At 48.5% G+C, this 144,179-nt stretch overlaps 3 protein-coding genes across 4 annotated transcripts in view; 1 reads left to right on the top strand and 2 right to left on the bottom strand.

Annotated features, from left to right (window-relative positions):
* The first annotated feature begins 44,391 nt into the window (after positions 1-44,391).
* Positions 44,392-92,677, top strand: LOC139276868 (uncharacterized). Its single transcript, XM_070894865.1, has 8 exons — positions 44,392-44,496; positions 52,333-52,371; positions 53,461-53,464; positions 66,967-67,236; positions 73,314-73,494; positions 84,261-84,342; positions 88,132-88,230; positions 92,326-92,677. Exons 1-8 carry the CDS (start codon positions 44,392-44,394, stop codon positions 92,479-92,481), a joined length of 936 nt encoding a protein of 311 aa, XP_070750966.1. The 3' UTR covers positions 92,482-92,677.
* Positions 92,678-115,901: 23,224 nt separating this feature from the next.
* Positions 115,902-126,054, bottom strand: LOC139276867 (ankyrin repeat domain-containing protein 60-like). The gene is made up of 4 exons (XM_070894864.1): positions 125,886-126,054; positions 121,605-121,735; positions 118,015-118,180; positions 115,902-116,608 (listed from the first exon to the last, which is right to left on the bottom strand). Exons 1-4 carry the CDS (start codon positions 126,052-126,054, stop codon positions 115,902-115,904), a joined length of 1,173 nt encoding a protein of 390 aa, XP_070750965.1.
* A 9,174-nt stretch (positions 126,055-135,228) lies between these two features.
* The window catches only part of ppp4r1l (protein phosphatase 4, regulatory subunit 1-like), a 74,596-nt gene continuing 65,645 nt past the window's right edge, over positions 135,229-144,179 (bottom strand). For both annotated transcript variants that reach the window (XM_070895929.1, XM_070895930.1), the window contains 2 exons: positions 142,015-142,156; positions 135,229-137,222 (listed from right to left, as the gene is read on the bottom strand). In XM_070895929.1, coding sequence (XP_070752030.1) covers positions 137,074-137,222; positions 142,015-142,156 — 291 coding nt within the window. In that variant the 3' untranslated portion in view covers positions 135,229-137,073. The remainder of the gene's footprint in view (positions 137,223-142,014; positions 142,157-144,179) is intronic.

The following is a 144,179-nucleotide window of genomic DNA, read 5'->3' as shown; positions in this document are numbered from 1 at the left end:
GTTGATGGTTACACAGTATCGGGGGGTGGGTTTGATGGTTACACAGTATCGGGGGAAGGGGTTGATGGTAACACAGTATTGGGGGAAGGGGTTGATGGTAACACAGTATTGGGGGAAGGGGTTGATGGTAACACGATATCGGGGGGTGGGTTTGATGGTTACACAGTATCGGGGGAAGAGGTTGATGGTAACACAGTATTGGCGGGGAGGGGATTGATGGTAACACAGTATTGGCGGGGAGGGGGTTGATGGTTACACAGTATTGGTGGGGAGGAGGTTGATGGTTACACGGTATTGGGGGGTGGGTTTGATGGTTACACAGTATCGGGGGAAGAGGTTGATGGTAACACAGTATTGGCGGGGAGCGGGTTGATGGTAACACAGTATTGGCGGGGAGGGGGTTGATGGTTACACGGTATTGGGGGGTGGGTTTGATGGTTACGCAGTATCGGGGGAAGAAGTTGATGGTAACACAGTATTGGCGGGGAGGGGGTTGATGGTAACACAGTATTGGCGGGGAGGGGGTTAATGGTTACACGGTATTGGGGGGTGGGTTTGATGGTTACACAGTATCGGGGGAAGAGGTTGATGGTAACACAGTATTGGCGGGGAGGAGGTTGATGGTAACACAGTATTGGCGGGGAGGGGGTTGATGGTTACACGGTATTGGGGGGGACAGGTTTCTGTCATCGGCACTGGTGCTTGTAATTGGTGAAATATCTATCTTTTGAGCTGGCGGGCTGATGGGTTGGGCATTATTTTTGAGCTGAGAAGAGGTAGCAGGTTGTTATGTATGTAAACATTACCAATGTGTAAGACTTGCCACCAGGGGGCGCACGTGTTGGAGACCCAAGGGTCACCTGCACACCCTGGGTAAGCAGGTATAAAAGGCAGACTATCATGCTGCCTCCTCACTCTGGAGTTACATTAAAGAGACCAAGGTCACAACAGTTTGAGCTTACAATATACAGTCTTGTGGAGTTATTCTGAACATAACACAGGCTGTCAATGTTACCTCGGGAAACAGGGCTGGCGAAGAACCAGGGAATAGAACCTTGTTTTACTCACCGACTGTATGGACGTGGTGTGGAGCCTGTGTGATTTATCACAGATTATCCCACAACGATGATGGCACTGAAAGGGTCTCCGCGGAGAGAGATGATTGCATCTCACCTCCTGCCAGAATATGCTTGACGTGCCAAAACACACAATCAAAGCACAGCTTCTCATTGCATCTTCTTAATTGAAGCCTGTCTCAAGCTCGGGGAGGTGTACGTGATCCGGCTGATAAAGGAGGAAGTGTCTCGGGGCTGCTGGCCAACGTTAGCTCCTCCACACGCTCAATCGCACAGCACTTCCTGCTGTGTCCATGGATGGTAATCAGGGGCTCTTCAGGGTCGAAACTACAACTTGCTGCCCCCATTTTTTGGGCGTAAAGCAAACGCAACTAGATCCAGAATCAGGGAGTAACGTCCCCAGGGCAGCGGAAAGACATCGAACATTGGGTCTGCCTGTTTCTCAGGCGCACTTGGCATCCACCCTGAAGCAAGCGTTAGGTCCTCTACATATGTTGATGAAGAGCCTAACGCCTATTTTACGTCCCCTTTCAGGCCCAAGCTATCGTAGGGCAGGGCAGCTGTGAGTCGCATTTGCTTTGGATTCTTCAGCAGCCGTCAGCAAAACATGTTCCCCCCACTCCACGTTATGTCGCTCACCACCCTTTCCGTTGCTGTGCTAACCCCGCCCCCCCCGCTACCCCCGGACCTCCGCTGCCCCCCTCCCCCACTACCCCCACGCTACCCCCGGACCTCCGCTGCCCCCCTCCCCCACTACTCCCACGCTACCCCCGGATCTCCGCTGCCCCCCTCCCCCACTACCCCCACGCTACCCCCGGACCTCCGCTGCCCCCCGCCCCCGTTACCCCCACACTACCCCCGGACCTCCGCTGCCCCCCTCCCCCGTTACCCCCACGCTACCCCCGGACCTCCGCTGCCCCCCTCCCCCACTACTCCCACGCTACCCCCGGACCTCCGCTGCCCCCCTCCCCCGTTACCCCCACACTACCCCCGGACCTCCGCTGCCCCCCCTCCCCCATTACCCCCACACTACCCCGGAACTCCGCTGCCCCCCTCCCCCGTTATCCCCCCGCTACCCCCGGACCTCCGCTGCCCCCCTCCCCCACTACTCCCACGCTGCCCCCCTCCCCCACTACTCCCACACTACCCCCGGACCTCCGCTGCCACCCTCCCCCATTACCCCCACACTACCCCCGGATCTCCGCTGCCCCCCTCCCCCACTACGCCCATGCTACCCCCGGACCTCCGCTGCCCCCCTCCCCCACTACTCCCACACTACCCCCGGACCTCCGCTGCCCCCCTCCCCCACTACTCCCATGCTACCCCCGGACCTCCGCTGCCCCCCTCCCCCGTTACCCCCCCACTACCTCCGGACCTCAGCTGCCCCCCTTCCCCACTACCCCCGGACCTCCGCTGCCCCCCTCCCCCACTACTCCCACGCTACCCCCGGACCTCCGCTGCCCCCCTCCCCCACTACTCCCACACTACCCCCGGACCTCCGCTGCTCCCCTCCCCCACTACGCCCATGCTACCCCCGGACCTCCGCTGCCCCCCTCCCCCGTTACCCCCCCGCTACCTCCGGACCTCCGCTGCCCCCCTCCCCCACTACCCCCGGACCTCCGCTGCCCCCCTCCCCCACTACTCCCACGCTACCCCCGGACCTCCGCTGCCCCCCTCCCCCGTTACCCCCACACTACCCCCGGACCTCCGCTGCCCCCCTCCCCCGTTACCCCCACACTACCCCCGGAACTCCGCTGCCCCCCTTCCCCACTACTCCCACGCTACCTCCGGATCTCCGCTGCCTCCTTTCCTCGCCCCACTCCGTTACCCCCCTCCCCGACCCACCGCCTGAACCATTCCCCCCCGAGACCCAGTCTCCCTCTCTGTCCCCAAATGAGCCTCCATTCCCACCCCGCTCATTCCCCAACCCCCTATTCCCCAGTCTCCCTCAAGCCCCAATCCTCTGATTCCCCCGTCAAGTCACCGACCATCCATTTCCCCCCCCACACCCCAAGCTCCAATCTCTTCTTTATAGAATAGAATCATAGATGTTTACAGCACGGAAGGAAGCCATTCCAGCCCATCGTGTCCGCGCCGGCCGACAAGTGGCTATCCGGCCCATTCCCACTTTCCTGCTCTACGTCCAAACCCTGCAGGTTACGGCACTTCAGGTGTATACCCAAGTACTTCTTAAATGTGGTGATGGTTTCTGCCTCAACCACCCTTTCAGGCAGTGAGTTCCAGACCCCCACAACCCTCTGCATTAATAAATTTCCCCTCAAATCTACCAATTACTTTAAATCTATGCCCCCTGGTTGTTGACCCCTCTGCTAAGAGAAATAGGCCCTTTCTATCCACTATATCTAGGCCCATCATAATTTTATACATATTAATGAGGTTTCCCCTCAGCCTCCTCTGTTCCAAGGAAAACAAATCCAGCTTATCCAATCTGTCCTCATAGCTAAGATTCTCCACTCCCGGCAACATCCTCGGAAATCTTCTCTGTACTCTCTCCAGTGCAATCACGTCCTTCCTGTAATGCAGTGACCGGAACTGCAAGCAGCACTCCAGCTGTGGCCTTACTAGTGTTTTATACAATTCAAGCGTAACCCCCCCCTGCTCTTATATTCTATGCCATGGCTAATAAAAGCAAGCATTCCGTATGCCTTCTTAACCACCTTATATACCTGGCCTGCTACCTTCAGAGATGCACTCCCAGGTCCCTTTGTTCCTCTACACTTCTCAGTGTCCTACCATTTAATTCCCTTTTCTTGTTAGACCTCCCCAAATGCATTACCTCACACTTCTCCGGATTAAATTCCATTTGCCACTGTTCTGCTCACCTGACCAGTTCATTGATATCTAGTACTGAGCCCTGCGGAACCCCACTGGAAACATCCCTTCAGTCACAAAAACACCAATCAGCCATTACCGCTTGCTTCCTGCCTCTGAGACAATTTTGGATCCAACTTGTCACTTTGCCCTGTATAACATGAGCTTTTACCTTCATGACCAGTCTGCCATGTGGAACCTTATCAAAAGCTTTGCTAAAATCCATATACACTACATCATACACACTGCCCTCAGCAACCCTCCTGGTTACCTCCTTGAAAAAGTCAATCAAGTTAGTCAGACACGACCTTCTCTTAACAAATCCACACTGACTGTCTCTAATTAATCCGTGTCTTTCTAAATATAGATTTATCCTGTCCTTCAGGATTTTATTCCAATAATTTTCCCACTACTGAGGTTAGGCCGACTGACCTGTAATTAGTCAGCCTATCCCTTTCTCCCTTCTTAAACAAAGATACCACATTAGCAGTCCTCCAGTCCTCTGGCACCACACCAGAAGCCAGAGAAGATTGGAAAATGATAGTCAAAGCCTCTGCTATTTCCTCTTTTGCATCATTTAACATCCTGGGATACATTTCATCTGGGCCTGGGGACTTATCCACTTTCAAAACTGCTAAACCACTTCATACTTCCTCTCTCACTACGTTTATCGTCTAATATTTCAACACTCCTCCTCCTCGATAGCAGTATCTGTATCGCCCCTCTCTTTTATGAAAACAGATGCAAAGTATTCATCTTCTGCCTCCACACAAAGATTACCCTCAAGGTCTCTAATAGGCCCTACTCTTTCTTTAGTTATCCACTTGCTCTTAACATATTTATAAAACATCTTTGGGTTTTTCCTTGATTTTACTTGCCAAGAATTTTTCATGCTCCCTCTTTGCTTTCCTAATATTCCTTCTGATCTCACCCCTGGACTTTCTATACTCCGAGAGACTCTGCAGTATTTAGCCCTCGGTATCTGTCATAAGTTTCCCTTTTTTTCTTTATCCTCCCCTGTATGTCCCTAGACATCCTGAGGGCTCTAGATTTGTTAGTCTCACCCTTTTTCTTTAAGGCCACATATTTGGCCAGAACCCTGCGGATCTTCTGTTTGAATGCCTCCCACTGTGCTGACACTTATTTACCATCAAGTAGCTGTTTCCAGACCACTATGGCTAAATCATCTCTCAGCTTAGCAAAGTTGGCTTTTCCCCAATTTAGATCTTTTATTCCTGGTCTATCCTTGTCCTTTTCTGTAACTACCCTAAATCTTACTGAATTATGATCACTAGCACCAAAATACTCTCCCACTGATACCCCTTCCACCTGCCCAGCTTCCTTCCCGAAAACTAAATCCAGAACTGCCCCCTCCCGTGCTGCGCTTGCTACATACCGGCCAAAAAGTTCTTTTGAATGCATTTTAAGAAATCCACACCCTCTAAACCCTTCACACTAATTTTGTCCCAGTTAGTATTAGGGTAGTTGAAATCCCCTATTATTACTGCCCGATAGTTTTTGCACTTCTCAGAAATTTGCCTACATATTTGCTCTTCTATCGCCCTCTCACTGTTTGAGGGTACACACCCAGCAGTGTGATCACCCCTTTTTTATTTTTTATTTGACCCATATGGCCTCGTTTGATGATCCCTCTAACATATCATCCCTCCTTACAGCTGTAATAGTTTCTTTAATCAATATCGTGACCCACCCCCCTTCCCTTTTTACCCCCTCTCTATCCCATCTGAAAATTCTGTAACCAGGAATGTTGAGCTGCCATACCTGCCCCTCTTTTAGCCATGTCTCTGTAATCACTATAATGTCATACTCCAAGTGTCTACCTGTGCTCTCAGCTCACCTGCCTTATTCGCTGTACTCCTTGCATTGTACCATTTAGTACAGCCTGACCGCCTTGTTGACTACTTTCTAGCCCTTGTCCTTCAACTTCACTTTCTACATTCTTGCTTCCCAATTCCAGCTTTACTCCCCTCCCTATTGAATCTACTCTCAGGTTCCCTTCACCCTGCCAAGCGAGTTTAAACCCTCCCAACAGTATTAGCAAACCACTCTGTCTCTCTCCCGCTCACTCTTGGCCTTTGTTGCAACGAGATGGAGTATAAAAGCAGGGAAGTCTTGCTACAGCTATAAAAGGTATTGGTGAGGCCACACCTGGAATACTGCGTGCAGTTTTGGTTTCCATATTTACGAAAGGATATACTTGCTGTGGAGACAGTTCAGAGAAGGTTCACGAGGTTGATTCCGGAGATGAGGGGGTTGACTTATGAGGAAAGGTTGAGTAGGTTGGGCCTCTATTCATTGGAATTCAGAAGAATGAGAGGTGAATCTTATTGAATATGATTATGAGGGGGCTTGACAAGGTGGATGTAGAGAGGATGTTTCCACTGATGGGGGAGACTAGAACTAGGGTGTATAATCTTAGAATAAGGGGCCGCCCATTGAAAACTGGGATGAGGAGGAATTTCTTCTCTCAGAGGGTTGTAAATCTGTGGAATTCGCTGCATCAGAAAGCTGTGGATGCTGGGACATTGAATAAATTTAAGACAGAGATAGACAGATTCTTAACCGATAAGGGGATAAGAAGTTACGGGGAGCGGGCGGGGAAGTGGAGCTGAGTCCATGATCAGATCAGCCATGATCGTATTAAATGGCGGAGCAGGCTCGAGGGACCGTATGGCCTACTCCTGTTCCTATTTCTTATGTTCTTATGTTCTCACCTCTTCCACTCCTGTGTGCTCCATATCCCAGGGGTGCCCACCAGTTTCCCAGCAGTTACAGTTGGAAACTAGTAGGACGCATCCTCCCCCACCCCCCCACCACACACACAGAATTTCAGCCCCTGCCCTCTCTCTCTTTCACTCTCTCTCTTCTACACATATATATCACTGTGGAGGTTGCAACATTACATTTCTAATCTCAGTGACGATTCCTATGTCTAACTCTGTCTGTGGGAGAACCCATTATAAATGTATCACAGATTAACAGCAGTATCAGTTGGCGCTGTGAATGGGTTCTTCAATGTTAAATATCACGTCACGTTACGTAAGAAAGAAAGAAAGACTTGCATTTCTATATCGCCTTTCACAGCCACCGGACATTTCAAGGCGATTTACAGTCAATGAAGTACTTTTGGAGTGCAGTCACTGTGTAATTGGGAAACGCGGCAGGCAATTTGCACACAGCAAGCTCCCACAAACAGCAATGTGATATTGACCAGATAATCTGTTTTTGTGATGTTGATTGAGGGATAAATATTGGCCAAGACACCGGGGATAACTCCCCTGCTCTTCTCCGAAATAGTGCCATGGGATCTTTTACATCCACCTAGAGAGGGCAGACGGGGCCTCGGTTTAACGTCTCCTCCGAAAGACAGCACCTTCGACTAAAATAATAGCTATCAGAATGAATGTTGAAAATAACTCAAAAACTGTGACTCCTCCCATCCTCTCCCCTTCCCCGACCCCCTATTCCCCACCTCTTTCCTTTCCTCCCCACACTCCCCAGCTCAGCCTGGACCAGGCCAACCCCCTTCCCCCTCTCAGGTGGGTCTAGGCTGGCAACTGGGCACTTTCCCTGAAGGCTCTCAGAATCTTGGCAGTACAGCCTCTCACCCCCCACACACACCCCACGCCCCCACCAACCCCCCCTCCCTGCCCCCCACCCTCCGCTCCCCCCCACCACACACCCCCCGCGCCCCCACCAATCCCCCCCCCACCACCCGCCCCGACCCCCCCCACACACCCCCACCACACACCCCCCACGCCCCCACCAACCCCCCCTCCCTGCCCCCCACCCTCCGCTCCCCCCCACACACCCCCACCACACACCCCCCGCGCCCCCACCAATCCCCCCCCCACCACCCGCCCCGACCCCCCCCACACACCCCCACCACACACCCCCCGCGCCCCCACCAACCCCCCCTCCCTGCCCCCCGCCCCCCCCCCACACCCCGCCACCGTCCCCACCCTACTCCACATGTGCAGGAAGCTGCTGGGATTGAAACCAAACGAATTTCAGGGCCACAAGCCCCATGATTATGATGAGAGCAAACATTGTACCATGCCTGCCTGAGGTGTTTAAAATGGTAAAGGAATTGCTAGGGTAGTTGGAGAGAACCTCCTTCCTCACGTTGGGGTATTCCAGAACAAGGGGGCATAACCGTAAAATTAGAGCTGGTCCATTCAGGGGTGAAGTCGGGAAACAATTTCTCACACAAGGGGTGGTGGGAATCTGGAACCCTCTCCCTCAAAAGGCTGTAGATGCTGGGGATGGGCGGTCAATTGAAATGTTCAAGACTCAGATCGGTAGATTTTTTTAGGAAGGGTATCAAAGGATATGGAGCAAAAGCAGGTAAATGGAGCTGAGGTGCAGATCAGCCATGATCTCATTGAATGGCAGAGCAGGTTCGAGGGGCTGAATGGCCTCCTCCTGCTCCTATGTTTCTAATCTGTCTGAATGGAAGAAGCAGGGGGCGAATGAAGTTTTCCAGCCCGTGTTTGTAAGATAGAGCTCCCCCTAGTGGACTACTGCTCCACCTAGTGGACTACTGTAGTAATGCAACTACTGATGTAAATACAATAAAAGGGCCATGTGACCAGGTCACATGACAAGTTCCTGTCGAGCCATCTTGTACGTGTGTGCTTGTGATATCGTAAAGAAGTGTTGACCCTTGGTGGGACTACATAAGGCCTTAAAATATTGGTGGTGTACGTACTCTCACTAGAATTTCTGGAAACTTGTAAAGGTGAACAGTATTATAAGCTGGGGGCAGCAATACTGGCTGCTTGTATCCAGCCGCGAAACCTTGTTTCACTGGGTGCTGCAAAGGGTTAAAGTGTCTTCACAAATGTTTGCGCTAGGCAACTAATATGTATCTTTTGAAATTGCTTCTTCCTCTGCCCTGTCGATCACCCCATCTGCGAGCAGGATTTTGTTTTAAGTGGGGTTAATGCACACAGACTGTGCTCCAGCCAAAGGTTGCAAAATTGCACCATGCTCCGTGACACTAATGCAAAACCCTTCAGACTGAAAAAATCAGACACAAGCACTTTCAGGTTGAGGGGACGCTGCAACCATCTGGTAAATCATTCGATCTGAAACATTGCGAACTCCTGCTGTGATGAGCTGTTATCACGAAGTGGGTGGTCAGAACAATTAGCAAATCATCAGGTGTGAGGAGCTGTTGGTTCACCAACCCTTCACCCTCTGACCCTTCACCCTCTGACCCTTCACCACCCAATCCTTCACCCCGATCCTTTAACTCCTGACCTTTCACCTCCCCGATCCTTCACCCTCTAACCCTTCACCCTCTGACCCTTCAACCCCCCGATCCTTCACCTCCCCGATCCTTCACCCTCTGACCCTTCACCCTCTGACCCTTCACCCTCCGACCCTTCACCTTGCCGACCCTTCACACCAACCCTTCACCCCCAATCCTTCACCTCCCCGACCACCCTCCGACCCTTCACCCTCCCAAACCTTCACCCCTGACCCTTCACCACCCGATCCTTCACCTCCCCGACCTTTCACCCTCCGACTCTTCACCCTCCGACCCTTCACCTCCCCGACCCTTCACCCAAAGACCCTTCACCATCTGACCCTTCACCCCCTAACCCTTCACCCTCCTACCTTTCACCTCTCCGACCCTTCACCCTCCGACCCTTCACCCTCAGATCCTTCACCCTCAGATCCTTCACCCTCCAACCCTTCACCTGCCGACCCTTTTGAGGTTGTAACTCTTAGAATAGATAAGGGCGAACCAGTGGATGTGGTGTATTTGGATTTTCAGAAAGCATTCGATAAGTTACCACACCAGAGGTTATTGAATAAAGTTAGGGCTCATGAGATTGGGGGTAATATATTAGCATGGATTGAGGATTGGTTAACGGACAGAAAACAGAGTAGGAATAAATGGGTCATTTTCAGGTTGGCAGGCTGTAACTAGTGGGGTACCGCAAGGATCGGTGCTAGGGCCTCAGCTATTTACAATCTATATCAATAATTTGGATGAGAAGATCAAAGATAATATATCGAAGTTTGCTGATGATACAAACTGGGTGGGAATATAAGTTGTGAGGAGGATGCAGAGAGGCTTCAAGGGGATATAGACAGACTAAGTGAGTGGGCAAGAACATGGCAAATAGAACATAATATAGAGAAATGTGAAGTTATCCATATTGGTAGGAAAAATAGAAAAGCAGAGTATTTTTTAAATGGTTAGAGATTGGGAAGTGTTGGTGTTCAGAGGGACCTGGGTGTCCTTGTACACAAATCACTGAAAGTTAACATGCGGGTACAGCAAGCAATTAAGAAAACAAATGGTATGAGGATTTGAGTATAAGAGTAAAGACGTCTTACTGCAATTATATAGGCCCTGGTGAGACCACACCTGGAGTATTGTGTACAGTGTTGGTCTCCTTATCTAAGGAAGGATATACTTGCCATAGAGGGAGTGCAACAAAGGTTCACCAGACTCATTCCTGGGATGGGGGGATTGACCTATGAGGAGGGATTGTGTAGACTAGGCCGATATTCTCTAGAGTTTAGAAGAATGAGAAGTGATCTCATTGAAACATACAACATTCCTACATGGCTTGACAGGGTTGATGCAGGGAGGATGTTTCCCCCGGGCTGGGGAGTCTAGAACCAGGGGTTCACAGTCTCAGGATAAGGGGTCGTCCATTTAGGACTGAGATGAGGAGAAATTTCTTCACTCACAGGGTAGTGAATCTTTGGAATTCTCTACCCCGAGGGCTGTGGAGGCTCAGTCTTTTAGTATGTTCAAGAGATAGATCAATAGATTTTTGGAAATTAAGGGAAACAAGGGATATGGGGATAATGCAGGAAAGTGGAGTTGAGGTAGAAGATCAGCCATGATCTCATTAAATAGCGGAGCAAGCTCGAGAGGCCGAATGGCCTACTCCTGCTCTTATTTCTTATGCTCTTCTCCGACCCTTCCGACCCTTCACGCCACTAGCCTTCACCCTCTGACCCTTCACCCTCCGACTCTTCACCCGCCGCCCTTTTACCTCCCTGATCCTTCACCATCCGACCCTTCACCCTCCGACCCTTCGTCTCCCCGACCCTTCACCGTCCAACCCTTCACCCTCAGACAGACCCTTCACCTCCCCAACCCTTCACCCTCCGACCCTTCACCCTATGACCCTTCACCTTCCAACCCATCACCTCCCCATCCCTTCATCCTCCGACCCTTCACCCTCCGACCCATCACCTCCCTGACCCTTCACCCTCCGGCCCTTCACCCTCCGACCCATCACCTCCCTGACCCTTCACCCTCCGGCCCTTCACCCTCCGACCCATCACCTCCCTGACCCTTCACCCTCCGACCCATCACCTCCCTGACCCTTCACCCTCCGGCCCTTCACCCTCCGACCCATCACCTCCCTGACCCTTCACCCTCCATGACCAATTTCCTGATCCCAGCAAGCAGCAGGAATGGTGGCATATACTGGCTCAGCAGCTGCCACCCCGTTAATGGCTCTGTTGGGAGAAGCGGGCCCAACATTGGGAACCTCCCTTTCTCTTCTGCTCCCTCACTTGTTCGTCAGGAGCCTAACAGAGTGCCGTGAAAAATTTAACAACTTCACTTGGATAGTCAGGGTGGGTACATGCATCAACAGGTCCTACATACCAGCATTTGGACCTCAGTCTGTGCATACTGCACAAACCATCATACCCCCACCACTCATCTACCATTCACCCACCTACTAAAACTCACATCCACATCTCATACCTTGCCTGAGATAGTGCAGTCTACAGCCGGGCCTTCCAGGCCCAGAGCTGGTCGAGGGCGTCCTGCAGGCCTTCTGTAGTCTCTGGCCCTGACACAGAGCAGCCTCCCACCAGCCCTGCTGCAGCCACAGGGGAGACACTCCTTAACAGCATCATCATCATCATCATCATGGCAGTCCCTCAAAATCGAAGAAGAATTGCTTCCACTCTAAAAGTGAGTTCTCAGTGGCTGTACAGTCCAATACGGGAATTACAGTCTCTGTCACAGGTGGTTGAAGGAAAGGGTGGATGGGGAGTCTGGTTTGCCGCACACTCCTTCCGCTGTGTTGTGCATGCAATAACTGTTAGACTGAGTACTGTTTAACTCCAAGAGGTATGACCTTGGCTCTGCTTTATTAAGGTCCAAAGTGACTAATATACAAAATGGCTGGCCTTTTATACTTGGGCTGCACACACGTGCATGCAGCCCAATGGCCTCCAACAGTGACGCCATCTAGTGGCTAGAGATACCAAATGTACATACATGACACGCTGCCTGCGCTTGATTTCTGCATGCTCTTGGCGATTAAACTCAAGGTGCTCAGCGCCCTCCTGGATGCTCTTCCTCCATTTTGGGTGATCTTTGGCCAGGGATTCCCAGGTGTCGGTGGGGATGTTGCACTTTATCAAGGAGGCTTTGAGGGTGCCTTGAAACGTTTCCTCTGCCCACCCAGGATTCGCTTGCCGTGTAGGAGTTCCGAATAGAGCGCTTGCTTTGGGAGTCTCATCAGGCATGTGAACAATGTAGCCCTCCCAACGGAGCTGGTCGAGTGTGGTCAGTGCTTCGATGCTGAGGATGTTGGCCTGAGAGAGAACACTGACGTTGGTGCATCTATCCTCCCAGTGGATTTGCAGGATCGTGCAGAGGCAGCATTGGTGGTACTTCTCCAGCACTTTGAGATGTCTGCTGCTTATAGTCCACATCTCTGAGCCATATAGGAGGGTGGTTATCACTACTGCCCTATAGACCATAGGCTTGATGCCAGATTTGTGGTCCTGGTCTTCAAAGGCTCTCGTCCTCAGGCGACCGAAGGCTGCGCTGGCACACTGGAGGCGGTGTTGGACTTTGTCAGCAATGTCTGCCCTTGCTGATAGTAGGCTCCCGAGGTATGGAATGTGGTCCACGCTGTCCATGGATTTTGATGACCGGGGGGCAGTGCTGTATGGTGGGGTCAGGTTGGTGGAGGACCTTTGTCTTACGGATATTTAGTTTTAAGGCCCATGTTTTCATACGCCTCTGTGAAGGTGTTGACGATGGCTTGGAGTTCGGCCTCTGAATGTAAAGACGCAAGCGTCGTCCGCGTACTGTACTCAATGACAGAGGATGGGACGACCTTGGATTTAGCCTGGAGGCGACGAAGGTTGAACGGGTTCCCATTGGTTCTATAGTTTAGTTCCACTCCAGCAGGGAGCTTGTTGAGTGTGAGATGGAGCATTGCAGCGAGGAAGATTGAGAAGAGCATTGGTGTGATGACGCAGCCCTGCTTGACCCTGGTCCAGACGTGGATTGGGTCGGTGGTGGATCCGTTGGTCAGGATCAAGGCTTGCATGTCATCGTGGAGCGGGCTGAGAATGGTGACAAACTTTTGGGGGCAGCCGAAACGGAGGAGGATGCTCCATAGTCCCTCATGGTTAACAGTGTCAAAGGCCTTTGTGAGGTCAAAGAAGGCCATGTACAAGGAAGGGTTGGTGCTGTTCTCTTGTAGTTGTCACGCAGTAGATTAGGAAAAGACACTGTAAAGAGGGGAAGTAAGAGTTTGCACAAGGGTGATTTGTCAATATTGTTGTATATATGTGATTACTGCAATTTGGATACATTTATTAATGGAATGTTGCAGATTTGGTGGTGTGTCTTGTTTCAGCTTTGCGCTGTGATGTGGAATGAGAAATTGGTGGAATGATGGGGCGTGCTGAGCAACCGGGATGTGGTGTCGAATGAGAGTGTGATGACGCGGTCATGGACCGATTGAGTGGCTGCCTCCTCCTGTTGCTGCTCCTGTTCCTCCTCGTCCTCCTCGTCTCCCTCCTCCCGAGTGGTTAAGGTAGCGGAACCGTTGCCTGAGCACTCCGATAGTCTGCTCAATGATGTTCCTAGTATCATTATATGAGTGTTGGACAGGAGTGTTGGGGTTGCGGAGGGGAGTCATGAGCCGGGTGGAGAGCGAATATCCATTGCCTCCGTGGGGCCAGCTGAGAGCTTGATGTGGTGGCTGGAAGAGAGCTGGCACACCGGTTTGACGCAAGATGAAGGCATTGTGGCTGCTGCCAGGATAGCGGGCATTGACGGTGAGGATTCGGTCTGTGGTCGCACACCAGCTGCACAGTGAGTGGTAGCCTTTGCGGTTATGGAATACCTCAGGATTGTGATGCTGTGCCCACAAAGCAACGTGGGTGCAGTCAATGGCGCCCTGCACCATGGAGAAGCCGCTATCCTGGCAAAGCCACATGCTGCTCGTCTGGCTGGGGGGAAGGAGATGTAGTCCCTCCTCCTTCTGTGCAGAGCAACTGTGACCTCACGGATGGAGCAATGTGCGACGAATTGCGATATGTTCGATATGTCTCCTGTTGCAGACTGGAAGGATCTGCTGGCGTAGAAATTGAGGGCGATGGTGACCTTGGCTGCCACTGGGAGAGCTGTGGTCACCCTGATCTGAGGCTCGAGGGCTGGGTGCAGGAGGTGGCCACGTCCTTGCTGAAGCGCAGCCTTCGAACACACTGTTCCTCAGTGACATTGATGTAGGGAGAACTGCTCCCCGAATACCCTGGGAGGGTAAGGCCTCATATTGTGAGCTCTGTTGGCCCTCCTCCCTTTGACCACGTTTTGCAATCTTTCCTCTCTGCCTCCGTTGCCTCCAACGTTGATGCTGGAGGGCAAGGTCCCGTGTCTGCACAGCCTCCATTAACGTATGGAAATGTAGTACTTTTAAATCTCACCTGAATGATACTGAATCATGCTTATGAGGCCGAAGACTCCTGAAACTGAAAAAGGCTGTTTGCTTTTCTCATCCTGACAAGGTGACATTCTTTGCCGACTACAAATAAATCGAATGTTGACGCCTTTAAATACGGCTCCTCCAGCGGCCATCCGACTGCACACCGCCTTCCCTTCCTGCCGTTGTTGAGGGCAGGCGCTGTGGCAGGGGGCGAGACGGAATTTCTGATCCGGGGCGCTGCGCACTTGATGACGTCACGATCAATGGAGCGCTAGGGATCGAGGCGGTAAGTGTTAGCGCCAGTGCAAAACCCTCAGTGAGGTTCGCGGGTGTTGCTGAATTCGCCGAACCACTCGGTAACCCCTCTGCGGCTCGTTATCGCCCCCGCAGGCGATAACGGGAGGCGCAAATCAACCAAATTTCTCCCCTCATAATATTTTACAATGAAGGTATTTCCCCTGGCAGCTTCCCTTCCCCTATAATGAGCTGGGTGAAATCTGCGGTTTGTGCAGCGAGGTAATAAGCAGAATATTACACTCATGGACCAATCGCAAATGACAGCAATCTGGTCATGTTGAGGGAGCACGATTACTGCTGATTCTCTCACGGGATCTCATTCACATCTATAATAAAACAGGCAGGCGATCACAGACAAATAGTTCCTTGACCCTGGAGCTCAAAGCAGAGCTGTCAACATTGAGGACATTTTAAGTATGAGATTTAGGATCAGTAAGGGACCAGTTTGCAAATCTATTTCACCACATGAGCTTGCAAATTACAGTTGGCATTGAGCCCAAAACCTGCAGTAATTGCCTTTCACAAAACAAGCCCTCCATGTGGGTCGTCCCTCACACAATGCCTGTTTGGCAAATGCCACAAACCATGTGTCCTGTCCAAACTGTCCCCCACCCCCGCCCCACACTCAATCCTCTGGTATCTAGTGTCAACTGTGGCTCAGTGGGTAGCACTCTCGCCTCTGAGTCAGAAGGTTGTAGGTTCAAGTCCCACTCCAGGGACGTGAACACATAAATCTTGGCTGACACTCCCATGCCAACCACCCTCACCAACATCTGTTCTCCTCAACTTAGCCCCTCGTTCAAGGAGGTCCCTTGAACGAGGATGACTTGCTTCCACATGAGTTCACAGATGTTTCAATGAACGTCCTGATGTTCCAGTCCTGAACTCCAGTTGAGGGGGTGGAAGATGCCTGTGTGTGGATTTTTTTAACGTGTGGTGACCATTGCACATCAGCCACTACACGAGCTTGGCAGAGCTAGGCCTTTATCCAGTGGCAAGGGTTAACCAGGACAACTGGAGACCTGCTCTGCTGCACAGACCTAGTGCGCACATATCGCAGTGTGGGCTGGCCTGTGCTGCACCTACAACTAAACTCATCTAGCCCCTTCTCTCCTGACTTCAACTGCTCTAATCCCCCTCCCCGCATCCTCACTCAGTCTCACATAAACCCCCAAACCCACAGTGACCCTCTCAATCTCTCCACCCCTCATGGTCTTTCTGCCCTCAAGGTCCTCCTCCTCATCATCATGATCATAGGCACTCCCTCGAAATCAAGAAAGATTTGCTTCCACTCTAAAAGTGAGTTCTTAGGTGACTACACAGTCCAATACGGAAATTACAGTCTCTGTCACAGGTGGGACAGACAGTGGTTGAAGGAAAGGGTGGGTGGGACTGGTTTACCGCACGCTCCTTCCGCTGCCTGCGCTTGCTTTCTGCACGCTCTCGGCGACGAGACTTGAGGTGCTTAGCGCCAACAAATCTATCTCTGATCACTTGTTTGTTCCCCCAACCCATCTTTCCTTACCATCTGGCCATTGAACAAACATCCTTCACTAATGCTATCTCAGGCTCCCAACTCCCTTTCCTCTGGTCCCTACCCCACCACATCCATTGCGACACCTCTGCCACAGTGGTCCTTATTCCCACTAAATCCCTCACCATCTCCCACCCCTGCCATTCCCTCTCATTAATCCTCCTCCTACTATTCAGGGAAGATAGAGACAACCCATAACCACTTTTACTCACGACTGACCACCCCTTCAAAGACATATCCCCACCCTAGGCCAGATGCCCCCCAAATCCTGCCCCCCTCCCCCTCCCCTCCCCTCCGCTGTGGGCTATTCACCCATTTTATATTTGCCCCAGGATTTTTAAAGTTTATAACTGAAGCCTGGGAACGCGCAACATGAAATCGGGCCTTGAAACCGAATAATGGGATGAAAGCCCTTCCGATTTATCAGGACAGGAACAATTAACTATCTGGCCGCATCAATCAGAAAAGATGCAGTGAAGTATATCACAGCTTGTGGGTCATGTATATCCACAAGAAACTATGGACTGGAATCCTGAACTGGGAAAGAAAAGAGAAACGACTTGAATTTATGTAGCATTATCAGATTTCTCAGAAACATCCCAAACTACTTCGCAAACAGTGGATTACTCTGAAGTGCAGACTCTGTTGTTATGTAGGTGAATGCAGTCACCACTCTGTGCACAGCAAGTTCCCACAGGCAACAATGGAATCCACGACCAGTTAGCCTGTTTCCAGGGCTGTCGGTTGAGGGAGGAACGTTGGCTGAGACACAGGAAGAATTCGCTGGTGCTTGAATGAGCACCACGTGGTCTTTAGTGCTCAGCTGAACCACCAGAACAGGCAGAACATAAGAACATAAGAAATAGGAGCAGGAGTAGGCCATACGGCCCCTCGAGCCTGCTCTGCCATTTAATACGATCATGGCTGATCCGATCATGGACTCAACTTCACGTCCCTGCCCGCTCCCCATAACTCCTTATTCTCTTATCGGTTAAGAAACTGTCTATTTCTGTCTTAAATTTATTCAATGCAGGTGGAATCTCGCTTTATCATCCCATCCAATTGGCAGCACCTCTGACAGTGCAGCAGTCCCTCAGTGCTGCACTGAAGTGTCTAGTTATGTGCCCAAGTAGCCCCTTCTGTGGAGCAGCCTCCATTTCCTCTCCAAAGTCCTTTAACGGGTTGTCGCCTCCCAAATCCGTGGCCGTCTTTCCTGTAACTCCATATTTGAACTGTTTAAATCAGATTTCCGCCCCCGTCACAGCATTAAACGGCTCTTATCAAAGTCACAAACTACATCGTCTGTAAGTGTGACCATGATAATCTATCCCTCCTCACCCTTCTCGACTGGCCTGCAGCCTTTGACACAGTTGACCCCACCATCAGCAGCAGAGCAGGTCTCCAGTTGTCCTGGCTAACCCTTGCCACCGGATAAAGGCCGAGCTCTGTCAAGCCCGTGTGGTGGCTGATGTGCAACGGTCACCACACATTAAAAAAATCTACGCACAGGCATCTTCCACCCCCTCAATTGAAGTTCAGGACTGGAACATCGGGTCCTTCATTGAAACATCTGTGAACTCACGTGGAAGCAAGTCATCCTCGTTCGAGGGACCGCCTATGATGGTGATGACCCCACCATCCTCCTCCAACACCTCTCCTCTTGTCCAGGTGAGTGGGACTGGCCCCGCCTGGTTCCATTCTAACCTACGTCCTGAAACGTTAACTCTGTTTCTCTTTCCACAGAGAGCTGCCTGACCTGCTGAGTATTTCCAGCATTTTCTGTTTATATTTCAGATTTCCAACATCTGCAGTATTCTGCTTTAGTAGCAGGTTTAAAGAGAGGGAGGTGGAAAAATGGACGGGAGTGAAATAGAGCTCCCCCGCCCCCTAGTGGACTACTGTGGTACTGCGACTACTGATGTAAATATAATAAAGGTCATGTGACAAAGTCCCTGATGACAGTTTCTGTATTGGAGCCACCTTGCAGAGTGTGTTTCTTAGTGATGCCGTAACGAGATACCACTGGGTGATGGACGGGTTTAGGGAGGGCATTCTAGAGTGTGTGGTTTAGATGCCTGAAGTTTTCATCATCATTGATGACCCTGAGCTGACCTTCCGACCCCATATCTTCTTCATCACTGAGACCACCTATTTCCATCTTTGTATGTCCACTAATCTCCTCCCCTTCCTTAGCTTATCTACTGCTGAAACCTTCATCTAGGCCTTTGCCACCTCTAGTATTGACTATTCCAATTCCCGCTTGGCCTCTGACCTTACACCCTCCGCAAACTTCACCTCATCCAAAACTCTGCTTACGGCATCGGTCAGCCCTGTGCTCGCTGATCCACATTGGCACCAGGTCCGGCAACACCGCAACCTATTTTTAAATCCCTCCATGGCCTCGCCCCTCTCTATCTCTGTAATCTCCTCCAGTCCCACAACCCTCCGAGATATCTGCGTTCCTCCAATTCTAGCCTCTTGTGCATCCCCGATTTACTTCTCCCTATCATTATTCCTTCAATTGGCCAGGCCCTGAACTCTAGAATTCCTTCCTGTAATGTATTTGCTTCATGGCTTCTTCGCTTAAGAATTTCATAGCAACACATTGTTATTAAGAACTAGTTGGTTTATTAGCAAAAGGTTTAACAATCACACTACATATTACAACAATCCCAGCATTGAAGCACTGACCACACTTGATCAGCTCCGCTGGGCAGGCCACACTGTCCGCATGTCAGACACGAGGATCCCAAAGCAAGCACTCCACTCAGATCTCCTTCATGGCAAACAAGCCAAAGATGGGCAGAGGAAACGTTACAAGGAGACCCTCAAAGCCTCCCTGATAAAGTGCAACATCCCCACTGAGACCTGGGAGTCCCTGGCCAAAGACTGCCCTAAGTGGAGGAAGTGCATCCGGGAGGGCACTGAGCACCTCGAGTCTCATCGCCGAGAGCATGCAGAAGCCTGCGGCAAACTTGTCCCACCCACACTTTCCCTCAACCACTGTCTGTCCCACCTGTGACAGGGACTGTGGTTCTCGTATTGAACTGTTCAGTCACCTAAGGACTCACTTTTAGAATGGAAGCAATTCTTCCTCGATTCCGAGGGACTGCCTATGATGATGATGATATTACCAGTTCATCCACCAGGCTCACAACCGCCTGCCTCATCGTGGATTCCCCCGAACCCAACTGGCTGGAGTCTTGTGAACATCACGTGACTGGCCAAGCCACTCCCAACTCAACAAATGTTAGCGCGAAGATGAACACTCTTAACACTGACCACAGCTCCGTCCCAGTTGGCAGGACCCTGCGGCTTCAGGCCGAGGTCTGTCCCTGACCGCTGGCCCGTGGTGTCCCGCAGAGACGGTCAGTCACACCGGCAACGAGATCCTCGCTCAACTTCTCCATCACCTTCCTCACCAGATGAACTTGCATTCACCCTGATTCTTATCTTGGTGGATGAGCAGGTTGCCAGTCAGGGAGAAAACAAAGCTGAGCTGTTCAGCCGAAGAGCACCCCCTGCTGACTGCTGACCTCAGTCTGATTGCGTGTAACTTCTTTCAGCCTGTTTACAAGCTACTCACTCGTCACATCAAAACCTCCCCATCCGCTGCAGCATTGTGAACTTTCCCACAGAACAATCCAGAGTGGGAGACTTGGCACAGACATCCTCTCACACTGCACACGGTGACTGAAACAGGCAGTAGGAGCAATGGACACACTGCGCTCATACCTGACATCCGACAACTCCCGGGAAGGATTAGCCACAGGGAAGATGGGCCTACAGCCCCATGCCCGCCAACAGCACAGGCCCACCACATATGTGGAGGAAAAGAATATAAGGCCTCCCAAATAGGCTGAATAGAATAGACAATAAGAGAGGAAAAACACTAATGTACCTATATACAAAACAGAATATGTACTAACCTGTTTTATTTCACGTTATTGAGAGAAATTTGCATATATATATAGGAATCTAGGGCTAGAACTTTTTTTGTATGCTTGACGCCCATTTAATGCCCATTTTTCCACTGAAATGACGTATAACACCCATATATCGCCCATTTTGGCACAAAATGGAAACTGACGGTCATTTTTAGGAAACTTATCGGCAAGCGTTATTTTTCCAATGTGCTTAACGCCGGGAAAAAATATTACTGCCTGCCCACTTTTTTGGGGCAGAATCAGCAGAATGTGCGAAATCAACGCCCATAATATCGCCCAGCGTTACTTTCCGCTCGGAATTAACGCCGAGATTCAATTTTAATGCCAGCCCACTGTTTTTTGTCGGAAAGAGCATCTTTACCCAAACTAGCGACCATGAGATCGTCCATCGTCAATTTCACCACCTCGCACACATATCGTCCACAATATCGCTCACCCTAAAAACACCCCAAAAAGTGGTGTGGCTGGCATTTGTTAAATACCACTCTTACATGAGGGGCTGATATCTGAAAGATTTGCCTGAAAGAGAGCTGATGTGAGTGACAATGCTGACACACTGCTGTGTGTGTGCAGCTCAGACACCAATGAAGCCCATCACCTTGGTGCCAGTTAAAGTTTACGTTGATTGATGTTAAGTTCCTTTCATGGTAAGGAATCACCAGTGTATAATGGTCCAGCTATCTGAGACAATGCACAACAAGGTTATGTTCAATAACAAAAATGTAATACCAACATTGGTCTGAAATCATAAGTATCACAGCCAATAACACCCAACCACCGTCCATGCCCCACTTTTCCCACCATTGACATAAATTACATGTTCAACATGTCCAGCAACACAGAATACAAAGGCAAAGCAGGAGCGTGGTCCCCAGCCCCCATACATTGCAACAAATTGCATACACCCAGATAGAGGTATAACACAACCATCACCTGCGGACATATACCTCACTTTCCTTCCCCCCTCCCCTTCTTCTCCCCACCTCTACCCCTTCCCCTACTCGCTCCACGGCGCCTGGCCAAGGAGCTCCTCAGGTGGTGCCTCATTGGGGGGATGAAGGCAGAGGCGGTGGTTGCACTGGTACGGGAGCGGGGGGTACCGAGGGGGCAACATTCTCTGATGCAGAAGCAGGATCTTGGTCCTTGCTCTCATCTGTCGTTCGCAGTGGTGGTGCGGAAACTGGGGTGGAGTGCCGCACTCGGGGACCACTGGGAGCAAGTGTTCCTGGCTATCGCATCCAGGGTATCCGCCATGCGCGGAATGTACTCGGTCATGGTGGCCAGCTGTCAGGATATGCCTTCCAATGCTTCGATGCCCTGGTCACCAATGCCTCCTGGACAACTGTACCATCTCTCCACTCTCATGTCGTGCTCGTGGAACAGACCTGCCACGTCCACGAGGCCTCCGCGCCGTTCTGGGGACAAATGGGGTGCTCTGTGGCGAGGTGCTTGGGGCCGGTACCTCCAGAGTGGAGGCGGGAATGACTGGAGGACCACCAAATGGCCTTGGGGAGGAATGGCTTCCAGAGCATGGCGACGCAGGTTCCTCGAAGTCCGCGCTCTCATCCGTGGAGAACAGACCCAGCAGACGGGCGAGAATCGGAGCTCCTCAGCACCAGATGTAGGATTGTCTGCCGACTCCTGCTCCGTGCTCCCACCTTCTGGCCTCGTGGTCTTGCCTGGGGCCGTGCTCCTAGCTGAGCTGCAAAACACAAATGAGGTTATTAGAAGAGAAGGGGATGCTAGGGTCACAAGGTTAGTCCAGTGCTACGCACAGCATATGCACGACAAAACCACCACCGCTCTCAAAATCATCGCAGACATCACATTTCATGACCATCAACACATTGTGCATTGCAATGATTTTCATTAGGCCAGCATTATTTTTAGGACAATTTTAGAAATCATCTATCATATATGATTGTTTGGATATGAGTGGGTGTGGCATCTATAGACTTTACATGATGCAATGGTGTAAGCTTTACTCACGTGGCATCACTTTAGAGTCTGCAGATGCGTCCATGGCTGTCCGGGGCTGCTTCCCCATAAGTGCGAGCACACACTCCTCCATCTCAGTGATGTCGCTGGGGACTGGTGCCCCCCCACCCTTTCGCTTCTGCACGGACCTCATCGTCGATAGGTGACAGGACGACATGGCATGAGATCATTGTGTGATATCATTACTAGGTACTGTCACAGAGACTGATACAACACATAACCAACAGATGTAATCATGATTATGATGATAATTATCATTCTTTACCTAAAGACGTACACCGTGACTGCAGGCTTTGAGTAAAACATTCCCGGAAAAAGTGAAAGACCTCACATCTGATGATAGTCACTCATGACTGTTACAAATCAAATTATATAAATGTTTAAGTACATGTAAATCAATGTAATACTTACTCTTGCGGATCCCACAAGGTCATTCCATCATTTGCGGCATTGATTGCTCTCACGCACCTCGTTGGTCGCAGATGAGACCACCTCTGATAGCTCGGTCCATATCTTCTGGTCGGCCTTTGGGGTGGGCTTCCCATGCCCTCCCTGTGTCAAATCACCCCAGTGTGACTCGACCTCCTGCAGGAGGGAGGCATTTGCCTCATCCGAGAACCTCCTGGCTCTTTTGCGCCCTCCAATGTGCTCCTCTCCCAGCTCACTGCTCTCGCCAGCATCAGTCTCCACAGAGTGCTGTGACGACTCCTCCTGTCTCTCCATTATAGGCCAAATTCGGTCAAATATGTGGCTGGTAACACCTACTCTTTGTTTCCCTACTTGCTGTGAATCTCTAAAGTCTCCCTCTTTCCTCCCAAAGCAGCCACACCTCACCCAGACACGCCCTCAGTCCCCCTGAGCTCCCTCTCTCTCTCTGTCTCCTCTTCTGCGCCTGTCATAGTGACCCTTGATCTCCAGAATCACGGGAATCGAATGTTGCCATGCCGTTGCCTAGGACGACCAAACTTTACGGCAGAAGGTCAGAAAAATTTAACGCTCCCGTCCATTTTATATCGCTCGCGGTAACGGCCATTTTCAAAAGTGGAGACTAGGTGGTTTGAGAATGGGCGAGAAGCCGGCGATCTGAAAACCCTTTTTTACTGCCCACGCCGGAAATTTGGGCGATAACCACAAAAATGGAGGTTCTAGCCCTCAGTATGCAATGTTACCAGAACCAGAATATATACCTACTTGATACAGAATATATGCTTCCATTGTTGAATATACTGGCCTATGTTTTCATACTCAGAATCAGAATCATATACAGAATGTAATGAACATGAACAAACAGAACTATCGGCCCATTGGGATCAGTTTGCCCCAGGCCCATCAGGCCCTTAGTCTGGCCCTGACAGCTCCGTATGTACTGGTGGTCCTCCTGTGGCAACAACGACTTGTATTTATATAGCACCTTTAATATATTGAAATGTTCCAAGGCGCTTCACAGGAGACAAAAGGAAATTGACACCGAACTACAAAAGGAGACATTAAGACAAGTGACCAAAAGCTTGGACAAAGAGCTAGGTTTTAAGGAGCAGAGAGGTAGAGAGGCAGAGAGGTTTAGGGAGGGAGTTCTAGAGCTTTGGGCCCAGGCAACAGAAGGCACGGCCACCAATGGTTGATCGATTATAATCAGGGATGCTCAAGAGGGCAGAATTAGAGGATTGCAGATATCTTGGGGGGTTGAGGGGCTGGAGGAGATTACAGAGATAGGGAGGGGCGAGGGCCATGGAGGGATTTGAAAACAAGGATGAGAATTTTGAAATCGAGGCATTGCTTAACTGGGAGCCAATGTAGGTCAGCGAGCACAAGGCTGATGGGTGAGCGGGACATGGTGCGAGTTAGGACATGGGCTACCGAGTTTTGGATCACCTCCAGTTTACGTAGGGTAGAATGTAGCAGGTGAGCCAGGAGTGCATTGGAATAGTTAAGTTTAGATGAGGGTTTCAGCAACAAATGAGCTGAGGCAGGGGCAGAGACGGGCGATGTTATGGAGGTGGAAATAGGCAGTCTCAGTTATGCTGCAGATACATGGTTGAAAGCTCATTTCAGGGTGAAATATGACACCAAGGTCGCGAACAGTCTGGTTCAGCCTCAGACAAATGTTGGGGAGAGGGATGGAGTCAGTGTCTAGGGAACGGAGTTTGTGGCAGGGACCGAAAACAATGGCTTCGGTCTTCCCAATATTTAATTGGAGAAAATTTCTGTTCATCTAGTACAATGTTGGACAAGCAGTCTGTCAATGTAGAGACTGTGGAGAGGTCGAGAGAGGAGGTGGTGAGGTAGAGCTCGGTGTCGTCAGTGTACATGTGGAAACTGAGGCTGTGTTTTCGGATGATATCACCAAGGGGCAGCATATAGATGAGAAATAGGAGGGGGCCAAGGATAGATCCTTGGGGGGCATCAGAGGTAACGATGCCGGAGTGGGAAGAGCTGCCGTTGCAGGTGATTCTCTGGCAACGATTAGATAGACAAGAATGGAACCAGGCGCGTGCAGTCCCACCCAGCTGGATGACAGTGGAGAGGCATTGGAGGAGGATAGAGTGGTCAACCGTGTCAAAGGCTGCACACAAGTCAAGAAGGATGAGGAGGGATAGTTTGCCTTTGGCACTGTGGTGTCCTTACACACTACTACAAATTCACACAAGGCATATTCCGCAGGCAAGGCCACTCTGTGACCTGAATCTTTATTCACAGGACCAAGAAGTGATGACCCTGCATGGGACCTCCCTTTATATACCTGGATGACCAGATGAGTAGTGTCTCCCACAAGTTCACCCGCTGTGGTCAGGGTGTGCATTTCTTAGGTGTATACAGTATGCAGTGTTGTTATGAAGGTTACAGTTACATGAAGGTTACATACGTGACATCACCTCCCCCCCAATGTCTTATAGGGTCAAAGATTAAGTCTTTCAGGCGGTCGACGCTCTCTCGATGAGCGCCGCAGTTGGGGCTCTAGTTGTTGAACCTTGGCATGCGTCTCTGTCACCTGTGGTAATTCCGGCTTGTCCGGGCTGGCCGCAGGGACTGTGCATGCTGCTTAATGTTCTTGTTGCTTGTTCACTGGCGGTGGTGCGGGCAGCATCTCATGATCTTCTTCAGGTTCCTCAGTGTCCATGCTGAACCTTTTTTTTACTTGGTCCAGATGCTTGCGGCATATCTGTCCATTGTTAAGTCTGACCACTATGACCCTATTCTCCTCTTTGCCAATTACAGTACCCTCAAGCCACTTGGGCCCCAAAGCGTCATTAAGAACAAATACAGGGTCATCGATTTCTATACATCTCCCCTTTGAGTTACGGTCATGGTACTCATTTTGGGACTGGCGCTTGCCCTCAACAATGTTTGACAGGACAGGATGAATGAGGGACAGCGGAGTTTTAAGTATACGTTTCATGAGTAGTTCCGCGGGCGGGACTCCCATGAGCGAATGCGGTCGGGACCTGTAGGCCAGCAGGAGGCGCAATAGGCGGCATTGAAGGGAGGGTCCTTGAATCCGCAGCATGCCTTGTTTTATGATTTGGACCGCAAGTTCCGTCTGGACATTGAAAGCCGGTTTGAACGGTGCCGTCCTGACATGTTTAATGCCATTACCCGACATGAACTCCCGGAATTATGGGGTACTGAAGTTGAATGTTCAGCCATGAACTCATTGAATGGCGGTGCAGGCTAGAAGGGCCGAATGGCCTACTCCTGCACCTATTTTCTATGTTTCTATGTTTCTATAGCCAGTGAAACACGGGCCGTTGTCGCTAACCAGGATGTCCGGCAAGCCGTGGGTCGCAAAGACCGCACGCAGACTCTCCACAGTGGTGGATGTCGTGCACGAATTCAATATGATGCACTCGATCCATTTCAAGTGCGCATCAACATGAGGAACATTTTTCCCATCAACGGGCCTGCGTAGTCTACGTGAATGCGTGACCATGGCCTAGTGGGCCAGGGCCACGGGCTGAGTGGGGCCTCCCTGGGGCAATGCCCAGCTGGGCACACATCGTGCACCTGCGAACACAGTGTTCTAGGTCTGAGTTAATTCCCGGCCACCATACATGTGACCGGGCAATGGCCTTCATTAGCACGATGCCTGGGTGCTCGCTGTGGAGTTCCCTGATGAATGCTTCCCTTCCCTTCTGGGGCATGATTACCCGGCTGCCCCATAGTAGGCAGTCGGCTTGGATGGAGAGCTCATCCATCCGTCTGTGAAACGGTCTGACCTCCTCGGGGCATGCACCGTGTGCGGGCGCCCAATCCCCAGTCAGGACACATTTCTTAATCAAGGATAGGAGGGGATCTCTGTTGGTCCAGATTTTGATCTGGCGGGCTGTGATGGGGGAGCCTGCACTGTCAAAGGCTTCAACAGCCATGACCATCTCAGCGCTTTGCTCCACTGCACCCTCAGTGGTGGCCAGTGGAAGCCTGCTGAGCGCGTCAGCGCAATTTTCGGTGCCTGGCCGGTGCCGTATGGTGTAGTCATACGCAGCCAGCGTGAGAGCCCATCACTGTATGCGAGCTGACGCATTGGCAATGACAGCTTTGCTGTCTGACAACAGGGATGTTAGCGGCTTGTGGTCCGTTTCTAACTCGAACCTTCTGCCAAAAAGGTAGGTGCATCTTTTTCACCCCGTAGGCACATGTGAGTGCTTCCTTTTCAACCATCCCATATTCCCGTTCTGCTTGGGAGAGCGACCTGGAGGCATAAGCCACAGGTTGGAGTTGGCCCTCATCATTACTCTGCTGCAACACGCACCCAACCCCATAGGATGATGCATCACATTTCAAAACCAATTTCTTACAGGGGTTGTACAGAGTCAACAGCTTATTAGAACAAAGCAGGTTCCGCGCCCGATTGAAAGCCCGTTCCTGACAGTCCCCCCAAAACCAATCGCAAACCTTATGCAGGAACACGTGTAGCAGCTCCAACAATGTGTTTAAGTTCGGCAGAAAGTTCCCGAAATAGTTCAAGAGTCCCAGAAATGAACGCAACTCCGACGTGTTGCCAGGCCTGGGTGCACAACAAATCACCTCCGTTTTGGATTCGATGGGCCGGATCCCATCTGCGGCAACCCTCCTGCCCAAAAACTCGCCCTCTGGCCAAAAACACACACTTGGACTTCTTTAGTCGCAGGCCTACCCGGTCCAGTCGGCATAGCACCTCCTCCAGGTTGTTGAGGTGTTCCTCAGTGTCTCGACCCGTAATAAGGATGTCGTCCTGAAATACGATTGTTCCAGGGATGGATTTCAGCAGGCTTTCCATTTCTTTTGAAAGATAGTGGCCGCTGATCGAATGCTAAACGGACACCTGCTGTAGACAAACAGCCCCTTGTGCGTGGTGATGGTGGTCAGTAGCTTGGATTCTTCGGCCAGTTCCTGGGTCATGTAGGCTGAAGTGAGGTCCAACTTGGTGAACAGCTTGCCGCCTGCCAGTGTGGCAAAAAGATCCTCCGCTCTCGGAAGCGGGTATTGGTCTTGTAGTGACACTCGGTTGATAGTTGCCTTGTAGTCATCACAGATCCTGACCGAGCCATCCGTTTTTAGAACAGGGACAATGGGGCTTGCCCAGTCGCTGAATTCAACGGGCGAAATTATGCCCTCTCTTAGCAACCTATCCAACTCACTCTCAATTTTCCCCCGCATCACTTACAGCACAGCTCTGGCTTTGTGGTGCACTGGTCTGGCGTCCGGGGTGATGCGTGTCACTGCTTTGGTACTTTTGAAAGTCCCAACACCAGGTTGAAATAGTGACTCAAATTTCTGTAGGACCTGTGAGCATGAACTTCACTCCACAGTTGAAATGGCGTGTGCATCCCCCCATTTCCAGTTCATCTCGGCTAGCCAGCTCCTCCTCAAAAGCGCAGGACCATTTCCCGGGACAATCCAGAGTGGCAGCCGGTTCTCTGATCCATTATGTGTGACCACCAACATTGCACTGCCTAGCACTGGCATGATCTCTTTGGTGTACGTCCGTAAGTGCGTCTCAATTCGTTCTAGTTTGGGTCTGCTAGCTCTGAGTGGCCATAGTTTCTCAAATTGTTGGACACTCATAAGTGACTGGCTGGCCCCTGTGTCCAGCTCCATGTGTAGTGGGATGCCGTTTAATAGGACTTTCATCATCATAGGTGGCATTTTGGTATATGAGCTATGGATGTTTGCCATATGAACCCGCTGAACTTCAGCATCCATTGCTTTGTCCCAAGCATAACCCTGCCTTGCAGACCCCTCTTCTGGTTCATCTGCCTCATAAATTAGCCTCGCTGTGGGCTTCCTGCACATTCTGGCTAAATGTCCACTGAAGGTACAATTTCTACAGATAAATTGTTGAAACCTGCAGGTTTTTGCAGCATGTCTGCCCCCGCACCTCCAGCATGAGCTGAGATCATTGTGAACAAAAGGGCTGTTACCAGGAATTCCTCTCTGATTGTCTCTTTGATTACTCTTGAGCACTCTGTTAATGGGTGTCAATGGCTCCATCCCGGGACATATTGTCCCTTGTGATGGCATAAATGTCAACCTGCCATTGTCTCTGTTGAGGACCCACTCTAGAGTCTGTTGCTGCCTGGTTGATGTCGAATTGCCCTTGCCTGCCTGCGGGGTTCTGAGTCGCATTTACAATGTTAATTCCCTGCTCCATCGCCACGTTGGAAGCAGAGTTGCGTGCGTATATTATCTTGGTTTCCTCCTCCCCGCCATGAAGATCTGAGCCATCAACGCTGCTGCTTCCAAGGTCAAGTCCTTGGTCTCAATTAGCTTTCTGAAAATCCTGGCATGACCAATGCCCGCAATAAAGAAATCCCTTAACATCTCCCCCCTGCAGGCGTCTGTGAACTTACAGAGGCTGGCCAAACGCAGAAGGTCCGCAACGAAGTCCGGTATGCTCTGTCCTTCCCGAATTCGGTGCGTATAGATTCGGTGTCGGGCCATGTGTATACTGCTCGCCGGTTTGAGGTGCTCACCGATCAGTTTGCTGAGCTCTTCAAAGGTTTTGTCCGCCGGCTTCTTGGGTGCGAGCAGGTCTTTCATCAGCGCGTACGTCTTAGGTCCACAGCTGGTCAGTAGATGCGCCCTTCGCTTGTCAGCCGCTGCGTCTCCCAGCCAGGCCTTCGCAACAAAGCTCTGCTGGAGCCTCTCAACGAAATCATCCCAGTCCTCACCAACACAGTACCATTCCTCTGTGCTACTGGTGGCCATTCTCGTGAGTCGTTGATTCCCGTTTCTCATCGCTAAATGTAGTTTCCTTACACACTACTATAAATTCACATGAGGCACATTCTGCAGACAAGGTCACTATGTGACCTGAACTTTTATTCACAGGACCAAGAAGTGATGACCCTGCGTGGGACCTCCCTTTATATACCTGGATGACCAGGTGAGGAGTGTCTCCCACAAGTTCACCCCCTGTGGTCAAAGGTGTGTATTTCTTAGGTGTATACAGTGTACAGTGTTGTTATGAAGGTTAAAGTTACATGAAGGTTACATACATGACAGGCACAGTCACAAAGGATGTCATTTGTGACTTTGATGAGAGCCGCTACTGTGGCAGGTGCGATTGGAGGAGCTCACGGTGCGTTAGAGGATAGGCTAGGTTTGTGAGAGATGGGGTTGAGAGGCAGTGGAGTAAGTGGGTAGTGGCTGCTCTGATTAGCTCCAATACTGCTAGCTGATCCTCTTTGGCACTGCTCACAGTGAGCCGGTGGAAGTGTTGCCTCATATAATGAAGTAAGCATTGCAGCAGGGTGGTTTTCTTGTGTGTGGAGATTCAGAAGGGAGCTGTTGTTGTTTCGCACAGAGACTGTGCTGACAGGGGGTGCTCCACACTGTGGATTGTCTTCAATGCTTGCCTGGCACTTGACCCTTGGAGAAGCATGCAGAGGGACAGCGAAGGGTTGCCATGTTGTCAGACTTCACCGCTATCTCTGACCCATCACAGCTCCAGGCCCGGGCACAATGACCTGGCAATGCCTGAGGAGCCCTCGATTCTGGACTCGGAGCAGGGACACTCTCACAGAGCAGTGCCATCTGTTGCACACAATCCCACACAGAGGGGCAGCACTGCAAGTGGCTCCATTTGTGTGCCGCCAGCTCCTTCCAGGCTATTGCGGAATTGGACCTGAGGGTGGATTCAGTCTGGAGCATCCACGATGCTGAGAATGACGTGAGTAGCACATGTAGCGAGTTGGTCTTACCGCAGGTGAAGGGTCCACAGCGAGTTAGGGAATGGAAGACCAGCAGGAAGAGCAGTGCAAGGAAGGTAGTGCAGGGGTCCCCTGCGGTCATCCCCCTGCAAAACAGATACACCGTTTTGAGTACTGTTGAGGGGGATGACTCATCAGGGGAGGGCAGCAGCAGCCAAGTTTATGGCAACGTGGCTGGCTCTGCTGCACAGGAGGGCAGGAAAAAGAGTGGGAGAGCGATAGTGAGAGGGGATTCGATTGTAAGGGGAATAGATAAGCATTTCTGCGGCCGCAACCGAGACTCCAGGATGGTATGTTGCCTCCCTGGTGCAAGGGTCAAGGATGTCTCGGAGCGGGTGCAGGACATTCTGAAAAGGGAGGGTGAACAGCCAGTTGTCGTGGTGCACATTGGTACCAACGATATAGGTAAAAAAAGGGATGAGGTCCTACGAGACGAATTTAAGGAGCTAGGAGCTAAATTAAAACGTAGGACCTCAAAAGTAGTAATCTCGGGATTGCTATCAGTGCCACGTGCTAGTCAGAGTAGGAATCGCAGGATAGCTCAGATGAATACGAGGCTTGAGCAGTGGTGCAGTAGGGAGGGATTCAAATTCCTGGGGCATTGAAACCGGTTCTGGGGGAGGTGGGACCAGTACAAACCGGGCGGTCTGCACCTGGGCAGGACCGGAACCAATATCCTAGGGGGAGTGTTTGCTAGTGCTGTTGGGGAGGAGTTAAACTAATATGGCAGGGGGATGGGAATCAATGCAGGGAGACAGAGGGAAACAAAAAGGAGACAAAAGCAAAAGACAGAAAGGAGATGAGTAAAAGTGGAGGGCAAAGAAACCCAAGGCAAAAAACAAAAAGGGCCACTGAATATAAAGGGGCTGCAGGAGGGGTCAAAAATAAAAATCATGGTTTAAAAACTAGGATTAAAACACTCTACCTGAACACATGCAGCATTCAAAATAAAGTAAATGAGTTGACGGCACAAATCATTACAAATGGGTATGATTTGGTGGCCATTACAGAAACATGGTTGCAGGGTGGCCAAGACTGGGAATTAAACATACAGGGGTATCTGACGATTCGGAAAGATAGACAAGAAGGGAAAGGATGTGGGGTAGCTCTGTTAATAAAGGATAATATCAGGGCAGTTGTGAGAGACGATATTGGCTCTAATGAACAAAATGTTGAATCATTGTGGGTGGAGGTTAGAGATAGTAAGGGGAAAAAGTCACTGGCGGGCGTAGTTTATAGGCCCCCAAATAATAACTTCACGGTGGGGCGGGCAATAATCAAGAGAATAATGGAGGCATGTGAAAAAGGAACGGCAGCAGTCATGGGGGATGTTAACCTACATATCGATTGGTCAAATCAAATCGCACGGGGTAGCCTGGAGGAGGAATTCATAGAATGCATACGGGATTGTTTCTTAGAACAGTATGTTACAGAACCTACAAGGGAGCAAGCTATCTTAGATCTGGTCCTGTGTAATGAGACAGGAAAAATAAATGATCTCCTAGTAAAAGATCCTCTCGGAATGAGTGATCACAGTATGGTTTAATTTGTAATAAAGATTGAGGGTGAGGAAGTTGAGTCAGAAACGAGTGTACTATGCTTAAACAAAGGGGACTACAGTGGGATGAGGGCAGAGTTGGCTAAAGTAGATTGGAAATACAGACTAAACAGTGGCACAATTGAGGAACACTGCAGGACTTTTAAGGAGCTCTTTCATAGTGTGCAACAAAAATATATTCCAGTGAAAAAGAAGGGTGGTAAGAGAAGGGATAACCAGCCGTGGATAACCAAGGAAATAAAGGAGCGTATCAAATTAAAGACCAATGCGTATAAGGTGGCCAAGGTTAGTGGGAAACTAGAAGATTGGGAAAATTTTAAACAACAGCAAAGAATGACTAAGAAATCAATAAGGAAAGGAAAGATAGATTACGAAGGTAAACTTGTGCAAAACATAAAAACAGAAAGTAAAAGCTTTTACAGATATATAAAATGGAAAAGAGTGATTAAAGTAAATGTTGGTCCCTTAGAAGATGAGAAGGGGGATTTAATAATGGGAAATGTGGAAATGGCTGAGACTTTAAACAATTATTTTGCTTCGGTCTTCACAGTGGAAGACACAAAAACCATGCCAAAAATTGCTGGTCACAGGAATGTGGGAAGGGAGGACCTTGAGACAATCACTATCACTAAGCAGGTAGTGCTGGACAGGCTAATGGGACTCAAGGTAGACAAGTCCCCTGGTCCTGATGAAATGCATCCCAGGGTATTAAAAGAGATGGCGGAAGTTATAGCAGATGCATTCGTTATAATCTACCAAAATTCTCTGGACTCTGGGGAGGTACCAGCGGATTGGAAAGCAGCTAATGTAACGCCTCTGTTTAAAAAAGGGGACAGACAAAGGCAGGTAACTATAGGCCGGTTAGTTTAACATCTGTAGTGGGGAAAATGCTTGAAGCTATCATTAAGGAAGAAATAGCGGGACACCTAGATAGGAATAGTGCAATCAAGCAGACGCAGCATGGATTCATGAAGGGGAAATCATGTTTAACTAATTTACTGGAATTCTTTGAGGATATAACGAGCATGGTGGATAGAGGTGTACCGATGGATGTGGTGTATTTAGATTTCCAAAAGGCATTCGATAAGGGTGCCACACAAAAGGTTACTGTAGAAGATAGAGGTACGCGGAGTCAGAGGAAATGTATTAGCATGGATCGAGAATTGGCTGGCGAACAGAAAGCATGGAGTTGGGATAAATGGGTCCTTTTTGGGTTGGAAATCGGTGGTTAGTGGTGTGCCACAGGGATCGGTGCTGGGACCACAACTGTTTACAATATACATAGATGACCTGGAAGAGGGGACAGAGTGTAGTGTAACAAAATTTGCAGATGACACAAAGATTAGTGGGAAAGCGGGTTGTGTAGAGGACACAGAGAGCCTGCAAAGAGATTTGGATAGGTTAAGCGAATGGGCTAAGGTTTGGCAGATGGAATACAATGTCAGAAAGTGTGAGGTCATCCACCTTGGGAAAAAAACACAGTAAAAGGGAATATTATTTGAATGGGGAGAAATTACAACATGCTGAGGTGCAGGGGGACCTGGGGGTCCTTGTGCATGAATCCCAAAAAGTTAGTTTGCAGGTGCAGCAGGTAATCAGGAAGGCGAATGGAATGTTGGCCTTCATTGCGAGAGGGATGGAGTACAAAAGCAGGGAGGTCCTGCTGCAACTGTACAGGGTATTGGTGAGGCCGCACCTGGAGTACTGCGTGCAGTTTTGGTCACCTTACTTAAGGAAGGATATACTAGCTTTGGAGGGGGTACAGAGACGATTCACTTGGCTGATTCCGGAGATGAGGGGGTTACCTTATGATGATAGATTGAGTAGACTGGGTCTTTACTCGTTGGAGTTCAGAAGGATGAGGGGTGATCTTATAGAAACATTTAAAATAATGAAAGGGATAGACAAGATAGAGGCAGAGAGGTTGTTTCCACTGGTAGGGGAGACTAGAACTAGGGGGCACAGCCTCAAAATACGGGGGAGCCAATTTAAAACTGAGTTGAGAAGGAATTTCTTCTCCCAGAGGGTTGTGAATCTATGGAATTCTCTGCCCAAGGAAGCAGTTGAGGCTAGCTCATTGAATGTATTCAAGTCACAGATAGATAGATTTTTAACCAATAAGGGAATTAAGGGTTACGGGGAGCGGGCGGGTAAGTGGAGCTGAGTCCATGGCCAGATCAGCCATGATCTTGTTGAGTGGCGGAGCAGGCTCGAGGGGCTAGATGGCCTACTCCTGTTCGTAATTCTTATGTTCTTATGTTCTTATATTGGCAGAATCAGTCAGTTTGCTGTCCGTAGATGTATGCAGCAGGAAACTGATGGTTTGTTCAAGAGGACCTACTACCTTCTTCTCCTTTACCACTAACCAACGTCACAGTGCTGCCTAATTCCACCAGGTTTCTGGCTTTGATTGAGGTGGTCATCTGGTCTATTATGCATAAGGAGCTCTATATTATCAATATACACCATCAATATACACCTTAATATACACCATCAATATACACCATCAATATACACCTCAAGATACACAATCAATATACACCATCAAAATAAACCATCAATATACGACTTCAATATACACCATCAATATATACTTCAATATACACCATCAATATACACTTCAATATACACCTCAATATACACCATCAATATACACCATCAATGTATACCATCAATGTACACCATCAATATACACCATCAATATAAACCATCAATATACCCATCAATATACACCAGCGATGAAAACAGGCTCGTGCCCCATTAGCACCCCCCAGAGGCGCTAGCGGGAGGTGCAGAACAGGGCAATTTCGCCCCCTATATGCTGGATCAAAATTTTGGCACTCTCTCCCTATCAGCACCTTCACCACACGGACTGCAGCGGTTCAAGAAGGCGGCTCACCACCACCTTCTCAAGGGCAACGGGGGATGGGCAATAAATGCTGGCCTTGCTGGCGATGCCCACATCCCAGGAACTAATAAGTAAAATCGTAGACCTGAAAATTTAACCCTAGCCTTCCTCACTCCACCGAGCCTGTCCGTGCTGCTTTCAAATGAAAATTATTTTTTTTAAATGAATATTTATTCCTTTTGTTTTATTTTCAATGTGGTAAATGAAAATTGTTAGTAATAAGTTGCATTTCCTAACTGACGTCCAAGGACATGACTCTGAGGGAAATAACGCTCCAAGTGCTTGCGCTGAGCCATGTGCTTTCTGAGATTGGGAACAAGCTGACGACATTCCATGTTATACGTTAGGCTGCAGCGTTCGAGAGATGCACATTCCCGGAGGTGATCACCCGATCTATCGTGCAGCATTGTGTGCCAATCATTCTGTGCCAGGCTTGTTGGCACAGTTGCTGGAAGGATGGCTTCATCGGAGACCAAAGCTGCACTGAGCTAATGAGACCCTTGCACCAATCACTGACAGAAGCAGCATTTAGACAATATGAGGCCACACAACCACCGAGATCATTACTCCCAAAGCAAGCGCTCTACTCGGAACTCCTTCACAGCAAACGAGCCAAAGGTGGGCAGCGGAAATGTTACAAGGACACCCTCAAAGCCTCCCTGATAAAATGCAAGATCCCCACTGACTCCTGGGAGTCCCTGGCCACAGACCGCCCTAAGTGGAGGAAGTGCATCTGGGAGGGCGCTGAGCACCTCGAGTCTCGGCGCCGAGAGCATGCAGAAATCAAGCGCAGGCAGCGGAAAGAGCATGCAGCAAACCAGTCCCACCCACCCTTTCCCTCAACGACTATCTGTCTCACCTGTGACAGAGGCTGTAATTCTCGTATTGGACTGTTCAGCCACCTGAGAACTCACTTTAGTGGAAGCAAGTCTTCCTCGATTCCGAGTGACTGCCTATGATGATGATGATATTGAGGATACCATTGGCAGTCTGAAGCTGCCCTTCGGGGCTGAGCTTTTCCACTTCTGCGCTCGCAAGGCCACGATTTGCTGCCCATTCAAGTGGGCTTCTGGTCTCCAGTGAGGCAGTAAATCCCAGGCCAGACATCTGGACAGATGCTCTCACGGTATCCAAGATTTTCATTGTCAGCTGCATCGCCATAAGTGCTTTACAAAGAGGCCTAAACTGGCGGAGCAGGAGGATACAGATGCTGACCATGAGATGATGCTCCTAAAAAGACCAGGAGACCGGTGTACCTAGTATTAACCCAGAGCACCTTTGGTAACTGAGCCTCCCGAGGGAATGGTTTAGTCCAAATGCACATTATAAACAACTTTGGGAATGCCGAACCTGCCTATCCTGGCCCCTTATTCTGCACAATTTCAGGACAATGTGCAACCAATTCATTACCTACCCTGTGCCATGTTTGAGTGGCATGACTATCCTTCACCCCGCTGATTCCTCTTCATGCTGGTGAATTGCGAGCTCCTTCTAGCTCCCAACCATGAGACTTTTCTCAGTCACAGTCCTGCGGAAGGAGTAAGTGTGTTGGCTGACAGACAGCTGGGATCCAGGTGACCCTACACCTCCTCAGGCTGATCCATGAGATTGCACCGTCGCTATACCTTTCCCGGTAAATCAACTGCCACATGGATTCTGTATGGACCCGAAGTGTTGTCTCCCTGGAGACAGCTGTACCTATTCCAGCCATGCCACTGCTACTGGGACCTCCCGCCACATGTCTCCAGATCTTGAGTCTCTTTGCCGGGAGTACGCGGAAGCCAAGTACAAACAACGTAAGGAGCATACGACAAATCAAGCACCCCACCCACCAGTCCCTCCAACCACCCTCTGCCCCACCTGTGACAGAGACTGTAGGTCCCGCATTGGTCTCATCAGTCACCTGAGAACTCATGTTAGTGTGGAAGCAAGTCATCCTCGATTCCGGGGGACTGCCTAAGAAGAAAGAGGAAAAGAAGAAGAGGAGCCAAGGCCTCTTTGGCATTCATTAGAGATGTTCCCACTGTGTTCGGAACCTGTGCCATTAAGGGCTCGACTGCAGGGGCCTCTGGGAATGCCATATGCTTCATGGTATCCTACAATGCGCACCACTGTTTATCCACAACTAGACACATCAATACTCCTCACCAAACCTTGGGCAGACCCTAATGACACTGCAATCTGCTTCTACCATCTGGCCTGTGAGATCAGCACCCTTGGCATTATAGGAGAAGGATAAGAACATAAGAAATAGGAGCAGGAGTCGGCCATTGGGCCCCTCGAGTCTGCTCCACCATTAAATAAGATCATGGCTGATCTGATCTTGGCCTCAACTCTACTTCCTTGCGCGTCCCCATAACCCTTGACTCCCTTATCGTTCAAAATTCTGTCTATCTCCACCATAAATATATTCAATGACCCAGCCTGCACAGCTCTCTGGGGCAGAGAATTCCAAAGATTCACGGCCTTCTAAGAGAAGAAATTCCTCCTCATTTCCGTTTTAAATGGGCGGTCCCTTATTCTGAAACTATGCCCCCTAGTTCTAGATTCCCCCATGAGTTGAAACATTTTCTCTGCATCTACCCTGTCCAGCCCCCTCAGACTCTTATACCTTTCAATAAGATCACCTCTCAGTCTTCTAAACGAGGTGACCGGCGTAACCATTTAATATTTCCGCTCCTCATTAATCTGCATTATCATCATCATAGGCGGTCCCTCGAATGAAGATGACTTGCTTCCACATGAGTTCACAGATATTTCAATGAAGGACCCGACGTTCCAGTCCTAAACTCCAATTGAGGGGGTGGAAGATGCCTGTGCGTGGATTTTTTTAACGTGTAGTGACCGTTGCACATCAGCCACAACACGGGCTTGACAGAGCTAGGCCTTTATCCAGTGGCAAGGGTTAAACAGGACAACTGGAGACCTCCTCGGCTGCACAGACCTAGTGCGCACACATATCGCAGTGTGGGCTGGCCAGTGCTGCCCCTGGGCCCTCGGCTCTTCTCATTTGTCGTACTTTTGCCCACGATGTTCCAGGGCCCGATGCTCCAGCTCTATTTATAGCCCCGATCTGCGGTGGTTTTCTCACTGCATACAGGGGTTGTTCCGCTGTTTAGCATGCATGTAGTCTTGTGTTGCTGCTTCCCCGAGTTGGTACCTCATTTTTAGGTACACCTGGTGCTGCTCCTGGCATGTTCTTCTACACGCCCCAATGAACCAGGGTTGATCCCCGGGCTTGATGGTAATGGTAGAGTGAGGGATATGCCGGGCCATGAGATTACAGATTATGGTGGAATAGAATTCTGCTGCTGCTGATGGCCCACAGCACCTCTGCGTCATGCACCCATGTCCCGTGACTCACCAGTTGCCAACTCCCCAAGCTCACTATCTCTGGGTTGGTGGAACTGTGCTGACAGATTTGCTGAGTGTTGCGCCCGGCGTTATGAGATTCTGGCTTCGCTCGAGGCCACTGGCTGTGATGCCAATCTGTTCTTTCAGGCCAATAAAAAAAGACTCGCAATATATGTCAGAATAAAACCTTCCACTGAGGAACCTTCAAACAGTTCTCACAGATACTCTCTGTTGGATTTGAAGCTGAGCATGCATCTGTGAATCAGTGACTCAGTGGGAGTGCAAGACATAACAAAACCGGGATGGGATCTGCCTTGAACTTGGCAAAGGCCTCCTGCTCACCCTCTGTTACATCGTTACTGCTGTCACACTCAATAAAATCCAGGGCGGCCTCTTAAAGTGGAGTCAAGGGCTTGTAATGCCCCATCCAGTTCTGCTCCAATGAAATTATTTCTTAACTACGAACCATCTTCCACTCCTCTGCCATAATTCACAACTTAGCTATTAAGGGAACAAAGGACTTTGTGAACCGAACAGATACTCAGTATGTAGTGTAGGTTTGATATTTTGCTGTACAGGTTGAAACTCCCTTATCCAGAACTCCCTTATCCAGAACCACCCCTCGTCCTAAACCATTCCCGACCACCGGGTGGCGCATGCGCAGAACTCCGACATGAACAAATTGAAATCTTTTCTCGCTGCCGACTACCACAATCGTTGGCCTTGCCCTGTGATCCACACCCCTTCCCCCTCCCCATGATCTCTCTGTCGCACTCCCAGCTCCAAGCCAGCCAGCCCTGATATCCCCTTGCTCAATACCTGTACCACCCCTCGGCCAGAAAAATCCCTTATCCAGAACAGGCCAGGTCCTGAGGTTCCGGATAAGGGAGGTTCAACCTGTATAATGTATTCTCTGTTATTTTGCTTCTGTATATCATTTTATTTGTAAATAAACCCAGACTGGCATTTTAGCCTGGATCTAGTAGGTCAAGCTGTGCAATATTTTCTGCAATTTAAAGTGATAAGATGCGTATTAGATATCCTTCCTATTCTCCATTAATCAATTTAGAAATTTGCTAGAGACGAGCTTCAATAGGGTGGCAGCAGGTATGAAGAAGATTAGTTAGGTGGAGAGACTGGAGAAGCTGGGCTTGTTCTCCTTAGATCAGAGAAGGTTAAAGGGAGATTTATTCGAGGCATTCAAAATAATGAAGACGTTTGATAGAATAAATAGTGGTAGGAGGATCAGTAATTAGAGGACAGAGATCTAAAAGAATTGGGAAAAATGCTGGGGTGGGGCGGGAGATTAGATTTTTTTACGCATCTGGAATGCACTGCCTGAAATAGTGGTGGAAGCAAATTCAATAATGACTTTCAAAAGGAAACTGGATATATACTGGACATTGTAAAATGTATAGGGCTATGGGGAAAAAGCAGGGGAGTGGGACTAATTGGAACGCTCTTTCAAAGAGCCGGCACAGGCTCGATGGGCCGAACGGCCTCCTCTTGTACTGTATCATTCTGTGATAAAAGCTCAAAACAGTAGAGTACAAACAAAGGACTGAACCTACAGACGAACATACACAAATAAAGGGCAGGCTACAACCCTCCAAGATATTTGTGCTCTTCCAATGCTGGCCTCTTACACATCCCTAATTTTAATCACTCCACCATTGGGGACCATGCCTTCAGCTGCCTGGGCCCGAAGCTTTGGAATTCCCTTCCTAAACCTCTCCGCCTCTCCACCACTCTCTCCTCCATTAAGACGCTCCTTAAAACCTTTGACCAAGCTTCTGGTTATCTATCCTGTGGCTTGGCCTCAAATTGTGTTTGATAACACTCCTGTGAAGCACCTTGGGATGTTTTACTATGTAAAAGGCGCTATATAAATGCAAGTTGGTATTGAAGTTGTTGAAGTGCTCTACTTCGGAGCTCCTTCATGGCAAACGAGCCAAAGGTGGGCAGTGGAAACACTACAAAGACACCCTCAAAGCCTCCCTGATAAAGTGCAACACCCCCACTGACACCTGGGAGTCCCTGGCCAAAGATCACCCTAAGTGAAGGAAGCGCATCTGGGAGGGCGCTGAGCACCTTGAGTCTCGTCACCGAGAGCATGCGGAAATCAAGCACAGGCAGCGGAAGGAGCGTGTGGCAAACCTGTCCCACCCACCCTTACCCTCAACGACTGTATGTCCCACCTGTGACAGACACTGTAATTCCCGTATTGGACTGTTCAGTCACCTAAGGACTCAATTTTAGAGTGGAAGCAAGTCTTCCTCGATTCTGAGGGACTGCCTATGATGATGATGATAAGGCAAAAGCAAAATACTGTGGATGCTGGAATCTGTAGTAAAAACAGAAAATGCTGGAAAACTCAGCGGGTCAGGTAGCATCTGTGGAGAGAGAAACAGTTAACGTTTCGGGTCGATGACCCTTCATCAATTCTGTTGGCGCGCCCGAATTTTTACCCCATTGTCTTCCTATACTGCTTTAGGATTTTAGCTTGCACGTCTATCCAACCACTTCACTTTGAGGGATTCTGATCCAGGTCTGGCTTTCGTTACCCCGAATGGATGCCTTCATCGTTTTGTAGTTGATTTCCGTTAACGTGATAATGGACCAGGAACCTGCCAGGTCTGTCTCTCGGTACCCAACGGGTCAACACAGTTACCAACTGAGACACTGAGTATGTTGAGGAATTTACTTTTGAGGTCCCACTGTACTGCAGCACTTTGCAATTTTTCTCCATTTAAATTATAATTTGCTTTTGCCAAAGTGGATAACTTCCCATTTTCCCATATTATACTCCATCTGCCAAATTTTTGCCCACTCACTTAGCCTGTCTATATCCCTTTGCAGATTTTTTGTGTCCTCCTCACAATTTGCTTTCCCACCCATCTTTGTATCATCAGCAAACTTGGCTACATTACACTCGGTCCCTTCATCCAAGTCATTAATATAGATTGTAAATAGTTGAGGCCCCAGCACCGATCCTTGCGGCACCCCACTAGTGACTGTTTGCCAACCGGAAAGTGACCCATTTATCCCGACTCTCTGTTTTCTGTTGGTTAGCAAATCCTCTATCCATGCTAATATATTGCCCCCAACCCCGTGAACTTTTATCTTGTGCAGTAACCTTTTATGTGGCACCTTATCGAATGTCTTCTTGAAATCCAAATACACCACACCCACAGAGCGCAAAGGGATCCCTCCATTAAGCGAAGGGGAGGGGTGTTGAAGCACGTCAGTGCTACGCGGCGCATTCACGAGGCACTGAACAACTCGCCCTGTTAGCGCGGCTGGACCCCCCCCCCCCCACTAATGGAAGTGGAGTGCACGAGATTGCACTCCACCTCCTTTGAGGGGTGGTAAGCCCAATTTGGCTGGGGGAGAGGGGAGATGGAGTTCTGCGCCGAGTGCAGGAACTCCCGGCCCCAGCAGGTTATCGCCCCCAATCGGGGCACAGCACAATCTCGACCCGGTGCATTTTTTACTTTTCTTTGATCATTTTTGTGTCACCATCATCATCACAGGCAGTCCCTTGGGATCGAGGAAGACTTGCTTCCACTCTAAAAGTGAGTTCTGAGGTGACTGTACAGTCCAATATGGGAATTACAGTCTGTATCACTGGTAGGACAGACAGTGGTTGAGGTGGGACTGGTTTGCCACACACTCTTTCCGCTGCATGAGCTTGATTTCTGCCTGCTCTTGGTGATGAGAATCGAGGCGCTCAGCGCCCTCCCGGATGCACTTCCTCCACTTAGGGCGGTCTTGGGTCAGGGACTCCAAGCTATCGGTGGCGATGTTGCACTTTATCAGGGAGGCTTTGAGGGTGTCCTTATGACGTTTTCTCTGCCCATCTTGGGCTCGTTTGCCGTGAAGGGTCAAACAGGGCTGTGTCATCGTGCCATCCCTCTTCTCAATCTTCCTCGCTGCCATGCTCCACCTCACACTCAACAAGCTCCCTACTGGAGTGGATTTTTGTGTACCAGTTAGAGAAAAATCAAACATGATGGACAAGTCAAGAATCATCCAATTGGATAATGAAGAATCTGTTCGCTTTCCAATTGGCCATGCCCATGGCCAATTGGAAAGCGATGTGTCATGAGGATGGACATCTCGGCCGACCAATGGCGGGTGTGCTGGCGGTCGAGGGGGAGTTGGAGGCAGGAGGTCATGTGATGAAGCTGCCAGGAATACATCCAACCAGACCCAATGTGCACCAACAGCTGGCGACATCATTTCCTGTCTGACCACAGTGCATGTGAGCCCCACCATTGGCTCACTACAAAGGCTGATTCTGAAGCGGTCCCAACACAGAGCTTTTGCTTTCTGTTCCTGGACAGTTCTGTGGCAAACCCAAGAGAAAAATCACTGGGCATTAACAATAGTGGAGTGTTTGGTTTTCATTTTCTTTAAACACTTTTGTTTATTCATCCTAATTTTTGCGTTTTTTGTTTTCCAACATTCATTTTGTGAGGCGAGAGGTTCCAGTATGGAGCCTTCCTGACTAGGATTGCAGATCGGGGGAAGGGGGGGTGGGGTTCAGCACCTTCCAATTCACCGTGCTCCCTGTTTTCCAGCCATGAGAGTAAATGACCACCTCTACTTCACAAATCACACCCTCAGGTGCCTTTCGTTCACTGGAGGACAGATCGGTTCCTGACAACGAGCATCCACAGGACACCGCTCGTCCCCACAGATCCACCATCAGACTCGTGCAGAGAGGTCAGACTAGGTCAAACACATCACATTACAACCCGTGTAAGTGATACGAATGTTGACCTCAAAAGCACAGAAGGTGTCACCCGTGCCTCACTTCTGAGACACGCGGTTGTGGGTTCAAGTCCCGCTCCAAAGACTTGAGCACATAATTTGGCTGACACTTCAGTGCAATACCGAGGGAGCGCTGCACTGTTGGAGGTGCTGCCTTTTGGGTGCGATGTTAAACCGAGGCCCCTTCTTTCCTCTCAGATGGACAAAAGATCTCTTGGCACTATTTCGAAGACGATCAAGGGGCGCTCTCCCTGTGATCTGGCCAATAATATCCCTCACTCAACATCATTAAAATGTGCTTTGGAACATCCTGACGTTGTGTACTGTGCTATATAAGTTCACTTAGGAAAGCAAACACAAGTTGGGCTCAATCCATTTCTAAAGAAGGTCTCCTTCGGGTCAGTGTTAACGAGCTATAAGTGTGTGAGCCAATCATTGACTAAGACACAGTGCTCAATTGCCCCCTAATTCTCTGCAAATGTATCTAACACACTCAGATTTCTTAATGTCTTGTGGAAGAAAGTCTTGCAGCCGAACAATATTCCCTCAAAAAGGCATGTATGATTGCTTGGGGTTACTAGCCACCAGGTGGCGCCACTGTCGGAGGTGATCGGGCTGTGCGCACGTGTGTGCGGCCCAGGTATAAAAGGCAAGCCATGATGTAATGTGATCACTTTGGGCCCTAATAAAACAGAGCCAGGTTCATACCTGTGTTAGTTTGCAGTATTCAGTCTATCGAGTTGTTACATACACAACATTTGGTGACGAGGTAACTTAAGAACCTTCGCGTGTAAAAATGAGCACAATTGGAATTCTGTAGAGATTCATAGAGGGAGAGGACTGGGCAGATTTTGTAGCTCGCCTGGACCAGTACTTCGCAGCCAACAAAATGGAGGAACCCACTGACGCAGTTAGGCGCAGGGCGGTCTTCCTCACGGTTTGCGGTCCAAAAATCTATGGAATCATAAAGAATCTTCTGTCCCCTGCAAGACAAATGAACAAGGACTATGAGGAATTGTGTGCTCTCGTATGTGACCATCTCAAACCAGAAGCAGGCATCATCATCTCACGATATTGATTCTACAAGCACGTTCGTTCTGAGGGCCAGGATGTGTTGGAATTCATTGCCGACCTAAGACGTCTAGCTGGACCATGTAAGTTCGAAAACACATTGGAAGACATGCTGCGGGACTTCTTTGTAATCGGCATCAACCACGAGGTGATCCTGCGTAAGCTACTGACTGCGGAGACGCTCGATTTGAGCAAGGCCATCACAATTGCCCAGGTATGCATGTCGACGGACAAAAACTTAAAGCAGATATCATCAAAAAATCGGAACTCGGCAAGTACTGTAAACAAGATTGTATCGTCATTTGGCAGAGCTGCAGATGGCAGGGCCTACTCAACTGCATATGCAAAACCTGTGGCTGCCCAAAGTCTGCCAATGGGAATGAATCTGATTTCACCGTGTTGGCATTGTGGGGGCAATCATCGGCCTCATCAGTGTCGGTTTAAATAGTACATTTGTAAAGGCTGTTCGAGCGCATGTCCAGCACATGTGACCGCAACTGAGCAAACGTGCTGCGACACACCATGTGGAGGATGATAACCAGTCTAGCACGGATCCGGATATGCAATCTGTGATACCAGAGGAGGAAGTGTATGGACTGTATTCGTTCCTAACAAAGAGCCACCGATAATGATTAATGTGAAACTTAATGGTGTGTCGGTACTGATGGAATTGGACATGGGTTCGAGTCAATCAATAATGAGCCAGAGGACATTCGACAAGCTGTGGGATACTAAGACTGTGAGGCCTAAGCTGAGTCCAGTCAATGCCAAGTTGCGTACATATACTAAAGAACTCATACCGGTGATTGGCAGTGCAGTAGTCAAGGTGTTATATGATGGTGCGGTCCGTGATTTACCGTTATGGATTGTTCCAGGCAATGGTCCAACGTTGTTCGGCAAGAATTGGCAAGAAAAATTCAAATGGAATTGGAACGATATCAAAGCGTTGTCGTCAGAGGATGATACTCCATGTGCTCAAGTGCTGAGCAAGTTTCCCTCGCTGTTTGAACCAGGCATCGGCAATTTCACGGGAGCCAAGGTGCAGATCCACATGGACTCGGATGCAAGACCCCTCCATCATAAAGCTCAGGCGGTTCTGTACACAATGAGGGAGAAGGTCGAAATCAATTTGGACAGACTTCAGCGTGAAGGGGTCATATCACTGGTCGAATTTAACGAATGGGCCAGCTCAATTATTCCTGTGTTGAAGAGTGATGCTACTGTCAGGATTTGTGGAGACTAGAAGGTTACGATCAACCGAGTTTCAAAACAGGATCAATACCCGTTACCAAAGGCTGATGACCTGTTTGAAACTCTAGCCAGGGGGAAGTCGTTCACTAAACTGGACCAACATGACACAGGAGCTGGTCGAGACATCGAAGAAACTTTTGTGCATCAACACTCATAAAGGACTGTTTATCTACAACAGGTGTCCTTTCGGAATTTGCTCGGCTGCAGCCATATTTCAGAGGAACATGGAGAGTCTACTGAAGTCTGTCCCTCGAACCATCGTGTTCCAAGATGACATCCTGGTCACAGGTCGTGGCACCGCCGAACATCTGAACAACCTGGAAGAGGTTCTACATTGTCTGGACAAAGTGGGGCTGAAATGTTCGAAGTGCGTCTTCATGGCACCGGAAGTTGAATTCCTGGGGAGGAAAAGTGCTGCTAACGTCATCAGGCCTACGGACTTGAAAACCAAGGCCATCAAAAATGCACACAAGCCTCAGAATGTGACGGAGCTGCGTTCGTTCCTTGGTCTACTCAACTACTTCGGTAATTTCTTACCTAGGTTGAGCACCTTATTAGAGCCACTGCACATGCTGCTAAGAAAAGGCGACAACTGGATTTGGGGTGCATCCCAAGATAGAGCTTTTGAGAAAGCTGCTGGTACATTATGATCCGTGTGAGCGTCTAGTATTGGCCTGTGATGCTTCGTCATATGGAGTTGGTTGCGTGCTCCAACAAGGTAATGAGTCGGGTAAACGACAACCTATTGCGTCTACTTCTAAAAGTTTGTCAAAGGTGGAAAGAGCCTACAGCATGGCAGAAGAAGAAGCATTAACCTACATGTATGGGGTTAAAAAGGTGCATCAGTACCTGTTTGGTCTTCGGTTTGAACTGGAAACAGATCACAAGCCACTCATTTCATTGTTTTCGGAAAACAAAGGTGTAAATACCAATGCATCGTCCCACATCCAGAGGTGGGCACTGACATTATCTGCCTATGATTATGTCATTCACCATAGACCTGGCACTGAGAATTGTGCCGATGCATTGAGCCGTCTGCCGTTGCCCACACCGGAAGTGGAGATGCTACAACTATCCATTCAGTCAGATTGTTTACTGTGGGGTAATCGCGTTGTTATGCCTAAGAAAGGCAGAGAGAAATTTGTAGATGATCTACATAGCACTCATCCCAGTATTGTCATGATGAAAGCCATTGCCAGGTCTCATGTATGGTCTGGAATTGACTCTGATCTGGAATCATGTGTGCATCAGTGCAACACTTGCATGCAGCTAATTAATGCACCAGCGGAATCGTCGCTGAGTCTGTGGTCGTGGCCATCTAAACCATGGTCCAGGATCCACATCGACTTTGCAGGTCCCTTCCTGGGAAGGATGTTTTTAGTTGTGGTGGATGCATATTCCAAGTGGATAGAGTGTATAATCATGTAATTCAGTACATTCACAGCTACCATTGAGAGACTTCGTGTCATGTTTGCCAGTCATGGTCTACCCGACATCATTGTAAGTGACAACGGACCTTGCTTCACTAGTCTGGAGTTTCAAGAGTTCATGAAACTCAATGGTATCAAACATGTGAGGTCAAACCCGCATCTAATGGTCAAGCAGAGCGTGCTGTCCAAACCATCAAGCAGAATATGAAACGTGTAACTCAAGGTTCACTGCAGACTCGCTTGTCATGCATATTGCTTAGTTACAGAACAAGACCCCACACACTTACCAGGGTCCCCCCTGCTGAACTATTGATGAAGAGAGGTCTCAAGACTAAGCTCTCTCTTGTCCATCCTAACTTGAACAATCATGTTGAATACAGACGTCAAAGTCAGCAGTGGTATCATGATCGCACTGCTGTGTCACGCGACATTTCTGAAAACGATTCTGTGTATGTACTAAATTATGGTCAAGGTCCCAAGGCCAAAGAGGGTAACAGAGTGTTTATCGTCAATCTCAAGAATGGGAAGACATGCAGGAAACCTGTTGATCAGATAAAGCTGCGGCACACGGATAAACCGGAGCAGTCTGAGGAAGACACAATCAGTGGCCAACCAATCTACCCTCAGTCATCAGAGGACTCCACTGTCATCAATGAATCTGGACTTTCAATCCCTGACGTGGTCATTGTCACTCCCATCAGATCGGCTACCCAGCCCCCAGTCATAACAGACTCAGAACGTTCACCCAAGGCTGGAGTTGAACTGAGACGATCAACTCGGGAGCGGAAAACCCCGGACCATCTCAATTTGTAAAAAGACCGTTACTAATATCTTAAAGGGGGATATTGTCATGTATGTATGCTTGGGGTTACTAGCCACCAGATGGCACCACTGTCAGAGGTCATTGGGCTGTACGCACATGTGTGCGGCCCAGGTATAAAAGACAAGCCATGATGTAATGTAATCACTTTGGGCCCTAATAAAGCAGAGCCAGGTTTGTACCTGTGTTAGTTTACAGTATTCAGTCTATCGAGTTATTACAGACACAACAGCCCCGAGCCTGACAAAAATGACTGTGCGTTCAGCTTGACAGCTGTCTGGCACAAATGGCTTAAAATATTGAACATTACATATTCAAACTCACGTTGCTGGTGAATAATTTACAAAAGCACAAATAATTGATGGGTTGTGATCGAAGGGGAGTATTTCACCTGTGTCGGTGTCGATCAGTGTGAACTCACTTTGTTAATGTAATGCGCCTTTGAATATTCACCAAGGGCATGACTTTATTGCATAGCTTCCTTAACATTCAACGCTGTCATCTGTGCCTGAGTTCATACTGTCGCAAACTTCAGCAAAACTTGTCGTTATACAAAGTAGGATGGGGAAGGGCAGGTTGATAATGCAGACATCACATGCTTTTCCTCACTTCCCTTGTTTTCCAAAGGCAAGTAGGCCCTAAGCCTTGTGCATTGCACTGGCACTGTTGTACCTGCTCATTTGCAACCAGCAGCCCTGCGGGTACTAGGTACATAGGAACATCATCATCATCATAGGCAGTCCCTCGAAATGAGGATGACTTGCTTCCACGCCACAGGTGTTTCAATGAAGGACCTAATAATCCGGATCCCGAACTAAATCTTGAAGGATGGAAGATGCCTGTGTGTGGATTCTTTTAACGTTGCACACCAGCCACCACACGGGCTTGACAGAGTTAGATCTTGGTCCAGTGGCAAGGATTAACCAAGATGCCTGAAGACCTGCTCTGCTGCACGGACCTAGTGCGCACACATATAGCAGTGTGGGCTGGCCCGTGCTGCCCCTGGGCCCACGCCTCTTCTGGCCCTGAACTCACGCCTCTCCTGGGCCCCGATCACGTCCTTCTACAATCTCTCGACGCACCTTTGCCCCAACCTCGCCGCTCCTGCTCACGCTCCAATCACCGATCTGGAACTTGATGACGTCACTATTCGCTGCCGTCGCCCTCCTGCACCAGCTTGTGCTCATTCAATCCCTCAAGCATGTTCCGCCATTCATGACTGATCTGTACCTCAACTCCATTTACCCACCTTAACTCCATAGCCCTTGATATCCTTGCCCAACAAAAATCTACTTGAATACATGATCTCGGCTGACGCTTCCAGTGCAGTGCTGAGAGAGTGCTGCACTGTCTGAGGTGCCGTCTTTCGGATGAGACGTTAAACCGAGGCCCTGTCTGCTCTCTCAGGTGGACGTAAAAGATCCCATGGCACTATTTCGAAGAAGAGCAGGAGAGTTATCCCCGGTGTTCTGGCCAATATTTATCCCTCAATCAACAAAACAAAAAACGATTATCTGGTCATTATCACATTGTCTGTGGGAGCTTGCTGTGCGCCAATTAGCTGCTGCAATTCCCACATTACAACAGTGACTACACTCCAAAAGTACTTCATTCTCTGTAAAGCACTTTGAGACATCAGGTAGTCCTGAAAGGTGCTATATAAATGCAAGTCTTTCTTTCTTTCCCTCCCTCCCTCCATCCATAATGTTGGTAGTATACGACACAGCAGTCAGTAGTGAATGTACAGCAATACTACCCCAACAAGGAGAATTGGAGGGCCAAGCTCTTACATAAAGGCAAGTAATATTCATTAGCCTCCCCCTTTATAGACTGACAGCTATTTTCTACAATATGACTCATATCTTGAGCCTTGACTAACCGGCGGAGGGATAATTCATTGCGAATGTAAGTGCCATACACCCTGCCAGGTATCCTGACAGCCCAAAAAAGGATTAGTGGACTTTCGTACTGTGGAGGCCTCTTTTAAAGAACTTTACAAATACAGACACACCTCTCATACAAATCTGAAGAAGTTGTAGCAACACATTATTCTCGGTGTCTATTCTACGTGTTGTGAGGTATTTTCAACACTTTCCCCAGCCCATCTGACCATGCTTCTACCCTGTCACAGTGCCTCTCTCCATTTAATTTGCTCCTCTGGATTCAAGTATTTACTTATCTTTGCATCAGTTTTGATTGACTTTACTTCCCCTTTGTCATACTCACAGTTAGGGATCAGCCGTGACTCAGTGGTAGCAATCTCATCTCTGAATCAGAAGGTTCTGGGTTCAAGTCCCATGCCAGAGACTTGAGCACAAAATCCAGGCTGACACTCCAGTGCAGTACTGAGGGAGTGCTGCACTGTCGGAGGTGCCGTCTTTAGAATGAGACGTTAAACCGAGGCTCCGTCTGCTCTTACAGGTAAAAGACTCGACGGCACTAGTTGAAGAGAGCACGAGAGTTCTCCCCGGTGTTCTGGCTAATATTTATCCCTCAACCAACATCACCAAAACATTTTCACATTGCTGTTTGTGGGAGCTTGCTGTGCACAGATTGGCTGCTGCGATTCCTACTTTACAGTAGTGACGACACTTCAAAAGTATTTCATTGGCTGTAAAGCAGTTTGGTCTTTCCTGATGTCATGAAAGATGCTGGAGAAGTTTTACAAGGTTAATACCAGAACTGTTCTGAATCTATCCCATCTAGCTTGGTGGTAGTGCCACACATCACGATGGGGGGTGTCCTCAGTGTGAAGACGGGACTTCATCTCCACAAGGACTGTGCGGTGGTCACTGCTACCAATACTATCATGGATATATGTGTCTGCGACAGGTAGATTGGTGAAGACGAGGTTAAGTAGGTTTTTCCCTCATGTTGGTTCTCTCACCACCTGCTGCAGGTCCAGTCTGGCAGCTATGTCCTTCAGGACTTGGCCAGCTCGGTCAGTAGTGGTGCTACCGAGACACTCTTGGTGATAGACATTGAAGTCCCCCATCGAGAGTACATTCTGTGCCCTTACTACCTTCAGTGCTTCTTCCAAGTGGAGTTCAATATGGAGGAGTACTGATTCATCAGCTGAGGGAGGACGCTAGGTAGTAATCAGCAGGACGTTTCCTTGCCCATGATTGACCTGATGCCAAGAGACTTCATGGGGTCTAGAATCAATGTTGAGGACTCCCAGGGCCACTCCCTCCCAACTGTATACCACTGAGCCACCACCTCTAGTGGGTCTGTCTTGTCGGTGGGACAGGACATACCCAGGGATGGTGATGGAGGAGTCTGGGACATTGGCTGAAAGATATGATTCTGTGAGTATGACTGTATCAGGCTGTTGCTCTCCCAATTTTGGCACAACTCCCCAGATATTAGTGAGAGAGATCTTTAATATTATGAAAGGGTTTTGTAGGGTTGCCGTAGAGAAGATGTTTCCACTGCTGACCGAGCTGGTCAAGTCCTGAAGGAGATAGCTCCCAGATTGAACTTGTGGCAGGTGATGAGAGAACCAACAAGAGGGGAAAACCAATCTACCTGTTGCAGATGCATCTGTCCATGAAGGCATTGGTAGGAATGACCACCACATTAGGGGCCATAAATATAAGATAATCACTGATGAATCCAATAGGGGATTCAGGAGGCATTCTTCACCCAGAAAGTGGGGAGAATGTGGAACATTCTACCACAAGGAATAGTTGAGGTGAATAGCATAGATGCATTTAAGGGGAAGCTAGATAAACACATGAGGGGGAAAGGAATAGAAAGATATATTGATAGGGTGAGATAAAGAGGAGTGGGAGGAGGCTCGTGTGGAGCATAAACACCGGCACGGACCGGTCGGGCCGAATGGCCAGTTCCTGTGCAGTAAATTCTATGGGGGGAAATTGCGATCGGAGGCTTCCTTCGTACGAACGCTTCTGACCCCAAAAAACTACCAGACTACCTGTTGGTCCCAGAGAAACATTGCTCTCGAACTTCTTAGGCAGTCCCCCGGAGTCGAGGATGACTTGCTTCCACACTACAATGAGTTCCCAGGTGACTGATGAGACCAATGCAGGATCCACAGTCTATGTCACAGGTGGGGCAGACGGTGGTTGGAGGGACGGATGGGTGGGGTGCTTGATTTGTCGTACGCTCCTTCTGTTGTTTGCGTTTGGCTTCCGTGTGCTCCCGGTGAAGAGACTCGAGGTGTTCGGCGCCTTCACGGATGCTTCTCCCCCACTTTGAGTGGTCTTGGGCCAGGGATTCCCAAGAGTCAGTGGGGATGTTAAACATTTTCAAGGAGGCCTTGTGGGTGTCCTTGAAGTGTTTTCTCTTCCCTCCTGGGCAGATGCAGTATAAAACTCCCTTAACATTGCCTCAGCCCCAGCCTCAGAAGTGTGCCCCCTACTGTACTAGTCTGGCATTTCTATCATTTATTTGAGTGGTGTTGCCAGTTAATACTGCACCATGTGTCCCCATCCACTGCAGATGCCCAAGCCAGGCCCATTACAAAATGTTATACTGCATAAACACTCAAATTGGTGGGTTATTAACCGTCTGCCTTTATTTCCAGACCATGGAGAATATCACGTCAAAGAATAACAAAAACAAGGTAAGAGGAAACCATGGGGTACAATTGCTGCAACGTGCTTACTCCCAGCAGAGGTCCATCTAGTGTTTAGTTAACACTATGCAAGTACCATTCCGACCACAAAAGATCAGTCCAGCCAGCCGACAGAGGAGGCTTTCATCTCAGAGGTCTGGGCTGCATTCATAGAATCATGGAGTCGCACAGCTCAGAAGGAGGCCATTCAGCCCATCGTGCCTATGCTGGCTCTTTGAAAGAGCTATTCAGTTAGTCCCACGCCCCTGCTCTTTGCTTATAGCCATGCAAATTTTTCCTTTTCAAGTTTATATTCAATTTCCTTTTGAAAGTTACTATTGAATCTGCTTCCACCTCCCTTTCAGGCGGTGAGTTCCAGATCATGGCAACTCGCTGCGTTAAAAATAAATGTTTTTTCCTCATCGGCACTCTCCCGGGGCAGGAGCTGGAGGCTCAGTGTGTCCAAAGCTGTTCACATTGTTGGCATGCAGTATTGGCTGTAGGTGGTGGCAGGGTGATCAGATAGGTTATGGCAAGGAGTAAGAAGATTTTGTTTTAATACAGAACATAGACAGAGCACAATATGGCACAAAACCAGCAGTCAGCAATGCAACAGGAACTGTGACAGATTCAGTTGAATATAGAATTACACAGAATGTACAGCACAGAAGCAGGCCATTCGGCCCAATGGGTCGATGCCAGTGTTTGTGCTCCACACCAGCCTCCTCCCACCTTCTCACCCGATCGACATATTATCAGCAAAAGCTGGATTTGTTTCTGGCTGCGGCGGAGATCACCTCTTACAGGTCTTGGCCGAGTTTTTATCTGGTTTCTGCCTCTCCCAGCAGATCACATGGCTCTGGTTGGGGTGGAATGTAGAATGTTTCCTTATAAGGGGTGTCACAGTTGTGTGAGGCGGACTGGTTGGGCTGGGTGCTCTTTGCCGTTCCGTCCATTGTTCATTGTTCATAGGTTTATATGTAACCTTCAGGGCTGCTGACCGAGAGCCGTGTGGCTCCTTGTCGGCCGGCGCGGACACAATGGGCCGAAATGACCTCCTTCAGTGCTGTAATTTTCTATGTTTCTATGTTTCGACAGAAGGGTAAGTATTGCAGGAGGTTTAATTGCAGAGTGACCTCCTGGATTAGTTTCGATCGCCAAGATAGGTTGGAAAGGAATTTCCCAAAGTTTTTTTTCCCAAATTGGCCTGGGTTTTTTTGTCCTCTCCCAAGAGAGCACATGGTTTTGGGTAGGGGTGGAGTGTATATAGAAACATAGAAACATAGAAAATAGGTGCAGGAGTAGGCCATTCGGCCCTTCGAATCTGCACCACCATTCAATAAGATCATGGCTGATCATTCACCTCCGTACCCCTTTCCTGCTTTCTCTCCATATCCCTTGATCCCTTTAGCCATAAGGGCCATATCTAACTCCCTCTTCAATATATCCAATGAACTGGCTTCAACAACTCTCTGCGATAGGGAATTCCACAGGTTAACAACTCTCTGAGTGAAGAAGTTTCTCCTCATCTCAGTCCTAAATGGCTTACCCCTTATCCTTAGATTATGTCCCCTGGTTCTGGACTTCCCCAACATCGGGAACATTCTTCCTGCATCTAACCTGTCCAGTCCGGTCAGAATTTTACATGTTTCTATGAGATCCCCTCTCATCCTTCTGAACTCCAGTGAATACAGGCCTAGTCAATCCAGTCTCTCCTCATATGTCAGTCCTGCCATCCCGGAATCAGTCTGGTGAACCTTCGCTGCACTCCCTCAATAGCAAGAATATCCTTCCTCAGATTAGGAGACCAAAACTGAACACAATATTCCAGGTGAGGCCTCACTAAGGCCCTGTGCAACTGCAGTAAGACCTCCCTGCTCCTATACTCAATCCGCTATTATGAAGGCCAACATACCATTTGCCTTCTTCACTGCCTGCTGTACCTGCATGCCAAATTTCAATGACTGATGTACCATGACATCCAGGTCTTGTTGCACCTCCCCTTTTCCTAATCTGTCATCATTCAGATAATATTCTGCCTTCGTGTTTTTGCCACCAAGGTGGATAACCTAACATTTATCCACATTATACTGCATCTGCCACATGTTTACCCACTCACCTAACCTGTCCAAGCCACCAAAGTGAATAACCTCACATTTATCCACATTATACTGTATCTGCCATACTTTTACCCACTCACCTAACCTGTCCAAGTCATCCTGCAGCCTTTTAGCATCCTCCTAACAGGTCACACTGCCACCCAGCTTAGTGTCATCTGCAAACTTGGAGATATTACACTCAATTCCCTCAACCAAATCATTAATGTATTTTGTAAATAGCTGGGGTCCCAGCATTGAGCCCTGCAGCACCCCACTAGTCACTGCCTGCCATTCTGAAAAGGACCCGTTTATCCCGACTCTCTACTTCCTGTCTGCCAACCAATTCTCTATCCACGTTGTAATGTCTGTAAGCTTGTAATGTTTGTAGCTCCACACTGTGGATGTGGACGTATTGTGTACTGCAACTGCAGAGTTAATATACAGAACCAGGCTGTTCCGGAGGCTTCCGATAGAGCTGCCTGCCATGTTAGGAGCTGTGTGTGCTGTGTTCTGTGAATATATCACATTTGGCGATGAGATGGGATTCTTCGGATGATTTAATACTTAAATGTTGATGGTGAAGGATTCAGCCAGCCGACAGAGAGACTTTGGAAGTTTCTGTCTTTGGAAAAAGCTACAAAAATCCAAGGTAAAATACAGCACACGGTGTGAACAGCTAGAGATTAAAATGGCAGCACCCGCAGGTGTAATGGGACATGTGGGTGAATATAGACACGACCGGGAACATTTTAAAGTGTATGTGGATCGGCTAGAAATGTATTTCACTACAAATAACATAATCGAAGTTCCAAACAATGCACTCCAGAACCGGGCTGTGTTGGAACATAAGAGAGCGGTCTTCTTATCGGAAGCAGGTCTGATATTGTATGAAACGCTGGTAAATCTGCTTGTGCCTGACGAGCCAAAGGACACAACACTTAAAGAGATTTTAACGAAGCTGGAGCAGCACTATAACCCCAAACCGTTAGAAATTGCTGAAAGCTATCGTTTCAGGATTCGGAATCAAAAGGCTGATGAAAGTATCGGTGATTACATCATAGCATTAAAAAAGCTATCGATGCACTGTAATTTTGGAAACTTTCAAAACCGAGCATTAAGGGATCGTTTTGTTTGTGGGGTGAAAAATGATGCGATCAGAAGGAAGTTATTGATGACGGATGAATTGACTTTTGAGATTGCTTGTCAGACAGCGAGGTCGATGGGCATGGCCGAACAATATTCCCGAGAATTAAATAATAATTACGGTCATCAGTCAACCGAAGTAAATTACCTGCAAGTTCAAAGTAAAAGACGGTGGGGACCCAAAGTCTCAGAAACTGGAAATTCGAACAGAGCTATAGGTGCCTGGGACAACACATTGCTCAAAGTTGTCCATACATGAAGGCAGGGTGTTTCTTCTGCAGAAAGACTGGGCATCTTGCGAAGGCATGCCGATTGAAGGGCAAACCAATTTTTAAAGCTATGAGTCCAGGTTTCAAAGCTATGAGTAGAAATCCCAAGAGACTACATAGCATGGAAGAACAACAACAGGACAAGGAGATGTTAGAGTTACACGTCATCAGGAGCACGAGGTTAATGGACAGCGATTTGGAAAGTATCAAAATCCAAATAGCTGTTGCGGGATTCAGGATACCAATGGAAATCGACATGGGTGCATCCGTGAGTGTAGTACCGGAGTCACTATATCGCGACAAATTGCGTGATTTTCAACTGGAGAAATCCAAGATAGAGCTGCGAGGCTACTCGGGAGAGAAAATTTCTGTAAAAGGTCATATCACCATACCGGTGAAATATAAAGATCAATTTCAGAACTTGCCTCTAATAGTAGTGAAAGGAGACAAGCCTGCCTTACTAGGAAGAAATTGGTTGAGCTCACTAAAGCAGGATTGGAGTGAGATTTTCTGTGTGGAAGCGAGATTTTCATCAACGGATGAGGTTATCAAGAAGTATCCGAAGGTGTTCTGTGAAACGGGCAGTCCAGTCCAAGGCTTCAAGGCGAGTGTCAGGGTACAGAAATATGCTAGATCAGTTTACTACAAGCCACGTTCCATACCATATGCACTCAAGGAGAAAGTTGAGCAAGAACTTAAAAGACTAGAGACTGAGAACATTATTTGTAAGATTGATCGATGTAATTGATGTTGTACCTAAGTCCGATGGTAAGGTAAGATTGTGTGGTGATTATAAAGTAACCATAAACCAGGTTCTAGAGGGTAATGTCCCAAATACATTGCCGAATACAGAAGATTTGTTCACATCACTGACAGGTAGTCAGATCTTCTCAAAACTAGATCTTACGAATGCCTGCTTACTGCTTGAACTAGATGAGGAGTCCAAGTCATGTTTGACTATAAATACTCATCTAGGCCTATATCAATTTAATAGGCTACCGTTTGGAGTGTCTTCGCCTCTGCTATATTCCAAGAGGCGATGAACCAGATTTTGCAAGGTATTGAAGGGATAGTATGTTATTTGGATGACATACTAATTTCAGCACCAAATAGGCAAATTCATAATAAGATATTGAATTAAGTCCTCAAACGGCTAGAGAAGCACAGAGTACGAGTGTCTGCTCGTAAGTGTGAGTTATTTAAAAACTCAGTGGAGTACTTAGGGCACAGAGTAGACAAAGATGGTTTACATCCGACCAAGGAAAAACTGGATGCAATCAGAAATGCACCCACTCCCAAGAATGTCACTGAACTTCGTTCATTCTTGGTTCTTTTGAACTATTATGGAAAGTGTTGTGTATCTGTAAAGCATGCACTCCCATGTTCCGCCATCAGGGAGCTCATCCCCTGAAGTCCCAAGGGATCCCAGCATCCCTTGGGAGCACTGTATATAAGCCGGCCCCAAAGGCCTGTTCCTCACACTGGAGTGTCTTATTAAAGACTGAGGTCACTGTTACTTTAACCTCCCTGTGTGCAGCCTCATCTGTGTTAGGAACACAATAACTGGTGACGAGAATACGAATCCAACGCAAAGATGCAGCAAACTGTGAGCATCCTGGAGAAGTTCTCAGAGGGTGAGGACTGCGAAGCCGATGTCGAACGGCTAGACCAGTACTTTGTAGCCAACGAGCTGGACGGAGAAGGAAGCGCTGCAAAAAGGAGAGCGGTTCTCCTCACGGTCTGCGGGGCACTGACCTACAGCCTCATGAAGAATCTTCTGGCTCCGGTGAAACCCACAGATAAGTCGTATGAGGAGCTGTGTACACTGGTTCTGGAGCATCTTAACCCGAGGGAGAGTGTGCTGATGGCGAGGTATCGGTTCTACATGTACCAGCGATATGAAGGTCAGGAAGTGGCGAGCCATGTCGCTGAGCTAAGGCGACTTGCAGGACAATGTAAGTTTGATGGCTACCTGGAGCAAATGCTCAGAGACTTTTTTGTACTGGGCATTGGCCACGAGGCCATCCTATGAAAACTTTTCACTGTAGAGACACCGACCCTCAGTAAGGCCATTGCGATAGCACAGGCGTTTATGTCCACCAGTGATAACACCAAACAAATCTCTCAGCACACAAGTTAAATTAACTGGAACTGTGTTTGCGAGCAGAAATGTACAGGGCAGAACCCACGAGTCTGCAACTGCCATCAGGCCTCAGGTGACCCAGATGACACAAAGTTCCCAACAAAGAATGAATGCAAGGCAATTCACACCTTGTTGGCGTTGTGGAGGCTTCCATTCAGCCTATTCATGCCGCTTCAAAGGGTATGTTTGCAAGAGCTGTGGAACAATGGGGCACCTCCAACGAGCTTGTAAACGAGCTGCAAACTCTGCAAAACCTGCTAACCACCATGTGACAGGGGAAGATCGGTCCATGGTAGATCCAAGCAATTTCGAGCCTCAGAGAGAGGAGGCAGATGCTGAAGTGCACGGGGTGCACACATTCTCGATGAAATGTCCACCTATAATGCGAAACGTAAAATTGAAAGGCTTAACCGTAGCCATGGAACTGGACACTGGCGCTAGCCAATCCATCATGAGTAAAAAGATCTTTGAGAGACTGTGGTGCAACAAGGCATTCAGACCAGCCCTGAGCCCCATCCACACGAAACTGAGAACGTACACCAAAGAGCTTATCACTGTCCTGGGCAGCGCCATGGTCAAGGTCACCTAAGAGGGCACGGTCTATGAACTGCCACTCTGGATTGTCCCAGGCGATGGCCCCACACTGCTTGGAAGGAGCTGGCTGGGCAAAATCCGCTGGAACTGGGATGATATCCGAGCGCTATCACATGTCGATGAGGCCTCATGTACGCAGGTTGTTAACAAATTTCCTTCCCTTTTTGAGCCAGGCATTGGAAACTTTTCCGGGGTGAAGGTGCGGATCCACTTGGTCCCAGAGGCACGACCCATTCACCACAAGGCGCGAGCGGTACCTCACATGATGAGGGAGAGAGTGGAAATCGAGCTGGACAGGCTGCAACGCGAGGGCATCACTCCCCCCCAACTATTTTGGTAACTTCCTACCGGGGTTAAGCACCCTTTTAGAGCCCTTACATGTGTTATTGCGTAAAGGTGAGAACTGGGTATGGGGAAAAAAAACAAGTAATTGCTTTTGAGAAAGCCAGAAACATTTTATGCTCCAACAAGCTGCTTGTATTGTATAACACGTGTAAAAGACTTGTGCTAGCATGTGATGCGTCGTCGTATTATAACAAGCTAACGTTCGGGAAAGTTGAAACCTATCGCCTATGCTTCCAGGAGCTTGTCTAAGGCCGAGAGGGCCTACAGCATGATTGAGAAAGAGGCATTAGCGTGTGTGTTCGGGGTAAAGAAAATGCATCAGTACCTGTTTGGCCTCAACTTTGAGCTGGAAACCGATCACAAGCCCCTCACATCCCTGTTCGCTGAAAACAAGGGGATAAATACTAATGCCTCAGCCCGCATACAAAGGTGGGCACTCGCACTATCAGCATATTAACTATACCATCCGCCACAAGCCAGGCACCGAGAACTGTGCAGATGCTCTCAGTCGGCTACCATTGCCCACCACGGGGATGGAAATGGTGCAGCCCGCAAACTTGTTGATGATGGCGCAGCCCGCAGACTTGTTGATGGTCATGGAAGCGTTTGAAAATTATAAATCACCTGTCGCGGCCCGCTAGATTAGGACTTGGACCAGCGAAGATCCTCTGCTGTCCCTAGTAAAAAAAACTCTGTACTGCATGGGAGCTGAGCTAGCAAGAGCCAAACAAGCCATTCCAGCAGCGAAAGGATGAGCTGTCCATTCAGGCAGACTGCCTGTTGTGGGGTAACCGCATAGTGCTACCAAAAAAGGGCAGGGAGACGTTCATCTCGGATCTCCACAGCACACACCCGGGTATAGTAATGATGAAAGCGAAAGCCAAATCCCACGTGTGGTGGCCTGGTATCGACTCTGACTTGGAGTCCTGTGTACGACAATGCAGCGTATGTGCTCAGTTGAGCAACGCGCCCAGAAAGGCACCACTAAGTTTGTGGTCCTGGCCCTCCAGACCATGGTCGAGGATCCATGTCGACTATGCGGGCCCATTTCTCGACAAAATGTTCCTGGTGGTGGTGGATGCTTTTTCAAAATGATTGAACGTGAAATAATGTCGGGAAGCACCGCCACCACCACCATTGAAAGCCTGAGGGCCATGTTTGCCACCCACGGCCTGCGTGACATACTGGTCAGTGACAACGGGCCATGTTTCACCAGTGCCGAATTTAAAGAATTGATGATCCGCAATGGGATCAAACATGTCGCCTCGGCCCCGTTTAAACCAGCCTCAAATGGGCAGGTAGAGCGGGCAGTACAAACCATCAAACAGAGCCTTAAATGAGTCACAGAAGGCTCACTCCAAACCCGCCTGTCCCGAGTACTGCTCAGCTACCGCACGAGACCCCACTCGCTCACAGGAGTGCCCCGGGCTGAGCTGCTCATGAAAAGGACACTTAAAACCAGACTCTCTCTGGTTGTCCCCAACCTGCATGATCAGGTAGAGAGCAGGCGGCAGCAACAAAATATAAACGATAGTCGTGCCACTGTGTCACGGGAAATTGATCTGAATGACCCTGTGTATGTGCTAAACATAGTCTCAAGTGGATCGCGGGCACGGTGATAGCTAAAGAAGGGAATAGGGTGTTTGTAGTCAAATTAGACAATGGACAAATTTGCAGAAAGCACCTGGACCAAACGAGGCTGCGGTTCACAGACTGCCCTGAACAACCCACAGCAGACACTACCTTTTTCGACCCCACAACACACACCCAAAGGATCAATGACACCACCCCGGACCAGGAAATCAAACCCATCACGCCCAACAGCCCAGCAGGCCAGGCTCACCTTGCAGCGCTGCAGGGCCAACAACACGCCAGCCCAGCGAGGGCACAGCCAACACACCAGAACAGACATTTGTACCGAGGCGGTCCACCAGGGAAAGAAAGGCTCCCGACTGCCTCACCTTGTAAATAGTTTTCATTTTGACTTTGCGGGGGGAGTGATGTTGTGTATCTGTAAAGCATGCACTTCCATGTTCCGCCACCAGGAGCACTGTATATAAGCCGGCCCCTAAGGCCTGTTCCTCACTCTGGAGTGTCTTATTAAAGACTGAGGTCACTGTTACTTTAACCTCCCTGTGTGCAGCCTCATATGTGTTAGGAACATATGAGAAAGTTCCTACCAAATTTGGCTACAGTATTACATCCACTGAATGAACTTTTGAAAAAACAGGTCCATTGGAAGTGGTCAAAAGAATGTGATACAGCATTCAAGGAGTGTAAAAGAAAATTGGTAGAGAGCACCATGTTAGTTCACTATGACGTATCTAAGGAGATTAAGTTAGCATGTGATGCCTCTCCGTATGGAGTTGGGACAGTAATCTCTCATGTATCACGTAGTGGGGAGGAGAGACCAATTGCTTTTGCTTCACGCACTCTCAGTGCCAATGAGAGTAATTATGCGCAAATTGAAAGGGAAGCTTTGGCATTAATTTTGGGGTCAAGAAGCTTCACAAATGGTTGTATGGTCATAAGTTTACCATCGTTATGGACTATAAGCCCCTAACAACAATCCTCCATCCAAAGTCCCCAGTTCCAACATTAGCTGCAGCCCGAATGCAGAGATGGGCTTTGATTTTGTCAGCATATACATGATATTGAATACAGATGATCAGCTGATCACAGTAATGCTGATACAATGTCTAGATTGTCTTCCCCATCACAAGTTACACCCGATAGGGAAGAAGTGTTTTATTTTTCATACATTGATGAACTGCCAGACTCAGCTGAAGAGATTGGTAGAGCAACCAAACATGATCCAGTGATGACAAAGGTTTATGATTATATTGCAAATGGATGGCCGAACCAGGAAACAAACAAAGATACACATCCATTCTTCATTCGTAGGAATGAATTATCAGTCGATAAAGATTGTATCATGTGGGGTGCAAGAGTGGTTATACCAAATAAATTCAGGTCCAAATTATTAGATGACCTCCATGACCAGCACCTGGGAATGTGCTTGACCAAGAGTTTTGCACGCAGTTATTTATGGTGGCCAGGTCTTGATAAAGATATAGAGTACATCGTGAGTCAGTGTACGACATGTCAATCGGTAAGCATGCAACCACCACCAGTACCATTACAGCCATGGAAATGGCCTCCCAGGGTGTGGCAAAGGCTACATATTGATTTTGCTGAGTTAGAAAGACAACAATTGTTCATTGTGATTGATAGCCATTCGAAGTGGGTTGAGGCGTTTCCAATGTGGAAAATAACAACAAGTAAAACATTGGACATTTTACGAAAATTATTTTCTTCATTTGGGCTCCCTGAATAAATTGTTTTGGATAATGGACCACAATTTCATTCAGAAGAATTTGCACAATTCACGAGCAAAAATGGTGTGAAACATATCAAGGTTCCACCATACCATCCTGCTTCGAATGGTGCAGCAGAGTGCACTGTACAAATTGTAAAACGTGCCCTCATAAAACAAATGTTAGATCCAAATCCAAGGAAACGACAGTTGTCATTGGATCGCAAATTGGCTAATTTTTTGATTACATATCGAAATATTCCTCATACAACTACTGGTAGAACACCAGCAGAGTTGTTTCTCAAACGACAGCCACGAACCAGATTCTTGTTGTTAAAACCAAATTTGGCACAGTCCGTAGAAGAGCCACAATTAAGACAGAAAGAGAATCATGATAGAGGTAGAGTAAAAGAGAGAAGTGTGAAATTAAACCAGAAGGTGAGAGTGAAGAACCATCACCATAAATGGTTAAAGTGGTTACTAGGAAGAGTGGTGAAGATATGTGGTCCTCGCACATATTTGGTAAAGATATTTGATAATGGACAGGTTAGGTTTGTTCATATTGATCATATTTTACCTACAGACATGGAAGGAGTTGAAGGTGGGAATGATTCAATTATTTCTGACTCATCAGATAGTTTTGATACACCACTAGCGAATCCTAACTCCAATGTACTGGAAACAAATCCAGGAGATAATCAGAATGAAAGTCTGAGTCTGAGTCAGGAAAACAAAGAGCCTGAAGTTAGAGTGAGTTCAAATGAAAATCAAGGCAATTCCGTAGAGGAAAACGTTCCTCAGGATGAGCCTTGAATGTGTGTGAAATCGACACCATGTTTGGAAGGTTCTGTTCGAGAGTGAAGGTATCCTCTTCGAAACAGAAAACAAGTGGTAAAGTTAAATTTGTAAATATGGTAAAAAAATAAGTCTATATCCTGTGTTATGTATAAAAATGAAAGTTATGTATGATATTTCTTATAATAACTTCTTCATTAAGGAGGGAGAAGTGTAATGTCTGTAAGCTTGTAATGTTTGTAGCTCCACACTGTGGATGTGGACGTATTGTGTACTACAACTGCGGAGTTAATAATAAACAGAACCAGGCTGTTCCGGAGGCTTCCGACAGAGCTGTATGCCATGTTAGGAGCTGTGTGCGCTGAGCTCTGTGAATATATCACACATGTCAGTACATTACCCCCAATACCATGTGCTTTGATTTTGCTCACCAATCTCTTGTGTGGGACCTTGTCAAAAGCCTTTTGAAAGTCCAAATATACCACATCCACTGGTTCTCCCTTGTCGATTCTACTAGTTACATCCTCAAAAAATTCTAGAAGATTTGTCAAGCAGGATTTTCCTTTTATAAATCCATGTTGACTTGGACTGATCCTGTCACTGCTTTCCAAATGTGCTGCTATTTCATCTTTAATAATTGATTCCAACATTTTCCCCACTACTGATGTCAGACTAACCGATCTATAATCACCTGTTTTCTCTCTCCCTTCTTTCTTAAAAAGTGGTGTTACATTAGCTACTCTCCAGTCCATAGGAACCGATCGACTGTTGTAAAATGATCACCAATGCATCCACTATTTCTAGGGCTACTTCCTTAAGTACTCTGGAATGCAGACTATCAGGCCCCTGGGATTTATCGGCCTTTAATCCCATCAATTTCCCTAACACAATTTTCCACCTAATAAGGAATTTCTTCAGTTCCTCCTTCTCACTAGACCCTTGGTCCCCTAGTATTTCCGGAAGGTTATTTGTATCTTCCTTCGTGAAGACAGAACCAAAGTATTTGTTTAACTGGCCCGCCATTTCTTTGTTCCCAATTATAAATTCACCTGAATCTGAGTGCAAGGGACCTACATTTATTTTCACTAATCTTTTTCTCTTCACATATCTATAGAAGCTTTTTCAGTCAGTTTTTATGTTCCCAGCAAGCTTCCTCTCATACTCTATTTTCCCCCTCCTAATTAAATCCTTTGTCCTCCTCTGCTGTATTACAAAATTCTCCCAGTCCTCCGGTTTGCTGCTTTTTCTGGCTAATTTATATGCTTCTTCCTTGGATTTAACACTATCCTTAATTTCCCTTGTTAGCCATGGTTGAGCCATCTTCCCCGTTTTATTTTTACTCCAGACAGGGATGTACAATTGATGAAGTTCATCCATGCGATCTTTAAATGTTTGCCATTGCCTATCCACCATCAACACTTTAAGTATCACTCGCCAGTCTATTCTAGCCAATTCACGTCTCATACCATCGAAGTTACCTTTCCTTAAGTTCGGGACCCTAGTCTCTGAATTAACTGTGTCACTCTCCATCTTAATAAAGAATTCTACCATATTATGATCACTCTTCCTAGCACAACAAGATTGTTAATTAGTCCTTTCTCATTACACATCACCCAGTCTAGGATGGCCAGCCATCTAGTTGGTTCCTCGACATATTGGTCTGGAAAACCATCCCTAATACACTCCAGGAAATCTTCCTCCAGCGCATTGCTACCAGGTTAGTTAGCCCAATCAATATGTAGATTAAAGTCGCCCATGATAACTGCTGTACCTTTATTGCACGCATCCCTAATTTCTTGTTTGATGTTGTCCCCAACCTCACGAGTACTGTTTGGTGGTCTGTACACAACTCCCACCAGCGTTTTCTGCCCTTTGGTATTCCGTAGCTCCACCCATATGGATTCCACATCATCAAAGCTAATGTCCTTCCTTACTATTGCATTAATTTCCTCTTTAACCAGCAATGCCACCCCACCTCCTTTTCCTTTCTGTCTATCCTTCCTAAATGTTGAATACCCCTGGATGTTGAGCTGCTAGCCTTGGTCACCCTGGAGTCATGTTTCCGTGATGCCAATTACATCAAATCCGTTAACTGCTATCTGCACAGTTAATCGTCCACTTTATTCCGAATACTCCTCGCACTGAGGCACAGGCTTGTCTTTTTAACATCCGTTGACCCTTTAGAATGTTGCTGTAATGTGGTCCTTTTTGCCTTGGGTTTCTCTGCCCTCCACTTTTACTTTTCTTCTTTCTATCTTTTGCTTCTGCCCCCACTCTACTTCCCTCTGTCTCCCTGCATAGGTTCCATCCCCCTGCCATATTAGTTTAACCCTTCCCCAACAGCACTAGCAAACACTCCCCCTAGGACATTGGTTCCGGTCCTGCCCAGGTGCAGACTGTCCAGTTTGTACTGGTCCCACCTTCCCCAGACCTGGTTCCAATGTCCTAGGAATTTGAATCCCTCCTTTCTGCACCACTCCTCAAGCCACGTATTCATCTGAGCTATCCTGCGATTCCTACTCTGATTAGCACGTGGCACTGATAGCAATCCTGAGATTACTAGTTTTGAGGTCCTACTTTTAAAATTTAGCTCCTAGCTTCCTAAATTCGTCTTGTAGGACCTCATCCTGTTTTTTACCTATATCGTTGGTACCTATATGCACTACGACAACTGGCTGTTCACCCTCCCTCTTCAAAATGTCCTGCACCCGCTTCGAGACAACCTTGACCCTTGCACCAGGGAGGCAACATACTATCCTGGAGTCTCGGTTGTGGCCGCAGAAACATCTATCTATTCCCCTTACAATAGAATCCCCTACCACTATAGCTCTCCCACTCTTTTTCCTGCCCTCCTTCGCAGAGAGCCACCCACGGTGCTATGGACTTGGCTGCTGCTGCCCTCCCCTGATGGAGTCATCCCCCTCAACAGTACCCAAAGCAGTGTATCTGTTTTGCAGGGGGATGACCGTAGGGGATCCCTGCACTACCTTCCTTACCTTCCTTCCACTGCTCTTTCTATTGGTCACCCATTTACTATCTGGCTGTGTAACCTTTACCTGCGGTGTGACCAACTCACTAAACGTGCTATTCATGACATCCTCAGCATCGTGGATGCTCCAGAGTAAATCCACCCGCAGCTCCAGTGCTGCAATGAGGTCTGTCAGGTGCTGCAGGTGGATGCACTTCCCGCAAATGTAGTCGTCAGGGACACTGGAAGCGTCGCTGACTTCCCACATAGCACAGGAGGAGCATAACACGTGTCCGAGCTCTCCTGCCATGACTTGACCCCTAGATTAACTTAATTTTGCAACAACAATGCTAAAAGGTTACTTACTGATAAAGAAAAGAAAAATAAAAACTACTCACCAATCACCAGCCAATCCCTTACCCCTTGGCTGTGACATCACCCTTCGATTTCTTTCTACTTCTTTTTTGCTTTCTCTCCCTGCTGCAGCTGCACCCGCTGGTTTCCCGACTCGACACTCCTGCTGGGCCTTTTGTAGGCCTCACGAACTGCTGCTCCGCCTCCCGACTTGTGTATGTTGTGATACACAAGGTATGGCAGTGGTGTGGGGCAGACTCGATGGACCAGATGATCTTAACCTATCCCTCATTGTTCGTATGTTCGTATATCAACATATTTATTTCCAGTGACAGAAGAGGTTCCTTTATTTACTTCCAAAATCGGAAGCGGCTTCCTCTCATCATCTTTTCACCAATGTTACTTGATATTTAACATATCGACACTCCTTGCAGACTGAGGCTTGCACCAATAACCTTGCTTTGTCTTACGCCCATTTAAAATGAATGCGGAGCGATAGCCAGGTAGCTCTGAGGTAAGAGGAGCTGCTACTCGACCCCATGGTGTCAACCTGCCTGAGCTTCTCGACTCTGCAACAGAAAAGGGGCTGAACGATGAAGAGGTCTCACGCACCAGAGCAAGGGGCGGCTATGGGGACCTCCTCAAACACATTCACTTCCCGCTGACTGAAGAGCTCGCACAGCAATTTCCATTACTTCATCTCACGCTTGGGAGAAATTCAGTCCACATGACAGCACAATTCATCTTCTACGTGAACCTCTTCGGAAAAATAATAATTGAATTCCGGGCGGATTTGAAAATTCTCAAACCTTCTCCGCCTCTCTTCACCGCCCGATCTTTGTCACATTGTGAGTCTGTAAAGAAAATTCTCCACTGCCCAGGATTCACAGTCCACCAGTCCTCATTCTGCATTAGGGCGTTTGGGTTGCTGGAACACTCAATCCAGTTAAACACACACTCAGTCCTGTTATACACACTCAGTCCTGTTATACACACACTCAATCCAGTTACACACACACACACACATAGCCTGTTATACACATACACAGTCCTGTTATACACACATACACAGTCCTGTTATACACACACACACACAGTCCTGTTATACACACTCAGTCCTGTTATACACACACTCAATCCAGTTATACACACACACACACACACACACACATAGCCTGTTATACACATACACAGTCCTGTTATACACACATACACAGTCCTGTTATACACACACACACAGTCCTGTTATACACACATACACAGTCCTGTTATACACACACACACAGTCCTGTTATACACACATACACAGTCCTGTTATACACACACACACAGTCCTGTTATACATACACACACACAGTCCTGTTATACACACAAAGAGCAACCCAACTCGAGAGCAGCAAAGCAGCATTACAGACGGCTAAAGGCTAAGGGCCAACAAAAAACCCGGGACCTAAAGAGCAGGTGGTGGATAGAGAAAGCACAGGAGATACAGCAGCTGGCCGTGATGTGCGAGGATTTTTCACCGCAGTCAAGGCCACATACGGACCAAACTCCCAGGGCCCCACCCTGCTGCTGGCCAAGAACAGGAAAACACTCATCAAGAACACCGAGGCAGTCAGGGCCCGCTGGAAGGAACACTTTGAAGATCTCCTCAATCGAGACTCTGCCTTTGACTCGAGTGTTCTCGACTCCATTCTGCAGCATGTGACCCGCCACCACCTCAGTGAGAACCCAACACTGCATGAGGTAGAAAAGACCATAAGACAGCTAAAAAACAACAAGGCTACGGGTGCGGATGGAATCCCTGCTGAGGCACTGAACTATGGAGCGAATACATGATCTCATCTCTCTCATCTGGAGGGAGGAGAGCATGCCGGGAGATCTTAGAGATGCAGTGATCATGACCATCTTTAAAAAAGGGGACAAATCCGACTGCGGCAACTACAGAGGAATCTTCCTGCTATCAATCACTGGGAAAGTCGTCGCTAGAGTCCTCCTCAATCGTCTTCTCCCCGTGGCCGAGGAGCTCCTCCCGGAGTCGCAGTGCGGATTTCATCCTCTCCGGGGCACAACGGACATGATTTTTGCAGCGCAACAGCTGCAGGAAAATGCAGGGAACAGCACCAGCTGGCCTTCTTCAACGTTACAAAGGCCTTTGACACTGTCAACCGCGAAGGTCTATGGATGCCCCCAAAAGTACGTCACCATCCTCCGCCTCCTCCACGACGACATGCAGGCCGTGATCCTTACCAACGGATCCATCACAGACCCAATTCATGTCCGGACCGGGGTCAAGCAGGGCTGCGTCATCACCCCAACCCTCTTCTCAATCTTCCTCACTGCCATGCTCCACCTCACAGTTGATAAGCTCCCCGCTGGAGTGGAGCTAAACTACAGTAGCAGTGGGAAGCTGTTCAACCTTCGCCGTCTCCAGGCCAGGTCCAAGACCACTCCAACCTCTGTCATCAAGCTACAGTACGCGGACGACGCCTGCATCTGCGCACACACACAGAGGCTAAACTCCAGGACATAGTCGACGTATTTACCGAGGCGTATGAAAGCATGGGCCTTACGCTAAACATTAGTAAGACAAAGGTCCTACACCAGCCTGTCCTCGCCGCACAGCACTGACCCCCAAACATCAAGATCCACGGGGTGGCCCTGGACAACGTGGACCACTTCCCCTGTCTCAGGAGCCTCCTATCAACAAGAGCAGGCATTGACGACGAGATCCCAACAACGCCTCCAGTGCGCCAGTGCATCCTTCAGCCGCCTGAGGAAAAGAGTGTTTGAAGATCAGTCCCTCAAAACTGTCACCAAGCTCATGGTCTACAGGGCCGTAGTAATACCCGCCTTCCTGTATGGCTCAGAGACATGTACCATGTACAGTAGACACCTCAAGTCGCTGGAGAAATACCACCAACGATGTCACCGCAAGATCCTGCAAATCCCCTGGGAGGACAGATGCACAAACATTAGCGTCCTCGTCCAGGCCAACATTGAAGCACTGACCACACTTGATCAGCTCTGCAGGGCAGGCCACATAGTTCGCATGCCAGACACAAGACTTCCAAAGCAAGCGCTCTACTTGGAACTCGTCCATGGCAAACGAGCCAAAGGTGGGTAGAGGAAACGTTACAAGGACACCCTCAAAGCCTCCCTGCTAAAGTGCGACACCCTCACTGACACCTGGGAGTACTTGGCCATAGACCACCCTAAGTGGAGGAAGTGCATTCGGGAGGGCGCTGAGCTCCTCGTGTATCGCTGCCGAGAGCATGCTGAAATCAAGCACAGGCAGCGGAAGGAGCGTGCGGCAAACTAGGCTCCCTGCCCACCCTTTCCCTCAACGATTATCTGTCCCACCTGTGACAGAAAATGTGGTTCTCGTATTGGACTGTACAGCTACCTAAGAACTCATGCTAAGAGTGGAAGCAAGTCTTCCTCGATCCCGAGGGATTGCCTATAATGACACAGAAACACAGTGCTGTTATACACACACTCAGTCCTGTTAGACACACACTCAGTCCTGTTATACACACACAATCCTGTTATACACACACTCAGTCCTATTATACACACTCAGTTCTGTTATACACACTCAGTCCTGTTATACACACACTTAGTCCTGTTATACACACACTTAGTCCTGTTATACACACTCAGTCCTGTTATACACACACACAGTCCAGTTATACACACACACAGTCCTGTTATACACACTCAGTCCTGTTATACACACTCAGTCCTGTTATACACACACACAGTCCTGTTATACACACTCAGTCCTGTTATACACACACACAGTCCTGTTATATACACTCAGTCCTGTTATACACACTCAGTCCTGTTATACACACTCAGTCCTGTTATACACACACACAGTCCTGTTATACACACTCAGTCCTGTTATACACACACACAGTCCTGTTATACACACAGAGTCCTGTTATACACACTCAGTCCTGTTATACACACACAATCCTGTTATTCACACACACAGTCCTGTTATATACACTCAGTCCTGTTATACACACTCAGTCCTGTTATACACACTCAGTCCTGTTATACACACACACAGTCCTGTTATACACACTCAGTCCTGTTATACACACTCAGTCCTGTTATACACACACAATCCTGTTATACACACACTTAGTCCTGTTATACACACTCAGTCCTGTTATACACACTCAGTCCTGTTATACACACACACAGTCCTGTTATACACACTCAGTCCTGTTATACACACTCAGTCCTGTTATACACACACACAGTCCTGTTATACACACTCAGTCCTGTTATACACACTCAGTCCTGTTATACACACACAATCCTGTTATACACACACTTAGTCCTGTTATACACACTCAGTCCTGTTATACACACTCAGTCCTGTTATACACACACACAGTCCTGTTATACACACTCAGTCCTGTTATACACACTCAGTCCTGTTATACACACTCAGTCCTGTTATACACACACTCAGTCCTGTTATACACACACAATCCTGTTATACACACACTTAGTCCTGTTATACACACTCAGTCCTGTTATACACACTCAGTCCTGTTATACACACACACAGTCCTGTTATACACACTCAGTCCTGTTATACACACTCAGTCCTGTTATACACACACACAGTCCTGTTATACACACTCAGTCCTGTTATACACACTCAGTCCTGTTATACACACAGAGTATTGTTATACACACTCAGTCCTGTTATACACACACAATCCTCTTATACACACACTTAGTCCTGTTATACACACTCAGTCCTGTTATACACACACAATCCTCTTATACACACACTCAGTCCTGTTATACACACTCAGTCCTGTTATACACACACACACACACACAATCCTGTTATACACACTCAGTCCTGTTATACACACACAATCCTCTTATACACACACTTAGTCCTGTTATACACACTCAATCCTGTTATACACACTCAGTCATGTTATACACACACACAGACCTGTTATGTACACTCAGTCCTGTTATACACACACAATCCTGTTATAGAAACATAGAAACATAAAAACTAGGTGCAGGAGCAGGCCATTCAGCCCTTCTAGCCTGCACCGCCATTCAATGAGTTCATGGCTGATCATGAAACTTCAGTACCCCTTTCTGCTTTCTCGCCATACCCCTTGATCCCCCGAGTAGTAAGGACTTCATCTAACTCCCTTTTGAATATATTTAGTGAATTGGCCTCAACTACTTTCTGTGGTAGAGAATTCCACAGGTTCACCACTCTCTGGGTGAAGAAGTTTCTCCTCATCTCGGTCCTAAATGGCTTAGCCCCTATCCTTAGACTGTGACCCCTGGTTCTGGACTTCCCCAACATTGGGAACATTCTTCCTGCATCTAACCTGTCTAAACCCGTCAGAATTTTAAACGTTTCTATGAGGTCCCCTCTCATTCTTCTGAACTCCAGTGAATACAAGCCCAGTTGATTCAGTCTTTCTTGATAGGTCATCCCGGGAATCAGTCTGGTGAATCTTCGCTGCACTCCCTCAACAGCAAGAATGTCCTTCCTCAGATTAGGAGACAAAAACTGTACACAGTACTCCAGGTGTGGCCTCACCAAGGCCCTGTACAACTGTAGCAACACCTCCCTGCCCCTGTACTCAAATCCCCTCGCTATGAAGACCAACATGCCATTTGCTTTCTTAACCGCCTGCTGTACCTGCATGCCAACCTTCAATGACTGATGTACCATGACACCCAGGTCTTGTTGCACCTTCCCTTTTCCTAATTTGTCACCATTCAGATAATAGTCTGTCTCTCTGTTTTTACCACCAAAGTGGATAACCTCACATTTATCCACATTATACTTCATCTGCCATGCATTTGCCCACTCACCTAACCTATCCAAGTCACTCTGCAGCCTCATAGCATCCTCCTCGCAGCTCACACTGCCACCCAACTTAGTGTCATCCGCAAATTTGGAGATACTACATTTAATCCCCTCGTCTAAATCATTAATGTACAATGTAAACAGCTGGGGCCCCAGCACAGAACCTTGCGGTACCTCACTAGTCACTGCCCGCCATTCTGAAAAGTACCCACTTACTCCTACTCTTTGCTTCCTGTCTGACAACCAGTTCTCAATCCACGTCAGCACACTACCCCCAATCCCATGTGCTTTAACTTTGCACATTCATCTCTTGTGGGGACCTTGTCGAAAGCCTTCTGAAAGTCCAAATATATCACATCATCTGGTTCTCCTTTGTCCACTTTACTGGAACCATCCTCAAAAAATTCCAGAAGATTTGTCAAGCATGATTTCCCTTTCACAAATCCATGCTGACTTGGACCTATCATGTCACCATTTTCCAAATGCGCTGCTATGACATCTTTAATAATTGATTCCATCATTTTACCCACTACTGAGGTCAGGCTGAACGGTCTATAATTCCCTGTTTTCTCTCTCCCTCCTTTTTTAAAAAGTGGGGTTACATTGGCTACCCTCCACTCGATAGGAACTGATCCAGAGTCAATGGAATGTTGGAAAATGACTGTCAATGCATCCGCTATTTCCAAGGCCACCTCCTTAAGTACTCTGGGATGCAGTCCATCAGGCCCTGGGGATTTATCGGCCTTCAATCGCATCAATTTCCCCAACACAATTTCTCGACTAATAAAGATTTCCCTCAGTTCCTCCTCCTTACTAGACCCTTTGACCCCTTTTATATCCGGATGGTTGTTTGTGTCCTCCTTAGTGAATACTTAGTTATACACACACTTAGTCCTGTTATACACACACACAATCCTGTTATGTCTGAGAAGAGGATTTCCCTGAACCCTCCCCCTCCCCCAGTGAGGGGCTGTGTGTGTGTAGGGGGGCTGTGTGTGTGGTGGAGGGGAAGTGAGTATGTGTGTAAGGGGGGTATTGCCCCTCCCCCAGCGGAGTTAGGCGGCGTGCGGTTGCCATGGTGCCAGACCGGGTCACGTGCTGCGGACAATGGGCCGTTTGTTGCGCGGGCGCGCGGGGCGGCGCGGGAGCGAGCAACGAGCCGGCACGCAGGAGGCAGGATGAGCGGCACCAACCCCAAAACACACAACATGGTGGCGGCCGACCGGCAATGGTAACCGGGGCAGTACGCGTGTCACTGGGATAGTATGGGGGTCACTGGGACAGTGTGGGGCTGGGCAGTGCGGGGGGGGGGTCACTGGGGCAATGTGGGGCCGGTCACTAGGGCAGTGCGGGGGTCACTGGGACAGTGCGGGGCCGGTCACTGGGGCAGTGCGGTCATTGGGACACTGCGGGGCGGGTCACTGGGACAGTGCGGGACCGGCCACTGACAATGCTGTCATTGGGGCCATGCAGGGGGTCCCTGGGGCAGTGTGGCACTGGACATAGCGGGGCCGGTCACTGGGGCAGTGCGGAGATGATCACTGGGGCAGTGCGGGGCCGGTCACTGGGGCAGTGCGGCGCTGGACATTGGTCACTGGGGCAGTGCAGGGGGTCACTGGGTCAGTGCGCGGCTGGATGCTGGGGTAGTGCAGGGCCGGACATTGGGGGCTGGACATTGATGCAGTGCAGTCACTGGGGCAGTGTGGGGCCGGGTCACTGGGGCAGTGCGGGGCCGGACCGTGCAAGGCCGGTCACTGGGGCAGTGCGGGGCCGGGTCACTGGGGCAGTGCAGGGGGTCACTGGGTCAGTGCGCGGCTGGACGTTGGGGTAGTGCAGGGCCGGACAGTGCGGGACCGGTCACTGACAGTGCTGTCATTGGGGCAGTGCGGGGCCGCTCCCTGGGACAATGCGGGGCCGCTCCCTGAGGCAGTGCGGGGCCGGTCACTGGGGCAGTGCAGGGCGGGTCACTGGGGCAGTGCGGGGCCGGTCAGTGCAGTCGCTGGGGCAGTGCGAGGTCGGTCAGTGGGATAGTGCGGGGCCGGTCACTAGGGCAGTGCGGGGGTCACTGGGACAATGCGGGGACGGGCCATGCGGGGGGGGGTCACTGGGGCAGTGCGGGGCCGGACTGTGTGGGGGGGGTCACTGGGGACAGTGCGTGGCCAGTCACTGGGGCAGTGCGGTCATTGGGACACTGTGGGGCGGGTCACTGGGACAGCGTGGGACTGGCCACTGACAGTGCTGTCATTGGGGCCGTGCAGGGGGTCCCTGGGGCAGTGCGGGGCCGGACTGTGTGGGGGGGGTCACTGGGGACAGTGCGTGGCCAGTCACTGGGGCAGTGCGGTCATTGGGACACTGTGGGGCGGGTCACTGGGACAGCGTGGGACTGGCCACTGACAGTGCTGTCATTGGGGCCGTGCAGGGGGTCCCTGGGGCAGTGCGGTCCGTGGGGCAGTGCGGCGCCGGACATAGCGGGGCCGGTCACTGGGGTATTGCGGTCACTGGGGCAGTGCAGGGGGTCACTGGGTCAGTGCGCGGCTGGACACTGGGGCAGCGCGGGGCCGGACATTGATGCAGTGCAGTCACTTGGGGAGTGCAGGGGGGTCACTGGGGCAGTGCGCGGCTGGACACTGGTGCAGCGCGGGGCTGGACATTGATGCAGTGCAGTCACTGGGGGAATGCAGGGAGGGTCACTGGGGCAGTGCGAGGCCGGTCAGTGCGGGGCCGATCACTGGGGCAATGTGGGGCCGGTCACTAGTGCAATGCGGGGGTCACTGGGACAGTGCGGAGACGGGCCATGCGGGGGGGGTCACTTGGGCAGTGCGGGGCCGATCACTGAGACACTGTGGGGCGGGTCACTGGGGCAGTGCGGTTTGGTCACTGGAGCAGTGCGGGGTGGGGTCACTGGGGCAGTGCGGTCACTGGTGCAGTGCGGGGCCGGGTCACTGGGGCAGTGTGGTCACTGGGACAGTGCGGGACCGGTCACTGATAGTGCTATCATTGGGGCCGTGCAGGGGGTCACTGGGGCAGTGCGGTCACTGGGGTGGTGCGGGGCCGGTCACTCGGGCAGTGCGGTCACTGGGGCGGTGCGGGGCTGGTCACAGACAGTGCAGAGCGGGTCACTGGGACAGTGTGGGGCTGGGTCACTGGGACAGTGCGGTGCTGTGTTGTCACTGCTGCTGGCTCTGCCCATGTACCTGCACCGTGCACATTGGGCACCCCGCTCACTGCAATGGGTCTCATCCCAGCACTGCCCCTGGCATTGCCCCCAATGTTTACTCATGGTGACTGGGAGAATTGTGAGTGTGTGTGTGCTGCCTCCCCTCAGTGCAGAAAAGGACTGGATATTAAGACAGAAGGCAACTGTAATACTCCTGTCACTGGATTAGCCCACTATCACAGTGCTGTCATTGGGACATGAAAGGGAAATCACGTTTCCAAAATTTTCTGGAATTTTTTGAGGACGTAACGAGCAGGGTGGATAAAGGGGGATCCAGTGGATGTAATGTAGTTGGTTATTCAGAAGGCATTCGATAAGGTGCCACATAAAAGGTTACTGCTCAAGATAAGAGCTCATGGGATTGGGGGTAATATATTAGCGTGGATAGAGGATTGGCTAACTAACAGAAAACAGAGTCGGGATAAATGGATCATTTTCCGGTTGTCAAACTGTAACTAGTGGGGTGCCGCAGGGATTGGTGTTGGGGCCTCAACTATTTACAATCTATATTAATGACTTGGATGAAGGAACCGAGTGTAATGTAGCCAAGTTTGCTGATGATACAAAGATGGGTGGGAAAGCAAGTTGTGAGGGGAACACAAAGAATCTGCAAATGGATATAGACAGTCTAAGTGAGTGGGCAAACATTTGTCAGATGGAATATAATGTGGGAAAGTGTGAGGTTATCCACTTTGGCAGGAAAAATAAAAAAGCAAATTACTATTAAATGGGGAGAGATTACAAAATGCTGCATTACAGAGGGAACTGGGGATCCTTGTGCATGAAATACAAATAGTTAGTATGTACGTACAAGTAATCAGGAAGGCAAATAGAATGTTGGCCTTTATTGCAAGGGGGATAGAGTTTAAAAACAGAGAAGTTCTGCTACAACTGTACGGGTATTGGTGAGGCCACACCCCGTACAGTTTTGGTCTTCGTATTTAAGGAAGGATATACTTGCATTGGAGGCTGTTCAGAGAAGGTTCACGAGGTTGATTCCTGAGATGAAATGGGTTGACTTATGAAAAAAGGTTGAGCAGGTTGGGCCTGTACTCATTGGAGTTTAGAAGAATGAGAGGTGATCTTATTGAAATGTGTAAGATACTGAGGGGGGTTGACAAGGTGGATGCAGAGAGGATGTTTCCCCTCGTGGGGGAATCTAGAACTAGGAGGTATAGTTTCAGAATAAGGGGCTGGCCATTTAGAACTGAGATGAGGAGGAATTTTTTCTCTGAGGGTTGGAAATCTATGGAATCCTTTGTCCCAGAGAGCTGTGGAGGCTGGGTTTTTGAATATATTTAAGGTGGAGATAGACAGATTTCTGAACGATAAGGGAATAAAGGGTTATGGGGAGCGGGCAGAGAAGTGGAGATGAGCCCAGGATCAGATCAGCCGTGATCTTATTGACTGGTGGAGCAAGCTCGAGGGGTTAATGGCCGACTCCTGCTCCTATTTCTTATGTTCTTATCTAATGCTGTCACTATCACAGTGCAGTCACTGGGACAGTCCATTATCACAGTGCGGTCACTGGGACAGTCCATTATCACAGTGCGCTCACTGGGACAGTCCATTATCACAGTGCTGTGTCTGGGACAGTCCATTATCTCAGTATGTCACTGGGACAGTCCATTATCACAGTGCACTCACTGGGACAATCCATTATCACAGTGCGCTCACTGGGACAATCCATTATCACAGTGCGCTCACTGGGACAGTCCATTATCACAGTGTGTCACTGGGACAGTCCATTATCACAGTGCTGTGTCTGGGACAGTCCATTATCACAGTATGTCACTGCGACAGTCCATTATCACAGTGCTGTGTCTGGGACAGTCCATTATCTCAGTGTGTCACTGGGACAGTCCATTATCTCAGTATGTCACTGGGACAGTCCATTATCACAGTGCGCTCACTGGGACAGTCCATTATCACAGTGCGCTCACTGGGACAGTCCATTATCACAGTGCTGTGTCTGGGACAGTCCATTATCACAGTGTCACTGGGACAGCCCATTAGCTCAGTGCGCTCACTGGGACAGTCCATTATCACAGTGTGTCACTGGGACAGTCCATTATCACAGTGCGCTCACTGGGACAGTCCATTATCACAGTGCTGTGTCTGGGACAGTCCATTATCACAGTGTGTCACTGGGACCGTCCATTATCTCAGTATGTCACTGGGACAGTCCATTATCACAGTGCTGTGTCTGGGACAGTCCCATTATCACAGTGCTTCACTGGGACAGTCCATTATCACAGTGCACTCACTGGGACAGTCCATTATCACAGTGCTGTGTCTGGGACAGTCCATTATCACAGTGCACTCACTGGGACAGTCCATTATCACAGTGCTGTGTCTGGGACCGTCCATTATCACAGTGCTGCCACTTGTGTGGTGCACTATGACGGTGTAGAACGGTATTGACAGTATTGAATTGGAGTGGCAGTGCATTGAGAGTGAACATGTAGAGTGGGAAATTATAAAGCAAGGTTGCAGTGACACTGTAGAGTGGGAGTGACAGGGTCCGGTGGGAATTGCAATGCACAGTGGGAGTGACAGTGCAGTAAGTGCGACCTTGCAGTGTGGGAATATACAGAGCAGGATGGGAATTAAAGTTTAGATTTGGAGTGAAAATTAAAATATGAACGACGTCACAAACATACAGACTTTAAGATGGCTGTTAACGCTAGGAACTTGTCAGGTGACCTGACTTCTTTATTATATATAGCATTAGTTGCATTACCACAGTAGTCCACTAGGTAGAACTATATTACACTTCTCCCTCCGTAATGAAGAAGTAATTATAACAAACAATTATCATACATAACTTGCATGGTTATACATAACAAAATATATAGGGCTAGATTTTCCAATTTTTTTGCATGCTTAACGCCCACTTACCATCCATTTTACCGCTGTACCTATAACGCCCATATATCACCCATTTAGCCACAAAATGGAAACTGACGGGCATTTTTTGGAAATGTATCGCCGAGCGTTACTTTCTGCATGTCCGTAATGCCAGGAAAAATAATACCGCCTGCCCACTTTTTTTGGGTGGAATCATCAGAATGGGCGAAATCAACGCCCATGATATCGCCTAGCGTTACTTTCCGCACCGAATTAATGCCAAGATTCAATAATACCGCCCGCCCATTTTTTTTTGTCGAAAACTAACGCTCAGGGGATCGCCCACCATCACTTTCACCACCTCGCACACATATCGCCCACAATATTGCTGCCCAGAGAAAGTGGAACTGTTCTGAACTAAAGCCAGCGGTGTGGCTGCCATTTTTAAAATCGCAGGTCGCTTCATTTAAAAGGCTGCTTCAACTTCGGGGGAGTTTGCATTGACTCTGGAGTTTTTCTCAAGGTGGTGATCAATTAAATATGTGAGCTCATCAGGCCATATATGCAGCCTGCCATCAGGACATAAGTGTCAGTCAAGGTCAAGGTCACCGTGGCACAGTCTTTCTATGCATCCAGTTCCTTTTGGGCCTCCACGGTCGAGATTTGCCCTCTCACCATGCAACTCATCGCTGCATTAGTCAGGTCACGGACAGCCCTCTACGCGAGAAGGATGAACTTTATCAGCTTCCCCATGACCATGTAGGCTCAGACTGACAGGGCTGGAGCATTCTACTGCATTGCTAAGTTCCCTAGGGTGCAGGGAGCTATACAGTGCACTCACATCGTCATGTGGCCACCTTCTCAGGATCGGGAGCGTTTTCGTAACAGAAAATGATTTCACTCCCGGAAGGTCCAATTAGTTGTTGACCACAATCAGATCATCATGGCAGTGAATGCCAAATGTCTGGGCACCTTCAATGAGGCTCACATCCTGCATGAGAGCGCTGTCTCTGACATCTTTAAGAGTCAGCCACGAGGATAATGCTGGATGCTTGGTGATAACCGATATGGCCTAGCCACCTGGCTGATGACCCCTCTGCGTGACACCCACACCGAGGCCGAGAAGCAATACAACCAGAGCCACAGAGACACATGCAATGTTGTCCAGAAAACAATAACTGCTTAAGCAGCGCTTCAGATGTCTGGACCACTCGGGAGGGGAGCTACAATACAACCCTGCTCCATGCTGCATAATCTGGCTATCGAGGGGCCAAGAATTGCCAGAAGGGACTGATGCTCCACCTCAGGAGAGAGAGGAAGAGGAGGATGAGCGCCTGGATGTTGACCTCGGGCCACACAATCAGGCTAGCTATGCAACCATGTCCACCACCCCCTTCAGACTGCAGGAAAGGGTCTGTGGTGGCTACATAGCTGCAAGACTCTTGCGAGAGGAGCTGATACCTGAACGATTTGCCTGAAAGAACGTTGCTGTGAGTGACAACACTGACACATTGCTGTGTGTGTGCAGTTCAGACATCAATGGTGGTCATTACCTTGGTGCCAGTTAAAGTTTACGTTGATTGAAGTTAAGTTTTATTTAACCCTTTCATGGTAAGGAATCACCTGTGTGTAACGGTCCAGCTATCTAAGACAATTAGCAACAAGGGTTATGTTCAATAAAAAAATGTTATACCAACAGTGGTCTGAAATCATAAGTATCACAGGCAAAAACACCCCACTACCACCCACACCCCATTTTTTCCATCATTGACATCAATCAAATGTCCAGCAACACAGAATACAAAGGCAAAGAAGGAGCATGGTCCCCAGCCCCTGCATACACCCAGATGGAGATATAACACAACCATCACCTGCGGACATGCAGCTCACTTTCCTTCCCCCCCCCCCCCACCTCCTTCTTCCCACCTCTATCCCTTCCCCTCCTCGCTCCATGGCGCCTGGCCGAGGAGCTCCTCAGGTGGTGCCTCATTGGGGGGGGTTGAAGGCAGAGGCGGTGGTTGCATGGGAACGGCGGGGGAGAGGAGGTTGCCGAGTGGACAACATTCTCTGATGCAGAAGCAGGATCTTGGTTCTTTGCTCTCATCTATCGTTCACAGTGATGGTGCAGAACCTAGGGGTGGAGTGCCGCGCTCGGGGACCACTGGGAGGCCTGTGCCAGCAGTATTCCTGGCGTTCGCATCCAGGGCCTCCACCATCTGCGGAATGTACTCGGTCATATGCCCTCCAATACTTTGATGAGCTGGTCACCAATGTCTACAGTCCTCCTGGACAACTGTACCATCTCTCTGCTCTCATGTGGCGCTCGTGGACCAGACCTGCTGCATCCACGAGGTCTCTGCAGGGTCGGCGCCGTCCTGAGGACGTGGGGTGCCCTGAGGCGAGGTGCTTTGGGCCGGTACCTCCAGAGTGGAGGCGGGAATGACCGGAGGACTACGAGATGGCCTTGGGGTAGAATGGCTTCTGAAGCATAGCGATGCAGGTTCTTCAACGTCTGCGCTCTCATTCGTGGAGAACAGACCCAGCAGATTGACAGATGTAGTAGGATCATCCGCCGACTTCCCCATGCCCCCACCTTCTGGCCTCTGTGGCCTTGCCTGGGGCCACACTGTTGGCTGAGCTGCAAAACACAAATTAGGTTATTAGAGGAGAAGGGGGTGCTAGGGTCACAAGGTGAGTCCAGCGCTACACACAGCATATGCACGACAAAAGCACCACCGCTCTCAAAATCATCACAGACATCACATTTCATGACCATCAACACATTTGCATTGCAATGATTTTCATTAGGCCTGCATTATTTCTAGGACAATTTTAGAAATCATCTATCATATATGATTATTTGAATATGAGTAGGTGTGGCATCTATTGACTTTACATCACGCAATGGTGTAAGCTTTACTCGTGTGGCATCACTTCAGGGTCTGCAGATGCGTCCGTGGCTGTCCGGGTGTGCTTCCCCACGAGTGCGAGCACCCGCTCCTCCATCTCAGTGATGTCGCTGGGGACTGGTGGCCCCCCCCCCAACCATTCGCCTCTGCACAGACCTCATCATCGATAGCTTCTTATGTAAAAGGTGACCGGACGACATGGCATGAGATCATTGCGTAATAGCACTGCCAGGTACTGTCACAGAGACTGATACAACACATAACTGACAGATGTAAGCATGATTATTATGATAATTATAATTTTTTACCTAAAGATGTGCAGCGTGACCGCAGGCTTTGAGTAAAACATTCCCGGTAAAAGTGAAAGACCTCACATCTGCTGATAGTCACTCATGACTGATATAAATCAAATTATATAATACATAAATGCATGTAAATAATGTAATACTTACTCTTGCAAATCCCACAAGGTCGTTCCATCGTTTGCGGCATTGCTTGCCCTCATGCACCTCCTTGGTCGCTATCACAGTCCATATCTTCTGGTAGGCCTTTGGGGTGGGCTTCCCACACCCTCTCTGTGTCAAATCACCCCAGCGTAACTCGACCTCCTGCAGAGGGAGGCATTTGCCTCACCCGAGAACCTCCTGGCTCTTATGCGCTCTCCAATGTGCTCCTCGCCCACCTCTCTCCAGCGTCAGTCTCCACAGTGTGCTGTGATGCCTCCTCCTCTCCCTCCATTATAGGCCAAATTCGAGCAAATATGTGGCTGGTAACAGCTACTTTTTGTTTCCCTATTTGCTATAAAGCTCTAAAATCTCCCTCCTTCCTCCCAAAGCAGCCACACCACACCCACACACGCCTTCAGTTCCTCTCAGCTCCCTCTCTGTCTCCTCTTCTGCACATGCCATGATGACCCTTGACCTCCTGAATCGCGGGAATCGAGCGTTGCCATGCCGTTGCTAAGGACGGTGACACTTTACGGCAGAAGGTCTGTGCGATTTAACGCTACCGCCCATTTCATATCGCTCGCAGTAATGCCCAATTTCAAAAATGAAGACTAGGGGCTTTGACTATGGGCGAGAAGCCGGCGATCTGAAAACCCATTTTCCGTCCACGCCGGAAGTATCGCCCATTTTTGGGCGATCTGCACAAACGTGTAAAATGTAGCCCATAGACTTATTTTGCCATATTTACAAATCAAACTTAACCACTAGTTTTCTGTCTCGAACAAAACCTTCCAAACATGGTGTCGAACATTCGAGGCTGATCCTGAGGAAAGTTTTCCTGCAAAGGATGCCCTTGATTTACATTTTAACTCTCTACAACTTCAGACTGTCTGTTTGCCTGACTCGGACTCAGACTTAAAGTCTGACTTTCTCTTGGACTTTGTTTCTAGTGCATTTGATATAGGATTATGCGACTGGTACTCTACTTGTAATAAGACTATCTGATGAGTCAGCAATAATTGAATCATTCCAACTTTCAACTCCTTCCACATCTGTAGGTAAACTAAATTACAGAAAGTGTAGTGTGTGAGTGACTATGCAAGGTTGGAATATACAGAACAGCTAGAAATTATAGTAAAGATTTGGAGTAAATGAACATGGTGGTAGAGGGTGTGACTGTAGAGTGGGAGTGACTGCATATGTTTTTAATGTATTCATTCATGGATGTGGGCTTGTTGCTTACCCCAGATTGCCCTTGAGAAGGTGGTGGTGAACTATGATACATAAGTCAGGATGGTGTATGACTTGGAGGGGAATTTGCAGGTGATGGTGTTCCCATGCGTCTGCTGCCCTTGTCCTTCCAGTGGTTGAGGTCATGGGTTTGGGAGGTGCTGCCGAAGAAGCCTTGGCGAGTTGCTGCAGTGCATCTGTCGATGGTACACACTGCAGCCACGGTGCGCCGGTGGAGGGAGTGAATGTTGAAGGTGGTACATGGGGTGCCAATCAAGCGGCTGCTTTGTCCTGGATGGTGTCGAGCTTCTTGAGTGTTGTTGGAGCTGCACTCATCCAAGCAAGTGGAGAGTATTCCATCACACTCCTGACTTGTGGCTTGTAGATGATGGAACAGCTTTGGGAGTCAGGAGGTGAGCCACTTGCCACAGAATACTCAGCCTCTGACCCGCTCTTGTTGCCACAGTATTTATGTGGCTGATCCAGTTAAGTTTCTGGTCAATGGTGACCTCCAGGATGTTGATAGTGAGGGATTCGGCGATGGTAATGCTGTTGAATGTTAAGGGGAGGTGGTTAGACTCTCCCTTGTTGGAGTTGGTCATTATCTGGTACTTGTATGGCATGAATGTTACTTGCCACTTATCAGCCAAAGCCTGAATGTCATCCAGGTCTTGCTGCATGCGGGCATGGACTGCTCTATTATCTGAGGAGTTGAGAATGGCACTGAACACTGTGCAGTCATCAGCGAACATCCCCTCTTCTGACCTTCTGATGGAGGGAAGATCATTGATGAAGCAGCTGAAGGTGGTTGGGCCTAGGACACTGCCCTGAGGAACTTCTGCAGCGATGTCCTGGGGCTGAGATTGACCTCCAAACACCACAGCCATCTTCCTTTGTGCTAGGTATGACTCCAGCCAGTGGAGATTTTCCCCCCTGATTCCCATTGACTTCAGTTTTACTAGGGCTCCTTGATGCCACACTCGGTCAAATGCTGCCTTGATGTCAAGAGCAGTCACGCTCACCTCAGGAATTAAGCTCTTTTGTCCATATTTGGAACAAGGTTGTCATGAGGTCTGGAACCGAGAGGTCGTGGCGGAACCCAAATTGACCCGAATGGGAGTGACTGTGGGGGTTGGGTGGGGCGGGCTGGAGGGAGTGACTGCTTACATTGGGAGTGACCGTGCAGAGTGACAGTGTAAAGCGGGGCAGAGTGAGAATATACAGTACAGATTTGGAGTGACTGTGCAGAATGGGTGTTACATGGGAAAGTTTAAAAACAGTGATAGTTGCATGTTCTACATATTTTACAATGAATTGATTGAAAATCTCACCCATTTTCTTTCAGGATCAAAGAAGTCATATTGGAGGCAGATGCAGCAAAGAAATGGGCAAACAGATGGGGATTTCTGGTAACTCAGCGCGATGAGGTAAATCCACTCCTCATCTCCAGAATCCGAGATGAGCGGGACTCGAAGGGGATTCAGAGAAGGGGAGGAAGGAGGGGAGAATAGAGTCATGCCGCAGGGCTCTGCTTCACTTCCCACAACATGTAAATGGCGTGCTGTTTAGAACATTCGATAGAGCCGGGCGCTGCCCAGCTGTCGCGGGCCCACCTCGCCATTTCTACTTGACCGTGCCCTGCACACGCTCAGTGTGAGGCCATTTGCCACCCACACTGGTGTAGTGTTTAATTGCTTAGCAGCTGTTTGCTGCTTTTCTAATTATAGCAATTCAACTATTCTCAGGGTTTATATTTAATTCAAACTATGAGACTCTCGTTCAGATTATAACAAATGCTTTTAATACAGGTATATTGAGTAAAAACAACAGATTTATTAAGTAAATTACGTTCTGTTACAAAAAGTAATACTTAACAAATGATAGTCACAGCCTATTCCCGATAGAGCCCGCTCGAGAGACCGTGGTGCTGACCTCTTATCTCATGTTGTCTTGATTCGCACTGCCTTCCTGGTAGAAGAGCTGTTACTTTATACCCTTTTCTTCCCATTCAAAATGAAAATCTGCAGCTTCACTGTTTTCTGAATTGTCCAAATATTATACCTCAATGTTTTCTAACAAAAATACCTGATCTCGGAGAGCTGTATTGCCTGTTGATCAATATTTATTAATTGTTAAATGTATATTTTTTGGACCTTGATATCTATAAATCTTGTCAAAGCAGCCTCACAATAGATCATATCTACTGTTTTTGACCTTCTATGTTATCTCTATCTTTCCTCCCTCTCTGTGGCAAGAATCACTTCTCTGAGAACAATTATACAAACCATGACACACAGAATTATACTGAGCTTGGCATTACAAAATTATGATAAGAAATGGTACATGCTGCATACCTTTATCTTACTGATTAATAATTTTGGCCGTGATCACTTTGGCTCTAAATGAAGCTGTATCAGCAGTTAGAAAAATGGTTAACATAATAATGGTTCAGTTTACCATGATGCTTTGCTTCTCAGCCTTTGGCCATTTTAAAACCCATTTTATGTTATTCAGCCATTTTCTTTCATTTATAAGTGAGTTTTACATACAATCAATGCATATAAAGGAAGTTACAAACATACAGGTTATTTATTAATTAAAGACGTTTAAAATAAGCTTCTTAATTCTAACTTCTAACACCTGTCAATGGGCGATATATTACACTGAGGTGGAGATTGGCACCGCCGCTTGGCTGGGGCTTCAGAAAGCTCAAAGTTTGGTTCTTGGGGAAAGCTGGCAGGCACGAGGCCCAGCAAGGGCTTGGCTGCTCTCTGATCTTACCCAGTACGACCCACAGGTCTGAGGAAGGAGCAGTACCAAGAACAAGCGATGTGCCTGTCATAGTGGATCCATCAGCCACATCTTCTCCCCAGTGGAAAAATCCAAGGAATTGGATAACCATTTGTTGGCTGCAATTGGAGCCCTGCTACTTCCCCTTCCCCATTCCAACCTTGCTTGGACCCAATCTTCACATTCAGCCTTTGCTCGATAAATGGAATTGTTCTACCTCCATTTGTTTTGTATTCAGCCACAAGGAAGGATAATCTATGTTAGATTAGCTTTCTGTAGTTGTTGCCTGGGTCTATTGTGCATGAGAATATGGTTTAATAATAGAATGTAGGAGACTTGCCAAAGCGACTGACTGATTTGGCAGCTAAGCCATACAAAGCTTCCCCTCCAAGTCACACACCTTCCCATATCGGCCGTTTCTTCATCGTCGCTGGGATCAAAATCCTGGAACTCCCTTCCTAACAGCACTGTGGGAGTACTTTCACCGCACGGACCTTAGCAGTTCAAGGCGGCGGCTCACCACCACCTTCTCGAGGGCAATTAGGAATGGGCAATAAATGCTGGTCTTGCCAGCGACACCCACAGCCCTAGAATGAATTTATAAAAACCATTTTAACTTACTACCTAGACTCACACTTGAAGGATGGAGCTGTACCCCAGCGAGAGTCAGCGTCATTAAGAGAGGAGGGAAGCAAACTGGGGGGAGGGTGTGGAGGGGAAAGGTGATTGAAGTGTCTTAGAATGATACTGTGGGGTAATTTTCTGGCTATACACTGGCAGGGGATGGGGAATCCTTGCCCACCATCAGTGTCCTCACGATTTCCCCGTGCAGGCTGCTGGTGGGCAAGATATCCTGCTTGCCAGGAAGTACTCGCATGACATTACCTCTGCAGAATTGTTTGTTAGACTTTCTTTAAGGGAGAATGCCCTATAAATAGCAGGAGGCCTCTTGAGTGAGGAAGCATTCGCTTTAAAGCCAGTTTCCAAGGGTGCGGGTCAAGGTCGAACTAGACATTGAAGGAGTTCTGTGTTTATTAAAAACTAATAGCTCATGGCATGAATCCTAATGTATGTTAAGTGCAGAGAAGAATCAGGTCCCCAGTGTCCAGACTCTTGCGTCTGGACTGGAGATGTCACAGAGCTGATGTAAGAGGAGATACACAAGAATTTTAAGAATATAAAATAAATTAACTCAGAATATTACTTTAAATTAAAGTGCAGGAGTGGAACAAGGTTCAAACTAGCGAGGGGCCATTTTAGGATCGATTTGAGGAAATTCTTCGACACCCAGTTCTGATCTGGACACATGTCAAGTTCTGGTTGATTGTTTCTGCTGCCGAATGGAGCAATGTAGGCTAAAACCCTGGCATCATTTAAAAAACAATTGGATGGTCCAATCGGGGTGTCTGGGCAGGGGAGTTAGAATGGGCCATTAACATGCGATCTTGTGAAATCACTACATAAAGTGATGTCGCAATGACTTCGTCACACAAAGGGCCATGGGGCCATGGAGATCTTCATCTCTCCACTTCATCAAGCTGTTGAGGTCGGGGGTCAAATGAAAATTTCACAACTGAAATGGATATATTTTTGCTCGGCGAGGTGTTAAGAGTAATGGCACTAAGATGGGTAGATGGAGTTAAGATACAAATCAGTCTAATTATATGGCGGAACTGATTTGAAGGGCTGAATGGCCTCCTCCTGTTCCTAACACTTGCTTGTACCTGCACGTGGTTACCTACCATAGACCCCAGCTCTGATTGGTCCGTGCTGAGATTCCGGCTCCGATTGGTCCGTGCTGAGATCCCGGCTCTGATTGGTCCGTGCTGAGATCCCGGCTCTGATTGGTCCGTGCTGAGATCCCGGCTCTGATTGGTCTGTGCTGAGATCCCAGCTCTGATTGGTCCATGCTGAGATCCCGGCTCTGATTGGTCCATGCTGAGATCCCGGCTCTGACTGGTCCGTGCTGAGGTCCCGACTCCGATTGCTCTGTGCTGAGATCCCGGCTCCGATTGGTCCGTGCTGAGATCCCGGCTCTGGCAGCAGCTCGGATGCGATACTTGGTTTCAGCTCCCGCTGCACTCGGGACAGGAAACTCAGCCGGGTTTCTCCGCTTTCACTGTGCGTCCATTAACGCCCTGCTGGAAAGGGCGCGTGTGTGTGCGCGGACACTAGGATTGGACTGTTTGGTGATGGCCTCCAACTGTACAGTCTGCCAACATGCTCTCCAGGCTCAGACATGAAGAAAGGCCCACTTAAGTGAGGGTGGCCATGGAACTGAACCCCAACAAAGAGCAAGAGGGGAGGGCTGAAAACTGGTGTAACTAGCCTTGTGCGTCTGACTTAGCCCTGAGGGCACTAATGGTGTCACTGGTTAAATCCAGCAAGTCTCTAGTTGCAATGGACGCTATTTATTTTCCTTTCAGATTGAGGCTGAGCAGAAGAAATTGAGAGACAAATGCAGGCTGCTTACTCCTGATCACCTGAAGGTGCGGCCAGCCTCTCCTATCAGCAAGTACATCCAGGTTTGACTGCCTTTCATTCTCTCAATGAGTTCTGGTTATGGTAGATCCTAAATCAGGTGGAATGGCCTATGCTTCTGCGCAGTGTCTCCTTATGTCCCTCGGATTATGACTTCCTCGTCCGCACCTCCTGCAAGAGGCTGTTCCTCCAGGGTCGCTGGGTCAAAATCCTGGCACTCCCATGAAACACCTTCACCACACGGACTACTGCGGGTCAAGGTGGCGGCTCACCACCTTCTCCGGGGCAACCAGGGATGGGCAATGCCCACATCCCATGAAGGATTTTTATTTTTGGAAGGTTCTGATTTGGAACCCCTTTGATTCTTCCTGCTGTAAAACTGTTCCAGACCATTCTACCGTGGTATGACGCCAGGGCCCAGAACGCAGCCCACCCACGCAGTGCCACCTGTGCCCAAATGAGCCGATCTCACCAGATAATATGCGGCCGTCTCCTTTGCATCATTTTGCGGCGCCCTGGTTATGACACAGCGAGTATGACACTGCCAGGTGCCAGCAGCCAGTAAAGGGCTGCTGACTACCATTGTGCCCTGGGCAGTTTTCCAGAGTGGGAAGCACCAGGGGCATCAGGGCGGGGGGGGTGGTGAAAGAGGCACGGGGGATCAGGCCTGGGGTTATGGGTGCTAGCAGGCCAGTGGCGGCACTGGACAGTGAGGGGCAGCTTTTAACAAAATCAATATCACAATGAGAGGTGATCTATTGAAAGATAAGATTCTGAGGGGGGTTGACAGGGTCGATGCAGAGAGGCTATTTCCCCTCGTGGGGGAATCCAGAACTAGTGGGCATAGATTCAGAATAAGGGATCGCCCATTTAAAACAGAAATGAGGAGGAATTTCTTCTCTGAGGGTTGTAAATCTTTGGAATTCTCTGCCCCAGAGAGCTGTGGAGGCTGGGTCATTGAATATATTTAAGATCGAGATAGACAGACTTTTGAGCGATAAGGGAGCCAAGGGTTATGGGGAGCGGGCAGGGAAGTGGAGCTGAGCACATGATCAGATCAGACATGATCTCTTTGAATGGTAGAGCAGGCTCGAGGGGCTAAATGGCCTACTCCTGTTCCTATTGCTTATGTTCTTATGTTGTAGGCCTCAGGTGTCCATGCCCAATTCTACCGGGAAGAGGGTGCCTGATGCTGGCAGCACCTCAGGCATTGATTGCCAAATTCAGCTGACTGATGAGGTGAAAATCTTTGCCTAGTGCCCCTAGTGGGCCCACAGTGCCAAACTCTCCCTAATTCAGCAGCAATTGCCACAAAATTAAGGGGGCGAATTTAATGGTTACGCCATTCTCCCCCGCCCAGTGTTTCCTCGGCTCTTCTACTGAAGTTATGGAGGACGGACAGAGCATCCTCCTACCCTCCCCACTCCACCCTGCCGAACGTCAACCCCCATGATGGCTCATTCAGAAAGCTGACGGGGCAGCTGGTGTGGGAAACAGGAAAATGTCACACTCGGGGCAATAGGTGGCACCCTTCGGAGGCTGGGATTGGGCCTGGAGTGGCAGCAGCGCATCCTTCGCCCACTACGTGGTCGCAAGATCACATGGCCAGCTTTGTCTGGGCACAGACCAAATACAGTGAACACCCAAAGATCCCTCACCCGTCAGCCCACAAGGAGAAACAGCATCTTCCTCTCACTAGAAACAAAGAATGGCTGGTCACAAGGCACCAGGAAACCATGGGGGGGAGCGCAGAGGGCCAAAAATGACTGCACATTTGTATCAATGGTGTGTGGTTACCTTTTGAAGAATTTGAATTTGGCATTCCCCTCCCACACTTTCCCCAATGACACGGAACCCATCCAAATCTCTACCACCTGCACCTATCTTGTACTGAACACCAAGTACTCAGCATGTCTCCCCTTACCAACTGGCACTGCCTTCGTATTCCCCCAGTGTGACAAATGCAAACTCCTTCTCATCATCATTCCTACATGGCCTCGTACCTGTAATACCTCTTCTAGAAACATAGAAACATAGAAAATAGGTGCAGGAGTAGGCCATTCGGCACTTCTAACCTGCACCGCCATTCAATGAGTTCATGGCTGAACATGCAACTTCAGTACCCCATTCCTGCTTTCTCGCCATACCCCTTGAACCCCCTAGTAATAAGGACTTCATCTAACTCCTTTTTGAATATATTTAGTGAATTGGCCTCAACAACGTTCTGTGGTAGAGAATTCCACAGGTTTACCACTCTCTGGGTGAAGAAGTTCCTCCTCATCTCGGTCCTAAATGGCTTACCCCTTATCCTTAGACTGTGTCCCCTGGTTCTGGACTTCCCCAACATTGGGAACATTCTTCCTGCATCTAACCTGTCTAAACCCCGTCAGAATTTTAAACGTTTCTATGAGGTCCCCTCTCATTCTTCTGAACTCCAGTGAATACAAGCCCAGTTGATCCAATCTTTCTTGATAGGTCAGTCCCGCCATCCCGGGAATCAGTCTGGTGAACCTTCGCTGCACTCCCTCAATAGCAAGAATGTCCTTCCTCAGGTTAGGAGACCAAAACTGTACACAATACTCCAGGTGTGGCCTCACCAAGGCCCTGGACAACTGTAGCAACACCTCGCTGCCCCTGTACTCAAATCCCCTTGCTATGAAGGCCAACATGCCATTTGCTTTCTTAACCGCCTGCTGCACCTGCATGCCAACCTTCAATGACTGATGTACCATGTCACCCAGGTCTCTTTGCACCTCCCCTTTTCCTAATCTGTCACCATTCAGATAATAGTCTGTCTCTCTGTTTTTACCACCAAAGTGGATAACCTCACATTTATCCACGTTATACTTCATCTGCCATGCCTTTGCCCACTCACCTAGCCTATCCAAGTCGCTCTGCAGCCTCATAGCATCCTCCTCGCAGCTCACACTGCCACCCAACTTAGTGTCATCCGCAAATTTGGAGATACTACATTTAATCCCCTCGTGTAAATCATTAATGTACAGTGTAAACAGCTGGGACCCCAGCACAGAACCTTGCGGTACTCCACTAGTCACTGCCTGCCATTCTGAAAAGTCCCCATTTACTCCTACTGTTTCTACTGTATGTATGTATCATTTATCTATCTATCTCTATTCATCTATTTCTACCTGTCTATGACTATATTTACTTGTCTGTTGTTATCTCTATTTATTTATCTCTCCATTTACCTATCTGTCTATCTCTATCTATCTACCGATCCATCTCTCTATCTCTCAAGGTATCTATGTATCTCTATATCTCTACCTATCTCTCATCATAGAAATATAGAAACATAGATAATAGGTGCAGGAATAGGCCATACGGCCCTTCGAGCCTGCACCACCATTCAATAAGATCATGACTGATCATTCACCTCAGTGCCACTCTTCTGCTTTCTCTCCGTACCCCTTGATCCCTTTAGCCATAGGGCCATATCTAACTCCCTTTTGAATATATCGAATGAACTGGCATCAGCAACTCTCTGCAGTAGGGAATTCCACAGGTTAACAACTCTGAGTGAAAAAGTTTCTCCTCATCTCGGTCCTAAATGGCTTACCCCTTATCCTGAGACTGTGACCCCTGGTTCTGGACTTTCCCCAATTTATCCATCCTTCATCATAGGCAGTCCCTCGGAATCGAGGAAGACTTACTTCCACTCTAACAGTGAGTCCTTAGGTGGCTGAACAGTCCAATATGAGAAGCACAGTCCCTGTTACAGGTGGGACAGAGAGTCTTTGAGGGAAAGGGTGGGTGGGACTGGTTTGCCGCACGCTCCTTCCGCTGCCTGCGCTTGGTTTCTGAATGCTCTCGGCGATGAGACTCTTATCTGTAAATGCATCTCTTGATCGCCTAATACAACTGCAAAATACTGGGGGGGGGGGGAAAACACACAAAATGCTGAAAATACTCAGTCGGTCAGACAGCAATTGCGGAGGGAAAGGTCTTGAAAGGTCATCGACCCGAAACATCAACTCTGTTTCTCTCTCCACAGATGCTGCCTGACCCGCTGAATAATTCCAGCATTTTCTGTTTCTATCTCTTGATTTCTATTTATCCATCCGTCAATTTTTGTCACATGGCACCAGACTTATTTCGGGTTTCTCGGTGTCATTCTCCAGGTGGGCCCATCTCCTGCCATCCCGCAGACCACCCAAGGGTTAATTGGCTGGAGAGCCGCAGTGCCGGAATTGAAACTGGAGCGATATGGCGGACCCAAACGAGGGAAATGGAGCTTTATCAGGCAGATGAAATGGCCAGAAGATTGTGTTGACTAACTTTTGCCATCAGTGCAATGATGCTCGGGCTGGTGGCTTGAGCAGCATCTCAGTGACCACTCCAATAGATCTCTTGGTTGTCTTTAAGCTTTTAAGAAGGTTATCATGACGGAACTACATTCCTTTCCACAAGACTTAACAGGCATTTGGAAATGCATAATAGAAAAGCATTTGTGCATTAAATATTATTTCTTGATCTTTTTTGCTCCTTCCTTAATTACACCTCTATTCCAGACACTCGCCTCTTTCAGCCATCTCAATGTGGCCTAAACTAAGGAAATGACTTTCAGTTCCAAGTTAAAACTTTTGATAAGGTCCCACATGGTAGACTGGTCATGAAGGTTAAAGCCCATGGGATCCAGGGCAAAGTGGCAAGTTGGATCCAAAATTGGCTCGGAGGTAGGAAGCAAAGGGTAATATTAGGTTGATGGATGTTTTTGTGACTGGAAGGTTGTTTCCAGTGGGGTTCCGCAGGGTTCAGTGCTGGGTCCCTTGCTTTTTGTGGTATACATCAATGATCTAGATTTGAATACAAGGAGTATGATTAATAAGTTTGCAGATGACACAAAAATGGCTGTGTGGTTGATAATGAAGAGAAAAGTCATGGACTGCAGGAGGTTATCAATCTACTGGTCAGGTGGGTGGAATAGTGGCAAATGGAATTTAATTCAGAGAAGTGTGAGGTATTGCATTTGGGGAGGGCTAATAAGGAAAGGGTTTACACTTTAAGCGGTAGGCCACTTAAAAGTGTAGATGAACAAAGGAACCTTGGAGTGCTTGTCCACAGATCACTAAAAGTAGCAGGCCAGATGGTTATAAGAACATAAGAAATAGGAGCAGGAGTCGGCCATTTGGTCCCTCAAGCCTGCTCCGCCATTCAATAAGATCATGGCTGATCTGATCATCGACTCGGCTCCACTTCCCTTCCCATAACCCTTTACTCACTTATCACTAAAAAATCTGTCTATCTCCACCTTAAACATATTCAATGACCCAGCCTCCACAGCTCTCTGGGACAGATAAATCCATAGATTTACAACCCGCTGGGAGAAGAAATTTCTCATCTCAGTTTTAAATGGACGGACCCTTATTCCAAGACTACGTCCCCTATAATTTCCCTTATGAGTAGAAATATCCTCTCTGCATCCACCTTGTCGAGCCCCCTCATTATCTTGTAAGTTTCAATAAGATCACCTCTCATTCTTATAGAAACTAGGTGCAGGAGTAGGCCATTCGGCCCTTCGAGCCTGCATTACCATTCAATGAGTTCATGGCTGAACATGCAACTTCAGTACCCCATTCCTGCTTTCTCACCATACCCCTTGATCCCCCTAGTAGTAAGAACTACATCTAACTCCTTTTTGAATATATTTAGTGAATTGGCCTCAACAACTTGCTGTGGTAGAGAATTCCACAGGTTCACCACTCTCTGGGTGAAGAAGTTTCTCCTCATCTAGGTCCTAAATGGCTTACCCCTTATCCTTAGACTGTGACCTCTGGTTCTGGACTTCCCCAACATTGGGAACATTCTTCCTGCATCTAACCTGTCTAAACCCGTCAGAATTTTATGTTTCTATGAGATCCCCTCTCATTCTTCTGAACTCCAGTGAATACAAGCCCAGTTGATCCAGTCTTTCTTAATATGTCAGTCCCGCCATCCTGGGAATCAGTCTGGTGAACCTTCGCTGAACTCCCTCAACAGCAGGAATATCCTTCCTCAAGTTAGGAGACCAAAACTGTACACAATTCTCCAGGTGAGGCCTCACCAAGGCCCTGTACAACTGTAGTAACACCTCCCTGCCCCTGTACTCAAATCCCCTCCCTATGAAGGCCAACATGCCATTTGCTTTCTTAACCGCCTGCTGTACCTGTATGCCAACCTTCAATGACTGATGTACCATGACACCCAGGTCTCGTTGCACCTCCCCTTTTCCTAATCTGTCACCATTCAGATAATAGTCTGTGTCTCTGTTTTTACCACTAAAGTGGACAACCTCACATTTATCCACATTATACTTCATCTGCCATGTATTTGCCCACTCACCTAACCTATCCAAGTCACTCTGCAGCCTCATAGCATCCTCCTCGCATCTCACACTGCCACCCAACTTAGTGTCATCCGCAAATTTGGAGATACTACATTTAATCCCCTCGTCTAAATCATTAATGTACAATGTAAACAGCTGGGGCCCCAGCACAGAACCTTGCGGTACCCCACTAGTCACTGCCTGCCATTCTGAAAAGTACCCATTTACTCCTACTCTTTGCTTCCTGTCTGTCAACCAGTTCTCAATCCACGTCAGCACACTACCCCCAATCCCATGTGCTTTAACTTTGCACATTAATCTCTTGTGTAGAATCTTGTCGAAAGCCTTCTGAAAGTGCAAATACACTACATCAACTGGTTCTCCCTTGTCCATTCTACTGGAAACATCCTCAAAAAATTCCAGAAGATTTGTCAAGCATGATTTCCCTTTCACAAATCCATGGTGACTTGGACCTATCATGTCACCTCTTACCAAATGTGCTGCTATGACATCCTTAATAATTGATTCCATCATTTTACCCACTACCGATGTCAGGCTGACTGGTCTATAATTTCCTGTTTTCACTCTTCCTTTTTTAAAAAGTGGGGTTACATTGGCTACCCTCCACTCCATAGGAACTGATCCAGAGTCTATGGAATGTTGGAAAATGACTGTCAATGCATCCGCTATTTCCAAGGCCACCTCCTTAAGTACTCTGGGATGCAGTCCATCATGCCCTGGGGATTTATCGGCCTTCAATCCCATCAATTTCCCCAACACAATTTCCCGACTAATAAGGATTTCCCTCAGTTCCTCCTCCTTACTAGACCCTCTGACCCTTTTTATATCCGGAAGGTTGTTTGTGTCCTCCTTAGTGAATACCGAACCAAAGTACTTGTTCAATTGGTCTGCCATTTCTTTGTTCCCCGTTATGACTTCCCCTGATTCTGACTGCAGGGGACCTACGTTTGTCTTTACTAATCTTTTTCTCTTTACATATCTATAGAAACTTTTGCAGTCCGTCTTAATGTTCCCTGCAAGCTTCCTCTCGTACTCTATTTTCCCTGCCCTAATTAAACCCTTTGTCCTCCTCTGCTGAGCTCTAAATTTCTCCCAGTTCAGATTCGCTGCTATTTCTGACCAATTTGTATGCCACTTCCTTGGCTTTAATACTATCCCTGATTCCCCTTGATAGCCACGGTTGAGCCACCTTCCCTTTTTTATTTTTATGCCAGACAGGGATGTACAATTGTTGTAGTTCATCCATGCGGTCTCTAAATGTCTGCCATTGCCCATCCACTGTCAACCCCTTAAGTATCATTCGCCAATCTATCCTAGCCAATTCACGCCTCATACCTTCAAAGTTACCCTTCTTTAAGTTCTGGACCATGGTCTCTGTTTCATTCTCCATCCTAATGTAGAATTCCACCATATTATGGTCACTCTTCCTCAATGGGCCTCGCACAACGAGATTGCTAATTAATCCTCTCTCATTACACAACACCCAGTCTAAGATGGCCTCCCCCCTAGTTGATTCTCGAAAACCATCCCTTATGCACTCCAGGAAATCCTCCTCCACCGTATTGCTTCCAGTTTGGTTCGCCCAATCCAAATGCATATTACAGTCACCCATGATAACTGCTGCACCTTTATTGCATGCACCCCTAATTTCCTGTTTGATGCCCTCCCCAACATCACTACTACTGTTTGGAGGTCTGTACACAACTCCCACTAACGTTTTTTGCCCTTTGGAGTTCTGCAGCTCTACCCATATAGATTCCACATCTAAACTCCAAAGTGTAGAGGCCCAACCTGCTCAACCTATCTTCATAAGTCAACCCCTTCATCTCTGGAATTAACCTAATAAACCTTCTCTGAACTGCCTCCAATGCAAGTATATCCTTCCTTAAATACGAAGACCTAAACTGTATGCAGTACTCCAGGTGTGGCCTCACCAATACCAGTACAGTTGTAGCAGGACTTCTCTGCTTTTATAAGAAGGCATACAGAATGCTTGCCTTTATTGGCCGAGGCATAGAATACAAGAGCAGGGAGATTATGCTTAAATTGTTTAATACTCTGGTTAGGCCACAGCTGGAGTACTGTGCGCAGTTCTGGTCGCCGTATTATAGGAAGGACGTGATTGTACTAGCGAGGGTGCAGAGGAGGTTTACTAGGATGCTGCCTGGAATGGAGAATCTTAGCTATGAGGAAAGATTGGATAGGCTGGGTTTGTTTTCATTGGAACAGAGGAGGCTGAGAGGAGACCTCATTGAGGTGTATAACATTTTGAGGGGCCTGGATATAATGGATAGTAAGGGCCTATTTCCCTTGGTGGAGGGTTCTTTTACGAGGGACCATAGTTTTAAGGTGGTTGGTGGAAGGTTTAGAGGGGATTTGAGGGGAAGCTTCTTTACGCAGAGGGTTGTGGGGGGGTCTGGAACTCACTGCCTGGAAGGGTGGTGGATGCAGAAATCCTCACCACATTTAAAAGGTGCTTAGATGGGCACTTGAAATGCCGTAACCTATAGGGCTACAGACCAAGAGCTGGTAAGTGTGGTTAGACTGGATAAACTCTTGTTGGCTGGCGCAGATATAGTGGTAAGTACTGCAGGGAATAGAACACAGCCAGGATAATGTCCTGGACTAGATTTGATAGCCTGGATGGGTCGGAGAGGAATTTTCCCAGATTGTTTTCCCCAATTGGCCTGGGTTTTTATCTTTTTTTGCCTCTCCCAGGAGATCGCATGGCTCCAGTTGGAGTGGAGTATAGAATATTTTCGTGTAAGGGGTGTCACAGTTGTGTGGGGCAGACTGGTTGGGCCAGATACTCTTTACGTTTCCGCCATTGTTCATTGTTCATAGGTTTATATGTAACCTTCAGGGCTGCTAACCGAGGGCCGTGTGGCTCTTTGTCGGCCGGTGTGGACATGATGGGCCGAAATGGCCTCCTTCTGCGCTGTAAATTTCTATGTTTCTATGTTAGTGACACTCCTGAATACAGTTGTAATGTATTTGCTTCATGGGTTCTTTGTTTAAGAATTCAAAGCAACACATTGCTATAAAGAACTAGTTGGTTTATTAACAAAGGTTTAACAATCACACTACACGTTACCAGTTCATCCACTAGGCTCACAACTGCACACCTCATCACGGATGACCTAGACCCAATTGGGGTTTTATTGAGTCTTGTGAACATCACGTGACTGGCTAAGCCACTCACAATGCAACAGCTCTACAACTATTTTTGTTGCATCTGTAAAACAAATGTAAATCAAATGCCCCCTTATTAAAGGGGCACTAAAACCGACAATTTAAACAAATTAAACTTTAAACGGTCAAATTAAAATTTGGTTGCCGGGGGTGATGATGCACTCCAGTCCCTCCGGCGCCCACCTCTCGCGGAAGGCTGCGAATGTACCAGTGAAGCAACAGCTCTACAACTATTTTGTACAAACCTGTGAGCATATTCACAGGTGCATACATTGCTATAGTAATCTTCATTTGAGGGCGTTTATTCCACCAACATGAATGAATGGAAGGCTGACAAGGGTTCCTGAAGAGACTTTGAGCTGTAATTAAATTATGCAGATTTTATTTTTAACACACCTTTTTAGACTGCAAAGAAAGGTAAGTGAAAGATTCTTTAACTTTAAAATTTTTTTTACCACGGCGATTAGGGTTAAGACTGTCGGGAATGCTTTGTATGTGTTTTTTTAATAATTTTTTCTTTTAAGTTTTCCCCCATCCGTAGGACAAACTGCAGCCTCGGCCTAAATTTTTGTACTTACCGTCCATTCCGGTAACGACTGCCCATTTGGCTAACTTTGCATTTACCTGTCGAGAACAAGTGTGCAATGCTGACTTTTCTCGCCGCTCGATCAGTTTTACTTACCTTACCCTCAAAATGGAAATTCTCGCCTGCTTTTTTCGCCGAGCGTTAGCGATCCTTCTCAGCGGGCAATCGGGCATTGAGGGCCTTTATGGAAAGTCTGGCCCAAAGTCTTGCCATAAAATACAGATACAGCTCCGTGACCAATACCCAGCGGAGTGGCTGTGATATCTGGCTGAAAGCATTATAAGCGGCAGATTAAAAGCAGTCAGTGGCTTTTTGGAATCTGCTCCCCCACAAAGAGTTTCACTGGCTGTCTCTGCTGACTTTGTTTCACCACCTGCTCACCGATTCCCAGAGGTCTGTCCCCACCCATTCTTTGTTCAGCTGTATCTACAAACCTGGACAAAGCTACACTGATAGGTGGGTGTCCCGAGGGGATTTCTTTCCTATCTGCAGTAGCAACATGTTGTGTCCTTACACACTACAGCAAATCAACATGAGGCACATACTGGAGTGAAGGTCACTCTGTGACCTGAACCTTTATTCACAGGACCAAGAAGTGATGACCCTGCGTGGGACCTCCCTTTATATATCTGGATGACCAGGTGAGGGTGTCTCCCACAAGTTCACCCCCTGTGGTCAAGGTGTGCATTTCTCAGGCGTATACAGTGTACAGTGTTGTTACATAAAGGTTACAGTTATGTGAGGTTACAAACATGACATCACCTCCCCCCCAACGTCTTTGGGTCAAAGATGAATCTTTCAGGCGGTCAACGCTCTCGTGGAGCGCCGCAATTGGGGCTCTGGTTGTTGAACCTTGGCATGCGTCTGTCAGCTGTGGTGATTCCGGCTCGTCCGGGCTGACCGCAGGAACTGTGCATGCTCATGACGGTTCTTGTTGCTCGTTCACTGGCAGTGGTGTGGGCAGCATCTCATGATTTTCCTCAGTGTCCATGCTGAACCTTTTTTTTTTAACTTGGTCCAGATGCTTGTGGTATATCTGCCCATTGTTGAGTCTGACCACTGTGACCCTATTCCCCTCTTTACCAATTACAGTACCCTTGAGCCACTTGGGCCCCACAGCGTGATTAAGAACAAATACAGGGTCATCGATTTCTATCCATCTCCCCTTTGAGTTACGGTCATGGCACTCATTTTGGGACTGGCGCTTGCCCTCAACAATGTCTGACAAGACTGGATGAATGAGGGACAGCGAGTTTTAAGTGTACGTTTTATGAGTAGTTACGCTGGCGGAACTCCCGTGAGCGAGTGCAGTCGGGACCTGTAGGCCAGCAGGAGGCGTGATAGTCGGTATTGAAGGGAGGGTCCTTGAATCCGGAGCATGCCTTGCCTTATGATTTGGACCGCACGTTCCGCCTGGCCATTGGAAGTCGGCTTGAACGGCGCTGTCCTGACATGTTTGATGCCATTATCCAACATGAACTCCCGGAATTCATAGCTAATTAAACACGGGCCGTTGTCGCTAACTAGGATGTTTGGCAAGCCGTGGGTCGCAAAGACCGCACGCAGACTCTCCACTGTGGTGGATGTCGTGCACTAATTCAATATGATGCACTCGATCCATTTCGAGTACGTATCAACAACAATGAGGAACATTTTTCCCATGAACGGGCCCGCGTAGTCTACGTGAATACGTGACCATTGCTTGGTGGGCCAGGGCCACGTGCTGAGTGGGGCCTCCCTGGGGGCAATTCCCAGCTGGGCACACGTCGTGCACTTGCGAACACAGTGTTCCAGGTCTTATGCAAGAGCACGTATAGCAGCTCCAGCAATGTACTTAAGTTCGGTAGAAAGTTTCCGAAATAGTTCAGTAGTCCCAGAAATTAACGCAACTCTGATGTGTTGCCGGGCCTGGGCGCGCGACGGATTGCCTCAGTTTTGGATTCGGTGGGCCGGATCCCATCTGCGGCAACCCTCCTGTCCAAAAACTTGATGTCTGGGGCCAAAAACGCACACTTGGACTTCTTTAGTCGCAGGCCTACCCGGTCCAGTCGGCGTAGCACCTCCTCCAGGTTATGGAGGTGTTCCTCGGTGTCTCGACCCAGTGTCTCGTCCCGGGAAAATGCTTGAAGCTATCATTAAGGAAGAAATAGCGGGACATCTAAATAGGAATAGTGCAATCAAGCAGACGCAACATGGATTCATGAAGGGGAAATCATGTTTAACTAATTTACTGGAATTCTTTGAGGATATAACGAGCATGGTGGATAGAGGTGTACCGATGGATGTGGTGTATTTAGATTTCCAAAAGGCATTCGATAAGGTGCCACACAAAAGGTACGCGGAGTCAGAGGAAATGTATTAGCATGGATAGAGAATTTGCTAACTTAACAGAAAGCAGAGAGTCGGGATAAATGGGTCCTTTTCAGGTTGGAAATCGGTGGTTTGTAGTGTGCCACAGGGATCGGTGCTGGGACCACAACTGTTTACAATATACATAGATGACCTGGAAGAGGGGACAGAGTGTAGTGCAACAAAATTTGCAGATGACACAAAGATTAGTGGGAAAGCAGGTTGTGTAGAGGACAGAGAGAGGCTGCAAAGAGATTTAGATCGGTTAAGCGAATGGGCTAAGGTTTGGCAGATGGAATACTCAATGTCGGAAAATATGAGGTCATCCACCTTGGGAAAAAAAACCAGTAAAAGGGAATATTATTTGAATGGGGAGAAATTACAATATGCTGCAGTGCAGAGGGATCTGGGGGTCCTTGTGCATGAATCCCAAAAAGTTAATTTGCAGGTGCAGCAGGTAATCAGGAAGGCGAATGGAATGTTGGCCTTCATTGCGAGAGGGATGGAGTACAAAAGCAGGGAGGTCCTGCTGCAAATGTGCAGGGTATTGGTGAGGTTGCAACTGGAGTACTGCGTGCAGTTTTGGTCACCTTACTTAAGGAAGGATATACTAGCTTTGGAGGGGGTACAGAGACGATTCATGAGGCTGATTCTGGAGATGAGGGGGTTACTTTATGATAGATTGAGTAGACTGGGTCTTTACTCGTTGGAGTTCAGAAGGATAAGGGGTGATCTTATAGAAACATTTAAAATAATGAAAGGAATAGACAAGATAGAGGCAGAGAGGTTGTTTCCACTGGTCGGGGAGACTAGAACTAGGGGGCACAGCCTCAAAATACGGGGGAGCCAATTTAAAACCGAGTTGAGAAGGAATTTCTTCTCCCAGAGGGTTGTGAATCTGGAATTCTCTGCCCAAGGAAGCAGTTGAGGCTAGCTCATTGAATGTATTCAAATCACAGATAGATAGATTTTTAACCAATAAGGGAATTAAGGGTTACGGGGAGCGGGCGGGTAAGTGGAGCTGAGTCCACGGCCAGATCAGCCATGAACTTGTTGAATGGCAGAGCAGGCTCGAGGGGCTAGATAGCCTACTCCTGTTCCTAATTCTTATGTTCTTATGTAGGTCTGCATCAATTCCCGGCCACCATACATGTGACTGAGCAATGGCCTTCATTAGTACGATACCTGGATGCTCGCTGTGGAGTTCCCTGATGAATGCTTCCCTACCCCTCTAGGCTGCCCCATAGTAGGCAGTCGGCTTGGATGGAGAGTTCATCCATCCATCTGTGAAACGGTCTGACTTCTTCAGGGCATGCTCCGTGTGCGGACACCCAATCCCCAGTCAGGACACATTTCTTAATCTGAGATAGGAGGGGATCTCTGTCCAGGTTTTGATCTGGTGGGCTGTGATGGGGGAGCCTACGCTGTCAAAGGCATCGACAGCCATGACCATCGCCACGCTTTGCTCCGCTGTCCCCTCAGTGGTGGCCAGTGGAAGCCTGCTGTGCGCGTCAGCGCAATTTCCGGTGCCTGGCCGGTGCGGTATGGTGTAGTCATATGCAGCCAGCATGAGAGCCCATCGCTGTATGTGAGCTGACGCATTGGCATTGACAGCTTTGCTGTCGGACAACAGGGATGTTAACGGCTTGTGGTCCATTTCTAACTCGAACCTTCTGCCAAAAAGGTACTGGTGCATTTTTTTCACCCCGTAGATACATGCGAGTGCTTCCTTTTCAACCGTCCCATACCCCCTTTCTGCTTTGGAGAGCGAGCTGGAGGCATAAGCCACAGGTTGGAGTTGGCCCTCATCATTACTCTGCTGCAACATGCACCCAACCCCATAGGATGATGCATCGCATGTCAAAACCAATTTCTTCCAGGGTTCGTACAGGGTCAATAACTTATTAGAACAAAGCAGGTTCCGCGCCCGATTGAAAGCCCGCTCCCGACAGTCCCCACAAAACCAATCGCAACCCTTACGCAGGAGCACGTGTAGCAGCTCCAGCAATGTACTTAAGTTCTGTAGAAAGTTCCCGAAATAGTTCAATAGTCCCAGAAATGAACGCAACTCTGATGTGTTGCCGGGCCTGGGTGCGCGACAGATCGCCTCAGTTTTGGATTCGGTGGGCTGGATCCCGTCTGTGGCCCAAAAACTCGACCCCTGGGGCCAAAAACACACACTTGGACTTCTTGAGTCGCAGGCCTATCCGGTCCAGTCGGCGTAGCACCTCCACCAGGTTATGGAGGTGTTCCTCGGTGTCTCGACCCGTGATAAGGATGTCGTCCTGAAATACGATTGTTCCGGGGCTGGATTTGAGCAGGCTTTCCATGTTCCTCTGAAAGATAGTGGCTGCTGAACGAATGCCAAACCGACACCTGTTATAGACAGCCCCTTGTGCGTGGTGATGGTGGTCAATAGCTTGGATTCTTCGGCCAGTTCCTGGGTCATGTAGGCCGAAGTGAGGTCCAACTTGGTGAACAGCTTGCCGCCTGCCAGCGTGGCAAAAAGATCCTCTGCTCTCGGAAGCAGGTATTGGTCCTGAAGGGTTGATGGTGGCCTTGTAGTCGCCACAGATCCTGACCGAGCCATCCGTTTTTAGAACAGGGACGATGGGGCTTGTCCAGTCGCTGAATTCAACAGGCGAAATTATGCCCTGTCTTAGCAACCTGTCCAACTCACTCTCAATTTTCTCCCACATCACATACAGCACAGCTCTGGCTTTGTGGTGCACTGGTCTGGCGTCCTGGGTGATGCGTATCCTTACTTTGGCGCCTGTGAAAGTCCCGACGCCAGGTTGAAATAATGACTCGAACTTTAGTTGGACCTGTGAGCATGAACTTCGCTCCACAGATGAAATGGCGTGTACACCCCCCCCATTTCCAGTTCATCTCGGCTAGCCAGCTCCTACCCAAAAGTGCGGGACCATTTCCCGGGACAATCCAGAGTGGCAGCCGGTTCTGAGATCCATTATGTGTGACCACCAACATTGCACTGCCTAGCACTGGGATGATCTCTTTGGTGTACGTCCATGATTGCGTGTCAATGCGTTCTAGTTTGGGTCTGCTAGCTCTGAGTGGCCACATTTTCTCGAATTGTTGGACATTCATAAGTGACTGGCTGGCTCCTGTGTCCAGCTGCATGCGTACCGGGATGCCGTTTAACAGTACTCTCATCATTATAGGTGGCGTTTTTGTGTATGAGCTGTAGATGTTTGCCACCTGGACCCGCTGAACTTCAGCGTCCATTGCTGTGTCCCAGGCATACCCCTACCTTGCAGACCCCTCTTGTGGTTCATCCACTTCGTAAACCAGCCTCGCTGCGGGCTTCCTGCACATTCTGGCTAAATGTCTACTGAAGTTACAATTTCTGCAGATAAATTGTTGAAACCGGCAGGTCTTCGCAGCATGTTTGCCCCCGCACCTCCAGCATCAGCTGAAAGAGCGGTTACCAGGCATTCCCCTCTGTCTCTTTAATTACTCTTGAGCACTCTGTTTGTGGGTGTCAATGGTCCCATCCCAGGATGTATTGTCCCTTGTGATGGTGTAAATGTCCGTTCAACCTGCCATTGTCTCTGTTGCGGACCCACCCTAGAGTCTGTTACTGCCTGGTTGGTGTCGAATTGCCCTTGCCTGCCTGCGGGATTCTGAGTCGCATTTACCATGTTAACTCCCTGCTCCATCGTCACGTTGGGAGCAGAGTATATGATCTTGGTTTCCTCCTCCCCCTCCATGAAGGTTTGAGTCATCAACGCCGCTGCTTCCAAGGTCAAGTCCTTGGTCTCGATTAGCTTCCTAAAAATCCCGGCATGACCAATGCCCTCAATTAAGAAATCCCGTAACATCTCCCCCCTGCAGGTGTCTGTGAACTTAGAGGCTGGCCAAGCGCCGAAAGTCCGCAATGAAGTCCGGTATGCTCTTCCCTTCCAGACGTCGGTGCGTATAGAATTGGTGTCGGGCCATGTGTATACTACTCGCTGGTTTGAGGTGCTCACCGATCAGTTTGCTGAGCTCCTCGAAGGTCTTGTCTGCCAGCTTCTCGGATGCGAGCAGGTCTTTCATCAGCGCGTACGTCTTAGGTCCACAGCTGATCAGTAGATGCGCCCTTCGCTTGTCAGCCGCTGCTGCTCCCAGCCAGTCCTTTGTGACAAAGCTCTGCTGGAGCCTCTCAACGAAATCGTCCCAGTCCTCACCAACACAGTACCATACCTCCGTGCTACCGGTGGCTATTCTCTTGAGTCGTTGATTCCCGTTTCTCGTCGCCAAATGTTGTGTCCTTACACACTACAGCAAATCAACATGAGGCACATACTGGAGACAAGGTCACTCTGTGACCTGTACCTTTATTCACAGGACCAAGAAGTGATGACCCTGTGTGGGACCTCCCTTTATATACCTGAATAACCAGGTGAGGAGTGTCTCCCACAAGTTCACCCCCTGTGGTCAAGATATGCATTTCTTAGGTGTATATGGTGTACAATGTTGTTACATAAAGGTTACAGTTATGTGACGTTACAAAAATGATACAACACATCTGGATATTTACCCCAGTGGTTTGGGCTGGTGTTCTGCCCGATGAGCAGGAGAGGTTCGGGCTGGTCTCCCACCAGTTGTAGAACCCGCCCGATTTCCATCCCATTTATTGTAACATTGGCCGGGTTCTATAAGCAGGCGATCCGCTCTGCCAGATTAACATCCAGTCCGGAGAAAATGGAAATTACCCGCTGTTCCTGGGCTGTCGTATATCAACCAAACAGGGTTATTTTCATTAAGTGTTTACCCGGAAGGAAGTGTAATGAAAGACAGAAGAAGCAAAAATAATGGATATGGGTACAGTAGCACAGTGGTAATGTTACGGTACTAGTAACCCAGAGGCCTGGACTAAAGATCCAGAGATGTAAGTTCAAATCCCACCACGGCAGCTGGGGAATTTACATTTACTTAATTAAATAAATATGGATTGAAAAGCTAGTGTCTGTATCAGTAATGGTGACCATGAAACTACCAGATTGTCGTAAAAACGCATCTGGTTCACTAATGTCCTTTAGGGAAGGAAATCTGCCGTCCTTATCCGGTCTGGCCGATATGTGACTCCAGACCCACAAGCAATGTGGTTGACTCTTAACTGCCCTCTGCAGTTCAAGGCAGCGGCTCACCACCACCTTCCCAAGGGCAATTAGGGATGGGCAATAAAGGCTGGCCTTGCCAGTGATGCCCATATCCAAGGAATAAAAGGCAGTTTTTCTCGCTTCAGAGCTGCTACTTGTTGATGGAACGCTGATATATGGGGGATGCAGGACTCCCACAGGTACAATGGCGGCTTTGGAGGTCCTGCTGCAAGAGGTGTAGTAAAGGAGATCGACTCTGAGCCTGCTTTGGAAGCTGAGGGAAGGGCCGAATGGGCACAAAGATCTGGGTGCCAACCACAGGCACGCTCTCTGGCAACAGGGGTGTCCCACACGTGCCAACCTTCTTATCAAGGGAGGAAAAGAGGACAGGACACAACTGCAAGCCTCAGGGAAGAGAATGTTTCTTTTTCTTAACAGTCTTGCATTGCACAAAAGTAGGACACACCTGCACTGAAACATGAGGCACGAAAACGGGCTTGGGGATCACAACGTGTGATTGCCCCACGCTATTTCAAAGTAATGCACGCGACCTTCTGCTGCTTTTAGCTCAGCGCTGAATGCGCTGTTGAACAGCTGAACACTCAGCTGGGGGCCAAAGTTTGTGCCAGGCTAGCTCTATTTAAAGCTAGTCTCCACTTCTTAAAGGCAGTCTGCATCTCTTAAAGGTGAGGTGAATTCTGCATTCAGCAGCTGCTGGAACTGCTTGTGAGGACAACTATGAGTGGAGTAACGGGTCAACAGGGCTGAAAAGGGCACCAAGGTTCTCGAATGCAGCACGAGAGGTCTTAGTGCAGGGGGTAGAAAGGAGGGGACAGGTCCTCTATCCATAGGGGACCAGGAGGCACTCTAAGCACACAATGAGAAGGCAGTGGGAGCAAATATGAAAACGATTGCTGCCCCCAGGACCAGAAATCCAGTGCTGAAAAGTTCCATGACCTCACAAGCCATCTCCCATCACTAGCCTCAGCCACTGCTCAATGCACCACACCCCAATTGTTCACCTACCAACAATCTCTACCAAACACATACCTCACATTCATAGCTTCACCTCATCCTCACACACTTAGCACTGCTGCAAGCCACACACCCACATATTGCACACACTGTCAGCTATTCAACCATGACAGGCACATCACCCAAACACATTGCACCGCACTCACTGACACACCTTCCTCTCTCTTGCAGAGCAAGGTAGTGTGTAACAGAAGACAGCAGCAGCTAACCGGGGGGGGGGGGACAGACGAGCTAGGTGGAGGAGAAGGTGGTTGACATCATTGGAAAGGCTGTGGCACAGGATGAAACAATACAAGATGACACTATGCTAATTCTCCTTCTCACATCTCACTTCCCCCTTGTCCCACAATCTCTTCTCACTTGCAAACTGCTGGTGGCGTAAGCGGCACATCTTGCTTCCCCGAACCCCCCCCCCCCCCCCTGCCCTCCGACTCCCCTCACCACAAGACCCTTGTGTCTTTCTCCTTTCAGAACTCCAACCTGACCAGCCAGTGCAGGAAGAGGAGAGTGATGGAGAAGAAGTGTCACTCGATCTGACACTCCTCGGCACCAGGTCAGATATTGGCACTGTGCGGGTTTTAGAGGGGAGTATAGACACGGGATCTGCACGTGATGAGTCACCGTGGACAAGTGGGCTGCCACCAGGGCAGAGAGTATCACAGGTGCCAGCTCCGTAGAGTGAGGTCACATACTAATTCTGCTGCACAGGACTCAGATGAGCACTTTGATGGGGTGGCCTTCAGAAGAAGGGTGATGGGCGTGCACACAGAAATGCTTGGTGCAATAGCAGGCTTACCATAGAGCCTCTCGTCACTGTCTCCTTCTCACATCACATCTTGTCTCCGCAAGATCCTACAAATCCCCTGGGAGGACAGACACTCCAACGTTAGTGTCCTCAACCAGGCCAACATCCCCAGCATTGAAGCACTGACCACACTTGATCAGCTCCGCTGGGCAGGCCACATCGTTCACATGCCAGACACAAGACTCCCAAAACAAGCGCTCTACTCGGAACTCCTTCACGGCAAGCGAGCCCCAGGTGGGCAGAGGAAACATTACAAGGACACCCTCAAAGCCTCCCTGATAAAATACAACATCCCCACTGACACCTAGGAGTCCCTGGCCAGAGACCGCCCGAAGTGGAGGAAGTGCATCCGGGAGGGTGCTGAGCACCTCGAGTCTCGTCACCAAGAGCATGCAGAAAACAAGCGCAGGCAGCGGAAGGAGTGTGCGGCAAACCTGTCCCACCCACCCTTTCCTTCAACGACTATCTGTCCCACCTGTGATAGAGACTGTGGTTCCCATATTGGACTGTTCAGCCACCTAAGAACTCATTTTTAGAGTGGCAGCAAGTCTTCCTCGATTCCGAGGGACTGCCTTTGATGATGACGTCACTGTCAAGGAGCATGGAGGAGTCCGCACCAACTTTGCACGGGGGTTTGTGCAGAGCTTGAAGCCCGTGATTTCCAGCGTGGAAGTGATGGGAAAGTCCATTAGCGCACTTATGGACCCAACCGTGAGGCAAGGTCGAATGGCCGATGTCTAGTTTCTATTGCAGCACAAGCAGAAGCGACCCAACGTCCGAGTGCTGCAGTGGAAGCTCAGACTGCTCTCACGCAAGCTCAGACTGCTGCCATCGTGGCTGGGTTGACCAGTGTTGAAAGGGGCTTGCAGGGTGTCCCAGCAGTCCTGAGATCTGCCTTCCGACAGATTACTCGGAAGTCCGAAGCGCCAACCCGGGGGGCACTAGCTCCGTGAAGCACCAGCCCGTTAACCTTTCTTAGAATGAAAACATTCGTCCTCCCACTATTGCCATTCTACCAGTGCCCCTTGCTGTTGCCCGTCAGCCAGCCAGCATACACTACTGCTGCCCATGCCAGGGAGGTGCAATCCGGAACCGGGCCTTCTAAGTCCAGAACTGCCCGAGGTTGTTCTGCTGGGCCATCTGCAGTCTTGCCCACTGAAAGCCTTCCACCTGCCATGCTGCAGTCACTGGGGAAACACTGCGTCGGATCAATTCCAGAACAGCAGACATGCCAAGGGGACATAATGAGGAATAAAACGTAATGACATTATGACTTCACAAGGATGGAGGACAGTAATTGTTCTTCCAGATTCATTGAATCAATGGACAGGGAATGAATTTTAAATAAAGCTAAAAACTGATTTAATTTGCTTCAAGTGCTGATTTTCTCATTTTAACTTAATTTATAATTATGGTATATATTATTTAATTTTGTATAACTATAATTCATCTTTATCATCATCATAGGCAGTCCCTCAGAATCGAGGAAGACTTGCTTCCACTCTAAGTGAGTTCTCAGGTGGCTGAACAGTTCAATACGGGAATTACAGTCTCTGTCACAGGTGGGACAGATAGTCGTTGAGGGAAGGGGTGGGTGGGACAGATTTGCCGCACGCTCCTTCCGCTGCCTGCGCTTGGTTTCTGTATGCTCTCGGCGATGAGACTCGAGGTGCTCAGCACCCTCCCGGATGCACTTCCTCCACTTAGATACTGATTTGACTATTGTATACTCCTTGTTGTAATTTGATTTTTTAAAAGTTTTTTCGCCTGTGTCTCTCTGCGTGCGCATTTTGGCTGCCGCTTCGGACCCAAGTCTTTAACCTCTTTTTACACTTCCTTCTCACGCGCTTTCTTTCCCTCAATGGTCAATATCTAACGTGTTGTAAAATTGTTGTGAAGTGTCTTGGGAGGTTTTACTACGTTAAAGGTGCTATGTAAATAAGTTATTATTATTATAGAGCATTCAGAAAACAAAAGCACATACAGGACAGGCACCAAGGGAATGCACAAGGGTGATTATTTGACTTTACATGATATGTGTCTGTGTGTGTGTAAAATATCTATATATGTGTGTCTGTGTGTGTGTAATATCTATATATGTGTGTCTGTGTGTGAAATATCTATATATGTGTGTCTGTAATATCTATGTGTGTCATATACTGTACATGGTCCAGGTCTCTAAGCCATACAGGAGGGCGAGTATTACTACAGCCTTGTAGACCATGGCAGTTTTGAGAGCCTGGTCTTCGAACACTCATTTCCTCAGGTGGTCGAAGGCTGCACTGGCGCACTGGAGGTGGTGTTGTATCTCGTCGTCAATGTCTGCTCTTGTTGATAAGAAGCTCCCGAGGTATGGGAAATGGTCCACGTTGTCCAGGGCTGCGCCGGGGATCTTGATGACTGGGGGGGACAGTGCTGTGCGGCAAGGATAGGCTGGTGGCGGATCTTTGTCTTACGGATGTTTTGCGTAAGGCCTATGCTTTCATACACCTCAGTAAATACATCGACTATGTCCGGAGTTCAACCACTGTATATGCGCAGACACAGGCGTCGTCAAGTCGCTGGAGAAATACCACCAAAGATGTCTCCGCAAGATCCTACAAATCCCCTGGGAGGACAGACGCACCAAACATTAGCGTCCTCGACCAGCCCAACATCTCCAGCATTGAAGCACTGACCACACTTGATCAGCTCCGCTGGGCAGGCCACATTGTTCACATGCCAGCCACGAGACTCCAAAAGCAAGCGCTCTATTCGGAACTCCATCATGGCAAACGAGCCCCAGGTGGGCAGAGGAAATGCTACAAGGACACCTCAAAGCCTCCCTGATAAAGTGCAACATCCCCACCAACACCTGGGAGTCCCTGGCCAAAGACTGCACTAAGTGGAGGAAGTACATCCGGGAGGACACTGAGCACCTCGAGTCTCATCACCGAGAGCATGCAGAAATCAAGCGCAGGCAGCGGAAGGAGTGTGCGGCAAACAAGTCCCACCCACCCTTTCCTTCAATGACTATCTGTCCCACCTGTGATAGAGATTGTGGTTCCCATATTGGACTGTTCAGCCACCTAAGAACTCATTTTTAGAGTGGCAGCAAGTCTTCCTCGATTCCGAGGGACTGCCTATGATGATGACGTCACTGTCAAGGAGCATGGGGGAGTCCGGCACCAACTTTGCACGGGGGTTTGTGCAGAGCTTGAAGCCCGTGATTTCCAGCGTGGAAGTGATGGGAAAAGTCCATTAGCGCACTTGTGGACCCAACCGTAAGGCAAGGTCGAATGGCCGATGTCTCAATTTCTATTACAGCACAAGCAAAAGCGACCCAACGTCCGAGTGCTGCAGTGGAAGCTCAGACTGCTCTCATGCAAGCTCAGCTTGCTGCCACGAAAGCTCAGACTGCTGCCATCGTGGCTGGGTTGACCAGTGTTGAAAGGGGCATGCAGGGTGTCCCAGCAGTCCCGAGATCTGCCTTCCGACAGATTACTCGGAAGTCCGAAGCGCCAACCCGGGGGGCACTGGCTCCGTGAAGCACCAGCCCGTTAACCTTTCTTAGGATGAAAACATTTGTCCTCCCACTATTGCCATTCTGCCAGTGCCCCTTGCTGTTGCCCGTCAGCCAGCCAGCATACACTATTGCTGCCCATGCCAGGGAGGTGCAATCCGGAACCGGGCCTTCTAAGTCCAGAACTGCCCGAGGTTGTTCAGCTGGGCCATCTGCAGTCTTGCCCACTGAAAGCCTTCCACCTGCCATGCTGCAGTCACTGGGGAAACACTGCGTCGGATCAATTCCAGAACAGCAGACATGCCAAGGGGACATAATGAGGAATAAAACGTAATGACATTATGACTTCACAAGGATGGAGGACAGTAATTGTTCTTCCAGATTCATTGAATCAATGGACAGGGAATGAATTTTAAATAAAGCTAAAAACTGATTTAATTTGCTTCAATTGCTGATTTTCTCATTTTAACTTAATTTATAATTATGGTATATATTATTTAATTTTGTATAATTATAATTCATCTTTATCATCATCATAGGCAGTCCCTCAGAATCGAGGAAGACTTGCTTCCACTCTAAGTGAGTTCTCAGGTGGCTGAACAGTCCAATACGGGAATTACAGTCTCTGTCACAGGTGGGACAGATAGTAGTTGAGGGAAGGGGTGGGTGGGACAGATTTGCCGCACGCTCCTTCCGCTGCCTGCGCTTGGTTTCTGCATGCTCTCGGCGATGAGACTCGAGGTGCTCAGCACCCTCCCGGATGCACTTCCTCCACTTAGATACTGATTTGACTATTCTTTACTCCTTGTTGTAATTTGATTTTTTTAAAGTTTTTTCGCCTGTGTCTCTCTGCGTGCGCATTTTGGCTGCCGCTTCGGACCCAAGTCTTTAACCTCTTTTTACACTTCCTTCTCACGCGCTTTCTTTCCCTCAATGGTCAATATCTAACGTGTTGTAAAATTGTTGTGAAGTGTCTTGGGAGGTTTTACTACGTTAAAGGTGCTATATAAATAAAAGTTATTATTATAATAGAGCATTCAGAAAACAACAGCACATACAGGACAGGCACCAAGGGAATGCACAAGGGTGATTATTTGACTTTATGTAATAGGTATGTGTCTGTGTGTGTGTAATATCTATATATGTGTATATGTGTGTCTGTAATATCTATGTGTCTCTGTAATATACATGTGTGTGTCATATACTGTACATGGTCCATGTCTCTAAGCCATACAGGAGGGCGAGTATCACTACAACCCTGTAGACCATGAGCTTGGTGGCAGTTTTGAGAGCCTGGTCTTCGAACACACTTTTCCTCAGGTGGCCAAAGGCTGCACTGGCGCACTGCAGGCGGTGTTGTATCGCATCGCCAATGTCTGCTCTTGTTGACAAGAAGCTCCCGAGGTATGGGAAATGGTCCACGTTGTCCAGGGCTGCGCCGGGGATCTTGATGACTGGTGGGGGCAGTGCTGTGCGGCAAGGACAGACTGGTGGAGGACCTTTGTCTTACGGATGTTTAGCGCAAGGCCAGTGCTTTCATACACCTCAGTAAATACATCGACTATGTCCTGAGTTCAACCTCTGTATATGCGCAGACACAGGCGTCGTCAAGTCGCTGGAGAAATACCACCAAAGATGTCTCCGCAAGGTCCTACAAATCCTCTGGAAGGACAGACGCACCAACATTAGCGTCTTTGACCAGGCTAACATCCCCAGCATTGAAGCACTGACCACACTTGATCAGCTCCGCTGGGCAGGCCACATTGTTCCCATGCCAAACATGAGACTCCCAAAGCAAGCGCTCTACTCGAACTCCATCACGGCAAACGAGCCAAAGGTGGGCAGAGGAAATGCTACAAGGACACCCTCAAAGCCTCTCTGATAAAGTGCAACATCCCCACTGACACCTGGGAGTCCTTGGCCAAAGACCGCACTAAGTGGAGGAAGTACATCTGGGAGGGCGCTGAGCACCTTGAGTCTCGTCGCCGAGAGCATGCAGAAATCAAGCGCAGGCAGCGGAAAGAGCGTGCGGCAAACCAGTCCCACCCACACTTTCCCTCAACAACTATCTGTCCCACCTGTGACAGGAACTATGACTCTATTATTGGACTGTTCAGCTACCTAAGAACTAATTTTAAGTCTTCCTCGATTCTGAGGGACTGCCTATGATGATGGTGTGTAATATGTATGTGTGTCTGTAATGTGTGTGGGGGGGTGTGTGAGAGAGAGAGAGATGTGTCAGTGTGCGTGTGTGTCTAATATGTGTGTGTTTGTGTAATATCTATGTCTGTAATGTGTATGTGTGTGTGTGTAATATATCAGTTTATCTAATATGTATGTGTGTGTGTATAATATGTATTTGTGCGTGCCTGTAATATGTACATGTGTTTCTTCTCAATCTTCCTAGCTGCCATGCTCCCCACTGGAGTGGAACTAAACGACAGAACCAGTGGGAACCTGTTCAACCTTCGCCGTCTCCAGGCCAGGTCCAAGCCCACTCCAACCTCTGTCGTCAAGCTACAGTAGGCGGACGACGCCTGCGTTTGCACACATACAGAGGCTGAACTCCAGGACATAGTCGATGTATTTAAAACATCCGTAAGACAAAGGTCCTTCACCAGCCTGTCCTCGCAGCACAGCACTGCCCCCCCCCCCCACCCCAGTCATCAAGATCCTCGGAGCGGCCCTGGACAACGTGGACTATTTCCCATACCTCGGGAGCCTCTCATCAATAAGAGCAGACATTGACGACGAGATTCAACACCGCCTCCAGTGTGCTAGTGCAGCCTTTGGCCACCTGAGGAAGTGTGTTTGAAGAGCAGGCCCACAAAAATGCCACCAAGCTCATGGTCTACAAGGCTGTAGTAATACCCGCCCTCCTGTATGGCTCAGAGGCATTAATGATGCCTCCACAAGATCCTACAAATCCCCTGGGAGGACAGACGCACCAGCATTAGCGTCCTCGACCAGGCCAACATCTCCAGCATCGAAGCACTGACCACACTTGATCAGCTCCGTTGGGCAGGCCACATCGTTCGCATGCCAGACATGAGACTCCCAAAGCAAGCGCTCTACTCTGAACTCCATCACGGCAAACGAGCCAAAGGTGGGCAGAGGAAATGTTACAAGGACACCCTCAAAGCCTCCCTGATAAAGTGCAACATCCCCACCGACACCTGGAGTCCCTGGCCAAAGACCGCCCTAAGTGGAGGAAGTGTATTCGGGAGGGCGCTGAGCTTCTCGAGTCTCATCGCCAAGAGCATGCAGAAACCAAGCGCAGGAAGCGGAAGGAGCGTGTGGCAAACCTGTCCCACCCACCCTTTCCCTCAACGACTCTGTCCCACCTGTGACAGGGACTGTGGTTGTCGTACTGGACTGTTCAGCCACCTAAGGACTCATTTTTAAAGAGTGGAAGCAAGTCTTCCTCGATTCCGAGGGACTGCCTATGATGATGTGTGGGTCTGTAGTGTGTGTGTGTGTGTGTGTGTGTATATATAATATCTATAGGTGTGTGTCTATACATACATAGGGTTTTACAAGAAAATATTTTTTTAAACACTCAAAGAAAAGCTGAGGAAATGCTGCCTGAACTTGGGACAGTCAGAATCATGAACTGAACGGGTTCCCGGGAATCGAAGTGGGTGAGCCGCTGGTTCTCTATCACAGGCCGCCCTCTGCTGGTCTGCGAGGGGGTTCATTCTCTCTCAACTCAGCTTGTGCAATGCATATAATGCAACATACTGCAGGTGTTGGGAATGAGGAACTCAGACTGCTGGAGACAGTCAGTAGGTCAGACAGCAGTGTGAGCACGTTGGCGATCATATCTGATGAAGGGTTTATACTCGACACACGTGTGTGGTGTATGGGTGCGTACGTACTCTATATGGTGCCCGAGGGGAGTATGCTAGAGGTGCAATATTGTATAGGGTGCCCAGGGGACTAGCTTATTGGCCGATGAGTTGTGGTGAATCAGCGGTGATCTTGGTATATGTTCAGATGGGAGAGGGAGACCGAACCCACCCAAAGACACGAGGCCAATTATCCTCCTGCTTCAAGTGTAAATATGAAAAATTAGAGACCATTGGGCAAGACGGTTTTTTTTTAAAATGTTGACCTTTATGTCTCGAATAAAGAACTGAACTGTCTGATTCGGATTGGGAATGTTTTGGGCTTTAGTTTTTTTACAGCTATTTCTATAATTGAACAGTTAGGATGATGCAAATTGTGTTTGGTGGCAGAGAAGGTGGAGGGAGTGGCTGAGAGCAGGTGTCCGAGTGGGTCTCCCTGCAATGAGTCATTCATCAATAAATACAGTGGCCTCACTCACACCGGCTCTCAGCATCAGGCCCATGGGATGATCACTGCTGCCCCTCTCCCCAGCACGTCTCCCGCCCCTCACCCCCTACTCCCCTCCCTCTCATCCCCTCCTTTCCTGCTCATCCATTCCCCCTTATCCCCTTCCACTCCCCTTCATCCCCCTCCCTCTCCTCATTCCCCTCCCGCTCATCCCGACATCACTTCTCCCTCCCACATTTTCCTCCCCCTCAATTCCCTCCCCCACCGCCTCAATCCTTTCCCTTCCCGCTCATCTCCTTCCCCTCCCCTCAATTCCTTCTCTCATCCCCTTCTCCCCCCTCCCATCTCCTTCTCCCCCTCCCCCCTCAACTCCTTCTTCTCATCCCCTCCCCCTCATCCCTTTCTCCCCCCTCAACCCCTTCTCATCCCCTCCCCCTCATCCCTTTCTCCCCCCCTCAACCCCTTCTCATCCCCTCCCCCTCATCCCCTTCCCCCACCCCCATCACTTCTTCCTGCCTGTTCCAGGAGGGTGGGGGGGGGGCGTGTGACGGTGGGCAGAAGCAGGTAGCGGGCCTGCCTTTAAGAGGGACGGTGGTGTAGTTGGCCGATGGGGACTGTTGCTGCTCCCGTGGGCTTTGATGTCCGTATCTTTTTCCTGCCAAGCGTCCTGGAGCTGTGCAGGGGGTGTAGGCGCCTGGGCAGGGCCCGGCCCCAAGCCTGCACCTGGGCTGTATTGCCGGGTCTGTTTGGTGCTAACCCGCCGCCTGGCAGGGCCGGCAGAGCCAGCGGGCCGGTTTTTCCCAGCCTGCTTTGGGGCCGGGTGCGGGGCCTTGTGTGCTGTGACCTGGGGCCCCCGGGGTGCACCCGGCTTCAGCAAGGTGGCCATGTAGATCTTCTTGTGCGTGCCAGTGCGCCATGTCTTCTGCGTGGAGTCATGCCACTGGTGGGCAAAGAGATCTGACTTGGTGAGGGGGCGCAAGGGCGGCATTCCGGCCGTCCGCTTCATCCACTGGAACTGGAAGATCATGCCGACGTTCCCCTGGTGCTGCGCCATTCGAGCCAGATCCATCAAAGTCCGGCCTTTACTGTCAATCCCCTCGGCCTCAGCTCCGGAACGCAGCAGGTAGTTGATACATTCAGATTTGGCCATGATCACCGCCATGTGGAGAGCAGTGTGCCCTTCTATCGTCTTGGTCCTCGGATTGGCACCTGTAAACAGACATAGCAACATAGGAACCTAGGAGCACATGGTCAGAGCAACACATGGACATAGACACACAAATTGTCCATTCAGCAATTCAGCCTGTTGCGCCATTCAGTTAGATCATGGCTGATCTACACCTCAACCCCATTTATCTGCCTTTGCTCCATATTCCTTGATACTCTTAACCAACAAAAATCTATTGATCTCATTAGGAGGAACAACCAAGAATAGTTAGATTGATAAAATAGATACAAGAAAAGCTGCAATAAAACGAGCGACAGATGGCACTGATGCGATTTGAAAATTACCCCAAACACACTGTTCATTGAGCATAGGCTGACGGTCCTGTGAATAACTCACTACATTCACATTTGTAGTTATTTAACAATTTTGAAAAAATGGTTAAAAAGGTAAACTGTCCATCCCTGGGCCCTGGGTCAGGGACTCCCACTGTCCATCCCTGGGTGATGGGGTCAGGAACTCCCACTGTCCATCCCTGGGCCTCCCTCTGTCCATCCCTGGGCCCTGGGTCAGGGCTCCCACTGTCCATCCCTGGCTGATGGGGTCAGGGACTCCCACCGTCCATCCCTGGGCCTCCCTCTGTCCATCCCTGGGCCCTGGGTCAGGGTCTTCCACTGTCCATCCCTGGGCCTCCCTGTGTCCATCCCTAGGCCCTGGGTCAGGGTCTTCCACTGTCCATCCTTGGGCCTCCCTCTGTCCATCCCTGGGTCAGGGTCTGCCACTGTCCATCCCTGGGCCCTGGGTCTCCCTCTGTCCATCTCTGGGCCCTGAGTCAGGGTCTCACACTGTCCATTCCTGGGCTCTGAGTCAGGGTCTCACACTGTCCATCCCTGGGCCCTGGGTCTCCCTCTGTCCATCCCTGGGCCCTGAGTCAGGGTCTCACACTGTTCATCCCTGGGCCCTGAGACAGGGTCTCACACTGTCCATCCCTGGGCCCCGAGTTAGGGTCTCCCACTATCCATCCCTGGGCCCGGGTCCCCCACTGTCCATTCCTGGGCCCTGGATCAGGGTCTCACACTGTCCATCCCTGGCCCGGGTCTCCCATTGTCCATGCCTGGGTGATGGGGTCAGGGTCTGCCACTGTCCATCTCTGAATGGGGTTCTCAGATGCTACCTGATCTGAGAGTGTTTGATGGAACAGTGTAGACTCTACACTGTAGAGGGAACTTTATTCTGTATTTAACGTTGCTGTCCCTGGCTGGCCTGAGTGTGCTCGACACAGCACTGTAGTGAAAGCTTTACTCTGCTCAGGGAATGCGGGCAATGAGTACAAAAAGCAGAAGAATGTTCCTTTTCCAAGTGCTGGCATCTTTCCTCTCACCATTTGGCCTCCTGGGGATGAGAAAACATTTCACTGCATTGAACCACTCACCGTTTATTGAATTCTTACCGTTCCTCAGCAGAAATTTTACAGCATTGATGTGACCCCTGTGAGAGGCGATGAAGAGTGCGACAGCAGCACGTTCTGCAATCCAGGCCACCCTCTCAACGGCATCCATTCGCCTCGAATTTGGAGTGGAATAGTCGCTGTCCATGGTAACGCCTACAGCCAGTAACTGCAAGTCAACAAACTCGGTCAACAAAATCAGGGCCCATTCACTCCCTTTTTATATTCATTCTTGGAATATGGGCGTTGCTGGCAAAGCCAACGTTGATTGCCCATCCCCTGGTTGCCCTCGATAAGGTGATAGTGGGCCTTCCTCTTGAACCGCAACAGTCAGTGTGCTGAAGGTACTCTGACAGTGGTGTTAGGTAGGGAAGATTTTGACCAAGCAACAGTAAAGGAACGGCAATATTGCTCCAAGTTGGGATGGTGTGTGACTCGGAAGGGAACTTGGAGGTGAAGTGTTCCCTTGTAACTGCTGCCCTTTAAAGTTGTGAGTTCAAGATCACTTCTGATACTTGAGCACAAAATTGAGGCTGACACTCCAATGCAGTACTGAGGGAACGTCGCACTGTTGCATGTGTCATCTTTTGAATAAGATGTTAAACTGAGGCCCCGTCTGCCTCCTCAAGCTCCTATGATACTATTTCAAAGAGCAGGGGAGTACTCACGGTATCCTGGCCAATATTTATCCCTCACTCAACATCACTTAAACAGATTAACTGGTCATTATCACATTGCTGTTTGTGGGAGCTTGCTGTGCGCAAATTGGCTGCCGTGTTTCCCACATTACAACAGTGACTACACTCCAAAAGTACTTGATTGGCTGTAGATCACTTTGGGACGTCCTGAGTTTGTCCAAGCACCTGTATAAATGAAAGTTCTTTCTTCTGGGTGGTGGAGGATTCGGATTTGGGAGGTGCTGCCAAATAAGTTTGGCGATTTACAACAGAGGCAGCAAAAGGCAACGGGCCCCCAAGTCTGGATCACAGAACGGATTCACCACCTTCGTGAAGTTCAAAACCAACGATCCCAAATTCCCTGGGGTTACAATAAGTTCACTCAGTGGGTGGTGATAGTGGTGCTATATTGATCAATGGATGGGTGCACATATCCTCTCCAACATCCAGTGACTCTCGCTAGAAGGTATGTTTGGACCGGTGAGGATCAGACTCACTGGTGATACCCAACCCACACCCCCCCCCCCCACCACTACCTTTTGAGGCAGTGCCTTTGAGAGAGTACAGGAGCAAACGGGGAACACAACAGTCCCCAGCAGTAACACTGGATTCACAGCCACAGTGACCGAGGTGAAATGCCGGCAGCCATCTGCCCATGGGAAGAAGGGTCTCTGAGTCACTGAAGGGCTGCAGTCGTCATCAAGACAGAAACAGTGCTGACCGATCTCCTTACAGTGGTATATCATCTCCCTATCAGAGGAAAAGGGTGCAAGGGAAATGAGCCAGGAGTGTCTGATGGGACAGTGTAGAGGGAGCTTTACTTTGTATCTAACCCGTGCTGTACCTGCCCTGGGGGTGATTGATGGGACAGTGTAGAGGGAGCTTTACTCTGTATCTGACCCATGCTGTACCTGCCCTGGGAGTGTTTGATGGGACAGTGTAGAGGGAGCTTTACTCTGTATCTAACCCATGCTGTACCTGCCCTGGGAGTCATTGATGGGACAGTGTAGAGGGAGCTTTACTCTGTATCTAACCGGTGCTGTACCTGCCCTGGGAGTATTTGATGGGACAGTATAGAGGGAGATTTACTCTGTATCTAACCCGTGCTGTACCTGCCCTGGGAGTGTTTGATGGGACAGTGTAGAGGGAGCTTTACTCTGTATCTAACCCCCGCTGTACCTGCCCTGGGAGTGTTTGATGGGACAGTGTAGAGAACAAAAGAACATAGAAGCAGGAGTAGGCCCTATGACCCCTCGAGCCTGCTCCACCATTCAATATGATCATGGCTGATCATCGAGCTCAACTCCACTTTCCTGCCCGATCTCCATATCCCTCGATTTCCCAAGGGCCCAAAAATCCAGCTCAGTTTGAATATACTCAACGATTCTGCATCCGCAGCCCTTTGGGGGAGAGAATTTCAAAGATTCACCACCCTCCGAGTGAAGAAATTCCTCCTCATCTCAGTCTTAAATGGGCAACCCCTTATCCTGAAACTGTGCCCCCTAGTTCGAGACACTCTAGCCAGGGGAATCAACCTCTCAGCATCTACCCTGTCAATCCTGCTCAGAATCGTATATGTTTCACCTCTCATTTTCCTAAACCTCAGAGTACAAGCACAATCTATTCAGTCTCTCTTCATGGGACAACCCTCTCATTCCAGAAATCAATCTAATGAACTTCGTTACACTGCCTCTAAGGCACGTATATCCTTCCTCAAATAATGAGACCAAAACTGTGCACAGTACTCAAGGTGTGGTCTCACTAAGGATCTGTACAACTGTAGCAAGACTTCCTTACTCTTGTACTCCAACCACCCTTGCAAAAAGGCCAAAAAGTCATTTGCCTTCCTAATTACTTGCTGTATCTGCATGCTAACTCTCTGGGTTTCCAGTACAAGGACACCCAAATTTCTCTGAACACCAACATTTAATAGTTTATCATTTGAAAAATATTCTGTTTTACTATTCTCTCTACCAAAGTGAATAACCTCATATTTACCCACATTATACTCCATCTGCCACCTTATTCCCACTCACTTAACATGTCTATATCCCTTTGTAGGCTCTTTGTGTCGGCCTCACAGCTCACTTTTCCACCGAGCTTTGTATTGTCAACAATTGGATAGATTACACTCGGTCCCTTCATCTAAGTCATCAATATAAATTGTGAATAGCTGAGGCCCACTGATCTTTGCAGCACCCCACTAGTTGCAGCCTACCAACCGGAAAATGACCCATTGATTCCTATTGTTTTCTGTCTGTTACCCAATCCTCTATCCATGTTAATATATGACCCCCAACCCCCTGAACCCTTATCTTGCTAACAACCTTTTATATGGCAGCTTATCGAATGCCTTTTGAAAATCCAAATATACCACATCCACTTGTTCCCCTTTATCTACCCTGCTTGCTGCATTCTCAAAAAACTCTAATAAGTTTGTTAAACACAATTTCCCTTTCATTAAACCATATTGACTCTGCCTAATCATATGATGATTTTCTAAGTGCCCTGATACCTCTTCCTTAATAATGGATTCGAGCATTTTCCCAACAACTGATGTCAGGCTAAATGGCCTGTAGATCCCCGTTGTCTCCCTCGCTCCTTCCTTGAATAGAGGAAGTATTACTTTGTTTCTAACCCATGTGGTATCTGCCCTAGAAGTGTTTGATGGGACAATGTAGACAGAGCTATACTCTGTATCTACTAACCCTTGCTGTATCTGCCCTGGGAGTGTTTGATGAGACAATGTTGAGGGAGCTTTAGTCTGTATCTAATCGTGTTGTACCTGTTCTGGATGTGTTTGATGGGACAGTGTAGAGGGAGCTTTACTCTGTATCTAACCCTGTGCTGTACTTGCCCTGGGAGTGTTTGATGGGACAGTTGCATTCGCTATTGACCAGTATTAGGCAGTGATACCTCCTCAATGTTACCAAGTGCAGCAGCATGCAGCAGCCTCGTCCAGCCATCTTGAGACCAGGTTTTCATATTAATTGTTGCATTTTTGATGACTCCGTAGAATTGCAGGGTGGCATTGTCGGGCAGTTCCCCTGTGAAACACACACACCCCTGTTACCATTACCACTCTGTGATCACACTGAAAGCAACACACAACACAAAACATTCAAACACCGAACATAAGTGTCAGCTTGGCTCAACAACGTCACTGTGGACCGTAACCTCGACTGACAATTCTGGCAGTGCTGTGGAATGATGGATTCGGAGGCGTCGTCTTTCAGATGAGATGTTAAGCTGTGCCCCAGTTCACCTACGCAGGTGGACCTGGAAGCCCAGGGCACACTCTGACCTGGGGAATGCAGTTCCCAGTGTGTCCTGGGCCAATGTGTATCCCTTAACTGAGAGTAGAATAACTGGTGATCTGACTCATTTGCTGTCTGTGGGAACAGGATTCAGCCATGGTGCCAGCTCTCAGTCCCTATCCAGTCAGCCATGCGGAAAGTGTGGCTCCATCCCTGCTGTCCAATAGAAATCACTGACTGGCCACAGGTGCAGCTATTGTAACACCATTTTAGCCTCATGCACTAATACACCTCGCACAATGCAGTAGTTTCAGGTGTGGTGCCAGAGGACTGGAAGACTGCTAATGTGGTACTTTTGTTTAAGAAGGGAGAAAGGGATAGACCGAGTAATTACAGGCCAGTCAGCCTAACCTCGGTGGTGTGAAAATTATTGGACAAAATCCTGAAGGACAGGATAATTCTTCACTTAGAAAGACACCACAGATCAATCAAGAACAGTCAGCGTGGATTTGTTAATGGAAGGTCGTGTCTGATTAACTTGATTGAATTTTTCGAGGAGGTAATCTGGAGGGTTGATGAAGGCAAAGCATATGATTATAGTGTATATGGATGTTAGCAAAGTTTTGATAAGGTCCCACATGGCAGACTGGTCACAAAAGTAAAGCCCATGGAATCCAGCGCAAAGTGGCAAGTTGGATCCAAAATTGGCTCAGTAGCAGGAAGCAAAGGGTAATGGTTGATGGTTTGCAACTGGAAGGATGTTTCCAGTGTACACTGCTCCAAAAAATCATTAGGGCAATAAAAAATTATTTGAACGCTTTTGGTTACTAGCTATAAAAATATTGGACGTGATTGAAATGCTGTTCGACCGACAGTCAGAAATCATAGAAACATAGAAATTTACAGCGCAGGAGGCCATTACGGCCCATCGTGTCTGCGCCAGGCAACAAAGAGCCACACGGCCCTCGGTCAGCAGCCCTAAAGTTTACATATAAACCTATGAACAATGGCGGAAAGGCAAAGAGCACCCAGCCCAACCAGTCCACCTCACACAACTGCGACACCCCTTATATTGAAACATTCTACACTCCACCCCAACCGGAGCCATGTGATCTCCTGGGAGAGGCAAAAAACAGATAAAAACCCAGGCCAATTTAGGGAGAAAAATTCTGGAAAAATTCCTCTCCGATCCATCCAGGCGATCGAAACTAGTCCAGGAGATCATACTGGCCGTATTCTATTCCCTGCAGTACTTACCATTATATCTGCGCCGGCCAACAAAAGGTCATCCAGTCTAATCCCAATTACCAGCTCTAGGTCCGTAACCCTGCAGGTTACTGCACTTTAAGTGCCCATCCAACCATCTCTTAAAAGTGGTGAGGGTTTCTGCATCCACCACTCTTCCAGGCAAGTTCCAGATCCCCACAAACCTCTGCATAAAGAAGAACCCCCCACCCTTCAAATCCCCTCTAAATCTTCCACCAACCACCTTAAAATGATGCCCCCTCGTAATAGCCCCTCCACCAATGGAAATAGGCCCTTACTATCCACTATGTCCAGGCCCCTCAATATTTTGTACACCTCAATGAGAACCCAGCCTATCCAATCTGTCCTCATAACTAAGATTCTCCATTCCAGGCAGCATCCTAGTAAATCTCCTCTGCACCCTCTCTAGCGCAATCACGTCCTTCCTATAATACGGCAAGTAGAACAGCACACAGTACTCCAGTTGTGGCCTAATCAAAGTATTATACAATTTAAGCATAACCTCCCTGCTCTTATATTCTATGCCACGGCCAATAAAGGCAAGCATTCCGTATGCCTTCTTATCCCCCTGGCCTGCTACTTTCAGGGATTTGTGTACAAGCACGCCAAGGTCCCTTTGTTCATCTACACTATTAAGTTGCCTACCGCTTAATGTGTATACCCTTTCCTTATTAGCCCTCCCAAAGTGCATCACCTCTGAATTAAATTCCATTTGCCACTGCTCTGCCCACCTGACCAGTAGATTGATATCCTCCTGCAGTCCATGACTTTCCTCTTCATTATCAACCACACAGCCAATTTTAGTGTCGTCTGCAAACTTCTTAACCATACTTCTAATATTCAAATCTAAATCGTTGATATATACCACAAAAAAGCAAGAGACCCTGTATTGAGCCCTGTGGAACCCCACTGGAAACATCCTTCCAGTCACAAAAACATCCATCAATCATTACCCTTTGCTTCCTACCTCCAAGCCAATTTTGGATCAAACTTGCCACTTTGCCCTGGATCCCATGGGCTTTAACCTTCATAACCAGTCTACCACGTGGGACCTTATCAAAAGCCTTGCTAAAGTCAATATACACTACATCGTACACACTATCCTCATCGACCCTCTTGGTTACCTCCTCAAAAAATTCTACCAGGTTAGTCAAACACGATCTTCCTTTAACAAATCAGTGCTGACTGTCCCTAATTAATCCTTGCCTTTCCAAATGTAGATTTATCCTGTCTTTCAGGATTTTTTCCAATAATTTTCCCACCACTGAGGTTAGGCTGACTCACTTTCTACCTTCTTAAACAAGAGTACTACATTAGCAGTCCTCCAATCCTCCGGCACAATGCCCAGATCCAAAGAGGACTGAAAAATGATGGTCAAGGCCTCTGCTATTTCCTCTTTTACTTCGCTCAACAGCCTGGGATGCATTTCTTCCGGGCCTGGGGACTTATCGACTTTCAAAGCTGCTAAACCCCTTAATACCTCCTTTCTCACTATATTTCATCCAGAATATCACACTCCTCCTCGATAGCAAGGTCTGCATTGCCCCTTTCCTTATGAAAACAAATGCAAAGTATTCGTTAAGAACCCTACCAACATCTTCCGCCTCCCTCATGGTCACTAATAGGCCCTACTCTTTCTTTAGTTACCCTTACTCTTAATATATTTATAGAACATCTTTGGGTTTTCCTTAATTTTACTGGCCAAGAATTTCTCGTGCTCTCTCTTAGCATTCCTAATATCCTTTGTAATTTTGCCTCTTAACTGTCTATATTCCTCTAAAGATTCTGTAATATTTAGCCATTGGTATATGACATATGCGCCCCTTTTTTTCTTAATCCTCCCCTGTCGGTCCCTAGACATCAAGAGGGATCTAGAATTATTTTTCCCAGCCTTTTTCTTCAAGGGCACATGTTTGGCCTGAGCCTTCCGGGTCTCCTCCTTGAATGCCTCCCACTGTTCCGACACTGATTTAACCAAAAGTAGCTGTTTCCAGTCCACTGTGGCCAAATCACTCCTTAACTTAGCAAAGTTAGCTTTTCCCCAATTCGCAACTTTTATTCCAGGCCTATCCTTGTCCTTATCCATAACCAACTTGAATCTGACTGAATTATGGTCACTGGTACCCAAGTACTCTCTCACTAATACCCCTTCAACCGGCCCAGCTTCATTCCCCAAAACTAAATCCAAGACTGCTCCCGGTCATATTGGGCTTGCTACATACTGACAAAAAAGTTCTCTTGAATGCATTTCAAGAATTCCGGACCCTCTATACTCTTCACACTATATTTGTCCCAATCAATATTTGGATAGTTAAAATCCCCTACTATTACTACCCTATGGTTTTTGGACTTCACAGCAATTTGCCTACATATTTGCTCTCTATCTCCATCCCATTGTTTGGGGGTCTATAGTACACACCCAGCAGTGTGATCGGCTCTTTTTTATTTTTAAATTCGACCCAGTCTGTTCGCTTTCCAATTGGCTGGGAAGACGGGGCAATTGTGAGCATGGACATGTCGAGCGGCCAATGGCGGAGCGGTTGGAGGTCATGTGATGAAACCACCTGGAAGATGTCCAACCAGAGTTGGCAATCCATACGAGACATACTGCAAGCCAATGGGGCGATAATGAGGGGTGGGGCTGGGGGACAGAAGTGCGAACCAAAGGCCTTACCCTGGTCCATGTAGAAGAGCCTCTGTAGGTTGGTGGGTATTCCGGTCACCAGCTCCAACGTGGACTTCATCTCCTCTATCGTCGTGTCGCTGTGACAGTTGTGCATATGAAAGGTCTCCTTTGTGTCCTCCAGTCGCACTTGCAGGCTGAAGCTCCTTTGGAGAGGCATGAGGAGGGTGATAAGGCGATCAAGGAGGACCTCTGATAAAAGGATCTCAATGCCCCACACGCCGATACCTAGCTGGCCTTCAGAAATATATATATAAATATTTATAAACAAAGGATAATAAGGCATTTAATTCAAGTCATAAATTCCTAAATGTTGCATTGGTTAAAAAAAAGTCCTTCAGTGCCTGGGCTTAAGCAGGGTGAAGGTTTTGCTGTTTCCTGGCAATGGCTGGAGATCATTATCAGAACTTGTGTTTGACATCTCCTTGGAGACAGGCTTTGTTTCCTTAGCAGTGTGAGGGGTGGAGCCTCCCAGCCACTGCCAGTCCCTCTTTAATTTAAAGGGCCTGTTTTATCACGTTGAGTGTTCTGCACTGTCCCTGTGCAGTAAGCATGGCACCAACAGTTCATAAAAACCGAGTGACTGCTGCCAACGAACCGGAAGCCGCGCAGAAGCATTCTACACATAACTGTCAGGTCCCAAATTTTAAAACGGAACATTCACCACAACAGGAGCAGGCTCGAGGGGCCAAATGGGCGACTCCTGCTCCTATTTCTGATGTACAACAGACGCAGGATCTGAGAAGTGCTGAAGCACATCACTAATGAAGTTTTATTAATGTTAGAGATTCACAATCTATCGCCCCTACAACTGTTACAGGAATCTGAGCGTTTCTAGTGTCAGAACAGTAATGTGTTAAATATTAACAAATCCAACTACCCGGATGGCAAAATAAACTATCCTGAAAACTGCCCACTCTGACCAAGCACAATTTAGTGCACAAACAAGCGGTTCATAACGGAATACATGCTACAATTCACACAATTAATAAATTTAACTAAACTGAAGAATTTTTTGTATCTACATCTTTAATCCTCAATTTGGATGGTCCGGCGACAACAAAAAACACGAACTGCGCGTGCGCAACGATTTCCGGTTCGTTGTCAGCAGTCGTGTCCCAATAAAAATAAATTCTCACTGGGAATGTCAGAGTTCTAGCTGAAGTATGTGTGAACCTTCAGAGAGGTGTCTGTGAATAGATACGCGTGTGTCTCTGTGGGTGTGAGTGTGTCCCTCCATGTGTGTGCGCGTGGGTGGAGCTGGGCAGAGTGGTCAGGGATGGACCTGGAATGCTAAATTATTGCAGAATATATAAAATTACTTCATATCCAGAATCATCATCATCATCATCATAGGCAATCACTCGAAATCGAGGAAGACTTGCTTTCGCTCTAAAAGTGAGTTCTCAGGTGGTTGAACAGTCCAATACGGGAATTACAGTCTCTGTCACAGGTGGGACAGATAGTCGTTGAGGGAAAGGATGGGTGGGGCAGGTTTGCCGCACGCTCCTTCCACTGCCTGCGCTTGTTTTCTGCATACTCTTGGCGACGAGACTCAAGGTGCTCAGCTCCCTCCCTGATGCACTTCCTCCACTTAGGGCGGTCTTTGGCCAGGGACTCCCAGGTGTCAGTGGGGATGTTGCACTTTATCAAGGAGGCTTTGAGGGTGTTCTTGAAACATTTCCTCTGCCCACCTGGGGATCGCTTGCCGTGTAAGAGTTCTGAGTAGAGCCCTTGCTTTGGGAATCTTGTGTCAGGCATGCGAACAATGTGGCCCGCCCAGTGGAGCTGGTCGAGTGTGGTCAGTGCTTCAATGCTGGGGATGTTGGCCTGAGCGAGAACACTGATGTTGGTGTCTATCCTCCCAGGAGATTTGCAGGATTTTGCGGAGATATCGTTGATGGTATTTCTCCAGCGACTTGAGGTGTCTACTGTATATGGTCCACAGCTCTGAGCCATACAGGAGGGCGAGTATCACTACAACCCTGTAGACCATAAGCTTGGTGCCAGATTTGTGGGCCTGGTCTTTGAATACTTTCTTCCTCAGGTGACCGAAGGCTGCGCTGGCACACTGGAGGTGGTGTTGGACCTCATCGTCGATATCTGCCCTTGCTAATAGTAGGCTCCCGCGTATGGAAAGTGATCTGTTGTCCAAGGCTATGCCATGGATTTTGATAATCGGGAGTCAGTGCTGTGTGGTGGGGTCAGGTTGGTGGAGGTCCTTTGTCTTACGGATGTTTAGTGTAAGACCTACGCTTTCATATGCCTTGGTGAAGATGTGGACGATGGCTTGGAGTTCGGACTCTGAATGTGCGCAGACCCAAGTATCGTCCGCATACTGTAGTTCGATGACAGAGGGTGGGGCGGTCTTGGATCTAGCCTGGAGATGACGAAGGTTGAACAGGTTCCCACTGGTTCTATAATTTAGTTCCACTCCAGTTGAGCGTGAGATGGAGCATTGCAGCGAGGAAGATTGAGAAGAGGGTTAGCTCAAGAACAAGGCATCAGGAGCAGATGGAATCCCCACTGAGGCACTAAAGTATGGCGGAGAGGCACCATTGGCATGAATGCATGACCTCATCTCTCTCATCTGGAAGGAGAGTGCATGCCTGGAGATCTCAGAGATGCCATAATCATGACCATCTTTAAAAAAGGGGACAAGTCCGACTGCAGCAACTTCAGAGGAATCTCCCTGTCGACCACCAGGACTGTTATCGCTAGAATCCTCCTCAACTGTCTTCTCTCTGTGGCTGAAGAGGTCCTCCCAGAGTCACAATGCGGATTCCGTCCACTACGGGGTACAACGGAGACTATCTTCACGGCGCAACAACCATAAGAGAAATGCAGGAAACAGCACCAACCCTTTTAAATGGCCGCCTTTGACTTACGGAGCATCCTCTCAGTTTCGGCTGCCCCCAAAAATTTGTCGCCATTCTCCGCCTGCTCCACGATGACATGCAAGCCGTGATCCTGACCAACGAATCCACTACAGACCCAATCGACGTCCGGACTGGGGTCAAGCAGGGCTGCGTCATCGCGCCAACCCTCTTCTCGATCTACCTCGCTGCAATGCTCCACCTCACGCTCAACAATCCAAAATCTATTAACCTTATGGCAGGTAAATGTCGGCCTGAGGAGAACACACCCTTGATGACAATGAGGAGACAATTTGCGCTCATTAAAGCCCAATGCTACCCATCGAGTCTCTACTGCATAGTAGCTTGGTTGTGGAGGTCAGTTTCAGCATTCCGAAGGAAAAGAAATAGCTCTACCCACCACCCTACCTCACCACTGGCCTAGTGAGTCACGTCACTGCTCCTTGTGGCACTGAACCATGCGGGCAAGCACGATCCCAGATTGGATACTGCATTGTGCCGAGTGAGCTGATCTCTGCTGGGCAGGGGACCACAACTGGCCTTGGAACCTAGGAACAGCAGGAGGCCATTCAGCCCCTCCCCATTCAATAGGGTCATGAGAGAGGCCATCAAGTGAGAGCAGGCACACTCAAAAAGCCTGCTGTCCAGCATTGACTAGGCTTAAACAACTATGGTGTAATGGTTGTGTTACTGGATTGTTAATCCAGAGGCCTGGACTAATAAATCCAGAGAGCGCGAGTTCAAATGCCACAACGGCTATTTGAACATCGTTTCTTTTTTTAAAACCTGAAAATAAAATGCTGGCATCAGTAAAAGTGAATGTGAAGCTGTCGGGTGTGTCGTAAAAACCCAACTGGTTCACTTATTGAAAGGAAACCTGCTGTCCTTACAGTCTCATCATCATAGGCAGTCCCTTGGAATCAAGGAAGACTTGCTTCCACTCTTAACATGAGTTCTTAGGTGGCTGTACAGTCCAATGTGAGAACCACAGTCTCTGTCACAGGTGGGACAAAATAGTCGTTGAGGGAAGGGATGGATGGGACTGGTTTGCCGCACGCTCTTTCCGCTGCCTGAGCTTGATTTCTGTATGCTCTTGGCGACGAGACTCGAAGTGCTCAGTGCCCTCCCGGATCCACTTCCTCCACTTAGGGCGGTCTTTGGCCAGGGACTCCCAGGTGTCCTATGGGGCACAACATACATGATTTTTGCAGCGTAAAAGCTGCAGGAAAAATGCAGGGAACAGCACCAGTCCTTATACATGGCCTTCTTCGACCTTACAAAGGCTTTTGATACTGTCAACCGCGAGGGTCTATGGAGCATCCTCCTCAGTTTCGGATGGCCCCAAAAGTTCGTCACCATCCCCCGCCTGCTCCACGACGACATGCAGGCCGTGATCCTTACTAACGGATCTATCACAGACTCAATCCACGTCCGGACCGGGGTCAAGCAGGGCTGTGTCATCGCCCCAACACTCTTCTCAATCTTCCTTGCTGCCATGGTCCATCTCAGTCGACAAGCTCCCCGCTGGATTGGAACTGAACTACAGAACCGGTGGGAACCTGTTCAACCTTCGCCGTCTCCAGGCCAGGTCCAAGACCACCCTACCCTCTGTCGTCGAGCTACAGTATGTGGACGACGCCTGCGTCTGCGCACATACGGAGGCTGAACTCCAGGACATAGTCGACATATTTACACGGTCTAGCCGATAGGAGACTCTATTCCCACACCAGCGGGTCTCTGAAGTGGCCCAGCAAGCCACTCTGCTCCACAGGTCAACGAGAGCTGGGCAGTAAATGCCGGCCTCGCCAGTGACACCCACACACTAAGAAACAATGCAAAAAACATGGAGATTGGTCACGTGGACAAGTGCCTCCAGCAAGGATTCCGCAACTCCAGAGATGGAATCCTGGGAGCAAAAAGAAAAATGGCATTTCAGAGAGGGAATTTAAACTACCAGGTACAAGCAGCTTGCTCCTTATTCATAAATCAGAACCAACCATGGAAACTTATGAATGGAATAACTTCAAACTATAATTGCTCTGCATTTAGTGTCCAGGCATTCATTGAGATAGCCAATAATTAGTTAGCGTAGTGGCATTGTTGCTGGACTGGCAATCCAGACACGAAAGTTCAATCCCACCATTGCAGTTAATTAAATAAATATGGAATAAAAAGTTGATACCGCTAGTATCAGCGATGGTGACCATGAAACTATCAGATTGTCGTAAAAACCGTAATCACTAATGGGTTCACTAATGCCCTTCAGGGAAGGAAACCTGCCGTCCTTTCCCAATCTGGCCTATATGTGACTCCAAACCCACAGCAATGTGGTTCACTCATAACCGTCCTCTGAAATGACCGAGCGAGCCATAAACCGCCACAGAAAACAATATACTCTTGGCACCGGCTTCGGACACGACAACAGCATACCCAGCTCAATCAACCCTGTAAAGTCCTCCTCACCAACATCTGGGGACTCGTGCCACAATTGGGAGAGCTGTCCCACAGACTAGTCAAGCAACAGCCAGACAGTCATATTCATTGAATCATACCTTTCAGCCAATGTCCCAGACTCCTCCACCACCCTCCGGCAGTACAGATCCAGCAGAGTGGCACATAGTTGGGATAGAGTGGCCCTGGGAGTCCTCAACATTGACTCTGGACCCCATGAAGTCTCCTGGCTTCAGGTCAAGCCTGGGCAAGGAAACCTCCTGCTGATTACCACCTACCGCCCTCTCTCAGCTGATGAATCAGTACTCCTCCATGTTGAACACCACTTGGAAGAAGCACCGAGAGTAGCAAGGTCACAGAATGTACTCTGGGTGGGGGACTTCAATGTCCATCATCAAGTGTGGCTCAGTAGCACCACTACTGGCTGAGTCCTGAAGGATATAGCTGCCAGACTGGATCTACAGCAGCTGGTGAGAGAACCAACACAACACTTGACCTCATTCTCACCAATCTACCTGTCGCAGATGCACCTGTCCATGACAACATTGGTAGCAGTGACAACCGCACAGTCCTTGTGGAAACAAAGTCCCGTCTTCACACTGAGAACACCCTCCATTGTGTTTGTGGCACTACCATCATGCTAAATGAGAGATTCAGAACAGATCTAGCAGCTCAAAACTGGGCATCCATGAGGCACTGTGGGCCATCAGCAGCAGCAGCATTGTACTCCACCACAATTTGTAACTTCATGACTGCATATCCCTCTTTCTACCATTACCATTCCTGGTTGAATGAGAAGTGCAGAAGAGCATGCCAGGAGCAGCACCAGGCATACTAAATAAGGTGCCAACCTGGGGAAGCTGCAACACAGGATTACATGCATGCTAAACAGCGGAAGTCACATGCTATAGGCAGAGCCAAACGATCTCAAATCAACGGATCAGATCAAAGCTCTGCAGTTCTATCACATCCAGTCATGAATGGTGGTGGACAACAATTAAATAACTCATGGGAGAAGGCTCCATTAATATTCCCATCCTCAATGATGGCAGAGCCCAGCACGTAAATGCAAAAACCAAGACTGAAGTATTTGCAACCATCTTCAGCCAGAAGCCAGTCTCCAGCCAATTCGATTCACTCCATGTGATCACGAAATGGCTGAGCTCACTGGATACAGCAAAGGCTGCATCCCAGCTGTCGTGCTGAAGACTTGTGCTCCAGAACTAGCCGCTCCTCTAGCCAAGTTGTTTCAGTACAGCTACAACACTGGCATCTACCCAACAATGTGGAAAACTGCCCAGGTCTGTCCTGTCCACAAAAAGTAGGACATATCCATCTGGCCAGTTACCGCCCCATTAATCTACTCTCAATCATCAGCAAAGTGAGGGAAGGCGTCATCGACAATGCTATCAAACACTACTTATCAATCATCCCTGCCCCAGGACATCACTGCAGGAGTTCCTCAGGACAGTGTCCTAGGCCTAGCCATCTTCAGCTGCTTCATCAATGACCTTCCCTCCATCATAAGGTCAGAAGTAGGAATGTTCGCTGATAATTGCACAGTGTTCAGTTTTATTCGCAACTCCTCAGATAATGGAGCAGTCCATGCCCGCATGCAACAAGATCTTGACGACATTCAGGCTTGGGCTGATAAGTGCCAAGTAATATTCACGTCACACAAGTGCCGGGTAATGACTATCTCCAACAAGCGAGAGTTTAACCACTGCCCCTTAACATTCAATGGCATTACAATCGCCGGATCCCCCACCATCAACATCCTGGGGGTCACCATTGACCAGAAACTTAATTGGACCAACCACAAATACTGTGGCTACAAGAGCAGGTCAGAGGCTGGGTATTCTGTGGCAAATGTCTCACCTCCAGACTCCCCAAAGCCTTTCCACCATCTACAAGGCACAAGTCAGGAATGTGATGGAATACTTTCCACTTGTCTGGATGAATGCATCTATAACAACACTCGAAGTTCGACACCATCCAGGACAAAGCAGCCCGCTTGATTGGCCCCCCCATCCACCACCTTAAACATTCACTCCCTCCACCACCGGCGCACCGTGGCTGCAATACGTACCATCTACAAGATGCACTGCAGCAACTCGCCAAGGCTTCTTCGGCAGCACCTCCCAAACCCACGACCTCTACCACCTAGAAGGACAAGGGCAGCAGGCACATGGGAACACCAGCAAGTTCCCCTCCAACTCACACACCATCCTGACTTGGAAATATATTGCCTTTACTGGAACAAAAATCCTGGAACTCCCTCCCTAACAGCACTGTGGAAGTACCTTCACCACATGGACTGCAGTGGTTCAAGGCGGCGGCTCACTACCACCTTCTCAAGGGCAATTAGGGATGGGCAATAAATGCTGGCCTTGCTCGCGACACCCACATCTCAGGCTGCACAACTCAAGACAATTGGCCAGTTTCACTGTCAATCACGCGCACGCGTGACCCTTGATTGGCAACTCCTTCCAAAGTATTTTAAATCCAAAAATGTAATTCTCTATCCTTAGTAATTAGTCAACCTCAAATGTCAGGCTAGAACCTAGAAGACAGAGGTCACCCTACCCACGTGGAGCTGGATGGCCTTTTAACCAAGTCCCTTGAACCTTCGAAAGTAGTGCACGGAATCAAACTCAGTTGGTTTGGAACTAATCTTCTTATAGAATGTTTTGAACAGCAGGCCAATCGTGTGTTACCAAGGAGACTATGATTCATTCAAAACAGTGTGTAAAGCTTTTAAGCTGAGGGAAATAGGAAAACTGCTCTGTAAAACGAATGTATGGGAACGATGGATAGTCGGAATAGAACAGTAACCTACTCACGAATGGAGAAACCTACTCACGAGTGGAGGAACCCATTAAATATTTTATAGTTGGGAGTCTAATCGAGGGGTTTGGATGTTTTATATATAGAATAATGAATACCTGGGAGTGAGTTATAGGCTGAAATCTAATGAAGATGGAATAGTTGAGGCGAATAGCATAGATGGCGAAGCTAGATAAGGACATGAGGGAGAAAGGAATAAAAAGTTATGTTGATAGAATGAGATGATGGTGGGATGAGGTTCGTGTGGCGTATACACCAGTTGGATCAACTTGCCTGTTTCTGTGCTATAATTCATCCAATGCAGGGCATCCAATGATGGTGCACACTTGGAAGCCATGAAGATCAGGCCTTTTACTGGCATTCAAGTCAATCCTTCAAACCCAAATGGCGCAGGAGGTCTACGAATGGATTTGGGTCTTGAAATGCATCATAGCACAAGTCGAGGCCGGCTGGGCTACAATGGAGACCTCAAATGGAGCAAGTTAACTCAAAAGAAAATAACTCTTAGCATTTTGGCAATTTGGATTAAAAAAAAGCCTTTCGACCGTTGACAAGTGTATAAAAGCTGAAGACTTCGGTTATGTTTCAACTTGTAATCTTACTCAGACCGGAATAACATAAAACTGCTCAGTAAAGAAATCGAGTGCCAGTGACTTGCCCCAATCAATGCTTGGGCCAGACTGTCGCAGGTGGGAACATAAGGAGGATGATTTAGTCAGCACTGGGACGGACGATGAACAGCTACTGCAAAGTACATGTGTGGACGTCGTGGGAAGGACAGGATCGAGCTCAATTATGCCCATCTGCCCCAGGCCAGGGCTGACCGAGAATATCCCCTTGGTAAATAGACAGCTGACAATCAGCACCCGAGGTGCCACACGTGAGAAATGGTGAGGAACTGGAGGACAGCTGGTGCCCATGGAGCCAAAGTCCAACAAGTCAGTGCCTTCTCAGGGTGGGGAGGAAGGAGATTGGCCTCAGGAGTGAGCCACTCGCTAGGCAGATAATAATTTAGGCAGGATGGGTGGGATTGGACGCAATGACACATTATTAATTATTGGTACTAACTCAATGGATAATAAATGGCTACAAAGAAATAAACGTTTCCTTGTCCCATCAAGGAAGTTCGATGAAAGCAGTACACAAAAGCATTACAGCAACACAGTATTTAATGTTAATTGTAAAAACTCAAACTTGTAACTATAGTTACAATACAATCAGTCTTTACACTATACAAAAACCTCATTCTTATACACCATTTAATAAAAAAACGCTTGGTAATACGAGTCGGCATCAAAACAAGGGAAGTGCAAAGGCAAGAATTCCTGATGCAGGGCATTTCTTTCACCATAAACCATGGAGGAGGAGGAGGAGGAGATGGCAAAACAAAGGGAAAAAGATGCTGCCCATTCAGGGAACACCCAAAGCCTCCTTTACAAGAGGAATCAACTTGCATTTGGCAGGGCCATTCCCTTCAAGATGCTTTCACAAACTGTTCCAGCTCACTTTCATAAAGGCAAAACTAGTGTGGGAACATTTCAGCTACTGCACCCAGTCAGGTAAAGCTCACTTAACTCGTTCACTGACATCATGATACCAACTGTCCCAGTTTCCCTCCATTGTGCTGAGCTACAAGATTTGACAGTGCACTGAATCTTCGAGGGAGGGACCCTCAGTGGAAACAGTGGCGAGTGTGGAGCACTGAATGAACCAATGAACAACACTGGCACCAAGCACACCTCCAGAGCACCATTCAAGATGAATTCAGCACCAAATAGTTAGATGGAGATGTAATGTATCCCTGCATTACCCTGGGAGTACCGACTGTGCAGTCCCATCTCCAAGCCCTTACCACATACCGATCAGCAGATATGGAACCCGTAGCAGCTGGTTCAAGGATAGAAACATTTAAATTAATTTTCAAAAAAAAGATTAAAAGTTTATTCTACCGCACATTTACTGCGTTCAACTCTGTGAATATCAATTCCCTAGCATTTGTCATTAGTGGTATGAACTGCATTCTCAGTGCTATCGAACTCTACAGCAGTGTTCCCAATTACCGTGTGAATTTAAAAAGAGTTAAAATGTATCACAGCCTGGCCGAGTCCAGTCTGCTGGTCTCACAAGCGCGACTGGCACCTTCCTGGTTAGGTTTCCCGCAACTAACCTGGCTCAGTTACTCAGGAAAAAAAAAAAGAGGGGGTTTTGGGAGTGGGGGCGGGGGGGGGGTGGGTAAAAGCGGTACACGCTCGTGTCGTCTCCCCTACTCGGCCCGCTTGGAGACACCGTGCTCCCCGCCGGTGAGCAGAAGTTGATCGTTAACCAGCTATGAGGACAGCTCTGTGCAGCCTCCAAAGTGCAAATGGGAAAGTAGCTGTTTGTGGGACGGGCGGTGGTGTGGGGGGGGGGGGGGGTGAAATAAAATAAAAACCATGTTTCTAAAAAGTTAAAACGGCGCCTGAAATCGCTATGTTCACATGCTTTCTGAAACGTACAAATACATGTCAGTTGGGGACATTAATAGAAAGAATCTGTACAGAATTAGAAAGATGAGGAGCGTGTTAAAAAAAAATCAAGTCATAACCGTTTCCAAATTAGAAAGTTTACTTTTAGAAATAGAAGAACCGTGCTAGTAAATAAAAAAGGTTTTGTCAAGAATCGGAGGGAGTTTTGAAAAGAAACTTTCCCATTAGTTTTTTGATCCAAAAATATCTGTAGGTAGTCGAGGAAATATGGACAGGTAAGGCTCTTGTGGTCACCAGCTTTGTTAGTGAATTCCCCCCCTTCCCTTCCCCTCATTTATAAAAGCTCTGTTGCAGATCTATACACATATTTAACAAAGAGGAAGGTGCTCTGCATCCTCCAGTCCAGATCCAGCCTGCAGACCAAGGCAATACCCACTTCACCGCCTCCACCTTGTGCGGGACTCGGAGGCTCACCGGACACGTCACCAGTTCAGGAACTACGTGCGGTTAGGAAGTCAGACAACTCTGTTAGAAAGGTTCTCAGTTTATGAAGGAGGTGGTGTTTACGGGGTTGCTCCGGAGCTCGGTGCTGGCGAAAAACCGCACATCGCGGTCCCTGTCTGACTGCAGGATCAGGACGATCTCTTCGACGGCTTCGACGTGAGGGTTCTCGGCCTCAGTGAAATATGCTGGGAAGAACAGAGAATCAGTGCAGCATTAACCAGAGCCCGCTCACCTTTGGTCCCTTGCAAATCATACAGCATAGAAGGAGGCCATTCAGCCCATCATGCATATGCCGGCTCTTTGAAATAGCTATCCAATTGGTCCCACTCCTCCCTCCAGCTCTCTTTCAACAGCCCTGCAATTTTTTCCTTTTCAAGTACATATATATAGATAGAGGGAGAGATAGACAGATACACTTATTAGTCAGGAAATTGTGTTAAGGAAATTGATGGGATTGAAGGCCGATAAATCCCCAGGGCCTGATAGTCTACATCCCAGAGTACTTAAGGAAGTGGCCTTAGAAATAGTGGATGCATTGGTGGTCATTTTCTAACATTCTATAGACTCTGGATCAGTTCCTATGGATTGGAGAGTAGCTAAATGTAACCCCACCTTTTAAAAAGAGGGAGAGAGAAAACAGGGAATTATCGACCGGCTAGCCTGACATCGGTAATGGGGAAAATGTTGAAATCAATTATTAAAGGTGTAATAACAGCGCATTTGGAAAGCAGTGACAGGATCGGGCCAAGTCAGCATGGATTTATGAAAGGGAAATCATGCTTGACAAATCTTCTAGAATTTTTTGAGGATGTAACGAGTAGAGTGGACAAGGGAGAACCAGTGGATGTGGCGTATTTGGACTTTCAAAAGGTTTTTGACAAGGTCGCACACAAGAGACTAGTGTGCAAAATTAAAGCACATGGTATTGGGGGTAATGTATTGACATAGATAGAGAACTGGTTGGCAGACAGGAAGCAAAGAGTAGGAATAAACGGGTCCTTTTCAGAATGGCAGGTAGTGACTAGTGGGGTAACGCAAGGTTCAGTGCTGGGACCCCAGCTATTTACAATATACATTAATGATTTAGACGAAGGAATTGAATGTAATATCTCCAAGTTTGCAGATGACACTAAGCTGGGTGGCAGTGTGAGTTGTGAGGAGGATGCTAAGAGGCTGCAGGGTGACTTGGACGGGTTAGGTGAGTGGGCAAATGTATGGCAGATGCAGTATAATGTAGATAAATGTGAGGTTATCCACTTTGGTGGCAAAAACAGAAAGGCAGAATATTATCTGAATGGTGACAGATTAGGAAAAGGGGAGGTGCAACGAGACCAGGGTGTCATGGTACATCAGTCACTGAAAGTTGGTATGCAGGTACAGCAGGTGGTGAAGGCGGCAAATGGCATGTTGGCCTTTATAGCGAGAGGATTTGAGTATAGGAGCAGGGAGGTCTTACTACAGTTGTACAGGGTCTTGGTGAGGCCACACCTTGATTATTATGTACAGTTTTTGTCTCCTAATCTGAGGAAGGACATTCTTGCTATTGAGGGAGTGCAGCGAAGGTTCACCAGACTGATTCCCGGGATGGCAGGACTGACATATGAAGAAAGACTGGATCGACTAGGCTTATATTCACTGGAATTAGAAGAATGAGAGGGGATTTCATAGAAACATATAAAATTCTGATGGGATTGGACAGGTTAGATGCAGGAAGAATGTTCCCGTTGTTGGGGAAGTCCAGAAGCAAGGGGTCACAGTCTAAGGATAAGGGGTAAGCCATATAGGACCGAGATGAGGAGAAACCTCTTCACTCAGAGAATTGTGAACCTGTGGAATTCTCTACCACAGAAAGTTGTTGAGGCCAGTTCGTTAGATATATTCAAAAGGGAGTTTGATGTGTTGCTTACGGCTAAAAGGATCAAGAGGTATGGAGAGAAAGCAGGAATGGGGTACTGAAGTTGCATGATCATATTGAATGGTGGTGCAGGCTCGAAGGGCTGAATGACCTACTCCTGCACCTATTTTCTATGTTTCTATATTATAATCTGTGTCCTCTGGTTACTGACAGTCCCTGCCACTGGAAACAGTTTCTTGTGAGTCTCCTTTAAAAAAACTTGCAATCTAATCAGTAGACAAAACTCTCAAGTGCCAAGCTCCCCTCTTCCCCAGCCCCTCCCATTTCTTCTGAAGGCACCAACTCTTTACTATGCCAGTTTCACAAGCCCCAGCAGCTCTCCAGATAGCTCACCTACAACACCACTCGACGTAAATCGAGCTCATGTGGTACGTGAGCATTGGCAGCAGATTCACCACGGACAATCAGCTCAAACCAGTCCTCACTAGACGGCCACACATGCACACTTTCTAGCAGGAGTTACTGGACAACAATCAGAAGCAGGATCTTGGGCTCCCCCAAGTCCAAGGTCGTAGAGGGCGATCGGAGAGCATTTCCCCCGTCCCAAACCGTAGTCCTCGCTCGGATCAGTTAACAGCACAATGCCCCAGCCCAGAGATCAAACAGGAGAACATCTTGTCTGGATGGGCCGGTACTGTACCACCATTTAAACCATCGGGGAATCTGAAGTTTTAACAAATGCAGCAATTCATAGTGTTTTATAGAGAAAAAAGTAACTGAAAGGGAGCAGAACTTTCCAGCCTCTGCAATATGTGCATTTTAAAACCTACTGCTGGAGATTGTCCACATTTAGCAGCATCTCCTCCAAATACAGTTTGTAAGCTCAGACAGTTCCAGTGTACATATTTCTGGATTAAGCCAGGAGATGGATCAAAGGCAGGAAAGACCAAACTTTGCCTGGATTCAAACAACCCTTTGGACCAACACAGTGGGACCAGCTGCTTTGCAGTAAGGCTAGCCAAGTCTTTATGACTGAAAAGAGACAGTGATTTTGGGCTCAATTTTCCCCAGTATTTGCACCGTGTTTTTTTTGGAGTCGGCTGCTTTTTCTGGCCGAACTTAAAAATCCCCAGTTTCCCCAATCAATTTTCACCAGCGTAGGGGGCGCAACCAGCTACCTACGCCATTTTTGGCCAATTAGGCAACTTTGGCCAGATGATAGTTACTCCATTTCTACTTAGGCCAGCGTATGTGGCCTCTCGAGAAAACCCTTGCGGAGAGTTAAAGAAATTGGCGCAGGTAAGTACATCGGAGACCATTCAACCTGGGCTAGGGGCGAGAAGCGGAGTGGACCTGGACCGGCACTCACTCGCGGACCAGAGAAGCTCAGCGGAGGAGGGAGGGAGGGAGCGCACTGACTGGCACTCACTCGGGGGCCACAGAGCGGGATGGCACACACTCGGGATCGGAACGGCTCAACGGGGGAGGGAGCAAGCTCGAAGTACAACCCTTAGTAAAATGGAGAGTTTACAGAATTGTTCTTGCATAGTAGGACATCACTTCCATTTTGCTTCCATTTGCAGTGAAACTCTTTAGACTACAAGGAAATACTTGGATATATTCAAGAGGGAGTTAGATATGGCCCTTACGGCTAAGGGGATCAAGGGGTATGGAGAGAAAGTAGGAAAGGGGTACTGAGGGAATGATCAGCCATGATCTTATTGAATGGTGGTGCAGGCTCGAAGGGCCGAATGGCCTACTCCTGCACCTATTTTCTATGTTTCTATGCTGCGTTGGGTTTGCATCACTGATCTTTGGTGGTATTGGATGGTAGTTATGAGTTCAGTCTCGAGAGATGAATCAGTTGCCTGGTATTGTAATCGTGATGCCGTTCCTCTCTCAAATATGTTCTATTCTATCTCATATTCTCCCTCTCTCTTCCACTAAACTGTCAGACTTATTTCCTGTAATACTTTGCTGTGATTGAAATTCTCGTCATGAATTTCTCTCTCTATTCATTTTACCTACCTCTGACTTGAGTCCTTTAAGCCTGGTCTCCAAACTAGGTGGTGATGTTACTTACTTATCACTGAGCAGTCTTGAAGGACCTAAAATGAGTCCTTTGGCCTGATGCTGACTGTCCATTCCCTGTTGCCACCTCTCATGGCTGCCATCCACAAGCCAACACTGCCTGCCTTTCTCTGAGCTCTACTGCGCATGCGTGGCCATTTCAGCGAAGTCAAGTTTTTTCCCCCGCGCATGCGCAGAAAAGCCCGGCTCCTTTTTCTAGCGCAGACCGCAGGCTCCACCCCCTGACGCGACTGCAGATTACAGCCTAAACATCGGGGAAAGTTCGGAGATTTTTTTCTGGTGCATTTATTTACCTAGTTAAACGGAGCAACTCTGGCAATACACCAGAAAACGGTCTCGGGGAAAATTGAGCCCTAAATGAGTGGGCAGACGGAGTACAATTGTAGAAATGCAAGCTCATCCACTTTGGACTTTTGAAAGACAAGTCGGAATATTTTTTCAATGGCAATGGACTGCGGAGGAGGAAAGGGATTTGGGTGCCTAGGTACACAAATCGCAAAGCTAGTGGGCAGGTACATAACGTAATCAAAGATCTTGAACAAGGGGGCATAATGTTAACACAAGAGCTAGGCCATTCAAGAGTGAAATTAGGAGCACTTTTTCCACACAAAGGGTAGTGGAAATCTGGAATTCGCTTCCCCAAAGGGAAGTGGATGCTGGACAATTGAAATTTGCAAGACTAAGATCAATAGATTTTTTATTAGTTATGGATATCAAAGGATATGGAGCTAAGGCAGGAAAATAGAGTTGAGGTATGAATCAGCCATGATCTAAGTGAACAGGCCGATTGGTTTACCCCTGTTCCTAAAAACATAGCAATGGTGTTACTCAAACCAGTCAAAATTTATTATTCTGCTGCTAAAGTGTGCAATCTTGGATCATTTAGAGCCTAATTGCTCATTACATATAAAACTAAAAACAGAGTGTGGCTCACTGTATGAATAATGACTCCTAGAATGTCACAGCCAGTTGTTCAATGTTTTAACCCACCAATACCTTCCTGTAAGAACGCTATAAATGTTCATATTTACCTTTCTCCAGCAGTGTGTGCCTCAGTGCCTTGGCAAGCAGCACCCGAACATTGGGAACAGGATCGGTAGCCAAACCAAGCAGATTGGGAAGTAGGTATTCAACAAACTGGTTCACTGGCATGCATTCTTCCTCCACAACTGCCTGCATAGAAACAAGAGAGTGCTTTCTCAATTTTTTTTTTTAAAAAAGCATCAATTAGTGCCCTTTACTGCTTGCCACATCTCTTTTATATTTAAAACATTTTTCTTGTCTTTTAACCTGAAGGGCACCAACTCTTATTATAATTCTTATTATTCAGTAGCCCCACCAAGTGACCGTGGGTGAACCTGGACAGTGCGGATGAGCAAGATATTCAACGCGGTGGCGGCGGTGGGGGAAAGAGAAAGAGAGTGGAAAACTATAGCCAACCTCGATTCTGGTCCCTTCCCCTCCAGGAGGCAGTGGCCTATAAAAGGCTCAGCAGTCCGGGGAGCGTCGAGAGAGGCGGGAGTCGAGAGAGGCAGCGGCCTATAAAAGGCTCAGCAGTTCGGGGAGCGTCGAGAGGCGCAGCGGCCTATAAAAGGCTCAGCAGTCCGGGGAGCGTCGAGAGAGGCGGGAGTCGAGAGAGGCAGCGGCCTATAAAAGGCTCAGCAGTCCGGGGAGCGTCGAGAGAGGCAGCGGCCTATAAAAGGCTCAGCAGTCCGGGGAGCGTCGAGAGAGGCGGGAGTCGAGAGAGGCAGCGGCCTATAAAAGGCTCAGCAGTCCGAGGAGCATCGAGAGAGGCAGCGGCCTATAAAAGGCTCAGCAGTCCGGGGAGCGTCGAGAGAGGCGGGAGTCGAGAGAGGCAGCGGCCTACAAAAGGCTCAGCAGTCCGGGGAGCGTCGAGAGAGGCAGCGGCCTATAAAAGGCTCAGCAGTCCGGGGAGCGTCGAGAGAGGCGGAAGTCGAGAGAGGCAGCGGCCTATAAAAGGCTCAGCAGTCCGGGGAGCGTCGAGAGAGGCAGCGGCCTATAAAAGGCTCAGCAGTCCGGGGAGCGTCGAGAGAGGCGGGAGTCGAGAGAGGCAGCGGCCTATAAAAGGCTCAGCAGTCCGGGGACCGGTGCAGCTCCAGCTGGGAGAAAAGGCAAAAAAGAAGTAGAAAGAAATCAAAAGGTGACATCACAGCCAACGTGGTAAGTGATTGGCTGCTGATTGGTGAGTAGTTTTTCTTTTTCTTTATTAGTCAGTAACTTTTAACATTGTTGTCGCCAATTTAAGTGTATCTAAGTGTTAAGTCATGGCAGGACAGCTCGGTCACGTGATATGCTCCTCCTGTACCATGTGGGAACTCGGGGACAACACCAGTGTCCCTGACGACTACATGTGCGGGAAGTGTGTCCACCTCCGGCTCCTGACGGTCCGCGTTGCGGAGTTGGAGCTGAAGGTGGATTCACTCTGGAGCATCCACGATGCTGAGAATGACGTGAGTAGCACGTGGAGCGAGTTGGTCTTACCGCAGGAGAAGGGTCCACAGCCAGCGAGGGTATGGAAGACCAGCAGGAAGAGTAGTGCAAGGAAGGTAGTGCAGGGGTCCCCTGTGGTCATCCCACTGCAAAACAGATACACTGCTTTGAGTACTGTTGAGGGGGATGACTCATCAGGAGAGGGCAGCAGCAGCCAAGTTCATGGCACCATGGCTGGCTCTGTTGCACAGGAGGGCAGGAAAAAGAGTGGGAGCGCGATAGTGATAGGGGATTCGATGGTGAGGGGAATAGATAGGCGTTTCTGCGGCCGTAACCGAGACTCCAGGATGGTATGTTGCCTCCCTGGTGCAAGGGTCAAGGATGTCTCTGAGCGGGTGCAGGACATTCTAAAAAGGGAGGGAGAACAGCCAGTTGTCGTGGTGCACGTTGGTACCAACGACATAGGTAAAAAAAAGGGATGAGGTCCTACAAAATGAATTTAAGGAGCTAGGAGCTAAATTAAAAAGTAGGACCTCAAAAGTAGTAATCTCGGGATTGCTACCAGTGCCACGTGCTAGTCAGAGTAGGAATCGCAGGATAGCTCAGATGAATACGTGGCTTGAGCAATGGTGCAGCAGGGAGGGATTCAAATTCCTGGGGCATTGGAACCGGTTCTGGGGGAGGTGGGACCAGTACAATCCGGACGGTCTGCACCTGGGCAGAATCGGAACCAATGTCCTCGGGG

The sequence above is a fragment of the Pristiophorus japonicus genome, chromosome 12, assembly GCF_044704955.1.
Source record: "Pristiophorus japonicus isolate sPriJap1 chromosome 12, sPriJap1.hap1, whole genome shotgun sequence".
Taxonomy (NCBI): Eukaryota; Metazoa; Chordata; class Chondrichthyes; family Pristiophoridae; genus Pristiophorus; species Pristiophorus japonicus.
Note: the sequence above shows the minus strand (reverse complement) of the source record. Positions and strands in the feature narration are given on the sequence as shown.

Excerpts from the sequence above, each read along its gene's own strand:
- LOC139276867 (XM_070894864.1), bottom strand. The coding sequence starts at position 126,054 with ATGCCTCTCCAAAGGAGCTTCAGCCTGCAAGTGCGACTGGAGGACACA. Across the intron at positions 118,181-121,604 it reads CACTTGGTAACATTGAGGAG|TTACTGGCTGTAGGCGTTAC; the intron begins GTATCACTGCCT and ends GTTGACTTGCAG. Across the intron at positions 116,609-118,014 it reads AAAATTTCTGCTGAGGAACG|GTGCCAATCCGAGGACCAAG; the intron begins GTAAGAATTCAA and ends GTCTGTTTACAG.
- LOC139276868 (XM_070894865.1), top strand. The coding sequence starts at position 44,392 with ATGCTGCGGGACTTCTTTGTAATCGGCATCAACCACGAGGTGATCCTG. Across the intron at positions 67,237-73,313 it reads CGCCCGATCTTTGTCACATT|CGGAGTTAGGCGGCGTGCGG; the intron begins GTGAGTCTGTAA and ends CCCCTCCCCCAG. Across the intron at positions 88,231-92,325 it reads CTATCAGCAAGTACATCCAG|GTGGGCCCATCTCCTGCCAT; the intron begins GTTTGACTGCCT and ends GTCATTCTCCAG.